At 37.0% G+C, this 103,301-nt stretch overlaps 7 protein-coding genes across 7 annotated transcripts; 4 read left to right on the forward strand and 3 right to left on the reverse strand.

Annotated features, from left to right (window-relative positions):
* The first annotated feature begins 4,621 nt into the window (after positions 1 to 4,621).
* Positions 4,622 to 18,731, forward strand: LOC109042217 (actin nucleation-promoting factor WASL). The gene is made up of 7 exons (XM_019058856.2): positions 4,622 to 4,854; positions 6,509 to 6,667; positions 7,355 to 7,582; positions 8,510 to 8,609; positions 9,796 to 9,930; positions 11,067 to 11,236; positions 13,573 to 18,731. Exons 2-7 carry the CDS (start codon positions 6,569 to 6,571, stop codon positions 14,335 to 14,337), a joined length of 1,497 nt encoding a protein of 498 aa, XP_018914401.2. The 5' UTR covers positions 4,622 to 4,854; positions 6,509 to 6,568; the 3' UTR covers positions 14,338 to 18,731.
* On the reverse strand, positions 18,225 to 30,128 carry cv (twisted gastrulation BMP signaling modulator crossveinless). The gene is made up of 5 exons (XM_019058839.2): positions 29,970 to 30,128; positions 29,103 to 29,325; positions 28,123 to 28,320; positions 25,371 to 25,572; positions 18,225 to 23,357 (listed from the first exon to the last, which is right to left on the reverse strand). Exons 2-5 carry the CDS (start codon positions 29,317 to 29,319, stop codon positions 23,288 to 23,290), a joined length of 687 nt encoding a protein of 228 aa, XP_018914384.1. The 5' UTR covers positions 29,320 to 29,325; positions 29,970 to 30,128; the 3' UTR covers positions 18,225 to 23,287.
* Positions 30,129 to 31,454: 1,326 nt separating this feature from the next.
* On the reverse strand, positions 31,455 to 44,508 carry Acsf3 (Acyl-CoA synthetase family member 3). Its single transcript, XM_019058822.2, has 10 exons — positions 44,198 to 44,508; positions 42,966 to 43,443; positions 41,959 to 42,179; positions 40,037 to 40,163; positions 38,519 to 38,675; positions 37,066 to 37,266; positions 36,197 to 36,342; positions 34,770 to 35,000; positions 34,011 to 34,189; positions 31,455 to 33,301 (listed from the first exon to the last, which is right to left on the reverse strand). Exons 2-10 carry the CDS (start codon positions 43,414 to 43,416, stop codon positions 33,104 to 33,106), a joined length of 1,911 nt encoding a protein of 636 aa, XP_018914367.2. The 5' UTR covers positions 43,417 to 43,443; positions 44,198 to 44,508; the 3' UTR covers positions 31,455 to 33,103.
* A 13,246-nt stretch (positions 44,509 to 57,754) lies between these two features.
* Positions 57,755 to 63,508, forward strand: LOC109042194 (pyrimidodiazepine synthase). Its single transcript, XM_019058823.2, has 6 exons — positions 57,755 to 57,912; positions 59,287 to 59,392; positions 59,652 to 59,871; positions 61,396 to 61,522; positions 61,899 to 62,014; positions 62,844 to 63,508. Exons 1-6 carry the CDS (start codon positions 57,888 to 57,890, stop codon positions 62,967 to 62,969), a joined length of 720 nt encoding a protein of 239 aa, XP_018914368.2. The 5' UTR covers positions 57,755 to 57,887; the 3' UTR covers positions 62,970 to 63,508.
* A 1,319-nt stretch (positions 63,509 to 64,827) lies between these two features.
* Positions 64,828 to 85,779, forward strand: Nufip (nuclear FMR1 interacting protein 1). Its single transcript, XM_019058690.2, has 7 exons — positions 64,828 to 65,829; positions 76,853 to 77,085; positions 78,363 to 78,478; positions 80,535 to 80,699; positions 82,478 to 82,633; positions 83,605 to 84,104; positions 85,522 to 85,779. The coding sequence occupies exons 1-7, from the start codon at positions 65,329 to 65,331 to the stop codon at positions 85,663 to 85,665; spliced, it is 1,815 nt and encodes a 604-aa protein (XP_018914235.2). The 5' UTR covers positions 64,828 to 65,328; the 3' UTR covers positions 85,666 to 85,779.
* Positions 85,334 to 90,027, reverse strand: LOC109042126 (uncharacterized). The gene is made up of 2 exons (XM_019058692.2): positions 89,781 to 90,027; positions 85,334 to 87,495 (listed from the first exon to the last, which is right to left on the reverse strand). Exons 1-2 carry the CDS (start codon positions 89,863 to 89,865, stop codon positions 87,320 to 87,322), a joined length of 261 nt encoding a protein of 86 aa, XP_018914237.2. The 5' UTR covers positions 89,866 to 90,027; the 3' UTR covers positions 85,334 to 87,319.
* Positions 90,028 to 90,221: 194 nt separating this feature from the next.
* On the forward strand, positions 90,222 to 102,688 carry Rpp30 (ribonuclease P protein subunit Rpp30). Its single transcript, XM_019058695.2, has 8 exons — positions 90,222 to 90,550; positions 91,408 to 91,568; positions 92,974 to 93,048; positions 95,033 to 95,101; positions 96,616 to 96,828; positions 97,802 to 97,869; positions 98,537 to 98,616; positions 102,460 to 102,688. The coding sequence occupies exons 1-8, from the start codon at positions 90,454 to 90,456 to the stop codon at positions 102,588 to 102,590; spliced, it is 894 nt and encodes a 297-aa protein (XP_018914240.2). The 5' UTR covers positions 90,222 to 90,453; the 3' UTR covers positions 102,591 to 102,688.
* The last annotated feature ends 613 nt before the right edge of the window (positions 102,689 to 103,301 follow it).

Consider the following 103,301-nt stretch of genomic DNA (forward strand, 5'->3'; position numbering starts at 1 on the left):
CGGCGACCGACCTCAGGGGCTTTACGAGCCAATTCATTTTTATCGATGCGCATCACTATGCATTCTTGGTTTGATGCATAACCCTAGAGCCGCTAAACTGCAGCCAATTTTTAATGGACGGCAGGGATGCAAAAAAAGTCATAATTGCGCGATGTTATCCGTGTTTCTAAGTTAGTTGCTTTGTCTGCTATGTAGAAGCATGATACACAATTTCATGCATGTTCTAACAAAGAGCAAACTTAAGAAATGAAGGGCTTGGAAGACAAGGCACGTTATAGTGCAGTTTTTGATACTTCGAAAAATACGTGTTTGAAGTTTCGAAATTACTCGGATCCTTCATGGCGAAGAGGAAGTTCAAACTGACTTTCTGATGCTTAAAAATTGGAATTTTTGAGCGAATTTTTCACAGATGATGCAATTAGACTAGTTTTACGTGAAATCATTAAATATCTCAATTTTTCAAAAGCTGCACTTATGCGCCTTGGCCTCCAAGCTTCCTAAATGTTGTTTCTCGATTTTCCTTGTTACATGTATATGCCATCAAATTGAGGTTACGAACAACTTGAAGAGTCACGATTTTTTGGGCCCAAAATTGTTTCTCTACCCAGGAACAACATCAGGAACTGAGAAATGAAGTTTCACTGGCATCTTTCCTTAAATAGCCCGAATCTGTCTGAGGACATAGGCGGATCCAGCAATTTGGCAACACCGGATTTCCTCCATTTAAAACTATGTTAAATAATCGATTCTTGTCGGAGCACTTTCCCCTTCGAGAATCCAAACATTTCCATAGGTTTAAATGGAGAAAAACAATTTTGCCAATTTGCTGGACCCGCCAATGTCCTAGGAAAATTTTAGAAGAAAGAGAACATAAAATTCTCAGCACAGAGGGCGCCAAAGACTCAAGCTATATATCGATTTTACGATGCCTATGGGCCAATTTTTCAAGAGGCGAACTAAATAAATTATTGGTAATGTAAAAATATTGTTAAAACAAGACCGATTGAAAAAAAAAAAAATTCGTTCTAGTGGCGTTGAGAGATTATAAAGTGTTGCGATTTCTTTGTTTGAGGTTATAAAAATTAAAAAATGTTAAGTTAAAATTCAATGGCGGTTGGTAAAGAGATGCATCTTTCACGAGAACTTAACCTTTGCATGCCCAAGCCGGGTCAAATTGACCCAAGGCTTGCTAAATACACGTGTTATGCAAGTTGTATGGAATGTGTCGTATACGAGCTTTAGATACAGGTCAACAAATACATCCTACGAAAAGGATCAGACATCAAATTAAGAAAAAAGAAAATAAATGATTGTCAACACAGCTGGAGACAGGAGAGATGTGTTCGGGCTGAGAGATGTATTTCGTGTTTTAACTTTTCTCCCAAATCTGAGCGACACCTCGCCGCGTCGGCATCATAGAGCAGAGCATTGCGAGTAAGCGAGATCACGTCTCGCGCCATCGCGCCTTCAATTTTGCAGATGCAACACGGACATCCATCAAGTACGAAGAGTTGTATCTCTGCACCGTCATCGCTGCACGTGCAGGTGTCCCTTATGTAGGAAATTTGCAAAATGTCAAGGTCAAGTTTGTTGAAAATATGGTTTGAGTGTCCAAATCAATAATCATTTGAAAAGGAAAAAAGAAAGAAAAAAAAAGGTTTAAAGATCTCTCAAACGCCCTAAAGGACGCGTTTCAAAGAATTGGTATTTTGGCAAGAGGTGTCATGCTCAGGCCCGGACTTCGGGCGTGTGCAGGGCGTGCGGCGCACACGGGCGCCAGCCTTTGGGGGGCGCCACGAAAGAAGAAGAGAGGGAAAAAAGGGGGAAAAGGAAAAGGAAAAAAAGGGAAGAAAGGACAAGGGGAAAAAAGGAAAAGGAAACAAGGTTGGGCAGTGAAAGCAAGGAAGAAGGGGGGAAATGGAAGGAAAAAGGAGGCAAGAAAAGTGAAAAGAGAGTCCGCGAGAAAGGGGGGCATAAAAACCATAGTCTATACAAAATATAAAGAGAATTGCCGTCTAAAGGCAAATTTTCAGGACAAAAACTCCACCTGGTCCATAGACGGTCAGGCGCCCCTTGACCCTTTTGCGGCTGTACAGAAATACAAGAGTAGGCATGTAGTAAGGGGGCGCCATAAATCCATCGAACAGGAGCCGACATAGCATTTTAGGCCACGTCCGCCATCCTGGATGTGAGAATTTTTAAACCTAGTAAAAATTCGAGTTTCCGGTCGAAAAATACCCTCAGACACCGAGTTTCAAAAAAATCCATCGAACAGGAGCCGACATAGCATTTTAGGCCACGTCCGCCATCTTGGATTTGAGAATTTTCAAAAATCGACTAAAAATTCGAGTTTCCCGTCGAAAAGTGCCCCTGATCCCGCGATTCACAAAGCTCTAACGAACAGAAACGGAGGCCAGAACCGGGGCTCATTTTAGGCCACATCCAACATTTTGGAGTTGAGAATTTTAAAAAGTTGACTAAAAATTCGAGTTTTCCGTTGAAAAATACCGTGTGATACCGCGTTTCACAAGACTCGAACAAACAGAAACCGAGATAGCATTTTAGCCCACGTCCGCCATCTTGAATTTGAGAATTTTAAAAAATGGACTAAAAATTCGAGTTTCCTGTCGAAAAATACCTCCTGACACCGAATTTCAGAAAAATCCGTCGAACAGGGGCCGAGATAGCATTTTAAGCCATTTCGGATTTTCGAATTTTGAATTTTTTGAATTTTGACAGATTTTGATTCAAAACGCGTGATCCCCAAAATCGAAGCTCAGATTCGGATTCCTCGTAAAAAATCGATGCGATTTCATGTATCATACCCTGACATCGAATTTCAGGAGAACCCGTCAAACAGGAGCCGAAATGGCATTTTAAGCCACTTCAGTCATCTCGGATTTTTGAAGTTGAAAAATTTTACTTAAAACGCGTGATACCCAAAATCGAAGTTCAGATTCGGATTCCTCGTAAAAAATTGATACAATTTCATGTATCATACCCGGGCATAGCGTGAAGGAAAGAGACATAACGTAGACATACTGATTCGAGCATATGAATCCAACGTGGCAACATGGGTTGTGCTCAGTGGGTCAGCGGAGGAGGAAGAATAAGAATTTATCGTGAGGAATTCCTCGGGACGAAACCGAACGCTAAGCGCCGCGGCGGCGTAGTTCAAAGGGAAAGTATGACAGAATCTACACGCGTCGTTAAACCTTTTTCCTTCACGCTATTTTAACATATGATACCTGAAATCTCATCAATTTTTCTCGAGGAATCCGAATCTGAGCTCAGATTTTTGATATTACGCGTTTTAATCTATTTAAAATCGTAGGAGAAATTACAGAATTGTCCTCGAAAATTGATCACACATTAGTGTTTTTTTACGTCATTAAACCTCTTTCCTTCACGCTATTCTAAAATTTGATGCATGAAATCGCATCAGTTTTTCACGAGGAATCCGAATCTGAGCTTAGATTTTGGATATTACGCGTTTTAATCCATTTAAAATCGTTGGAGAAATTACAGAATTGTCCTTGGAAATTGATCACACATTAGTGATTTTTACCCCGTTTTTCTTCTACGTTCACGTAATGAAATTAGATCAACAGTTGACTCATCGACTAGTCTAGCCTAACCCCCCAGAATCGGTCTAAAGGGCCAACGATTTTATCAGATAAGACGTGCGGTTCTAGTTTCCGGGCAATTACGGTTTGATGGAAGCTGCGATGAGGAGAAACGGAAGATATGCAAAACTCGGGCGGATATTAAGTGAGAAACCAGGTAAGGGAAAGGCTTTCTTCCCGAAAAGTGTGGGAAACTATTTTTTTGCAGCAACAACCAATTGGATCGCATTTTGCAAAAAGGAACCAAGAGCATTTCAATGTTGCTAGGATTGTGCAACTTAGGTACATTTTGCAAAAAGTAAACTTTGCGACGGTAAGTAATTTTCGTCTTGATTGCATAGTTCATTGGGAGTAGAGGTGAAACTAGTTTAGATGATCGTTTATGTTTGCAAGGTTAGCGACATTGGAATGCTCTTGCCTCATGCTAGGGACTAATTTTGACGACTACCCCTAGAAATCCAAAACCGGGCCAAATTGACCCAACTACCTCTTCTGGCGGAGTTATATGTGGCGGATGAGAGAGGGTGAGAAAGCGCCGATATGTTATGGAGAGGGTGAGAATATTTTTTACCTTCAAAAGGGTATAGAAATAACTTAGATATTACTTAATAAACTATCAAAATCCGTGTATTCAAATACGGGTCAATTTGACCCGACTTGGGTCTTAGCGAATAAAAAAAGTGTTGAGCATCGTAGGATTAAGAGAATTTAAGAGTGCTCCAGAAGAAAAAAAAATCCCCCAATGCATCAATAGAAAGACATATCAGAATTATCGGAGGAATGTTTTTTAGAATAATGATAGTTACCTCAGTATCTCAGACCATATTAACCATATTAACAGAGAGAGGCCGGAAGCTTCCTTTAAAATTTGCCTTCAATTGAGAACATAGGCAAAAACACGAAAAAGCCTACTCGCAATTGATGACGTCATCTTGAGACAGAGCCCTCCTCCAAGAACTGACCCCCACCAAGAATTTCCCCCGCCCAGCCGGCCCAGCCGTCAGCTGCAGTAGGTTTTTACAAGTACAGTGTTGCTCGTTTTATTATTGTTATTGATAATGAAGTGATAAAGTACACCCTTTTCGCTGATTGTTTAATTTTTCTAGCTTCGCGTTCTTGTTTTCGTGACTCCAGTCGCTTCGTCCAAGATTCTCAAGTTTCATCTTTTCATCGGTTCAAGTTTTTGGGACGTCCATCGAATTTACAGCTCCGAACGGGGTCGCGACTCGTAAGTTATCACACACAACACAAGTAGTTAGGTTAAGAAATTCTGTAGGGTGTAATCATTTCTAATCAGATGCTCCCAAATAATCGTTGCAGGATTTTAAATTTTATGCTTATCTTCCCCTTATTTTGGAGTTTCAAATGTCTCGATCAGCCAAACTCAAGGAGAATTTTTCCTTCTTTACGAATCTTGGTGTCAAACAGGGTTGCCGTGTCACTGGCTTACAATGGAAAATTAGTCATCGAACTGTAACTTAAACTCCTTGATCTCTATTTCCTTATTCCAACCTCAAGGAACTCTCCTGTTGTCGCTTGGCACACCGAAGGTCACAAGTTCTGCCAGTAATCCTTGGTGAAAGAACATTACGACTTGTCTCTTTAAGGTTCTCACAAGATATGAATCGGGAACTGAGCTGTGCGATGACTTGATTCCAGGAAACTTAAGTGAAATCATGGTCTCACAACTTAAGGCTTATGAAGTGGCTGCAGTGCAATTGCCCAAGATGTGGTTGTGCAAGTTAGTCCTTGATAGCAGCAACAGATAAGAATCCGAAGATAAGCTCTTTCTATTGCTACCTGGAAGACCTTCTTCACGGCATTAGGTCGTTTAGAGCAGTTGATGTTACCATTTTGCTCCATGAATTAAAACTGTAAAAATTGATTGTACTGTCCTTGCACTGTTTTGTTTTATTGTCTTTTGGCATCAAGGTTGATAGACCTAAGTCAGTCCGTTAGCAAGATGTTCTTCGAAATTTTCCGATCTGACAATGAATTCCCTTGACTCTCTATTTCACTACTTTCCTAACATTGCTCCGATTTGCGCTGCACCACTGCATAGTTCCCCCATCTCCCTGATCTGCATAAGACCAATGTAATCGGATTGGGGGAACAGCAAAGTGGGACAAGCAAATGGGGGGAATCTTCTGGCAACGCGGACAGCCCTCGCCCCCGTTTTGCAAAGATTATTACACTCAACTTTCCTGACGGACTGACCTAGATCTGTCGACTTTGTTTTGGCATTAAAAATTGCAATCTGTTCATAATCTTTCACCGGTAAAACTTGCAAAGATAAAGGACACTGTATTACGCTACATAATTAATCACATGCATTTATAAGAGCTGCCTTACATCACCTTTTGTTGAACAAATCTTGATCATCTGGCATTCTACGAACTTAGTCTTCATAATCCTCTATCCACATTTAGCCCTTCAGGGAGTTGGCACTTTCTCATATCTTTTAAAATAGCCTGTCATCGTCCTTTTACTGGAGGTCCTTCTTGCCAAGATTCATCACTACTCCACTAAATGCCATAAGTAGATCCTCTGACGAATCATCGTAGTACTTGCCATAAAATTGAACATCTCTGCTTGCAAAGTTAATTTTGCACACAAACATGGTTACAGCCCTCTTAAAAGTTTTAAGATTGGAGGAAAATATTTATTTTTTTTACATTTCTGTAGAATTGGTGTTTTTTTTACTATTTCTCACCGATAAATTGGGTGTTAGCGAGATTTCTCGCCCTATGATCTGTTGTTATTCCAGTAGGTACACTGCTTGTCACTATTTATTTATTTCCTCCTCCTTTTTTCTGAGTACAATTTTTCAGGTATCCTTTGGTATCTCAAAGAATTTTAAACTTGGAATTTTATTTTTTCAGATTGCAGTATCATCATTATCTCTCTTTTAACAAAATCAGATTTGCATTTCTGTCCCAAAAATGTCCAACAAAGGCGGAGGAACTGAAAACATTGGTTCTAGCTTGCTGTCCAAGGAAGAAAATGAGCAACTGTTTTACCTTCTCGGACCTCGATGTTTCGTAAGTTTCAACAAAAGTTTTTTTGTACATTTATAAAGAGAGAGTTGCTAGCACTCAATAATTTTTTGTTGGACCGGCTTATTGTAATCAATGAATTCATGCTCTCCCAAATTAATGATTGCTGACTGACAATTAATAAGTAAATTTCAACATTGAATCATTATTTCACTTAGTCTCTTGTCTCTCCTAAATCATGCTATGTGCACTAATAAGTGCTTAAATCTACTTTGGCAGACTTTAACAGTACCCAATTTTCCTCTCTTTGTGTCTCTGTATACCCAAGGAGAAGACATAAAATGCTAAAATTATGGCTTGAATATGTAAGTAATAGGATGGCAGGATAGCACTGGGCAGAGTTGGGCGTGAATAATTCAGCAATTACTAAAATTGGTGGGGCAACTCTAATTAGACGCTCGGTCCTCAGAATTTTCTACCTGATAAGATAGATCAATCGTCAAATTAATTGTCCGATTGACAATTGATCAGATGTTGCTGATTGACCAAATAATTTCGAAATAATTTTTTCCCAACTCTGGTGCTGGGTTCACACAGAAAAAAATGAAAAATGCACTCTGGGGAAATTGAAAGCCAGAAAAAAACAAAATTTAGAATCAGAGACACATAATTTACCTAATGAGTTTCAAAGTATCAAAGTATTCATTCTGATTTTTCTTGTCCGTTTTTCAGACTCTGGCATCAACTGTTGTGCAACTATTCTCAACAAAAGGATCAAATGATGTCGAATGGCACAAGCAAGAAACTGGAGTGCTATGTTTGGTTAAAGATAATCCAAGAAAATCTTATTTCTTTCGACTGTACTGCATCAATCAAAAGATGCTTCTGTGGGAACATGAAATATATAACAGAATGGATTATCTTGCCCCGCGACCTTTCTTACACACTTTCGAAGGGGAAGTAAGTGTCATTCCAGTTAAATACATATGCACTCAACAAGTGTATTTTCATGAAAGTCACCACTGTAGAGTAATCAGTGTGTCAGAGGATAGGCCTCTTGCTAGATTCTCACAGGCATCCAACAAGAATCTATTGGAACTGGAGGATATTTCCTGAATATTCTCATTTTTTAAATTCTTTCAAATAAGTTAAACTCCATCTGAAGAAAGCTGTATTGAAGGCCGGAATAAAATATTTTTTTCAAACTTGTTCGGTAAAAACTCTTCATCTGCCATTAGTCAGTTGTGCAAGTTACAGATAATCCACGCTTATAGACTACATAGCAAAAAATACTAAGATCTGTCCAAGTGTCTAGTCTTTACGTTCAATGTAAACAGAGATATTGCCTTTTGAAAAAAAATTGTATGTCATCATCCTCCGCAGTACATACTGTGTTTTCCTCTACTTTGGATCAATCAATTTGTGATACTTATTGGCACTTCAGTTTCTCAACTTTAAATAGGTGAGGATGATAAAAGCATGGTTTGTGCTACTGCGGTGAATGACATCTTACATAGCGTTGCCTGAAGAGCGATATTTTTGTTAACATTGGATGTGGAAACATGACGTTTGGATAGATCTCATTATTTTTTGTTGATCTCCAATCTGGAAGCATCAAAACTCGATTCTGTGACTAGCACAACTGACTTCGCATTATGAGTGCATTAAATTCATTGGTTTTGATTGATGTTTGAATTGCATACGTTTTACGTCCCCTGTTTTTGGAAGGAAAACTTTTCCATGGGACAAAAAAAATACAAAGCTGAAATCGAGACTCCATTTTTTTTTCATAAATATGTTTTGGTAAAAATCAAACATTTTTTCAAAAACGTGTTCATTATGTGTGAACCTTCAGTAAATCAACGCTGTTTTTATCCTTTGTTACAGAATTGTATCATTGCCTTTAATTTCGCCAGCACAGAAGAAGCAAGCAAATTTCATTCAATTTTAATAGCAAAATTAGAAACGAAGAGACAAAGGAGATTAGGTTTGTTGCATGCTTTATGCTCCTCCTGCTTGCCTAGTCTGATTTTGTCCATTTTTCCACATGAAAGTTGAGAAAAAACAATCAAATTTTTCCCAATTCTTTCGTCAAAACTGAGAATTTCCATCTCATTGGGGTGCAGAATATTCTCAATAACGTAATCATGAGCGCGTGGCTGCTCGCATGAAAATTGGGGAAGGCTTTTCTTTGCTGCTTTTGGAGAAGGAAACTTAAAAGTGCATTGCTTATGGGGAAGGAAACTGTTAAGCGTTTTTTTTTTTTCCAGAGGCGCAATTATAGCAAAACAACAAATTTTGGGGAAGGCAAATTATTAATTGGGAGAGGCCAAGACCTTTCTGCACTCCTGCTTTCTCAAGCATTTTTCGTGTCACTAAGAATCAGGTTGTGACACTTTGAGAGAGATTTACTTTTATTAAAATCCAACATCAGCTCCATTCACAGTAGGCTCTGACATGTAGTTGGTGTTGTACCCCCAGGTCAACTGTGATATCAGTTATCTCTCGTACACTAGAGTTTCTGCATAGCCATCATAAAGTTGAAACTGCGTTTAAATTTGGCATTCCAGAAATAAGCTAAAAATTAAGATTAAAGGCGTAATCAAACAGTGCATCAAGGTTCTGAACACACCTCCTAAGACCCGGTACGTTCAGCGCTAGCTGCAGATGGTGTTAGGGGAGATAAATACATGTTTGTAATGGGGTGCTTCTAGCAGCTTGACGGCCTCTGACCGCGCCCTCATCCTGCCCACCACCTTTCAATCTTTGTATAATGCTCACCTCTGTCTTGCGTATCAACTTTGCAGGAAACTATTTTTGCTCTTTCCAGATCTTAACTCCGAAATACCTTCCCTGGAAGTCTGAAAATCAATGTGAAATTAATTTTACAAATTTATTCATAAAATTTATCTCTTTTAAGCAATATGATTTCAACTTGCTAAAGATAAGAATGCTCCTCAACTGACTCCTTCAGCATTGCATTTAATTCCAGACACTGCCTGCAGGCTCTCGCTAGACCTACTTCAACCCAAGTTACATTTTCCCAAAATTTGCAGCACAAATGTCGGTAAAGAAAACATGTCATATGAGAGCTTGTAGAAAAATTTTAAATCAGCTGGAATATCATTTTTTTGCTCGTTATTTTTCATGTTTGTTTGCCTCTATTCCTCTAGAAAAGAGATCCAGGTCTGGTAATCAAATCCGACATATGACACAACCTGTCCCTCGCACTACCAGCCTGAATCAGCCAAGTTTAACAAATGGCTCCATGTCATCCTCTCCCCAATATTTGAGTTCAGGATCTATCGGTAAGCCTCCCCTTTTTCCACATATGTAAATATTCTATATTTATTTGTAGAATCCGGACCCATTTGTGCCCTTTTCTTCAAGGAGAAAATTTTCCTTACATTTTTGCGAAAGCTGAAACCTTATTTTTCTACAACCTAAGAATTTTTGTTTTGGAACTTTAGGACTCATATCTCCTTCAATTTTTGAATTTTCAGCGTCAAACTTGAGCCAAAATATCCAGATTTCTTCCCTCATAAGTTTGAAAAAAGTCTAGGAAAATTTTCCCTTGGAAGATAAGGTTACTTTTCACAGATTCTGTCATATTTTTGGAGATGCTTATATTAAATAGTATGAAGTAAACCATTTTTCCTGAATTCCTTATTTTTACACGAGTTACTTTAAAAATGTCATGAAACTATGTATCTAAACATAATATGAAAAACCTAAATTATTAATCTTTCAGCTCTGTTTCATTGCTCTTTCAAAGTAACCTCTGTTCTGTACCTTTTGCTATGATAAATTAAAATAACTTTAACCTCAGGAAGGAAATTTTTTTCCAAAATGTGTTCATTATATGAACTGCCGACTAAAAATGCATTCTAGCAATTCAAGTAAGTATGTTTATCAGGTCATTGCATATAATCTCAACAAAATTTTGAACCTTGACCTCTTAGACACTGCTCACACTTGGTGTGCTGTAAGTACCTTGGTATTGAAGAAAAAAATATTCCCCAAATGTTAGATCATTTTGGTCAATTTGTTGATTTTACATGGAATTTCAAAATTTGCCAGAAATTGAATTTTTTAAGATCAATAAAACTAAATTGCTGTAACTTTTCCACGTTAAATTGGAAAAACTTTAACTAGGTATTTTTGCACTTTTTTTTTTTAGTTGATCCTCACATAACCTTCGAGGATTTCCCAGACTTACATTGTGCAGCGTGTCTTGCAACCAGGAAAATCAGGAAATGTCAGGATGATTTTTTTTTTTTTTTTTTTTTTTTTTTTTTTTTTTTTTTTGAAAGTTGCTTGATACCCTGTTGTGGGAGGACATCAAGCGGTTCCTGAGTTACAACAATGAACTTTGAAATAAACTTTGATTTCATATTTGCATTCATCCATTTACATTTTCTCATTATTTTTTCTCTGGATGTAGGTCAAATGAAAAAGAAGCACAAGGATAAAAAACGAAAAACCAAATTCACCAAGGCTGATATTGGTCTCCCCCAAAACTTTACTCATGTACAGCATGTTGGATGGAACCCAAACAGAGGTTTTGACGTTGACAATGTGGAAGACCCTATATTTCAAGAGTTTTTCGAGAAGGTATTTTTTTGTTCTATTATTAGCACTTTTTTTTTTTTTTTTTCTTTTTGCAATTCCAATTTGTTTCACTCTTCAAAAAAGCTAATAATTTCTGTATTTTTAGCACAGAGTTCTAAGTTGGGTGGATTAAACCAAATAAAAAATCTTGATCAAAATGTAGTCAAATGAATTTAAAGGTGAGAATTTGACCAGCTATTGAAATAATTTCTTAATGGTTGGGAACCAAGCGAACAAAAGTATTAATCACCTGAAGTATTGAATATACCAAATTAGAGTTGTGTTAAATGTTAACTGCATTTGCCAACTTTGTTTTGACACACGCACAAGGTTAAGGGTTAATCACTCTGCTAATGATACCTAATTTGAGGTCAAAGCCCTAGACTTAGACTTGCTGCAGCCCCTAGCAACCAAGAGAGCCAAGTCAGAGACGATATCTTTTATTGTAGGGTTTGATATGGTTACTTTGAGTTAAAAGAACCTCCCCCAAGTAAATTATTCAGGTGTAGAAAGACCCTGGCCAAGTCTATAGGATTGGCTCTCTGGCTTCCTGTGCCCATCCAAACTACAATATCCATTTAATTTTGTGCACATGTAGCTTTACTTTATTGTTTTTCTCAAGTCAAAAATTGTTGGAATATTACGCTAACACCAATAGAGTCAGGTATGGATGAGTTGAAGAATACAACGGCAAAGGTGTCATAAATTTAAATTTATTTTGCCAGAGGCCTTTGTACGCCTGTTTCTAGCATCCTATAAGTTATGCGTCAAAGCAAGTAAAAGAAAATATTAGTACCAACACCATACATCTAACAAGTATTAATGACAATTAAAAGAAATTTTTCTCTTTATTTCTGACCCCCTTCCTCAGTTCTCCTTTCCTAGTCAAATAGGTAATAATTTGCAGAGACTCAAATGGACTAAATTTTACGATAAGGAACCCTTATTGCTGACTCATTTTAGAAGAAATATTTGGATGGCTTTGTGTAGAAAAGAACCAGAGTTTTTTGGGAAAGGAGAGGCCTTTTTTCTTTAAAACAACCGCATCAGCGGCATGTTGTACCTCACGATAAATTGATGGATTTGCCATTTAAAACTACAGAAAAAGAATGATTATCAGGATCCTTGTGATGAACACTTTATAATCAAATCTTTACCATAGCTTCAAATGGAAAAATGAATATTCCATTATTCTTGCCTTACCACTGAACCACTCTGTGAGGATAGACACACGGGAAAAAATTAAATTGCTGATTCAACAATTCAATTGCTAAAAACAGTGAGTCCCATGTTTCAATGTAGATTTTACAACAAAAAAATGCTACTTTAACCACCCCCGTGGTTAAATTAGTTTATAATGTGGTTAGAGTAGCATTTTTTTGTTGTAAAATCTACGTTGAAACATTGCACTCACTGTTTTTTGCAATTGAATTGTTGAATCAGCAATTTATTTTTTTCCGTGCATGTGAGTGCGTTTAAAAACTTGTTAATAGGCATGCAATGATCTAGTAGGAATCGACGAGTGGTTCCTTGTTGCAAATTGGAAGATGTAGATAGATGCTCTTATGTATGAGATAAAAATTGCTGTTCCTTATTGCAAAATCTGATCCTTTAAATTCATTGCTGATACACACTGATTTCAAGGGACTGTGTACAAATTTTAAAAATACGATGTAATTAATAGACAGACAAACAAAAAAATAAACAAACAAAACAAACAAACAAACAAAACAAACAAACAAGAAAGAGCCAACAACGATGAGAAAGTATGATTGCTGCAAGTGGCAATGGCCTCCTAAAGAAGGTCACCTACCAAAGGAAGATAAATTTCTTTTAAAGTTAGTCACAATATCCAAGGTAACATACTACTCTAACTTATGACTTATCAAAAGTTTACTTTTAGGTTATTTCACAGTAATGTTTGCTCAAGTAAGATTTATAAACTTAGGTATCTTGAAATGTGTGTAAATATGCTCACACTTTATCTTTATACTGCAATTTCACTCAGGGATTTTCCTTGAATTATTTTCAACTTGAATACTGTAATTGATGATTTTGTTTTTAGCCTGATATGGGATCGGTTGCCATGGAAGGAGGAGGGTGTTCTGTTCACCATTAGAATCCCAAATTCTCAATCTTGATTGATTCTATTTTTTCTTATTTTTTTATTCTTAATTCAAAATTTATTGCATACTGGGCATCACTTGAATGCCTTCAAAATTGTTTCAGTATGAAACCTACAATGCCACACAACCTTCATTTGTTTAACCCCACTTTTCTCTCTCCCTTTTCTTCAACCGAATATCTAAGTGCTGTGCTTTTCTGTGTCCATTTAACAGGCTGGCATCTCCGAAAAAGATCTAGAACACAAGAAAACACGCGACTTCATTTACAGCTTCATCGATTCCCATGGTGGTGTGGATGCAGTGAAGGAAGACATCCGTAACCCGCCACCCCCTGTGCCTCGGAGGACAGTCCTATCTGGTGGCAGTGGCAGGACAGCGCCTCCGTTACCTCCATCACGCCTTCCTATGGCGCCCCAAGTACCACCCCATACCCCTCCTGCTCCACCTCCCCCTGTGCCAGAGCGAACTGTAGCACAGCAAACGCAGCATATGTCAAGAATCTCGGAGGTGGTAGCAGCACGTCCAACGGAAGCATTCGCTCCTCCTCCCCCACCACCACCCCCTCCACCAATGGCCCCTCTAGTCACAGCTGCAGCCCCTTCAACAAGCTCAGTGCCTCCTCCACCTCCTCTTATGCACAGATCGGAAGGAGATACACCTAGTAACTCAGTCGACCCTCACTCAGCGTTGATGGAATCAATACGAACTGGAGCCAGGTTGAAACATGTAGAAGCCGACACCGCTAGGCGGGTAGTGCCGGACACACGCAATGAGTTGTTAGACCAAATAAGACAAGGCGTTGAACTTAAAGCTGTCCAACCAGTCTCTAAGACAACTGCTTCTACTGTGCCACCGGATAGTTTAGCGGGAGCATTGGCCAAAGCTCTGGCTGAGCGAGCTCACGCTTTACAGAGTGACAGTGATTCGGACTCATCTTCTGATGATTCGGATGATGATGATGAAGATTGGGAAGAATGATGATAGTGACTTGTTGTTATTTAGTGATGGTGATGTTTCTTTGAGTGAACCGTTTAATCTTAGGTGTTATTTCCTCATCTCTGAATTACCTCCATTAAGAATTGCTGTCTGCCTCTTTGCAGCATCGAGTTCACTAAATGGTTTAGCCCCTAAAAATACTGCTCCAGTGCTTTCTAAGTTTATGAATAAGAATAATGCAATAGAAAGGGATTCAAAATTTTACAATAAGAAAAACTCTTTTCATTTTATTTTCCACAGTGCTGAGCTGGTAACCTTGCGGAAATGTATTATTAGCACTGTGGAAGCAGCGAAGGAGTCAACCAAGTTAAGAGTTGGTTAGAAATAATGAAACTATCAATTATCTTGGTATTGGTAAGGTTACCAAGTCAGTAATGAATGATCATTTCAGAACGTTTGTTTTATTTGTATGAGAGAATCCCGTTTTTATGTATTCCTTCAACTTATGTGACTTCTTGTTGCATCATGAGTTTTCTTTTAAAATTTCATGCAACAGTATTCATTGATGTAATGAAATTTAAGTAGAATTTTGGGAACCTATTTTTAAGATACCCATATATTTTCCTGCTTGCCCTTGATATTTTCTCACCCTAGCTGCTTCTCTCTGATCAACTCTGAATTTTCATCCAAAATCTAAAAATCCAAGCAAAAAAAAACAAGTCTTGTCGTACATAATTCCTAGTTTGGAGATAAGTTACAAAATTGCTCCTTGCCCCCCAGAACAAAACTGCTGTAGCTTCATTCATTATTTGCTCTATTATTTTTCAACAAATATTCAATAAATGAAAAGCAGCCAGTCATACTTTTAAAATGACTATTGCAGCATTGGAAACTCAAAATAGAAAAATGAGCTATGATGGTGATTGGAGGATTTTCTTTTCTTGAAGAATTTAATCTGGAAAAGGAAAAATCTGAATTTAAGTGACAGCGTCCTTGTTATGGACCGTAGCACCGTGCGATTATACTCATGTAAAATGAAACTCATCACACTAAATTAGAAGAATCTAGCACAAATGTCATATGTGTCTTACTGTCTGTAATGGTGCTCCTCATATCTAGTTACCAACCTCTTCTTTTAATTTAAGGCCTCTCATGTGGGCACTTAAATTTTAATGTAACTACTTAACTTGATTAACGTGAATAATCCCCCGACTTTTTATTTTTATACAAACTGTATTATTTACTATTATTTGACATGTATTTAAGCGTTGTAAATAGTGAAACCTCAATATCTAATACATGTTATACTTGTTAAGTGCCCTCTGCCTTTAAAAACAGACAAACTCTAATTATTGTCATAAAAAAAAAGTAAATTTTGTAAATCATAATCATTTAGTAAGAGTACTTGAATGTGCACCAAAGAGGATGTACAATGATATAATTGCTTTGCTTTATGCACCATTTATATCTAAATAAAGTAGGAAGTATTTTGTTGAAACAAAGCTTCTTTTGAGGAGTGTCTTCCCAATACACTTATGCAAAGAAAATTGTATACTTCTTTTCTCGGAAGAATCAAAATTCTTACATATCAGTGGTGCACCTCAGTACAAAAACACCGATTTTGTTCCACACCTCTGAAACTTTTACGAATTAATTTATTTTTCTCAATTCTGAACACACTCAATTCTGTTATTCTCTCACAGAAAATAATGATAAGATTTTCCTTCCAAATACCACTCCACAAAAATTTTCATAAATAAATAACGACGGTGAAACTATCCAATCACGTACCTCAGTTTGCGATGTCGTGTTGCAGACTTCCTTTCATACTTCATTCTTTAAATGGACTCAACGTCAATTCTTGAAAATTTTCGTGATTTTTTTCATATTACAAAGCAAATTCTGAGAAAACTTCAAGGAATAATGTGATTTGTTCTTTATAAAAATGAAACAAAAATAAGGGCAGAGATTTTTTGGTACTGGAAATGAGATACATGGTTTGGGAGTTTCACCGTCGATATAATTTATCACACTTATAAATTCAAGGTAAAATTTGGAAATGACATCGTCGAGATATGAATGTTATTGTACTTGTATCATTATCCGAGCTTAATCTAATTATACAGGTCTATTAACATTAAATTGTTGAATTTTAAGTGTCGAAAAGAGGGATCATGAGAATTAATCCATTTTACTTCAGCTTTTGAGTATTGTGCCAAACAATACTTAAAGGAAAAAAATTTTCTTCATCTTCGAAATGATGATTTTTTTTTCATGAGCGTGCTCAAGACTAAAAATTTCTTAATCCTTTATGTAGATGTAGTCCCTCTTTCTTGAGACTAGACAGTGAAACTGAGAAAAAATTCATCGAAGTTAGCGATACAATTCTTTTCAAATTTCAGAAGTTTTGAAATACTTTTTGAATTTTTCAACGTAAATCTGTATTTTAATATCTGATAACAGATTTAATCAGAGGACATCATTAGAACATAGAAACGTTACTTTACATCCAATTCTGTTCGGTTTATTTCTTTTTAATTGCTCCTTTCATGTTTTCCTCACCTGAAATCAAATATTGTTGAGATTTTCAAAAAATTTCCTTTGATTTTTGCAGCTTCTCAGCAAAAAAATTCCTGATTTCGTCTTGATTGTATTTTTTTACCATGATTCTTGCGGCATTGTCCAAGAACCAGGAAAATTTTTGACTCATTGTCAAACAGCATCTCGTTAACTGAAGTTTGACTCGTTTAGATTCCACTGTATTCTCACTGTCGCATTCTACCATATGGGACATCTATTATTGAGTTTAATTTATTTTATGTATTTATCTCGCATTGTAAATTATACTTTTATATTAAATATTTTTTTTAATTATTAAATTAATTTATCGTTGAATTCCTATGTTCTCTTTTCATTTTCATTCCTGTACAAAAAATTACCCATGGAAAAATGTTAGGCAGTCTATAAATGATCTAACGTTCCATAGCAGATAAAAAAAGCCAGTCCTACAAAATCGATCCCATTACTGACCGAGTTGATAATTTCGTCGACATTAATGGGTGAGCCGCTGAGAATATGGAATACCGTTGTCGCACTTGAAATGATGATGAATCAGTGACACAGGTTTTTGGTACAATGTCACGATGTGACGTAGGACAACCTACTAAAGGCATTGTGTCACATAAGATAGACTGAAAACATTTAATGGCTCTACTTGAAAAAGCATTCGAAATAATCGTGGGAGAGCAAAAAGTTAAAGTTAGTATTTAGGCGAGCAGTTTTGGAAGAACAACACTGAATATACACTCCAACTCAATATTCCAATGCAAACTGCCTGAGCTGAACACTCTCCATCCTCAGTTTTATAATGGTAGGTACTCATTAAAGTTAAAAAAAAATTATTTTTGACTCCAATTATAATTTTTGGAACTTCTTGGCTCTGTTTTCCCCGCGAAATGGTGTGGTTCCAGCACCATTTCTCCACCTTGTTACACAGGGCTATAACCCTGTAAGTTGAGAAAAAGACCTAAGAACGAGTGACACCAGTCACAGATCTGAGAGTTGGAAAAGAGGCCGAGAGTTTAGGCTTTCTGGGGTATTTATAGTCAAGCTTACTTCAAGTTGTCCATTACTTCCCATTGGCTGTTGGGCCTTGGCTGTCTCTCATCTTGTCGATCAAGTAATCATAATTTGGGAAATAATTAATAAGATTGAAGGGTGAAAAGTCCGAAAAGGGGACTTTTGTTTGAGTTGATGTGGATTTGAAAATGACTACAGAAATGAAATAATTATGTGTACAGAGAAATTTAACATTCAAGCTAGGAAAAATGGGGAAAGTGTTGACATCTTCGCAGTTTCATTCCTGTACAAAGAAATTACCTGTAGAAAAATGTTAGACAGTAATAAATGATCTGACGCTACACAGGAGGTAAGGAGAAGCAGTCTTAAAATATTGATCTTTTATTGACTGAGTTGATATCAAATTCGTACAAAATATTATGAAAATGAACAAAAAAAAAGTATCTCATCAAGTATACAATGTTTATGTTAAGATAAAAATATTAGTCGATGATAAACTTCTTCAGACCTGGATCCATCGCCTTTACTGGTAATTAATTGATGACTGGAGCAGGACGTGATTTTGAGTGTTTTATGGATATTTTTACCTGGAAAAAACCAACCTTCATCAATCGATTTTGGGACGCTTTAGGTCTAAAGTCTCATATGTATTTGAGCAAAGAGAAAAGCAAAGGGAGCAAAGTAATTCAGATATCTCATTTCTATCCATTAGGTATTAGGTATTGGTTTAGGTTTGTTCATGCCTCTTTCCAGTCGGATAAATAAACCAAGATAAGACAGGAAAAATAAAATCAACTGACATTTGAGTGCTTGGGTTTTTTTTTTTTTTTTTTTTTTACATAAAAATACCGGATAAACATCACAAGGGAGCCTCAAATCATAAACTGGTACATTCTTGTATGGTGCTTCTTAGGTACCTACCGTATTAGAGTATGAGATATCTAAATTGCAACTTATACAAGCTTTCTATGCAAAATTGGGTATAATCTCATAAAAGAGGAGTGACAGCAATAGTATCGGTTCCTCCTGTAATTTTAAATTTTCATGCAAAATCAGCCTTTACAGATCAAGTTTCTGAATTTTGATATTGTTCACTTGAAGAAGAGAACCCAGATTTTAGAATTGAAAAATCATTTACTCAACTTTTTTTCAAAACAAAATAGTATCTTTTGCCTATTGGCCTAGTATCTATTATAAAGGGCAAAGATCAGAGGTTTGAAAATAAATAGTACCAATTTCATTGCGACAGGCATGAGTCAAAGAAATGAACTTCAGATGGCACAAATACTAAAACATTCCTGAACAAACTTCGGGATTCAAAAATGAAGGCTTTATGTCTAAGTGTAAGATGTAAAACTTTCGCAATTCAGATGGTTCTACTTTGAGATATTACTTTGCTTGAGAAGAAGGGGGGTTAAAGTACTATGGTCTGTTTCATAAGTAAGGTGATATTATGTGTACAACACTGAAAAAGTGCGCTGCTCACAATTTATGAAGTAACCTGTGGCAAAAATGACACTCTAATAAAACCGAAATGACTCCAAAAAGTTTAGCGCCTTAGTTAAATCTAACATCCTAAAATTTGCTTTCCAAATACTTTCAGGGGCTTGACAGATTCTAATACGTGCAAATTTTGAGTGACAGACCGAGAACATGCCGGAACATACCTTTTTCTTTTGTTCCCGTTTCTTTGCAAAAAAACTAGTACTTGATACTGAACTTGGTACTACATTAACTCCCAACAATTTTCAAAAAACCTTCTTGGCTAATAAATTAAACTGGATTATAATACAAAAATATATAAAAGAAATCATTTTAATCAAATCTCTTCAATACCGAAACCCTCAACATTCCAGCCCCCTACCCCCTTCTCCAGCCAAAGATATACCTTCTGGTAATTCCGGCATGTCTCGGGAAGTCATCTCCTAATTAATTACTTTACTTGCACACTTATTCTACTTCATTTATTATGTTGTTAAATACTTTCTGTTATCAATTTTGTTTAAATAAATGACTTGCCTTGACAAAAAAAAAAAATACTTTCAGGGTCGGATTTACGGGAGGGCAACAGGGGCTAGTGTCCCCGGCGCCAAAATTCGAGAGGGTTTTTTTTTTTAATTTTTTCGAGGGCAGCAAAAAAAAATGTACAGCATCTCTATCAAACTAGTAAGAGTCAAGGTATGGATTTTTTCCTTCTTATTTATTTTTTTTCGTTCATTTTTCTCAGCAGTTATTTCAGCAGCTTAGTTTAACTGTATTTTTCTCATGTTTATCTTTCGGCTCTTTACTTGACTCACGGATCGTTAAACAAGATTTACACAGCGTGGTGTAGCGCAACGCGATTACCTGCTTTATCAATTCTATTATTTTGTATTCTTCTTCCAAATTTCGGAAATTTTGAAAAATATGTTACTTTTTCTCTTGAGGAATTGAAATTAAATAAACGCCACGGTGTATTTTTCTCCTTAAATAACTGATCTGAACAGCATAAAATTTCATTTCACGGACATCAAAATTTCAAAAATTTTCAAGGGGGAGGCGCCCCCCAGAACCCTCCCCTCCTGGGGGTTCCCCCGCCCCTCCAGGACAGCGCTTCTGCCTGTCGCCCCGGGCGGCCAATTTGTAAATCAGGCCCTGAATACTTTACCTACGTTTTAGAAATACAAAGTACAGAATAAGTCTTAATGTTTCAGTAACCTTACCAGTGATGAAACAAAAAGTCATGGGCATTTCACTCTTAGATAATGAGCTCATTTATTGACAATCAAATGTCACAGCAAAATACCCTGGTTCATTCAATTTTAAATATTGGAATTTGGTCGAATGCTGATGGTTCATGGATAATATGAGTTACCTACTCAGGGACTATTAGCACTGACTTGCTCCAAAACTATTGTAAAATCATCAGCTAGGCACGTTTTACTGTCAGCTGAAGGAGACACAGGCTTCAAAAAGAGATTTACGACAGATGGACCTTTGTAACGTAAATTAATAGCGACCATTTTGTTTAAAATGCTTCAAAATTAGAAAAAAAAATATATTTATGCTACTTAAACTTTCAAATAAAAACTAATTATTAGGTATATTAGAACGCACAGGATGCGTTTCAAAAGTAGTTTCTACGAATTAAAGAGATTCAAAAGACACATCACTTTAGCTAAGGTAAAAAATGTCTATTGACTACTGACGATGAAACCACCTAAAAAGTTTCATTGAAATGCTACAGACTATGTGCTTGTCTGGTGCAGTTACTTCAATGAACTCGACAAGGCACATAAAAGTGTTCACAATTGGATTCAGTTGATTAAAGAGAAGTTCAAACAACTCTTTAGAACTAATCTAAAGCAACATTTAAGGCACATTTATAAAGATAAAAATTGACTTACAAAATAAATACATCATCTCGAGAGCTTTTCCTACGTTAAAATATAAAATTAGAGAGCACTTAAACTTAAAACTAGGGATACAGAGGTACTTATTTTGTATTTTTCGATGTTGTCTCTTAAAATAAAGGTAAGTTAGACCAAAAAGGTTTTCAAAGAATACAAGGCGCTTATGAAAATTGTTACAAGATTTAGGAACTGGTCAGAACGAACTGAAATTGTCAAGTAAAACTTGCCTGACCATTTCGAAGTCCATAGAAAGTTTTTTTCTTTGTGAGGGGCTCTAAATAAATACAGAGATGAACTCAAAATATTCAAAAATTACGCTTAGATTGAGACTTACAGATCAAAACAACATATGTAGAAGAGAACATTTTTGGTGCAAACTGAACATTGCTTTCCATCACAATTCTAAAATGAGTACAAGTGGATATCCTATACATTTGAGAATTATGTTTTTAAAATCCTGTACATAATTTGTATCTGTCAATGTGCTACGAGAGAAAAGGTATCATTTTACAATTGCTACATTATGTATACTTCCTCATTCTGCATACTTCAGAACCTTATAAAGAAATTCCCCAACTAGACAAAAAATAATTATTCGAATGATTGATTTAATTTGGCGACATTTAGTTTGTACTTATTCTGGAAGCGTTAAATTCACCTTCAATTTGAGAAAAAGATACGATTAAAGCCTCAAAGACTAGATTCTATTGGACAGAAGTGGCTCGACAGATTGTTTGAATCATGGCTCCCTTGGAGAGTCATTTAAATATGCAGGTAGAAAAATGAAAAATGGAACTTGCTAAAAAGGTGAATAACTAATCTATGACGCTGACTTATCTAGAAACTTCAATAGTAAAACACATTCCCACGCACAGATTTGAAGTATTAAATCACACTTGGAGCAAAAAATGTGCTGTAGCAAATTTCCAGAACCTCTCCAGGAGTTATGGACCCTCATAAATATGCGTAAATTTTTGGAAAATTTTCATCACTTCACTGCTGTTTAAAATACAGAAAGTACACATTCATCCAATACAAAAGTTTATTAATCTATGATAAATACATTTTTGACAGGACGGAATGAAATTTACAATACAAAGGTCTCGCTCAATTATTTACAAGAGACTGTGGGTACATTTCTACAGACTTAATAAATGATCAATAGGTTTATGAAGATAAGTAAGGCCGTTTATGGCCCCTATCACATGTTTACAGAGAGGAAAAAAACAGTTGAAGTCCTCCTGTGCGGCAGACTTGAGGCTGCATATTAATGTGCTACCAAAAAGTGTACACACATGAATTGTAAATCGAAACTACAAATTCCATCAACTCAAAATGTTCATATTTTGTGCAGACATTCATTGGTGGCAACTAGATACTGCGATAAATTAATTCACTTAAAACACAATGTTTTAAAGAAATTCATGTGATACATATAAAAATGTTTAACAAATATATTTCATACAATTTTCTTAATGATCAAAAAAATTTTGACGAAGGCATTTTACACTCTCACTTGTGCATTTTTATACTGCAGATTTCCTTCATATATTAAAAATCTCCATTGAACACAGATAAATAGATGGAGTATTCTTAGGTTTGACAGGAGGACTTGTACTGCAAAAACTTTGTTTAAAGACAGGAACCACTTTAATCCATTGATTCACTTATCTCATATTTAATTGGTTTGACTCATGAAACCCTGTCTTCTGTGTCAAAGGATTCAAATATGCTTTTAACATTTGTAGAAATCTTTGGTAAAAAAATGTGCACTGCGTCTGAGTCTTCAGGCACTAGCTTGAGTCAGGAGAAAGTAGAGGTCAATATCCAAACATTTGAAATGGATTGTAGTTGGCACATGTGTCAATCTTTCGTAAAAAGTTTTTAACTTTAAAAGGAGAGGAATTTATACTTTTCATTATCAGTCGGACTGAGAATCCTCAGAAATTTTGATGGGTAAGAGCACCAAAGCAACGTTATGTTCAGGTCATCTTTTTATCGAAAAGTGTTTTGACTCTGAATTAAAGGTCTGTCTCTTCTCCATAGTCCAGTTCTCCCGTTGTGTCAGTTGGTAGGGGACACTGAAGACACCTGAAAGAAATTGCAATAAAATTAAGTTAATGAAAAGGATCATATTTTTGAGTTGAGAGCTGTATTAATATTCTACAATTATTTTTTTCTTTGGTGATACATATTATGGGGGACTGTTCATAAAAATGTATTATGCACTAAGGAGGAGAGAGGCATTGGGGGCTGCATTTACGTAACACTAAAATGGGCATCCAGCATAGATTATTCGAAAATCTTAGATTAAAAATCAATGCAAAATGGCAATTTTTCATCTAAAATTCACCACACAACGCTTATTAGAGGGTGGGGGTATCAAACTGGGTAATAGGTAATTTGTTCATGAGAAGTAGACCTGTATTACACATGCATTGCGGTAAAAAATCAAATTTCCAGCAGTACGTTTTTAATAAACCACTTCTAGAAGTTTCATGAGTTAGTTAGGGCAATTTCCCTGTTATTGATGAGTTATAGGGTTACTTGAGAGTAACAAACTGAGTCCATAGTAATTTTTTAAATAGCTTTAATAGAGTAGGCAACAACTACCCAAACTGACCCTTCCAACAAGTAATTGCAGACCTTTTTTTATTTACCATGAATGAATAAGAAGTGCGAAAAGTTCCAGACCACGCCTGGTCAAAAGTCAGTTGTGTGAAGTGAAAGAGCCCCTGTGAGAACAGGGAAAAATGGGGGAGCCCTAAGTGAAATGCAACGTTTTAGCAGTGAAAAAGTCCAAGTTTTTGAGAAAAATTGGGTTTTTCTTTGTCTTCAGGGGGAAGCAATCATGAATTTCATATGAGGATGGGGGAAAGCTTGGAACTTCCTGAGCACCTGAAAGGAGAAGCTCTAGATTTCCAGTCTGTTTGGGCTGGTTTTTTTTTCTTATTATAAATATTGATAGTGTAACTAATAAACCACAGGCTTTAACATTTTGTTCGAAAATTTTGACTCATATTTTATTTCTTTCTTCAAAAGGACAAAGCACAAATCATTTGTGGAAATTTTTCAGAGAAAATTCTTCAGACCTAGAAAGAAGAAATATCAAAGAAAATTCTGTACAAGAATACTAATCTTGCCTTTTTTAAAAGAGAAAAATGTGACAAGAGATTGGGAACGTCGCAAACTGAGACATGTAATTTGGTAGTTGATACGTGATTGTTTGCAGGAAAAGGATCCCTATTGCGACTTTTTTACAGAAAATTTTTAATCACATTGGGTTGGAAACTCTTTGTGTTTTATACAGAAAACACTCTCTGGTTTCCTAAAAATAAGCTGAAGGCAGTTTGATTCATATTTGTGCCAATACTGCCGTGCTAAAGAAGAACACTGAATGAGCCATTAGACTGTGTCAAATTTTCTTTTACAAAACTAAAATTTCCTAGAAGACTAGAGAATATTTTCTTTCTAAATTCTCCTAAAATATTTTTGGCAGTTTGATCTGAAGTATCTGAAAACTTCAAGGAAAAACATTCACTTTCCTCAGAAATAAGGATTTTATTAGAGAAAATTTGGCAATATTCCGATGTTCATACAGTGGTTGTTCTTAACACAGCAGAATACAGGCATTAAAGAATTGCCGTTATGAGTAGTTTTCCATTTAAAAAATAAAGTATGACAGAAAGTCTGCGACGTCGCAATCCGAGTAATGTGATTGCCGACTTTCACCGTCGATATGTATATGTATAATAACTATGTTGAAAGTTAACTTATGACTAAAATTAAGACTTGACAAAAATCGAATTGCCCCAAAAATTTTGGTGCATGTCTGCTATCAAGCAAAAATTTCCATTTATGTGTTATGTAAGGCAAATGATCCCTTGGCAACCATTCAAGTACTGCAGGACATAGTAGTTTATGTAAAGTTCAATTCAATTAAATGTTCCCGTCTACGTCAAATCACTTCTTAATTCTGAAAACAAATGAAATTCATAAGTGAGGTAGTACATTCAAAAGAGATGTGCTGAAGGTCCTTGGAAAAGAGAATTAATAAGATGTCTAAAACTAAAGTGAATGGCACAAAGCAAGAAACTACATTACCTGCTCTCATTAATACCATAATTCAGGCATTTTTCGCCCACACATTCGCAACAGCCGTCGTGAAACCATCGATAGCTTGCTGCTCCCATCGATTGACACGATGCCTTACACTTGTTCCAAGACATGCATTGAGACATGTATGCTACGGAGCAGTTTAAAGTTATAATCTCTTTTGATGGGTACACTTCTTGCTCTGAGTTTTCTGGAAAAGAGGAAAAATGGTTACAAAATGTGAAAAGCTACGCTTTAGCAAGAGAGATAATTTGTTGGACATGGTTGTTTAAGGACTGTAGCAGAGACGTGCTCTACCTTGAGAGTACGCCTCTGTTAGGAGCACCTCGGACATACGTGAGAGATCGCGTATTTCCGAGGTGATCGCAGATAGGTGCTTTGGTTGGCGCGTGCCGCGTCAGGGTTACATCTTTTGGGCATTACTATATAGTGGCGGCCTAGCGGCCAGCGAGGGGTCAGTGTTGCATACATGCGTACTTGCCGGTGATCGCCACCTTAGTGCTTTCTAGTTTCATCGCGAGTTGGGCTATTTCCCTATCCTTTACGCCTTTACAGGACAATGTATATAAATATAACACTGCAAGATAATAAAAAAAAATTACTATTGAGCTGTTTTTGGAATGGATTAAAAATACACCCATTGCCAAAAAGGAGGGTTTTTCCAGAATTTTTCCTGGAAAGTTCTGGATTTTTCTAGACTTTTTCCTAGCCACAGAGCCAATTTTCCTTGGTCAGTTGAAACAGTAATTGAAGCTCCTTAATTATTATTGGTGGGTAATGCTAGGAGCATGTTTGCCACTCTTTATTGAATGTTGAGAGAAATGAATAGACTCACACCTGTTTGAACCTTAATTCTTAAAGTGAACACATTTGAAAAATAAACATTCATTTCTGACATTTAGTCATGAAGAGGGAGAATAATTTTGTTTTAATTAATTTGCTAGCCTATTACTGACAAGCATTCGTTCTGTCCTTTTCTTAAAACAATCCATCCAAGTATTTAAAAAATTTTCTCAACCTTTGAGACAAATTTCCAGACTTTATCTGACTTCGAGACCTGTAAACACGCTGCAAAAAAACCTGGCAATCATATCCTGAAAGGGGTACCATAAAAAGTCTGATGTTGATTGGTTGGAGTGTTGCCTACAAGAATGGAGAGGCCATAACTACGTTTCTGTGACGTCACGCTAGTAGATGAAACTCTGGCCGCTGTTTAACATGTGTTCTTGTGACAGAAAGCATGACTCGTTTTCCTTTTGTGCAGATATCTTCTCAGGGTTTTTTTTTTTTTTTTTTTTTTTTGTTTAAATGGAAGTGAAAATCTGCTTTCTCCCGCACTGGATTGAGGGGGAACCAGATCCGTGGATCCAGTGCCCCCAGATCCGGCGGGCCCCGGGGGGGTTTTCCAGACCCGCTCCCGGGAGACCAGATACCAATCGCGGCCCAGACCGAGTGTAACGTCCCGGGCACCGCTGCCCGGAGACCTCGGCCTGGGAGTGTGAATGGTTATGTGGGTTTGGCCTATGACGGTGGGCCCGCCAAACACTAACAACACTCCCCTTGAGATGCATCCGCACTACGCATCCCCTTTTGTCCGAGTTGAATTCCCACCCAACGGTCAACCTGCGGTCATTACCTCGTCAGGCGAGAGGGCCCCCCGCAACAATGTCCAGCCGGGCCCCCATCCTCATAGGAGTACCCCGATGCCTCCGGAGTACCTAACCCCCGCCAGGAGGGATTTAAACCTCCCAGCAGCTCTAAGGATGGGAATCCGTACCCCTAGGGGTCCGTCAGCACTGGGACCTCTGAAGCGGAAAGGTTACCTCCCGTGAGTGTGTGGGGGATTCCAGGTGGCACTCGGCCAGGACTCCAAGGAGTCCTGTTATACGCCGACACTCCAAGTCCTACCCACTCCACCCATGGGACCCAGACTTTGCAGCGCCCCTCCCTACTAGTAGCGAGGGACGCGGCCGGCCATCCCCTTCCGAAGCACTAGTCAAAACTTGACTTGCTCCTCCGGTCCGGCCCGCTTTCAGCCCCCGCCAACCACCAGGGACGGATGCGCGGACTCAAGGTCCGCATTCCGAAATCCTGGGGGGCGCGGGAATCACGGAGCCAGACACGTCAACGATTCCGCTTGATCTGTACGTTCTCAGGGGTTGGTCTAATGCAAAAATTCATTGGGACCTTTTCAAAAAAGGATGAAATGTCACTTTGGAAAACTGACTGATCCATAAATGACATTGTCTGATAATGGAGGAAATAAAAGCTAAATACCGATAATCGCTACTCTACTCAGATTCATTCGTGCTGTTCATGCAACTTTGGGCGATCGAGAGCCACTCTGATTGGTCCAAATGGCGATTGCCTCTCTCATTGGTGTTCCGATGGCCCGGAGATGGTTTCTGTTTTTGGTAAACATCTACTAGTTTGAAGTCGCAAAACTGACTAGTTACGGCCTCTCCATTCTCCTAAGCAACGGTTGGAGTGCTGATCTGCTGCTTCTTTGCTCCTTGGTTTTAAAACACCCTTGCCGAGCAAACTGAGATAACACTCTAAGAATCTAAACTGAATCACATTACTTTGTTACATACCAATATCATTTATGGAGGGCAAGGATTTTCCTACAGTCTCAGACTGGCTAAATGAGTATCATCAATAAATCCTTCATTCAACTTTCATGATGAGCACCAGTCTGAGGTTATTGAATACAGTGACCACAGAGTAAATGGTAACTTACGTGTTTCATACTTGACATCCTTTCCAAAATTTGGCCTGAAGAAAGAAACGTCAAAGTCTACGGGGAAGGTGAATGTGAGCCATCTTTGCTGAGAATCTGGCTCTGACACTAGTGACTGGAACAGAGACGGGAATGACTCCGAGAGATCTTCCACATGACTCGTAACAGAGATTGAAGAGTTTGGCTTTGGACAGATATCTGGAATAGAACAGGAGGTAAGTATCATGTCACAGCGATCACAAAGAAGAAAATAGGTCTTTCAAAAATTTTGTCAAAGGGATGCAGTGAATTATACATTGACGCCCTAAGTCCGCAATCACTTATTTTGTTTGCAGTGTCTGAAAATCTCTGCCTCTATGCTATTTTTATAAAGGAGAACAAATTGACATCATTCCTTGAAGTTTTTGCAGAATTTTCTTCGCACAGAGAAGAAAAAATAAGACAGTTTTAAAGAATTGCTGTTGAGTAGTTTTCTGTTTAAAAAACCAAGTATGACAGGAAGTTTGCGACGTTGCAAACCAAGTTATGTGATTGCCGACTCACACTGTCAACATAGAAAAATGGATGAGAAGAATCTACATTGAAACCATAACCTTAGATTTACTTTTATTTAAAGATAGCATCCCAAAAGAGATGGAGAGTTGTTTAATCTTTCATATTGGCCTCAGATTTTGACCAGCTATAGAATAAAAAACATGAATCACATCATACATGCATGGGTGCACTCGAATTTTAGATCCTTCAACAAAAATATTTAGCTTCCAAATTATAAAAATTTTTGACACCTCTCTCACAGTTTCAAAAAATGCAACATAGTTAATTCATTTGACCACCTCCAAAGACTTTGAGATATGGAGTTCCAATTCAAGCACTGGACTACTTGATTGCTCATCAAATTCGGAAAAATATAAATTTATTCTTAGGGGCCAATTTGACTCACACAGATTTTGTTCTTTCTTAGGATTGAAAAAAATTCTTACCGACGCAAGAGCAGCATTCGCTGAAGAGATAGCTGAGGCAGTTAAAACAATCTTTGCAACAAGTGCAGTTCTTCATATCACACTTGCAAGATTGGGTAATCATGCATTTGCTGACAATACTTGCACAGACAGCCTCATTGCAACTATCTGAAGAGCGACCGAAGAAGACAATTACAAATCCTAAAGCTATAATGATGCTTGAGATAAATCGAATCATTTTGTTCTGAAAAAAGAAAAACTTTTACTTTAATAATTGAGTAAGTAAATTTGTTAATGAAAATTGTCAAACTATATCCAGAATAGACAAAAATTCAGAAACATTCCCTCTTGAACTTGGTATCTTCAGAAGGATATTGTGCATTGAGTTACAATTCTAAAGGAAGATATTGCTGTATAAATATTTCTATCAAACATTGAGGCGCAATCAATGCTTCAAGCCACCAAAAAGTTCAAACGATGATCCGTTTTCAGCAGGGACTCCCATATTACCTAACAGATCATTACGGCAGGATTTTTGAATACCTGAACACGTATATTTGGCATCAGTTAATTGTAATTTAAAACAGCTGCAGTAGCTTACTTCAATTGAGCATCAGAGACAGAAAATTATTTGCCGAAAGATGATCTGCCCCTAGGCAACGCTGTTCAGACCTTACCTTCTCTGTTCATAAGAAAGCCCTGATGGACATCAAGGCGTGATGTAAAGTGAGAGGTGGATGAGACTGCTTTCAGACTTCATATAACCATGCACAGTTAAATTGAGGGATAGAGCAAAACTCTTCCGAAAATTATTTACTAGAGAACTGGGACTGGGGAGCAACATTAGAGATAGGTTTCCTGGAAAAAAGTAAATAGTACAAATCGTACCGATGGCTTTAGTTCCTGATGGGTTGACTCTGTATTGAACTGGTTGTTGAAGTAATGGTAAGATGTATCAGAAATCCTAGAAGTTAAATTAATATTTCACCAATTCACCATGCTTGGATGACAGACAACTGGGTAAACAATAATAAATAAAAAAGTAGTAACGAAAACAAGAACATCATTCGCTCTGAGTGACGTCAGCCTGAAAACGTCATTCAATCACACACTCCTTCTTGCCCCTGCTCTGTAAAGGGTTATGCAATTTTAACTACAGACAGGGGCATACGTAGGGTCTTTGATTTCCGCGATCAATAACTTATCCGCGATCCTCCACAGAAGGAGATGACAGGTTGCGTATTTTAAGACTAAAAACTATAGAATGAATGAAAAGCAAAGAAAACATGAAGCTCAATTGAGAGGCTTGGAGGACAAGGCGCATCGTAAGTGCAGTCTTTGAGAAAAATGAGGTATGAACGATCTCAACTATAACTAATAAGTTGTCTTCAAATATGTTCTGGGAAAAATTTATACTGAAATCCTATTTCCAAGCATCAAGAAGAGAGTCAGAACTTTCTTTCTGCCATAAAGCTCCGGGTGGCTTTGAAACTTTTAACATGTATTTCTTGAAATAGCAATAACTGCACTAATGCACCTTGTCTTCTGAATCTCTGAACAGAGACTTTGCAGGTGTCTGAAATTTGATGAATTTCATGTTTAAATGGAAACTACTGAGTGAACTGAACATGAGGATACCCTTGATTCAAGCATTGAACAATCATTGGAGAAGATATGACAAAATAATCCAATCCTCTAAAATACAAGTGTTTAAATGGGAAATGCTGCCAGATGACGTCACTAGACAGTATACATATTTTCTCACTTTTAAATCTATTTTTACACTATTTCCAATATCAGAAAAAAATTATAACAAATACTGTAAAATTAGCTCTTTAAGCACTTTCAGATGAGACAATATAAAATTTGCATGCAAATTCTCCACTCCAAATTCCCTAGAAAATGATAACTTGCCCTCAACCTTTTCGACACCTAGGTACATGATGAACAAGGTATCTAAACGCTGTGGTACAAGTGGCTTTGTGTGTTCGCATTCCAAAGGTAAGTTCATCTGAGGGGGAGGAAAATCATTCAGTGCATCAAAGGATTGGGAATACAGGGTCACTGCAAGTAAATGATGAGGGTTTCTAGTTATTCTTAAAATCTTTGGTGTAAATGCACAGAAATGTATTTTCTATGAATTTGTTTCCAAAAAGTAAATTTTAACAGGCATAGATATTCCCATTAAAATGTGTGAAATGGGAGTACCTAGGTAGCATAGGAGAACTCGAGCACTGCCAGACCTTCTCAGATGATTTTTACTTTTCAGCTAGGGTCAAAACTGCCAGAAAAGCACTAGGTAAATCCTGAAAACAGAATTTCATGAGGGGGGGGGGGGGGGAAGAGAGGTTGTTTTTAAAAGAAAACAATAAATAGGTTATAAAGCAGATTTTTATTCAAAATCAAAAAATTCTCTTTGCAGATATGTAAGAAACAAAAACGAAAAATAATTTTATAGATCTAATCATTATGCATGTTCTAGTATTTTCCTTAGTTGGAGTCTGAAAATATCGATAGTGAAACTGCAGAAATGGATATCTTGGTCTGGGGCATTGTAAATTTTCAGTCATCCTCTATTTTCTGTATTAAAAACGAATACCCAAACGATATTTCTTGAAAAATTCGGTGATTTTCCTTTTCAATGTGAAGGATATTCTTTGAAAATTTCAAGTCATGATATTGGTTTGGTCTCCTTAAAAATAAAGCAGGCGCGGTAACTTTGCAATGCCGCAACCGAGTTGCGCTTTTCTGCAGTTTCACCTTCCATAGTTCCATACACATACAATTTACAACACTGCCATCAAGCGTAAGCTGATGAAACTCAAAAGACAGGTAATGTAACCAATTTTTCATATTAAGCAGGTATTTTGGCTATCCCTCTTCCTCTCAAACTTGGCTCTGCTTGTGAAACTTAAAGAGAGGACATCAAACTGAGACTCTAGTTACCAGGAGGTAAAAAATGAATAAGAGTACACAAAACGGTGGTGAGTATGAGGAAAGAAGGAGGTACAGTCATTGTCAAAATTGTGTGAATCTTGAATAATTTTTCTGGATCCAAGAGCAGAGGTTTAAATTGTGAGGGATTTTTCTCTTTGTCAACTGAACTGTTGAAGGTAAGAGATAGCCAAATGAATAGACATTCTGCGAGTAAAATCGCACAAAAATCTCATGATGAGAAATGATAGTCTAAAATCCACTCATTTGTGCCAATGCTCCTTAATTCTTTGGCTCACATTGCAAGCCTAAGGTGTAGGTATTGCAGACTTTCTTCATGTGCTCATCAATATTTGTGTGTGATTTGACTCATGAAAAGTCAGTTCACTTCGCTTTACTTCATATGTTCAACAGAGCCATTCAAACCAGAGGAGAATTTTGCGGTAAAAAATTTTAAGGAAATTTATGTTACAATATTTATTGAAAAATTCAGAGCTTCCAAGATTTGAAACGTACCTAAGGTGACTTACCTCTCCTTTCTCTGCACTCCTCAAATGACAGTAATGAACAATTTTTCAAACAACCATTACAGTCATTTCATTTTCTCTAATTACGCAACTAACAAGACTATTCTGTGAACCTTTAAAATTATAAGAGATGTCTAAATAATATTGGAATATAGGAACTTGGGGTTTGACAACTAATAATTTACCATACAGAGCTCACAAACAAAAATTTTTAAAATTGCATTTTTTGGCCAATTAGGAAAAATCATGTTAGGAAATTGAAAAGACAGATCAAATATGATTTCACAAGAGGAATCATTTTTGGTAAATAATGAGATTCAATTCAGAGTGATGCTTAACAAATTTAAAGGAGACTTAATCTTTGAGAAATAAAAAAAAAGGTACATGAATCAATATTGGAGGGTCGGCAGTTCTGAAAACGTCAAGAATAAAAAGGAAAAAGATATTCCAATTATCACAGAAGCAAAATGAGAAACAAACATACTCCTTTCTTTCTGAAGCTTTTATTCTTGTTTTTTCTTCACTGAAATATATTTCAGCACATTTAAAAGTAGAGACTAACTAGTTCCCTTTGTGTTCTGGAAATAATTCTTGTACTATCTGTTTTTTGTTCGTTTTACCCATTGCATTACGAGGTATTTTCTCCATTACTTTCATTACTGTTGGAACAGCATAAGGTGGTATTCTTTCTTTGGCCCAGGTTCGGAGGTTTGGAAGAGTGATTTCTTGCCCAGACTTCACTACAATCAACGCAGCAATCTAAAACAGAAAAGAATGATAATTTAGCTCTCGTACAGGACTCCAATGAAAAGCAATCAGTTTTACACGGAAAGAAATTAAATGTTGATTTAGCATTTATACTGTTAAAAAGATGTCCGACAAGTTTCAAATGCTGATTTTACATTTTAACAAATGCTAACGTAACTACGCCCACTGCAAAACGTACAAATTAAAATGTTATGTTAGCATTTTTGTATTGTAAAATCAGCATTTGAAACTTGTCGGACATCTTTTTAATAAGATAAATGCTAAATCAACATTTAATTTTTTTCCGTGAATTTGGTAAATGTTACCATTCACGAGAAAAATAATCTTAATCCATGACAGAAAGGTCTCAGTACATCGATTTTGGTCGAGTTGTGTCAAAAAATCAGATTTTGAGATTTTGACAGAAAACTCTCAACAGTATTCTGAGGAATTAATTGCAAGCAAGTTTGATTCATATCATCATTTCTGTGCAGTTACAAAACCAAAAGTTACGTTATAATTCAGGCATTTTAGGCACTGAAGATAGCAGGTTAGGATTTTAAACAGCTTCCTCTTCATTAATTTTTTGTGCTGGAAACTTCCAACAGCATAGCACCTGCAGACACAGTCAATAGTTTCAACTATTGATGACTCCCACTTAACAATTGTTTGAGAAGCTAATCTTCTAGCTGTTGTTTTATGGAAATTGAGTAAAACAAACCTTTTGTCCCCAGGTAGTGTCAGGGAGACCGACAACGCTGACATCAACTATATCTGGATGAGCGAGAAGGGCAGTTTCAACATTTAAGGCACTGACTTTGTAACCACCAGTCTTGATAACATCCACTGACTTCCGGCCTAAGAGTTTGAAAGTATTGTCTTCGTAACATGCTACATCACCTATAAGATAAAAGACAGATTGTGATATGAAAAAAGGTAGAACTAAACTTTTTCTTGATGACTTAAAGTCTGTCCTGAGAATATCTGAGTTGCCTTTTCGGTTTAAAACCGGAAATAACTAAGTATGGAGTGTCCTTAAATGAGGTAGGAAAACTTACTCATTTTCTCTATACATATTGAGAACATGAGTATATTTAATGGGAAAAATAATTAAATTGTAACATTTCTTGTGCAGGAGCACATTGAGCACATTTTAGACTTTGCATAACACATAGCAAGGAAGAAAAACTGTATGATCAACATGCCAAACTACATGCCAAAACCATTGTAGTTTGTGATTTGATGAATGTAGATGCTAGTTTTTCTTGTGAGCAGGGCTAATCAGTGTTAAATAAAAACGTTCATAATTTTATTAGGAGGCAATTTCAGTCAATATCATCGCACAAATTATATTTTACGCAAAATTTTGAAGAAGGAACATACATCATAATGATTAAATTTGTGACTCGTCGAGAGGTCCATTGAAAATTTTTTCTAGCGATTGGACAACCTACTAGTTTTACAGTAATTACAAACTTACCAGTTTTGAACCAGCCGTCCTGTGTGAACTCTCGCTTAGTTGCTTCTGGCTTCCTCCAGTATTGCTGAAATACTGCGTCACCTTTGACTTCTAAGGTTCCCTTTATTTCCTCTGTTTTTGATAAAATATTGCAAGTCGATTCGGTAGCTTCCATTATTACAGACCCTGGTTTCTCATTCTCTTCAGAAACGATTCGGACTGCAACTCCTGGCAAGGGCTGTCCTACAGAGCCTGAGACATTTGTCACAAAAAAAGCATATTTTTCAAATTCATATGCTTCGGAAAATATGGCCAATGAGAGCGACCTTAATTTCTCCCTGGACCCGAAATTTTCCCTATAAGAAGGCAATTTTTTTTAATATGGTGGCTGATATTGATAATTGCACCCCTCTCCTCAGAAATTTTTGGTTTCAAATCCTACTTGTGCACATGTATGGCTGAACCGTTGCTTGTGCCTTTAGAACCTATTTTTGAGCATGCTACACTGCTGTCTATTTTTACTTGCTTTCTTTCCCCTATTTTATTTAAAGGCATTTCCGATTTTTCCTTCCAGTAGTCTTTGAAACCTGCAGTCTTTTTTACACTTTTCTCTGTTATTATTGAGATTGTTTGGTTATATTTAATGTATTTTAGGAAGTCATAAAATAAAAAAATGAAGTTCAATACTTCGAACGTTGCAGTATTCCTGGTACTTGCAAACCCTGCAGCATTGTATCTTGGACATATGATAAAAATGATCAAAAACTAATGAACAGAAAACGAAAAAAAATTGTTTGATAAAAGCCAAAGATACCTTAAAAGCTCCATTACAGGTTTTTCAACGTCATTATTGTATTGCATATGCAGGAACAAGCAAATTCAGAATCACCAAGTATTTTCATTTATGCATAGACTGACAGGATTTCTCCACACTAATACAGCATTTATAACTTAATAGCAATGATCTCCATATGTAGCTCTATGCTTCTCATGAACTGTGCAAGTTTCTTCAGGATTAAGAACTTAACTTTGATAGGTGCAGAGTTTCATTGAATTTCCTCAAATTTGTTTTATTTACCATGATCATCTAACAAGAAGACTGTAAAGTCATGTCTCATATTATAAATCGACAAATAGGCTGCACTTCCTGACCACTTCACAGTCCAACCCTTCCAAAGCGCTTCGCGTCTCATGCTCTTGTGCGTTATTCTTTTGATTTTATTTTATGGAGTAAGATTTACTCGCAATGTATCAGGCAAATATGCATACAATAAAACAGATCAACATGCAATAAAATCTAATTAGCATGATTTTTACACTGCCTGGAGGAGAGTCAAAGTTAAAATTCAATTAAATTGAAAGCTTTTTGATTCATCTGATAGGATACTTCAATCCGCTTCTGACATGGGTCTGAAACAGATAGTACCAATTGAATAGCAAAGCATTACCTGGAATTCTATCTCCATTTAATGGATTTGACAAGACCATGCCAGTTTCAGTCATTCCATAACGTTCCAATAATCTATGACCCGTAATTTTTTCCCACTGAGAGAAGATGGGACTTGGTAACGGAGCAGAGCCACTAACCATCAGTCTAATTTAAGAAAAAAGAAAAAATTTAATGAATGTTTCTATCGGTACTGCGATAATGATTAATAGTTTAGCAGAGGACTTATTAAACAAGAGCTTTGTTCCTAATAAGATATGAAGCTTCATTTGTGAAAATAGCAAATATTGCATTTGGGTCTCCTTACAAAATTAGGTATAGAGTTTTTGATTTTTTAACTTCATAGAAAAAAACAGGTTCTGGTCAAGCTTCCTGAATAGAGCAAAGCCTTTTCTGCAAAATAATTTTGAAACAATATATGAAAAACAAAAAAAAAAAATGAGTTTACAAACAGTTTTGAGAGTTCTAGGTTGTTTTTCAGAGTTTTAAATCACTTAAATGAATACAGCTGGAGGTAGCAAAATCTATACCAAATGTTCACTGGGCAATATATAAAAGTATTATTTTTATGATGAGATTTCCCATTCATAAAATGTTAATAATTTCTCTACCTCCGACTTTTCAAAAATCTTGCGGAGTACGCCGCACTATCTTAGGGGCCATTCATAAAATATGTAATATTGAATTTCGGATTTTCTAGACTCTCCCCTCTTCCTACTAACGCTTCTCAGACACAGGTCCTTACCTTTCAACACATAAAAACCAAACGGCATAATGCTCTTCTAGACCCCTCCCTCTCTCAGAGCGTACCTTATTTTATGAACAGCCCTTCACAATGGCAAATGGACATTTACTTCAGTCATTACTTACCTTATGTTTTTTTCACAATGGCTTTTGACATACTCAACCATTTTTTCAGTCTTACTCAATGCTTTATCGTACTCTTCAATTAATTTCACATACATTGTAGGAACGCCCATGAATATGTTGACTCTTTCTTCAGGAGTTTGCTTTAGAGCTAACAAATAGTGCCAAACTTCTGCTGGATCAAAATTAGGTCTCATGACACATCTGAAAAAAAAAGAAAAGGCGGTAATGAACTCTTCATGAGGTCAGATTACAAACAGATTTGTTGCAGGTAAATAGTCCGATTAGGCATTTTATCAAATGCCTAAACAGCCGAATTTTTACAGTCTGCTAAAATTTATATATTTTTGACAAGAAAATTGACAAGCCCTCGATTTTCAAATATTTTGAAAGTAAGCTTCCAACAAATATATAAAATTGGCTTGTATGTTCTTCTCAAAACGCTCTGCATACATTTCAAAAATTCTGGAGTTTATGGCATGCTGCAAATATCGAGTTCCTTGCTCCTTCAAAAGCAGGGAATCATTGAAAAGATCGTTGTAGAGTGCTATAGAGCATTCTTTCCTATAAAATCAAATTGATATTTTGTTCAAAATTAGCAAAAAAAATCATAATAATATTTCAAGTGTGAATATTCAGCTATTTACATAGGCATTTGACTATTTGCCTGCTAAAGATTCGAAAGTTCAATTCTGTGTGTTATTGATTGGAAGGTAAATGGACTTCATAAGACCAGCTGATACTGAGTTCAATTGACAGTAAGAATATTAAAATTGGTTAATGTTGACAAAGGCATGCATCAATGGTGAAACTATGGAAACACTTATCTGGATTGCAATGTTTCACAATCTACCTCTAATTTTGTACTAAGTTTCTGGGATTATCTTAAAAAGACAAGGAAAGATTACACAATATTTTGTGTTCTAAGAATGATTAATAACTCCTCAAAAAAATAAAACATGATAAGAAATATGTGACATTGCAAACCAAGATACATTCTTTCATAGTTTCAAAAGCCTTCAGCTACTAAATACATCAAAAACTTTAAAAAATCAATGACCATGAAAATTCAAGAAAGATGTAGCAGATGTGTGATCACGAATTTACAAATTGAGATGAGATATTTGCACAGATACTTTGATCCCATCTAAAACACAACCTATTTTTCATAATGATACAAGAACAGATATTTTCTGCTATGATACAGATCTTAAGTGTGAAGATTGGAGACATTATTCCAATACAGATAGGGTCAAGCTAAAAGATCCTTAAATAGGAGAGAAAAATGAGATATTTAACTACTTAGCTTGGAGAGGTTGTATCATTTGGCGCAAAGATTACTGAAAAATTCAGAAGATTAACCCTTAAGAGCCGATTTCAAGTTTGAAAGTTCATAACTGCAATTGCTCCTTTCTAGATGCTATACCTTTAATTTACAAAATAATGAACTGTTAACCTGGCTCCAACATGGAGAGGACAGGCGAGAGCATTAACGACACCATGAATGTGATGTAATGGTAAAGTATGGAGGATGGCATCTTTATTTGTCCAGGCCCATGCTTTCACCAATGAAGAAATTTGAGCCTCCAAATTGGTGTAGTTGTACACAACACCTACAATGTCAAACAAATATTAGGAGCTAGGCTTTCAAAATGGAGATTAAAATTAATGTATCTTCAAGAAAGAGCATCTAAATTGTGATATTTTCTTTTTCATCTGAGGATTAATTTTAATCTCAGTAAATTACTCAACATTTTTCTGTAAATTTTGTTTGATAGCAAAGAAAACTCAATAGAATTACCATCAATTGATGATGAATGCATAAAATGATGTTGATGAGAAACAGACCTTGTTAAGGTTCCAAGAGAGCGTTTAGCACAATTGAGGCCCAGGCGCCTATTTTCTTCATTAATTTTTTAAAGTATTGAGTGAAATGAGCTCTCAATATTTTTTACATATTTTTTTTTTTATATATATATATTTTCTACTTGAAAAGGTAGAAAAAAATTAGTTTGAAGTTGCTGAAATCTGGACCCATTTAAAACGCTACATTTGTCAGTCTGTCATAATTTAGCCAAGTAAAGGAGTTTGCTATCACTGATTGGCTGAAGCTCAGCCGAAGACATCAGTGGCGTGGCGTGCTTTGTGATATATCCATTAATACGCCACTCAAACCTATGAAAAAAGATCGATTATCAGGGAACACCTTAGTAATTGATTCTTTACCATAGCTTCAAATGGCAAGATATCGATAATCGATCATTCACACCTCGCCACTGGAAGACATGCCCTACTATGCTTATTATGACAGTCAGCCTTTGGTTGGTCACATTTTAATAGGCATTTTCTCACCTGCGAAGTGCTATTATAAACTTTTTGAGAAATTTGTTGGTTTTTTCATAAAATTTTACAATTAGGGTACAAAGAGTTGTTCCTCTAACGGAGGAAAGTAACTACATTTCAATGTTGCCAAATTTCCTCTCAAATTGAATTTTCACGGAGAGAATCTTAGACATCTCTGACTGAAAACTTCACTGTTGTTTCTTCTGATCTTGTGCAAAAATCAGAAACATTTTGGTTAAAAATTGCACAGGTACACTCCTGTCAAAAATTTATTTGCTTCAATTTCGCAACCTTACAATGGAGTTACGATCCTTCATCCAGAAAATGATGAACTGTCCGATACTCTACAGAAAAGCTGTGCCACTGACCCATTAAACACTACTCTCATTTCAACTGTAAAGTGAATGAGATGTCAAACATTTTTTTTTATTGATGATCATATGAGATGCCAACAACCTTTTGACAAAATTCAAAACACCTCAGAGTGGAGGAGGATTAACTGAGTGGACAACTGCGCCGAAAATGAAAAGAAAGAAAAATTGAATTCATACATTACATTCTTTAAATTTCCTAAAAAAGCAAATTTTATTTAGAATAGAAAGAAAATCAGGGAACAATGATGGAATCAAACCTTTTGGAGAGCCAGTGGAGCCAGATGTGTAGATGATTAAAGCGTCCAAGCAACTGTAAAGTTCTGGTTCAAGACCTCCATCCACAAGCGGCTTAACGTTGGTGTCTTGGGCATCAGATTTTGAATCCTGAGAGAACAGCACAAAGACCCGTCAAACTTTCAGTAAATTTTCTCATTCTTAGAACTTTTTTGCTCGATTTGACATTCAAGAGTGTCATGTGCTTCTGGTATAAGTGTCGTCTCACAAAAATAAAGGAAACAGAATTCCTTTTTTTCTCTTTTTTTGGTTGGGAAAAAACCTTTACAAAAAAAGTTTACGAATTGACAATGCAATTGGGAGTTGAAACTGTGTATAAATACTTGTTCATACATTACAGACCTATTCAGTATTAATAATTGGAAAGTCATGATTTTGACCCAGATCACTGTTGTTCTTGGCTAAGAAATTTGCTTGAAAAGATCATGAGGGTTCCTTTGAAGTTGTCACGTGGATAGACATCAGTTGAATCACTAAATACAAAAAGGGCACATTTCCAGAAAACCAAGTTGTTCAGGAGACACAAAAAACTGTTTATTTCATGGTAGATTTTTTTTTAAACGTAACGATTTTCCAAAAAATATCTACCACGAAATAAACAGTTTTTTGTGTCTCCTGAACAATGGACCACTAGACAAGGTACGAATTTCAACATTCTGATAGATGCTTCTGAACTAAAATTTCACGTAAAACACGATACGCACAACGTAAATTACCGAAATCAACTCCTTACGAAGATATTTAATGATTCTTGATGTGTGAATTCAAACCACCCGCTCATGAAAACTCAATGATCTGCATGATGGAGAATTTGCAAGGGTCTGAAATTTGATGAATTTCCTGTTTAAGTGGAATCCTTTGAGTGAACTGAACACGAAGATACCTTTGATTCATAAATTGAGCAATTATTAGAGGAGATATGACAAAATAACCGATTCTGCTAAAATACATGTGTTTAAATGGGAAATGCCGCCAGATGACGTCACAAGGCGGCGCATTTTCTCACTTTTAAATCAATTTTTCTCCAATTTCCCATGTCAGAAAAAAATTATGAAAAATGTTGCGAACTCAGCTCATTAGGCACGTTCAGATGAAGCAATAAAAAAATTGCGTGCAAATTCTCCATTCACATCGCGCGCTTAACGTTATCACGACAGTCTCTTGCAGTATAAAAATCTGGCAACCTCAATCTTGACGCTTTGGCTCAGCTATAGCAAATTGCTTATAGTTTGAACAACACATGGAAGGAAATGAATATTGCTCGATTGAGAGGCTTTCTGAAACCGTTGTAGTGCTCGATTTGACTCATGTAGAGCTTTGAGTTTCTCGTGAGCGGGCAGTTCAAAATCCGCATAACCAATGTGAAATAAAACGGTAAATATCTTCGTTAGGAGTTGGTTTCAGTAATTTTCGTTGCGCGAATCGCGTTCTACGTGAAATTCTGAATAAGAAACATGTATCAGAATGCTTGAATTCGTGCCTTGTCTAGTGGTCCATTTGGTTTTCTGGACATGTGCCCTTTTCGTATTTAGTAATTCAGTTATGGAAGTCATTTCCACAGATAAATGGAACTCTTAAAGATTATTCTTGATAATTGGATAGGAGTAAGCTAAAACAGATACATCTACAATGCGAAGATTCAAAACTTCACCTTCTATTTTAATGTATGGGAGGAAACCAACCAACATCCCCATTTGAAAATGTTCCAATGTGTCTTGTCCATTAGAGGATTATTTTCACAAAATTGTAAGCAAAAATTTTGGTTGGTTTCTTTCTAAAAAATTAAAATAGGATTTGAAATTTTGAAACACCGTAATGTAGATCTGACTGTTAAGCTAACGGTAGTACCAGAGTAAAGTGGTGTCTGGTTATGCACAAAAAGTACCTGTTCAGTTTTTTCAGCACTTGATGATAATTTCTTCTCTTGTTTGACCATGGCAGCATCGGAAAGACTCTCGTCAAACAGAAGTAATTTTCGTCCGGTTTTCTTTGCAAGGTCCTCCAGTACGTTCAAAAATTCTTTGGTAGTGACTAGAACTTTTGCATCACTGTCAGTGACAAAATATTCTAACATTGTAGGAGGATGTGATGGACACAAGGGAACAGCTGTAAAAAAAAGAGGAATCAGTAAAACAATGAGTCATTTCTACATGTGCTTATTTCATTATCTTCACCAATTCCCTGTAAAAGTTGAATTAAAAATAAATATATTTTATTTATTGGAAATCGTGTAAATTTAGTAGAAGTGGATTCTTTCAGCTTGTGCATTTTCAGTAAGCCTACCGGGCAACTGCCAAAAACATGTGATGCAATTGTTGCAAAAAAATTGCTGCAATGTTAACCTTTGGAAGTAACATTGTGACATTTTCATGACCACTTTTCACCCGATAGGCAAGCACTCGAGTAAGTTTCAAAAGTTTTACACATTTTCACAAACAATGCAAAGTCCATGATGGGGCCATCCTGCATTTTCAGAGAACATGAATGGAAACTAGTCTGCACTATTATTAAATTATCTACATTGAAAATTGAAATGTTTGCAGCTCCATCCATGAATGCATGCTTTCTGAATTTTTTTAGAGGAGTGCATTTCTCTGGATATCATATTAGTTCATAGAGAAAAGGAGAAGGTGGTAGCAGTTTCCGATTTTTGGATATAGCTAGTTTCAAAATAAGTAGCATCAATATTCTTGCAAAACCCGAAATTCCAAGTACAGAAAATTGAATATAATGTCAACTGTTTGGACGTACACCAACTACGAGTAAGTATTATTTCAAATACTTTTGTGTGTGCATTTTTCCAAAAACTGCACAATTTTTTAGAAAATCGATGACAAAAATTTCCATACCCACTTACGGTCACTAAAATAAATGGTGCGGCAAAATGCTTACCAATCTGTCCAGACATGCTGCAAGCCCACTGAGTGATGATATAACTGGCACTATTGGGACACAAAAATGCGACTCGTTCCTGCATTTTGCCACCTAGTTCATTCATTAGAATTTTTGAAAATGATGCGCTACTCTCAAATAAACCTCGATAAGAGTAATCACCATGATGATCTTGCAGTGCTATGTTATCTAGATATGCCTCTGCTTTTCTGAAAGTTGGGATTGGGATACGCTTACTCCTCACGGTTGTTTCTGGCAATTTATCTGGAGAGTAAGACTGCAGAGGGCGTCGGCATGTTGAAAATGTTCGATCATACCGGCTTGCTGCTGTCATGAAAATATTGGGAGATTTATGCTGCCTTCCAAAATTACTTGAATTTGAAAGCAGACTTTTTGAAACAGATTTAGATATGAATAGAAGTGGGAGATGCCTGGTTGTTGAAGAGGACATTATGGCTGTTTGAAGTTGTGATCTAACCTGGAACAAATGACGAAAAAAATGAGAATTTAGTAAGTGTTGAGTTGTGAACAAGGAGATGCACTGGTACCTGCAGTAATCCCACAATTGATTTTGGTTCAAGGATGGAGAGTGATAGTACACTTTGAAAAACCTTAACGTTTCTAAGGAATATTCTACCCACTTCATTCATTTGCAAAGAAGTCCTGATGATGCTGTAATTTCTGATGCAATTTCCGGAGAAAAAAGGTGCAAAATGAAGAGGAAGTAAAGTTAACCTCACTTCTACGCCACTCACCATACTGCTCTCCAGCTACCTGGCCTCGAGAGATCAGTTGCTTCGAGAGCAGTTAGGTGACTGACATGGCAAGTCTCCAGATGATCGCTCCGGAAACTAAAAGCGGTTGTCAATGTCACTGAGTAGGCCAGAGAGCTCTCAAGAGTCTTTGGTAACACACCTCTACACTCAACTAGTAATGAACAAGTTCTAAGGTTCCGACAGAGACTGATGTGACAGAAGCTCAGCTCCCAGACTAAATCCATTCTTCCGGTAGCAGACACATTTGATTTTCCCTTGGTTTATCATTCTTCATGTTTAAATGAATTTCTCATTTAGCGATAATCTCTGAAGTTGCTAGATCTACTGCAGTGAATGCGGGGACAGGGACCCAACGAAACTTGCTTTCCCAAACGTAACAACTTTAAGTTATATGGATAGAGTCATTTGCCATTGATGGCGATCAAACTGAAACAAATAAAACTCGATGAAACTTACTGTAAAACTTTAAAAGGTGTGGTTGGGGGCAAAACGGATCACCATCCAAATTCACTTCCAATTATCTGACTGAGTAACCCATGTTTCAAATGCACATCTCGGCACCATATCAAAAATCAAGAGATATTATCCCTGCTTCAGACGCAGAATTTTACACGATTTGTCTGAGGATCATTGAATTTCCGGTAAAATTTCCTACTGGTACACGACGATCAAATGATTATAACATTAATCTTTAAAAAAATCCAGCCTACGACGAAAAAACTTGGGAAAAACAAGAATTACCATGTACATTTTTCTTATCACACAACAGTGTTTATGTTTCAACCGCGCTGAATCTATCAGACCTCTATCAGACCAGCGCATGAACAACATGCCAGGGCATGCCCGCGTCCGGGCAAGTCTCTGGGCCCGCGACCATAGTACAAACAACTACCACTGCAGCGCTGCGCATCCGTTTACGTCCAGCTCCATTAAGAGTCCATTGTAAAAGAAACTAAACCACAGATATCGATGAAACTTTTTGAAAAGGCCAACAATCCCTCTGACTGTTGAAAAACATCTTCGCTAGGAGCGCGAATGTGTCCCTTCATCCCCTAACACGCTCCCGCGCGCCCATCAGACCAGCTCGGTTTTTTAAATTTACCGCGCGAAAGGGCAACTTTAAGCTCGAATATAAAAAAAACTAAACCACGGATTTCGATGAAACTTTTTGAAAACACGGATAATGTCGCCTATTATCGAAAAACATCTTCGCTGAGAGCGCGAATGAGTCCCTTCATCCCCTAACTCGCTCCCGCGCGCCCACCAGACCAGCTCGGTTTTTTAAATCTATCGCGCGAAAGGGCAACTTTAAGCTCGAATATAAAAAAAACTAAACCACGGATTTCAATGAAACTTTTTGAATACACGGATAATGTCGCCTATTATCGAAAAACATCTTCGCTTGGAGCGCGAATGTGTCCCTTCATCCCCTAACACGCTCCCGCGCGCCCATCAGACCAGCTCGGTTTTTTAAATTTACCGCGCGAAAGGGCAACTTTAAGCTCGAATATAAAAAAAACTAAACCACGGATTTCAATGAAACTTTTTGAAAACACGGATAATGTCTCCAATGATCGAAAAACATCTTCGATGAGAGCGCGAATGAGTCCCTTCATCCCCTAACTCGCTCCCGCGCGCCCATCAGACCAGCTCGGTTTTTTAAATTTACCGCGCGAAAGGGCAACTTTAAGCTCGAATATAAAAAAAACTAAACCACGGATTTCGATGAAACTTTTTGAAAAGGCCAACAATCCCTCTGACTGTTGAAAAACTTCTTAATTAGGAGCGCGAATGTGTCCCTTCATCCCCTAACACGCTCCCGCGCGTCCATCAGACCAGCTCGGTTTCTTAAATTTACGGCGCGAAAGGGCAACTTTAAGCTCGAATATAAAAAAACTAAACCACGGATTTCGATGAAACTTTTTGAAAACACGGATAATGTCGCCTATTATCGAAAAACATCTTCGCTAGGAGCGCGAATGTGTCCCTTCATCCCCTAACACGCTCCCGCGCGCCCATCAGACCAGCTCGGTTTTTTAAATTTACCGCGCGAAAGGGCAACTTTAAGCTCGAATATAAAAAAAACTAAACCACGGATTTCAATGAAACTTTTTGAAAACACGGATAATGTCTCCAATTATCGAAAAACATCTTCGCTAGGAGCGCGAATGTGTCCCTTCATCCCCTAACACGCTCCCGCGCGCCCATCAGACCAGCTCGGTTTTTTAAATTTACCGCGCGAAAGGGCAACTTTAAGCTCGAATATAAAAAAAACTAAACCACGGATTTCGATGAAACTTTTTGAAAAGGCCAACAATCCCTCTGACTGTTGAAAAACTTTTTAATTAGGAGCGCGAATGTGTCCCTTCATCCCCTAACACGCTCCCGCGCGTCCATCAGACCAGCTCGGTTTTTTAAATTTACCGCGCGAAAGGGCAACTTTAAGCTCGAATATAAAAAAACTAAACCACGGATTTCGATGAAACTTTTTGAAAACACGGATAATGTCGCCTATTATCGAAAAACATCTTCGCTAGGAGCGCGAATGTGTCCCTTCATCCCCTAACACGCTCCCGCGCGCCCATCAGACCAGCTCGGTTTTTTAAATTTACCGCGCGAAAGGGCAACTTTAAGCTCGAATATAAAAAAAACTAAACCACGGATTTCGATGAAACTTTTTGAAAACACGGATAATGTCGCCTATTATCGAAAAACATCTTCGCTGAGAGCGCGAATGAGTCCCTTCATCCCCTAACTCGCTCCCGCGCGCCCACCAGACCAGCTCGGTTTTTTAAATCTATCGCGCGAAAGGGCAACTTTAAGCTCGAATATAAAAAAAACTAAACCACGGATTTCGATGAAACTTTTTGAATACACGGATAATGTCGCCTATTATCGAAAAACATCTTCGCTTGGAGCGCGAATGTGTCCCTTCATCCCCTAACACGCTCCCGCGCGTCCATCAGACCAGCTCGGTTTTTTAAATTTACCGCGCGAAAGGGCAACTTTAAGCTCGAATATAAAAAAACTAAACCACGGATTTCGATGAAACTTTTTGAAAACACGGATAATGTCGCCTTTTATCGAAAAACATCTTCGCTAGGAGCGCGAATGTGTCCCTTCATCCCCTAACACGCTCCCGCGCGCCCATCAGACCAGCTCGGTTTTTTAAATTTACCGCGCGAAAGGGCAACTTTAAGCTCGAATATAAAAAAACTAAACCACGGATTTCGATGAAACTTTTTGAAAACACGGATAATGTCGCCTATTATCGAAAAACATCTTCGCTAGGAGCGCGAATGTGTCCCTTCATCCCCTAACACGCTCCCGCGCGCCCATCAGACCAGCTCGGTTTTTTAAATTTACCACGCGAAAGGGCAACTTTAAGCTCGAATATAAAAAAAACTAAACCACGGATTTCGATGAAACTTTTTGAAAAGGCCAACAATCCCTCTGACTGTTGAAAAACTTCTTAATTAGGAGCGCGAATGTGTCCCTTCATCCCCTAACACGCTCCCGCGCGTCCATCAGACCAGCTCGGTTTTTTAAATTTACCGCGCGAAAGGGCAACTTTAAGCTCGAATATAAAAAAACTAAACCACGGATTTCGATGAAACTTTTTGAAAACACGGATAATGTCGCCTATTATCGAAAAACATCTTCGCTAGGAGCGCGAATGTGTCCCTTCATCCCCTAACACGCTCCCGCGCGCCCATCAGACCAGCTCGGTTTTTTAAATTTACCGCGCGAAAGGGCAACTTTAAGCTCGAATATAAAAAAAACTAAACCACGGATTTCGATGAAACTTTTTGAAAAGGCCAACAATCCCTCTGACTGTTGAAAAACTTCTTAATTAGGAGCGCGAATGTGTCCCTTCATCCCCTAACACGCTCCCGCGCGTCCATCAGACCAGCTCGGTTTCTTAAATTTACGGCGCGAAAGGGCAACTTTAAGCTCGAATATAAAAAAACTAAACCACGGATTTCGATGAAACTTTTTGAAAACACGGATAATGTCGCCTATTATCGAAAAACATCTTCGCTAGGAGCGCGAATGTGTCCCTTCATCCCCTAACACGCTCCCGCGCGCCCATCAGACCAGCTCGGTTTTTTAAATTTACCGCGCGAAAGGGCAACTTTAAGCTCGAATATAAAAAAACTAAACCACGGATTTCGATGAAACTTTTTGAAAACACGGATAATGTCGCCTATTATCGAAAAACATCTTCGCTAGGAGCGCGAATGTGTCCCTTCATCCCCTAACACGCTCCCGCGCGCCCATCAGACCAGCTCGGTTTTTTAAATTTACCGCGCGAAAGGGCAACTTTAAGCTCGAATATAAAAAAACTAAACCACGGATTTCGATGAAACTTTTTGAAAACACGGATAATGTCGCCTATTATCGAAAAACATCTTCGCTAGGAGCGCGAATGTGTCCCTTCATCCCCTAACACGCTCCTGCGCGCCCATCAGACCAGCTCGGTTTTTTAAATTTACCGCGCGAAAGGGCAACTTTAAGCTCGAATATAAAAAAAACTAAACCACGGATTTCAATGAAACTTTTTGAAAACACGGATAATGTCTCCAATTATCGAAAAACATCTTCGATGAGAGCGCGAATGAGTCCCTTCATCCCCTAACTCGCTCCCGCGCGCCCACCAGACCAGCTTGGATTCTTGGATTTACTGCGATATATACGCAACTTTAAAGGCAAATAATAAAAAAAGAAAACAACGGATTTCAATGAAACATTTTGAAAACACGGATAATGTCTCCAAGTATCGAAAAACATCTTCGCTAGGAGCGCGAAAGTGTCCCTTCGTCCCCTAACACGCTCCCGCGCGCCCACCAGACCAGCTCGGTTTTTTAAATCTACCGCGCGAAAGGGCAACTTTAGGGTCCAATATAAAAGAAAAAAAACCACGGATTTCGCTGATACTTTTGGAAAACACAGATAATAACTCGAAATTAGAAGAAAAAAATTCGCTGAGACCCCCCCACCACCCCTTCGACCCCTAAGATGCTACCGCGCCCGTATCAGACGGGCTCGGATTTTTTAATTTACCGCGCGTAAGTGCAACTTTAAGGTCCAATATAAAAGAAAAAAAACCACGGATTTCGATGATACTTTTGGAAAACACAGATACTAACTCGAAATTTGAAGAAAAAAATTCGCTGAGACCCCCCCCCCCCCCCCCCACCCCTTCAGCCCCTAAGTTGCTACAACAGGACAGATTGCCTAAGAATTAGTATGTCCAAACCAAGAGTGCTGAGATAGGCAAGGGAGGACACGCCCCCTGATCAAATAGGTAAGTGAAAAGTGAGGATGCGCCCCTTAATCAGAACCAACAGCTTGTAAAAGGAGGAATAAGATCCTATGTAGTCGAGGCAGAGAATGCGCTGGCGGTGTACAAGATTCTGAAAAACTTCACCATTATACAAGTGGCATGCACTGGCTTGCAAGTTGTTCAACATTTTGAGTACTTGCTTACCTGCATGCATTTATAGCATGTGATAGAAAATGTACCGCCTGACAAATCCTCACTTAAGAGTCACATTTGCTGTTTTCAGTTTATTTATATCATTGAAGGTGGAGAAGGACAAGAACCAAGCTGGCAGATTTGTGCCGATCTTCAAAGAGCATTAACTGATTTTTTGGCAACCACTCAGAATGACATGAATTGATAGAAGATGCAAAACCAGAATGATGAAAAATACCAAACGGTCTCATTGAGCCGTTTCATGGGACCTATGCAATGATCGCGAATAAAAAAAAAAATGCCTCGTCAGATCTCCCTGAAACTTTTTCAGGGACTTAAGACCGTTCCCTCGAATAAGAAAATTGCAGTCACAAAGAGGAGAATCGGTTCCTTCGACCCTGAAATCCCGATTTTGGTACCATCAGAACGATTTTTCGGCCGTTTATTCGTGGCATCGTTACAAAAATCGCGAATAAAAAAAATTGCTCTTCAGACTTCCCTGAAACTTTTTCAGGGGCTCCATACCGATCCTTGGAAAAGATAAACATCTTTCGCTAAGAGAAGAATCGATTCCTTTCGGCCCTGAAATCCCGTTCTTGCCGCCATCAGAACGATTATTGAGCCGTTTCACGGGACCTATGCAATGATCGCGGATAAAAAAAAGATGCCTCGTCAGATCTCCCTGAAACTTTTTCAAGGACTTAAGACCGTTCCCTCGAATAAGAAAATTGCAGTCACAAAGAGAGGAATCGGTTCCTTCGACCCTGAAATCCCGTTCTTGCCGCCATCAGAACGATTTTTCGGCCGTTTATTCGTGGCATCGTTACAAAAATGTTTCATGGGACCTATATGCATCGCGAATAAAAAAAAAAATGGCTCGTCACATTTCCCTGGAACTTTTTCAGGGGCTCCAAACCAATCCTTGGGGACGAAAAACATATTTTGCTTAGAGAAGAATCGATTCCTTCGGCCCTGAAATCCCGTTCTTGCCGCCATCAGAACGATTATTGAGCCGTTTCACGGGACCTATGCAATGATCGCGAATAAAAAAAAATGCCTCGTCAGATCTCCCTGAAACTTTCTCAGGGTTCATTATATCCCAGTTATTATAAATATATTATTATAAATATATATCGTACTTTTTTTATGACCTACATTTGGACCGAGTTTAACAGAAAGGTACCAAGCCACATCAGGTATTGCCAAATTTAACTGGGCAATATAATTTTTTACGAGAGAATGTTTGTGCGAATTCCTTTGAGATTTTCAAGGTATTTGCTTCAAACTATGGAGAATTCTCACTGCAATTTGCACGGAAATTCGCAGAACCGTTTTCACGTAAAAAATAAAATTGCCCAATTTAATTTGGCAATAGCTGATGTGGCTTGGTTCCTCTCTGTTTAACGCAGTCCATTTGTCAACTCAGGGCGTGATCGATGCTCTTTGAGCGAAAATTCCCGAAAATTACGAGGTCGTCCCGTCTGCAATAGATAGATATTTCTTCGAAATCTACCCAAAACGCTGTCCATATGAGCATTAAACAAGCTATTTTAAATTTCAACATAATGTGTTTTCGTAAGAACTAACGTAAAATTAAGTCGCAGCTCTCACAATTAGCACAGCAGCACTGTATTAAACTCACGAGTCGAATAGAGCGAGTCGAATGAGAATGATGCGTTTTCGTAACGGCTAAGTAAAATTTTCTCGGTGGAGGATGGCCCGGCGGAAGAACAGCTGAGTCGGACTGCGAGGATTTCGGCGTTGCCATGGGGCCCGAGCTACTGACTCATCGAAGAGGTGCAAAGGAAAAATAACGAGTACTAGTCTGAGACTGATGTTTCGAGGTTTAGAGACAATTTAGCATTATCCTTTGCAGATTTAAATCAAATTTCTCGGGCGGAAAGGCCTCCTACCGTTTTTATTGTGTTTTTAGTGTGATTTTATTGGTACTCAACAAGGATGTGCCAATGTTCCACAAGTTTTTACTACATACTTTTATAATTTTTTATTTTGATGATAGAAATACCCCCCCCCCCCCAGTTAAGTAATTTTTTTCGGGGGAAGGGGGGTGGGGTCATTAAGGAATTAGCTTTAAGAGTAGTTCCGCAAAGGCCGCAGAGTGCACGCAGACACCCTGAGTAATTAGGTAGGTACAAATCGTTACCTGCGTAATGTAACGATTATATTGTTCTTGATTTTTAAAATACGGAATTTCAGTGCTACCGCGATACAGTCGTCCATACTACGTTACCAAGGAATAAGGCGGAATGAGCATTCGAGAGTTGTCATATTTTACTCATTGGCGGATCTAGCGATTTTGCAACACCGGGTTTCCTCCTATTAAACCTATGCCGGAGCACCTGACCTGGCCCCTCCAAAAATCGATACATTTCCATAGGCTTAAAAGGAGAAAAACAAGGTTGCCAAATTGCTATATCCGCCTCTGATTTTACTGCGATAAAATGTTAATTTTTGCAGAAAGTTACATCTTGTTATTTGTTGAAATGTTCACATTTTTTAGATTATCTCTTATATAAAGTTATACGATTTACCCCGCGACCCCCAGAACATCGGTCCCCGCCACGCCGTCCCAGCGCGTCCCGCGCCCTTGATGTTCGTTCGGCGGACCCCCCGCGGCCGGGTCTCCGTTCTCCCCGCGGGTTTTCCCGTTCTACGGGCCCCGGGGGTGGATCCGTTTTTCGCCCGTCCCTCGGCCTGGCGCGCGTCTTTCCGGTCGCGCTTCTACGTGCGGTCGCGTCCCGGCTATCGGCTCCTTGTCCCTCCGGCCGTTTCGTTTCTTTGCGAATCGGGGGGGGGGGGGGGCGCGGTGCCCCTCGGACCGTTCCGTCGGCCGATTCCTTGTAACGGTCACTTCGTACCTCCCCGTTCGTCCCCCGGGCTCGGGGTTCCGTCTGCGGACGGGTCCTACTGTGCCGACGTCCGATAAGGTCGGATTTCGGATCCGGCGACGCGGGAGGGGCGCTGGGGCCCCGCGACCGTTTTCGGAAAAACCGCCACCGCTCCCGTCACGTTTGGCCCGCGGCCTGGGGTTTCGGTCAGCGGGGGCCCCCGGCCGGCCGGCGTCCCGTCCCCGCTGAATTTTCGACCCCGAACTCCCGGGGTGGGCGTGGTGCCCCTCGGACCGTTTCGTCGGTCGATTCCTTGTAACGGTCACTTCGTGCCTCCCCGTTCGTCCCGCGGGCTCGTGGTTCCGTCGGCGGACGGGTCCTACGGTGCCGACGTCCGATAAGGTCGGGTATCGTGATCCGGCGATCCAAGGAGGCGCTGGTGCCCTTCGAACGTTTCTGGGAAATTCGTTTCTGCGCCCTCCTCGTCGGTCGATCGGGGCCGCGTTTTTGCCGTGCGGTCCCTTCATTCGTTGCGCGTTCGGCGGAGCTGGCCTTCGGCCGGCATTGGCCGGGGGGGGGGGGGGGGGGGGGCGCCGCAAGTCCCTCCGCGTAGGCGTCGCGGCTACTCTGATCGTCTACTCTGCAACGACGACCGGAGCTCGGTCGCCCTTTTGTTGTATACGGAACGAGCGTTTCTACGGCTACCGTCCCGATAGACCAATTTAGTGGTGACGTCACGGAGCGATATTGTTGGTTCGATATCTCGAAAGTCGAAATGTGCCCCAACAAACAAACATAACCTCCAAAATGAACAATTGACGAAATAATGCTAAAACTGCCTGAAACTAAAAAATTGCTCCATGGGACTTTAAAATTATGAAAGCTAGCCATTTACAAAAACGTTCGAGATCACAATCACAAGAATTGATTGTATAATAAGCTCGTAATATCAGTGACAGTCATAAAGCGAATCCTCCTACCCCCCCTGCCTAAATCCCGCAGATTCCTTATGTTCGTTTGTTGGGGCACGTTTCGACTTTCGAGATATCGAAATTAAATCGAGATGTGACGTCACACTAAATTGGTCTATTGTTCGAGTGTTGCGGTGTTGCCGGATCTTTCTCAGCGGTCGGAGAGTTCTGTTCGTGTACATTCGTGTGGAAACGGGAAATTCCGCAACTGCTCACATATGTTTTTTTTGTCATTTTATTTTTACGTTATTCATATGAAATTTCCATCCTGCGAATTTCCATCGCCAACTGTTTGGTGCTCAGTCGGGAGCATCGAGGTTTCCTTTCTGCAGACTCGCCGCACTTCCCACGCGCCGAAGAATTTTCTGTCAACCCTAGCCTTTCGTGCCAAGCAGGAATCTTTTTAACTCAAACCAACTTTAACGCCCTTATTTTAAAAAAGAAAATAAATAATATTGTCACACCCCGCCAAGAAAATCATTGTTGAACAATTTCTGGCAAATTCTCATGGAATATTCACGTTAATGTTTAGGGCCAATGCGGGCGGGACCCCTATAAATTCGATTTTAAAGTTGACATTTTGCATAGCGACGGTGAAACTACCAAACCACGTATCTCGGTTTGCGACGTCGCAGACTTCCTGTCATACTTTATTTTTTAAATGATAAACTACTGAACGTCCAGTCTTGAAAATTTCTGTGATTTTTCCTCTTTGTGCGGAGAAAATTCTGTGAAAATTTCAAGGAATGATATTGATTTGGTCTACTTCAAAAAAATAAAATGCGAGCGTAGATTTTTAAACACCGCAAACGAGATACGTGGTTTGGTAGTTTCACCGTCGATAGGGCTTTTCAATGGTCTATAAAGTGATTTCAGGCCGGAGGGCACCGATTTTCTAAATTCGTTTTTTGATATTTGTTTTGTATGAAGCTGATTCGTCTAAATTTGAAGATTTCCGAATAGTATCTCAAGATGATGTCGAAGCCATTCACATATTCGGTAGGGATGGATTTGTATGTGAATGTTCCTATATCGACGGTGAAACTACCAAACCACGTATCTCGGTTAGCGACGTCGCAGACTTCCTGTCATACTTTATTTTTTAAATGAAAAGCTACTTAACGTCCAGTCTTGAAAATTTCCGTGATTTTTCCTCTTCGTGCGGAGAAAATTCTGTGAAAATTTCAAGGAATGATATTGATTTGGTTTACTTCAAAAAAATAAAATGTGAGCGGAGATTTTTAAACACCGCAAACGAGATACGTGGTTTGGTAGTTTCACCGTCGATATGTGATCATTCTTTTTTTATATGTATGTTTTTTTCCTTTTGGAATTGCTCGGATTGCGGACGGAAATTTTTCCTTGCAGTATGGCAATGAAAACGTCCTTACGTCATTGCCGTACTTCTCTGCTTTAACATGATTTTTTGGAGTAACTATTTCTACGAATCACCTCAACTAAATAAAGTGCCAACATTTTCAACTATCAAATTTCAAACTATCAAAATGTCCAAGAATGACAAAAATGATTATAATATACCTATAATGTAATAAAATTTACACGCTCTAATCATTTAATTTGTACTACCTTTATGTTATGTACCTACATGTTATACTATTTTTGTAATACATTTTGCAAACATGCTTTTCAATTCATTCTGCAACATTTCATTCCCACGTGGTAATAATGATTTATAATGCCTATAATCCATTATAATGCATTATAATAGTAATGCCGCATTATAATGTCGTATAATACATCGCAACGATTCATGTCCTACTGATTATTGATTATTGTGAGATGAATTCTGTTTTCTCTGATTGTATGTTTCATACGTGCGAAGCACGTACGGGTCGCTAGTGTTGTGAATAAAATGGTCTGAAAAGTTGGAGGCAAATTATGCAGAATTTTTCCAGTAAATTCGTTTTTTACGGGAAAAAATTTGGCAACGTCTGAAGACTCATACGAGGTTTTTCCTCAGCACGGCAATATAGCAATCGAGGATTGACGGCAGCAAATCGCGAGCAACGCCGCCGCCTTTTATATTGGACCTTAAAGTTACGCTTGGCGCGAAGTGAGATTAAAGTATTCGGAGCCGATATGATGCGCGCGGTAGCAACTTAGGGGCTGAAGGGGTGGTGGGGGGATCTCAGCGAATTTTTTTCTTCAAATTTCGAGTTATTATCTGTGTTTTCCAAAAGTATCATCGAAATCCGTGGTTTTTTTTTTCTTTTATATTGGACCTTATAGTTGCGCTTGGCGCGAGGTAAAGTTAAATATTCGGAGCCGATCTGATGCGCAAGCGGTAGCATCTTACGGGTCGAAGGGGTGGTGGGGGATCTCAGCGAATTTTTTTCTTCAAATTTCGAGTTATTATCTGTGTTTTCCAAAAGTATCATCGAAATCCGTGGTTTTTTTTCTTTTATATTGGACCTTAAAGTTGCACTTACGCGCGGTAAATTAAAAAATCCGAGCCCGTCTGATACGGGCGCGGTAGCATCTTAGGGGTCGAAGGGGTGGTGGGGGGGTCTCAGCGAATTTTTTTCTTCCAATTTCGAGTTATTATCTGTGTTTTTCAAAAGTATCAGCGAAATCCGTGGATTTTTTTCTTTTATATTGGACCCTAAAGTTGCCCTTTCGCGCGGTAGATTTAAAAAACCGAGCTGGTCTGGTGGGCGCGGGAGCGTGTTAGGGGATGAAGGGACACATTCGCGCTCCTAATTAAGATGTTTTTCAACAGTCAGAGGGATTGTTGGCCTTTTCAAAAAGTTTCATCGAAATCCGTGGTTTAGTTTTTTTTATATTCGAGCTTAAAGTTGCCCTTTCGCGCGATAGATTTAAAAAACCGAGCTGGTCTGGTGGGCGCGCGGGAGCGAGTTAGGGGATGAAGGGACACATTCGCGCTCTCAGCGAAGATGTTTTTCGATAATAGGCGACATTATCCGTGTTTTCAAACAGTTTCATCGAAATCCGTGGTTTAGTTTCTTTTATATTCGTGCTTAATTAAGTTGCTCTTTCGCGCGGTAAATTTAAAAAACCGAGCTGGTCTGATGGGCGTGCGGGAGCGTGTTAGGGGATGAAGGGACACATTCGCGCTCCTAGCGAAGATGTTTTTCGATACTTGGAGGCGTTATCCGTGTTTTCAAAAAGTTTCATCAAATTCCGTGGTTTTCTTTTTTTATTATTTGCCTTTAAAGTTGCGTATATATCGCAGTAAATCCAAGAATCCAAGCTGGTGTGGTGGGCGCGCGGGAGCGTGTTAGGGGATGAAGGGACACATTCGCGCTCCTAGCGAAGATGTTTTTCGATACTTGGAGGCATCATCCGTGTTTTCAAAAAGTTTCATCAAATTCCGTGGTTTTCTTTTTTTATTATTTGCCTTTAAAGTTGCGTATATATCGCAGTAAATCCAAGAATCCAAGCTGGTGTGGTGGGCGCGCGGGAGCGAGTTAGGGGATGAAGGGACTCATTCGCGCTCTCAGCGAAGATGTTTTTCGATAATAGGCGACATTATCCGTGTTTTCAAAAAGTTCCATCGAAATCCGTGGTTTAGTTTTTTTTTATATTCGAGCTTAAAGTTGCCCTTTCGCGCGGTAAATTTAAAAAACCGAACTGGTCTGATGGGCGCGCGGGAGCGTGTTAGGGGATGAAGGGACACATTCGCGCTCCTAATTAAGATGTTTTTCAACAGTCAGAGGGATTGTTGGCCTTTTCAAAAAGTTTCATCGAAATCCGTGGTTTAGTTTTTTTATATTCGAGCTTAAAGTTGCCCTTTCGCGCGGTAGATTTAAAAAACCGAGCTGGTCTGGTGGGCGCGCGGGAGCGAGTTAGGGGATGAAGGGACTCATTCGCGCTCTCAGCGAAGATGTTTTTCGATAATAGGCGACATTATCCGTGTTTTCAAAAAGTTCCATCGAAATCCGTGGTTTAGTTTTTTTTTATATTCGAGCTTAAAGTTGCCCTTTCGCGCGGTAAATTTAAAAAACCGAACTGGTCTGATGGGCGCGCGGGAGCGTGTTAGGGGATGAAGGGACACATTCGCGCTCCTAATTAAGATGTTTTTCAACAGTCAGAGGGATTGTTGGCCTTTTCAAAAAGTTTCATCGAAATCCGTGGTTTAGTTTTTTTATATTCGAGCTTAAAGTTGCCCTTTCGCGCGGTAGATTTAAAAAACCGAGCTGGTCTGGTGGGCGCGCGGGAGCGAGTTAGGGGATGAAGGGACTCATTCGCGCTCTCAGCGAAGATGTTTTTCGATAATAGGCGACATTATCCGTGTTTTCAAAAAGTTCCATCGAAATCCGTGGTTTAGTTTTTTTTTATATTCGAGCTTAAAGTTGCCCTTTCGCGCGGTAAATTTAAAAAACCGAGCTGGTCTGATGGGCGCGCGGGAGCGTGTTAGGGGATGAAGGGACACATTCGCGCTCCTAGCGAAGATGTTTTTCAACAGTCAGAGGGATTGTTGGCCTTTTCAAAAAGTTTCATCGATATCTGTGGTTTAGTTTCTTTTACAATGGACTCTTAATGGAGCTGGACGTAAACGGATGCGCAGCGCTGCAGCGGTAGTTGTTTGTACTATGGTCGCGGGCCCAGAGACTTGCCCGGACGCGGGCATGCCCTGGCATGTTGTTCATGCGCTGGTCTGATAGAGGTCTGATAGATTCAGCGCGGTTATGTTTCATCATCCGCGCTTACCGCGCTTCCTGACGGACAAACAACGCACTTTTTTCGGAAATACACTGATAAACAAAACACTCCCGGCGTTTCCGGCACCTGACATTTCTCAATCAAGAATCAAAATTACCAGAAAAATCTTGGCGTATTTTGTACCGAAACTTCGTCAGCCCACAATGACTTTGGTTCACCACAAATCTGGTAAGCCTCTCATCCCTTATTATGCTTTAGTCTGCTGTAAATACATGGCAGATTTTTGCCAGAAGTAGGTTCAGTATCAAGAGAGTTATGTAATTCTCACCCACCTAAGTACCTCCATCCACTCATCAGAGAAACATGACGAAAAGTCGAATTTCATGATAATTCTATCTGTTGGGGATGATCATCAACTAGAGTCCACGCAAAATTAGTTGACGCATTACAGGACTGCGACCGAAGATTGCCTGATGTCTCTTTTACATGTGGGTAAAGTGAATGGAAGACTCTCAATATTGGACCCCCTGTCGCGGTCTAAAAGTGCGTAAACTTTATTGGCCATGACCCTAGCCACTAAAAAACAATATGCAAGCAACTGCATAACCTGTCTACCTGGACGACCAGGCTGAGACCATGTCAAAGAAGTATATGCGCTTCTAGAATATACGACCAAAAATGAGTCGTCTACAGTTATGCATTGAAAGAAAGTCCAAGAATCAAGACTGCAGATCATCTGGCACACTCTAAAAGTGTGTAAACTTATCAATCGTGGACTCGTGAAGATAGCCAGCTTCAATTAATCTCCTACGCTCACTTGTTTTCAGTCCAAGTCCTCTAACACCTAGGTCTAATCATTATCGTCTGACATCTTACTGCGAGTGAATGAATGAATTTACTTCATGAGAAACAAGATTACAACAAAACAAAAGGTCACAGAAAAAACTATACTAACAATCCGCTGCAGCCTCAAACAAATCCTGTCAATCCTAGGGTTCTGCAGCCGCCATTGAAATCACAGTCCTGGAATTCCTCCAAGTCTGATTATGGATACTGGTGGCTGTATATTATAGGGGAAAAAAATGCGAATCTCCAAATCAATGTCACAAATTGTCTCTTGTTTCATTTTTAATAGCATAAACTAAGAAATGGTTTTTCTTGAAGCATACACGGAAAAAATTAAATTGCCGATTTAACAACTCAATTGCTGAAAAAAGTGACTGCAATGTTTCAATGTAGATTTTACAACACAAAAATGCGTACCATAGTGGTTAAAGTAGCATTTTTTGTTGTAAAATCTACGTTGAAACGATGCATTCACTTTCTGCTACTTCACTTGCACTTTCTACTGAAACCACTATTGTACGCATTTTTGTGTTGTAAAATCTACATTGAAACATTGCAGTCACTTTTATTAGCAATTGAATCGTTAAATCAGCAATTTAATTTTTTCTGTCTATCCCAGGAAAATTTCAAGGAGATATTTTCTTAACTGATAAGAAGCTCACTCTCTAAAAAATGTCTTTTTGCTCCTTTATCCACTGATACTCATCATCACCTGTTCTAGATTCTTAATAATTCATACTTAAAATATTTTTCTAGGTTCTGTTGAACCTCCTCTAATTGAAGAGAAGCTAAGGCTTTACAGTATGAGGTACTGCCCGTACGCTCAGAGAATTCACCTTGTCCTCAATGCCAAAAAAGTTTCGTAAGTACTTAATTTTATCTTTTCCATATGTTATTGTTGCACAACTCTTTATTTTGACAAATTGGCCCTTGCTTGTTGAAAATCAAGATCACACTTTAAATATTTTTAAACCCCTCTGAAAAATAAAAGGATAAGTTTAAGTGCTGTATTTAAAAAAAAAAAAATATTTTTGCTCTATCCTCTATAAGCCATTGATTTGCTTGATCTTGTTCTGTCTCAAGTCAAACTGTTTATTCCTTGTTCTCATGTTTCACATTAGGTATGATGTGGTTTACATCAATCTTGTCCAAAAACCAGAGTGGTTTTTAGAGAAGTTTCCTGCTGGCACTGTTCCTGCAATGAATGTCAAAGGTGCCAATCTTTATGAAAGTCTCATTCTGGCCGATTTTCTGGACGAATACTTTCCAGAGCCCCGCCTACACTCATCTGACCCCCTTCAAAAAGCAAAAGATCGTTTGCTTGTGGAGAGTTTTGGCAAAGTAAGAATGTAGATTTTTTTTTTTTTTTTAGTTTTTTTCAGGATTAAAAGGTAGAGAAATCTCAATATTTTTTTAAACAATAACTTCCCATGGAGATTAAAGATAACTTTTTTTTTAAGAGACTTTTTTTATTGGCATCTATTTTTGAAAAATAAAAATACTACAGTTCGTTGTTTCCCAGACAAAGAAATGTAACTGTATTTCAACATCGCAAAATGTTCCCTCGTGAACTGCATTCTCATCAGAAAACTACTTACGCACGGGATATTTCTAATGGAAAATTTCACCAGTTTTTCTTCTCAGATCGCAGGCAAAAGTCAGCATAATCTCAAACGGACATCACACAATATTATTCTTGTAATAAAATTGAATTATTGAAGTCAGTAGATACCTATTACAACATTGGAATGGAGTAATGTTCTTTTGTCTGGGGAAAGACAAACTATGACCCTAATACTGTTTAAAACAGAATGTAAGAATCTCTCATTTCTTTTAAAGATACAAAAAGGCAAAATTCAAACGCCATCTCAGCCACAAAATTTCCTTATTCTTGGAAAAGAACCCTGCCCAAAAAAAAGAGCTCAGTAGCTCCCAGCACATTTTGATGGAACCTTAACAGGTTGGTATATAGTTCATCACTAGCATATAGCCAAAAAATTAGCCAATTCTACCAAGTAGGAGCGAAGATATTCGTGATTGAACACGCAGACTATTTTCTATCACGTCACAGCACAGTGGAAGAATTACAAGTCCTCTCTCCTGGTTGTTTGGCGTTCTCGGTCAGACCTCACGCGCAGTTAGGTGCTTATACCCTCGGCCGGTACGAAGACTTTACTCCCTCCTTCTCCCAGCACCTGCTCATTCAATTTCAGCAACTCTTTGTCATTTCAGACTCCATATTGCACTGCTGGCCCCAGCGTCCATGTGATAGGAGTAAATGAAAACAATACAAGGTTGTTGCTACCTGGTAGAGAGAGGGGGTTTCTCGGCTGAAATTTACTTCGCAGGCAAAGAAAGGCAATGTGTAGCGCTTATTCACCTCCGCTGCACAGAAAATAGTCTGTGTGTTCAATCCCGAATATCTTGGCTCCTCCTTCGTAGAATTGCCTAATTTTTTAGCTTTGTGTCAATGATGAACTTTATGTCAACCAATTAAAGGTTCATCAAAATATACCAGGAGCCTCTGAGCCCCAGGCTCCGTGCAGGGTTTTTTTCTCAACAAACTGAATGGTCAGGACTACGCATTGAACCGAAAATTTGTATGATCTGTGCGTTTTTCCTTTTAATTGGAAAATAATTTTTATCCCAAAATTTCTTCATTTGCCATTGGATTTTCTCATGCCATACGAAAGCCTAGAGGATATTCAATTTCAGAAACCTAGCTGACTTCTGAAGATTATTGCCCCTTAATATATGTTTGAATTACTAGAGGATTCACTTTAAAACACCTCTGTAGTTCGTTTCTCTTGTGAGCTTCTGTTCTCCTTTCAGAAACGCTTCAGTTAATTTTTTATCCTCTTCCAGATTGGTCCTCATCTTTATAAACTGTTGATGGGCCCTGATTTCACCGAAGATGCTTTTCAAGGAGTACTCACTATGTTAGCTAAAATGGAAAATGAGTTGAAGAATAGAGGATCCAATTTTTTCTCAGGTATAGTTATTTTGATAAATTGATGGGAAACCTATGAAATATTTAATTTCTATTTTTGCTGGTTTTAAATGAGCTGCACAAATGAATCCCAGTATAGGTAGGTACGTCATTTATCTGTCATTAAAAAATTGATTGGAAAATGTATTTGGGAAGTAACCCAAAAATTTATTTTTATTAAAGCTTTAGTCAGACAAGTTAAAACTTGTTTCATCTCTATTAGCAAGCCACTGCTCTGATGCTGTCCAGTACTGAGTATTCAGAAGGTTATAAAAACATTGTATGGAACAATAACAAATATTAATGATATTTTATTCCAGTATCCTCCTGAAAATCATCTTAATTTGTTAGTAACTCATGCATATCTTTCTTTTTTCAGGTGAAAAACCAGGTATGCCTGATTACATGATATGGCCGTCGTTTGAACGTATTGATGTCATAGCTGTGCGTTATGGTGAGAAAGGAAAACTTCCAGTTCAGACTTTACCGCTGTTGGTAAGGAATATTCTTTTAAATTATACCCTACTATTGCAGGCAAAAAGATTAGTAATCTTCGTCTCATCAATTGGTACTGCATCATCGATTAATTGATCATTTTTCAGATAAATTATAGGTAAATCTGTCAAACTAAATCCACAACTTTTGGAATACTTTTGGAAAATTTGAGAAATTCTTAATTCTTACCATCATTATTTTAAATATCTTTAGCAAGAATTATACGTATCTGCTATTTGAATAATGACTAATTAACTGTTCTCAAATGACTGATTCTAACGTTTTCCTCAAAGAAATCATTCTCCCCATTTGAATATGGTTCGGTGGAGGCATAATAGCAAATTATTAGCTTTTAGCTGAGACCTTGTCATGATCATTTACAATATTATTCACAAAAATATAGCACGCTTTTAAAGATGTAATCCTCTCTCACTTTCATGGGTATCTTTCCCCCATGTTGATCCCCAGCTAGCTACATATTTGAATATGGGTGAGAAATTCAAATTTTTTGTAACCAGCGCTATCAGGAATTAATATCAGTAATTATTATGTTAATTGATTTTAGCAATGTTCGTCGTGGGAATTGTATTTTACAGGGAATGTTAAAGAGGAAACATATATCAGAATGCGCTAGTTCGTACCTTGTCTAGTGGTCCATTTAAATGATTCAACTCCTCCGTTAAAGAGTGTTTTATAAATCTTTTTGTACAAAAAACATCCATAAATGTCCACTTCAGACCAATGTCCTAGTTAAGAAAAATCTGGCATAAGATCCATTTACTAAATTGATGGTTCTAATTGTGGTTTTTTCTTTGTAAATTTTTTCCAGACAAAATGGATTTCTGCAATGAAGGATGACTACAGTGTAAAACCATTCTACTTGGAACCAGAAAAACATGCACTTCATCTTGAAAAAAGACGTGCTGGCGCTGCAGACGCATTTGATATTCTTTAATCAAGCTTCAAAAGGTTCAAAAGTTGATATAGAAGTGTATTTAATTAAAATCTCCGGCACATGAGTACCTTATCCAGTACATACACAATTTCAAACTTCTATAGTATATCTACTTGTCTCAATTTTGAATCTTCAATTAGTAAATAAAATAATGTCAGTAGCTGCTGATGCATAAATGCTCTAGTTCACCTTGATATGGGACAGTATTTTGAAATCATATTACCTCTATTGTGGGGGAAAAAATTGAATCACACTGCCAGTGAATTATTTTTGGGACATTTCAAGTTGTAATTTTTTTTTTTTTTTTTTTTTTTTTTTTTTTTTATCTAGAAGTCGAAAGGTTTTGAAGCCTTTCATATTTCCTGATAAGATTCATTCTAAGCATGTAAAGACAAAGCTGTATTTTCATTGTGTATTGGATCTATCTCTTCTATGTTTTAATGGGAGAATTTCTGAATCCAACAATGTATGTGTTGTTTTTATCAGGACTTTCCTTTTTTTTACTTGCCAAATTATTAAATAAACATTTTTTCAAAACATGTTTTACTTACAATATTTTTGAATTGAAAATTTTAATAATGTGTGATAAAGTGCAATGTTCAAATGGTTGAAGTAAAATTTGGTGTTGAAAACTCGAAATCTTTCAATGAGCTTGCCTGTCTATATAAGAACATTTTGCAAAGAGGAACCACTTTTTCCAGTTTACTACACTCAGGTTCGGGTCATAAATTGCCGGCAATTATTGTTCTCAAATTTCTACTCTTAAGAACCCTGCTTTATGGAATTACAGTATGTTGAATAATATTGCCTCAATGAACTTTTCGCAAGGAGCAAGGTGTAAAAGAAAAACTTACATACCTACATCTTCTTTATGCAGTGTAATTTTTTCTTTTTCTAATTTATGAAGCTAGCAACTGTTGAAAAATAGAATTTAAGGCATTTTTCAATGTATCAGTTGGAGTGTATTTTTGCAAAGAGGAACCACAAGCATTCCAGTGTTGCTGGGATTGTGCAACTTGCATTCTTTGCAATGAAATTACTGAAATCACACAAAAAAATAAATTTGCAAAGGTGATTTTTGTATTGAATTTATTGTTCAATGGGAGAAAAAAGAAAACTTGTTTAAGCGATCAGTTTATATTTGCAAGGTACCGAAAAAAAGTTGCACAACTTTAGTGACATTGGAATGCTTTTGGTTCCTTTTTGCAAAACACAATCCAGTTTTTACTCAAATCAGAGCAAAAACAAATCTCTGCCAGGCATTTACTGACTCACCTACTTACTGCAGCTAGAGAAAAAAAAATATCCCGACGCGTAAAAACGGTCTTTTCATTATGTTAGGTCGGTATGTTGTTATGTTTTGTTTGACTGCACGGTTTCTTGCTGCTAGTTGTTTTCGAGCGAAATCTGGTTTAGGGGTGTCGCACTTGTTTTGCAAAAGATCTCTAATAACTTTTGCAAGTTACATTCGACCGTCAGGATCAGACAGTATGGCCTTGCAACTTTCTTGAAATGATGAAAAAGAACGTTTGGAGAAACGTTGACCTCTTGACTTCTTACTGGCAACAGTGGGTACAATGTACGTACCGTTCGGATTGTGCCGATCGAGGATCGTCACATATCCGTTTCCTTTTCCCGCTTTCCCGCACTTCGTTAGTTCATTTCCTTTTCCGGCAGTGACGTAGCAAACGTTCAAGTTTTGATTGGTCACTGGGTCACTGCAGGTGCTTTTGCCGCAGGCCGCGCAGGCCCGCTGGCCCGAGTGATAAGAGATGATTCGATCTTCCTTTTTCAGAATATCATAATGACTCCATTACTTTAATTTGCCCATATCAGTTTAATTATTTATTTGTATTTTACTGACCAGTATCAGGTGGCGCTTTACATGAAAAGTGTGAGACGCCTCAAGCTTTTACATCATACCATATCGTGTTGTTTTGAACTTCTGATTGGTTAAAATCCAGGCTATTCCGAGTAAAAAAAAATTTGATTGGTTGGTGTAAAGATGATAGAAAATATCCACCAATTGAAACTCAAAATTCTACAAACACATCAATAACCTCATTCATTCCGCCATTTGCATTCGGTGCTGTATTTATTATTGTTCGCTCGTGTGACGAGATCAAGACTTCTCCACGCGTTGTTCATGGTTCAATGTGCCTCGTACACTCTTCAGCATAACGTTTCACAGCATTGAGTACCTACTGTGCTTTACAAATTTAATTCAGTGCTTCAGTTATTACTACTTTGATAGATCAGTTGAAGGTGCTTGAAATCGAAGTGTCTTCCTAGACCGTACGGCCGGATTCTTGTACCGCTAAACTCTCAGCGTGAGGATTACGAAGGTAACTTGAGTATAATGGTGCGGTTGAGAGGCCGATCGTCTCGTGCACGAGGCTCCAGACGCGGCGGTGTTAGCCGGGGTGGTATTGGGCAAATTAGTCGAGGCGGTGGCCGAGGTGGTAGAGGAGGATCCTTCCCTGCACCTGGTATGGTTAGACCTCGACCACCTGCAGTACCTCCAGGATTCCTGGAACCTGATTTCGGGTACGGACCACGAATCCCTCCTATGATACCACCTCCAGTACCTGGACCAAGAGGTCTCCGACCTTATCCACCTGTACACCCAGCTGTACCTTTTCCCCGGGCAAGACCTTTTCCGGGAGACTATCCAGTGAGACATCCAATGGGAATGCCACCAGTACCGCCAAGACCTATGTTGCCTCCTGTGCCACCGTTCGTCAGAGGAAGAGGTGCTTTCCGAGGCTCACTGCCCAAAACTGGCAAAGCATTCAACAATGGCACTGTGAGTCAAGCTAGAGCTGCCAAGAAGAAACTGGCCAAAGCCAAGAAAAATGAGGTACGTTTCACTTTCTTGCTTAGTAATCAGTCACATAGGCTATACTTCAGAATGATGGCTCTGAAGAATTTTGAGAGGGACATAGTATCATACTTATGGTCTTCCTATTGGTACTGGACCAGGCTGCCACATTTTGCCCAGTTCAAGCGTTCGCAATGAGAAACCTAAGTAGCCGAAAACGTTTCATTAATGTAAATGAGACAGTGCAAAACCTAGGAAAAACTGTTCAGCCCCAGTAGATGCTGTTGCTTTGCTAAGGTTCCAACGGTAGGCTACTTCTAATTCTGCTCTCTGTGAATTGTATTTTGCCGTTACAGTTCTGAGAAATGACCAAGTTACTATTGTTTGATGTCAGTATTTATTACTTCTCTCATCCTGTAATTGATGTGGTATCACCGCAAGCCGCAGAAGGGCTTGTTAAGCAGTAGTACAGCAGTATCAGGGACCTCCTTGCCCTGTTGTGTATATACAGCTGTTTATCAGTAGAAGACCCCACTGTTGCTACTGATTTAAGTAACGAGAATTTTACCATGTCAGAATGCACGGGGCACCTGTGTACTAGAATTTTCTTACTTTTTCTATTTCCTTAACAAGCCACTCAAGGTTATTACCCCTCCATCTGTGCTGACGCGAAAGGGTCATTAAGTATTGTAATTTGCAGCCAAAGGCTGCTGTGCGCCACCAATTTGCTGAGTCAAACTTAAAATCATAGCAGTACTTGCACTAGTTGTAGCATGGCTGTTAGTCTTAAGTATAGCCTTTTATTATACCTATTTACTGCAGCTCTAGCTTTTTGTTTGTTTTTTCTTTTATTTTTTATTTCGTGAGATGAAGATTTCCACTTCACTCACGCACATTTTAATAATGCATGAGGAGCCTATTTTAAGCTTACAGTTTTTTATTATACAAAAACCAGCTTCTTGTCAAACCATTCTGAGAAGTTAACCAAGGTCTTCAAAGAGCTTCAGTTCTAATTTTTGGAAACCTCGTTTGGAAGTGATAGAATACAGTGACAACTTCTGAGCGTATAACTTCAATGTCTCCTTTTGAGTTATGAATATGAAACAGCACGTGCTCTGTGAGGAGGAGTGCAAAGCCCAATCTGTTTATCCTCAGATTGCAGGATAAGTAGAAGGGCCTGTCCTCAGTTGAAGCAGCTAAGAGAATATCACTTCTATTATTTCCATTGCAATGTTTTCATTTTCATCACCCAGAGCACACAAACTCTTAAGTTTAAGTAAAGATACTTTAACAGTATCCATTGAAAGAATCATCCGAGGAAGTGATGATTCATTATTTTTATAAAGAAAATATTTTGGGGGAACAGGACACAGAGGAAAAGTCACAAAATGGCTGTGTTACCGTCAAGGCGTGTGTACATCTAGAGTTCTTAATACAGATGTATAGTCATTTCCCAATGGAAATAATGTAACTATCTTTCACTGTTGTTAAATTTCCACTAGCAAACTACATTGCTGTCTGAAAGCTGTTCAGCATTTCTAATTGAAAATTTTACTAATTTTTCCCCTACTTACAAGCATAAAAAAGCTGAATTTGGGACTGAAATTGCACAAAAATATTCTTTTAAGTGAATTTTGCAACAAGTAGAGTTCTTTTCACTGGGGAAGGACTACATCTGTAATGACTTACTATCGCACAGGGCATTCTCAACTTACCAAAATATCAGCTGCGTTGTCAAAGTAAACTGTTTGGGACCACTTGGAAGCAGAATTACCTGATTCACAAACAATATACTTGATACCTGATGTAAACATGTGTGTTTACATGTAGAAGCCTAATGTTTCTACCTAACGCTTAACGATCTCAGGAGGTCGATGGGACTGTTGGGTCGCGGTCGCAAACGGAAGAACCAAACAGAATTGGACTAGTTTACTTATTTTGGCAACGCACCTATCTTCATCACTATGTCAGTCATGAATATTGGTGTTACTATCTGAAGAATCTCGATGCCTAGAGTAATAAAAAATTTTTGTCCGGAGTAAAGGTGGCTTGACATAAGCATCTCAGAAGGAACATTGTAAAAAATAGGAATGAAAAGGTGGAGACATTTAAACATTGCTGGGCCAGAAGAATTTTCTCATTTTCTAGTATAATACACTTATATTTTTCAAGGAATACTGTTTTCTTCAGCAGTTTTGACAATAATCTTGAAAGTCAAAGACTCATCTTCTGGAATCCAATTATTTAACTATGTCTCATTGGGCTGCTATAAACTTTCAATAAACAGACCACCCGAATAAAAGTTCAAGGCATGTCCTCATCAACATCCTGTGGGATTTGCAGTTTGACAGAATTTTCTATCGCTTTTCACCAGTTGTCAATGGATCCAAGTATTGTGCTGCGCAAGTTTTTAATGAATGATTTTCTGTAATCATCTAAACAGCCATGGGCCACTTTTTTCAGTGTGTGGCCTGTCTAATTTCTTGCTTGGTGTTCTAATTAGTTGTATACTGCACCACGTTTCATCATTTTCATGTAAAGGTTATCCCTTGGATCATTTCTCCATGCTTCATCAACTACTTTGATTCCAGGTACTTTGTTCAGTTGAAAAAAATTCTCTTTGTCAAAACAAATCTTGATTTTTCACATGTCAAGTCATGATGATCTATTTAGAAATTTTAAAAGCTTACAGACGAAAAATGAGATCAAGTGCAATTTTTTTTCCCCCAAATGTGAAAGACCCCATGATTGAGTCAAGACAAAATCAGAATGGAATTTTTCCATTTTTGATGCTTGCTAGAAAGTTTTCAGTACTAAGATATAAGTTTTTTGAGCCCTTTTTAATGCTACACTCCATGCGATGACTCAATCATTGCAACAACCATTAATGATATACTAACTGCACCCGTTTACGACAGACACAAAGTGATGATTCTATAGGGGCTATTGTTGATGACGAAATCAAGCCGCAGTAAATGACGTCACCGGTTCTGTTTGCAATGCCCTCAAAGTGCACCCATTAGTAACATCATTAGGTCACATTTAATGGGTCAGTGGACCCTCGATGACTTCATTGAAGTGCCCATCTCTATATCTTGAAATCTTCATGTTTTAAAGCACGTGAAATTTTCGTTCCGTTCTACAACAATTTGTGCAAATATACGTAAGCCTCAGCTGGTTAAGTGTCGACTTTTTTTCGTCTTCTGTGTCATTGGTAATGGTCTTAGACAGGAAAAATTATTGTAAGACCCATCTTTAAGACCTCTCTGTAGATTTGAACAGGTGTGTTTCCCTAAGTGAGACCACGTAATTTAAAAAAATATCCTTTTCCTACTAACAAATAGCTGCTTCTTTGGCTATTTTAAATCCATGAAAAATTGTACTCAGTACTCTCATCATTTTCCCATCCTTTATCTTTCCCTGACCATCAGTAAGAGGCAGACATTTTAGCTGTAGTCTTTTTTTTTTCTCTCGTTTCAGACATTTTACTTTAGGTACCACAATCAATGAATTATTTTCTAATCTAGCTCTTCAAAGATGTTTAATTATCCTGCATTTTTCTCCAATCAGTCTAATCACTAATCTAATAAATGCTTTAAGCAGGGCAAGCTCAGGATTTTAAAATCTTGATCATTTAGATTTTATCAGAGACTTTGTTTGCTGGCCTCCTTTTTAAGTTTTTAATAATTAACCACTTGTAATTCTTGATTTCATCTGGCGTGAAACATACAGTATAATTTTGTTGATGTGATGTGTAGGAGACAGAAATAAATAAACCCTGGGTTAACAATGCCTTGAAAGTGGAGATTCAAAAGAAACACAGTCTCTTCGCAGAAGCAAGTCGGAAACAAACGGACACAGTCTGTTGGAAAGCTTACAATGAACAGAAAGCTTTTGTCGCAAATCTGGTTAACCGTGCAAAGTTGGATTACATAGGATCTCATTCTGAAGAAGTGAGCAAACATGCATTTTTATCCTAACCTTTAGATTGTGGGGTTTTTCACCCGCTGAACAGGTTTTACTTAACTCTCCTTCATAGGTATTTCTCTTAATTGCAGCCAGATGTTCCTCTAAATGTCCTGGCCTCTTGAATTAGAAAAATAAAAAACACAAAAAAGCATGGTTTTTAGTCCAGAGAGAGATGGAAGGGGGGTGGGGAGAGAGAGAGAAAGAGGAAGAAAGAGTGACTGTACTCATTTCGCTTTATTCTTTTTTCTCTTCAGTACAGCCTACTATGTTCCAAAGAGCTACTGCAGTTACTTTCCTCATCAAGCTTAGTAAAGGCACAAATTTGTTGAGGATAATATGTTTTTACCAGCATCATAAATAACTAGGAAATTTTCTGTGGGAAAAAAGTGGAAATAAGTTAACAAGAACTGGAAATATTCTGATGTCCTCTCTTTACAGTGGCGCAAAGCGTTCTTTCAAATTGATTTTGTTTGATATGAATTTAATTCTGCAAAAAAAAAATTAGCTCTAATTGTGATGCTTTATTCATCAGAGTTTTTTTTTATTTTTTTTTTTTTTAAATCAAATTGAAAAAATTCTATCCCTTCAGAAAAGCAAAGTAGAAATTCTTTGGCGCTTCATTTGCTAGTTGTAATTCTGAAACAATTTTAAACTGTGGTTGCAGGAGGTGTCAAAAATCCCTGAGCTGAAATCTCTTCTTGATGCAAAAAAAGATGAAAGTAAAACGCCCACTGAAGTTGCAGCCACTGCTTAAGTTTCTCTTCCATTGTACCTTATTTTAACAAGGTACTCTACTCTCTTGTATATTTTCCCTTTGTACATTCAACTTTGCGCTCATGGCATTGTGAGCTGTCTCTAAAGTGTAAGGAAAATTTCTTTTTGTTTTCGGTGCCAAAGAGCCCATCATTTGTTTGTACATAGTGCAGTATAAATTTTGGAAAAAATAAGGCATACATTACACTTGTAAAGATCGTTCTCCGTTTTTAATTATGACAGTCTCGGTCTACTTCGCAAATAATTAATGAAAGCAAAGCAAAAGAAATTTCCTTCTAGTTCTTAAATCATCATTCATACCCACTGTACATTTTCTCAAGACTTCTGAATAGTTATAGGATCAATGACAAGAAAATTGCAGGATGAGTAAAAATTTTTGAATCAATCATAAATATTCAAAACTCAGTAAATAGAATCTCTCTTTTTCCCTTTTCACCCATTGCTATCCTTTTATAGGTATAATATATTTTGATACTAAACAAATTTTTTCTGGTAAATCATACCAAGTCTTTTTTATGGGTTGTCATTTAATTGTGACAAAAACTGTAGGAATTGATATAAAACTCCTTCTTACAAGTAATGGACCATTTTTTTTTTTTATTTATTTTTTTTTATCTGAAGTAAGATTTCTTCTTTTGAATCTCTGAAAAGTCTTTTCCATTACTGTAATGGTTTACACATCTTTTCATTAGATGCTCCAGTTTTGGCCGCTTGGCTAGCTACAGTTCTCTAATCAATAGTTGTACAGGTTCTGAAAGGAATGAAAACCAATCTTCAATAAGTAAACTGTGCTCAGCCTCCTTTCTCCAAATTCCTTGTACTTTCCACCCATAAGTTTGGTCATTGGCATCCTTCTATTGTTGAGGTAACTCAATTGAAGCATCTAAGTATTGCATTTTAATTATCTAAACTTAAATAATTATCCTTATAATTATCTCGTAAAGTTTGTGAGAATTATTTCGGATTTAGTTATTTTATGAGCCAGATTTTGCTGTGTGAAAAGTCAATTTTTAAGAGCTGTTCACACCCTTCTTTTTCTACTGAAAACAGCGCATATAGCAAAGAAAGGCACGTAAAACACAAAGGAGGTCTCAAATTTTCTGCCTAGCTAAAGAATGTTGCTGTTGTATAAAAAGATCTCAAGGGTGGAAAAAAAAAACGTAACTTACTGCTTTTGATGCCTAAAAATGATGTGCACTAGAACATGGTGAACACAAGTGGTTGAGGATCCTTCATAGGCTGAGGAGTGCTTATGAATTATCGACGTCTAATTTTATATAATTGTAGGTTTAAAATATAAAAGATTTTTTATCATTGTACCAAAAGACCATTTAAAAGTTCCAGTCATCCTGAAGTTCTCTTTCTTTAATTTATATCATTATTGATTGTGATATGCTTGTTCAGGCTCACTGATATGGGTCACCCATTTTGGTTGTATTGGAGATTTTTTCCTTTTGTTGTTTTAAGAAAAAAACAAGTAGTCATTTTCATGTTATTCGCTCTTCAGATCATAAAGTTGGAAATGCAATATCGAGGAATTTGGCGTTGGCTAAATTTCGATATTATTTGATTTGACATTTCCTTTGTGAACTCTTTGAACTAAAGGCTCATCATGTTCAGGAGGCTGCAAGGAACATTAAAACATCGAAACTAAGGAAACGTTGAATTTCTTGGTATTGTGTGTGTGGTCCTTGATTTTAATAAAGTTTTGGGTTATAAGTCAGTCCTACTTTTTCCTCTCTCTTATTTTCCGATTTTTTTCCGGAGCCAAAGACTTTTTAATGTGTATTGAATGATTATTTTTCTTTTTTATAATTAAATGGTGGGAAATCAAAATTCTTAGTGTATGGCTGATGTATTCTTCCCTAAGCCAGTTAAGCTATTAAACTAAAAAAAATAGTGGAATCGCATTTAAATTGGTACCTATTTATGTAGATAAACTTAATACATGTGCAGCTGCAAATCACTCGGTTTAAAACTCATTGCTGTGTATTTAAGTTGTGTGTGAGAGTGTTGAGTTTTTTATGGTTTACATTTGAAACATTTTCTTTCAATCTCTAACTTTGAGTCTCAATAATTGGTGCTTGTTCGATATTTTTAAGAGAGTTTAGTGGTTGCCCGCACATGCTTCATGCAGAAGCACAGTGTTGTTCCCCAATCAAAAGAGGCCAAATTATTATGAAATTATATCCCCATGGTAGTTGAAACCCTTAAATGACTACGAGAACCGCTAGCGTGTGTCTCACATTTTGCCTTTTGTGAAAAAGCATTTTTCATGTATCCAAGTCATTGATGAAGAAGGTAGGTTCTTCAATAAGGAGAGTCTTGTCGCCCTTTCTTTTCTTCGTATGTTTTCAGTTTGAAACTATTAATTGAATATTTTTGGAAACTAATTTTAAACTCTCGGAATATTTTTAGATTTCGTAATCATACGTTTTTCTTGGAATTCAGTAGGATTTTCATTTCTTTTCCTAAGCTCGGCTCTTCTTTGTTTCTTTTATTTTATAATTTATCAGTCCCCAAAAGGAGGCTGAGCATGGTTTCACAAATTATTTGTGGCCCATCGTCGGACAAATGCTAATTAAAATACTGGCTAAGTCTTTTTAAATCAATTATGAGTATTAGCCCGAAAATTAAGGTATTCCTTGAATTGATGGGGCATTGGTTGTCTGAAAATAAGGTTTGCTGGCTGAATATTTTTGCCTTTTGGTGCTTGTATCTCACTGGACTGCACTTTAGAGTAAGATCAATCACATCTGATTTACTGCTGCATCCATTGAGGGGCGCTCAACAGATGAAAATCAAATTGGTGGTTAAAAATGATGTGATCGAATATGAATGGAGATTAATGGGTCCCTTGCCCCACCTGTTACTGGAATAGCTTTGCATGTGAAAGAAATGCCTCTCAGCAATGTGCACAAGTTTTTGATGCAGATGTACCTTTATCTTGATCTTTTCTATTAGATAGGTCAGTTTCTAACAAGATAAGGTTTTAAACATCTCTAATTAGATTTTGAATTGTCTTCAATCTGCAGACATAATTAGTCATTTAATCTTGAACTCAATTTTATTATCGTAAGTTTTTGAACTATTATGTTTTAGTCTTTGTTGGTGTCAATGTTTTAAGTAAAAAATTTGTTTAAATATTTATTATTATAAAGTATGATTTAATGAAAATAAAGTGTTTGACTGAAAAAAAACTTCATGCTTTGAACATCAGTTCTCCTAAATACTCCCAATAAAGGCGAAAGCTCGGAAGTATCATATTTTACATCCAAATATTCGGACCCGAGAAACGAATATTTTAGTATTTTGAGTACAAATTTATTTGTATCAAATGTTGGACTTATCGAGTCATAGCACAGTCAACAAGCATTGTCTGAAATTTTGAATCATCCCTAGGAATTTCTTTTTCTATTTTTGGTTACTTTAGAACAGTTACAATGTTGAAATACCTTAAATTCTTCTAAATCTTTGAATTCTTCAAAGTTTAATAAAAGAATTGAAACGAGTGAGCAAGCCCTGTTGAACTTAATTAGTTAGCCTGACTCTTCTATTGCCTGTCTTATCACCATTTGCATTTGAATGGTCAACAGAGAGTATATTGCGTCTTTGATACTTTAAATTCGTAGGCTCAGACCGTACTGAAAGATGTGACTGAATTTGCTACTTCATCCGCAATTAGAAGCAGTGTTACATCAAAATTTGAAAAAATAGATTAAATCCTCAATTTTGGAGTTGCAACAACTTAAAACGCTCGTTACAGTTTTCTCATCTTTACAAAAAATTATGCATTAAAAAATCATTCATTAGGTATTTTGCATACACTTATCATCCATAAAAAGGAGAAATAATTTGAGTGTATCAGTAGCCAATTTAATTCAAGTATTTCATGATTCTGAAATATTTATTTGACTTTTTAAGGTTTAATAATAGTGGAAAAGAAGTTCAACATTTTCGTGCTGCTTTCAGGATGCACCTATTAGATTATTTCTTTGCTTCTGCTGAGCATTGACCTTACAATAGCTCTCCAATTATATCTCCTATAAGCCCATTTACCATGCGGAAACCTTACGTAACCATTTCCTCATCTTGCCTAACTTGCTCTTACCTAGACCCATTTTACCATGATGCCTCTTGCTAATTTTATGCCACACATCAGAAATTCGAAGGAAATCATAAAATGTTCCTCTAATTTTTACATATCATGATTTCTTCTCAATTGGAAAAATTTAACTTAATTTTTTTTCAAAATTAGTGTTTCTCTGTTTTTGCTCTGTTGCATCATTACAGATTTTCATCATTTAATTTCCAATTTAGTATGACCTAAATATTGTCAAAGTAGTACTTTTATGAGGACAATTTTTTTTCCATGAGGAGATGCCTTGACGATCATTTTGTTTCTCTAAAGACTGTTTACTTGTACGCATCCCAAAGTAACTTGCTTTTAAAACCTACACAGAATATTTTCTTGTTGCAATCTCCATCAAACCATGCCACTATTAATATCCAGAACAATAAACATGCATTTTATATTGGGCCTAAGATGTTGTTTTTAGAAGTTCAAACTCGTGATTCTTTCACTCTTTTCTCCCCATCGCTGGAATTGGAAAATAATATCTTTTATATTATTAATGTGTGAGTGTTGGTCTCTTATGTCTAAATTTTCATGGCAACCTCTGTGATATGAAACCCCCCTTGGATGGTTTTTTACCATTTTAGAAAATCATGTTTCATTTAATTTAAAACGTGCAAATTTTGTTTTAGTTCTCCTTGTAAGCAGACCTGCCATCTTTCCAGTTCGCTTCAAATTTTTCAAATTTAATAATCATCTTGAATTTTCCATTTTTAAGATTGATCCTCTAAGTTTTCAAGTATTCTACTTCTGAGTGGTGAAAGTGTACAGAACTTGATTTTTCCCTGTTGTTAAATAATTTTTAAATGAAAAAAGTGCATTTGTAATCAAAGTAATTTCAGGTCAAGCTTCAATGTCAGTTTTTGTACCAATGTTTTTACTTATACTACTAGTAATTACTATCAAATGCCTCCTTTTCATATGCACGTTTTATAAATTTTGAAATGTAAGTTCAGTGGCAAAGTTCACTCGCCTATAAAGTTTCATAGAGTTTTGCATCGGATGGAACAACTTCTGAAAAAAAAATTAATTGATAATGAAACGGGGGAAAAAAGGAGAAAAAGAAATCAACCGATTAGAACAAGCACATCGAAAGATGTTGGATGGATGATGAATCCTATTAGATTAACTCTTGCTGCCTATCTTAAGGAGAACTTTTTTGGCTTCATTTATTCATGGAGATAAGTTTGAAGCATTCACTCATGGCGTAAGTTTACGTAAAAGTTTCTCATACATTACTCTCCATCCCCTTTCTTTTTTTCATTCTTTTTAATGAACTTTAATCTCATTTAAAATGAAGATCTTATGTGGTCACTGAATTTTTGCTTTTTTCCGCTGTAAGTGTCATTAGCCCTTTTATATTTTGCTTTTCAATTTTTCTTGAGTCAATGACGGCTGATTCACTTTTCTTTTCCAAAGAAACATTCTTAAATCTACTGATCATGGCTATAATTTATAGTATTCAGCTGTTCTTGAGTGCTGGAAAACAAAAAAACACTCATGTCTCAGATTCAATGTATTATATTTTTCCCTCTTCTTCCTTCCTCCTATTTCAGTATACTGAATGCTAATCGAAGAACTCATAAGTATTTTTATGATTTTAGCTTTCTGTACCTTCGTGTGCCATCGATTCTGCTTTGTCTCTTTGTTTTTTTTTTGGTCAGTTTTTATTATTTTTCTCCCTTTATCTCTGGTAGTCCTTTTTTTTTGTTTTATACGTGCCAATTTTAGGGCGTTGACCCTATAAATCTTGAAGTATGAAAGTATTTAACTTTAATATGATATCAGTATTATGTACCCATGATATTTTCATGCTACTGCTCGTAGTAATAGAACAAAGAAAAGAAAAAAAAACCCCCATCATATCCCTATCATTAAATTCTATCTTACAGTTACCTGGTTTTACTTCAGTCTTAATTTGATGTGAAAGATGATAGCACCGTTGGTTAAAATGAGGATGTAAGCTATCGTAATAAACCTCTTGTGACCAACCGCATTTGCTACCAATCTTTCATCCTATCTGCTCAACCCCTGCCCCTTTTTCCGTCCCTCTTAAGTTAATTTTATCAGTTGTAATTCTTTAATTGTTTTGTTTTTTTCTTTTTAATTTTAAGATTTCTATTTTTTAAGTGTGTGCTCCGTGTTTTAACAGCCTTTTTAATGTAGTTTTGCTACTTATTTCAGGAGAATGATCCTTTTTACTGTGAAGCATGCAATCGATCTTGGAAAACTGCGGAGGCATTACAAGAACACATCTCGGAACATGAAGTTTGCGGAAGAGAGGGATGCACCTTTACCGCTCATCCAAAGATCGTTGCCTTACATGTACAATTCCACCATTTTACAGGAATTTACAAGAAAATTGCTAATGTCCAATCCCCTGAAGATATTGAAAAGTGGATTGCTGAGCGCAAAAGGTAATTACCCTGTTCTTCAACATTATTCATATGGTCAAAAGTCAAAGTAGTTCAGTTTTCACCTTAAGATTAAAGGTTCCTCATCAGTTGAATAATATGGCATAAAATGCGCTCTGAATTGTCTGCCTAAAAGCTGAATACTGTACATTAATTAATAAACAGATAAAAATCCAAGACACAAAAGAAAATGAATTACAATGAAGCAACCTGTTCCATTACAATTATAATACTACAAGAGAACCAGATGTAAGAAAAATAACTAAAAAAAAGCTTTTAGGAAATACTAACACATTCTTGAATGAATTGCATATTAAAATGAATGTTGCTCATAAAAGTTCTATATCTATCGGGTTCATCTCCAGAATTCTTTGATCATTTTTATATCTTACTTTCTATCAAACTGAATTATAAATTTTTATTGATTAAAGTCCCTTTTTTTATGAACGACAACTTTTAACTTCATTATCAACGCTCATCAATTCTGTTTTGTTATATTCATTTTTTATCTCTCTTTACCAAGAGTTAGATTGCTGTAGATTGCTTCAGCTAAGCAAAATTAGCAGTCTGAATATCAAAGAAAATTCAAACAAAATATTTGATTTGCTGTTTTCATCGTACCTCTTAGAAGTTATATAAACCAAACAGCTAATTGGCTTTTAAGTCGATTTATTCTGATTGTGCCTGCCTGTAGAAAGAGGACAAAACTTAAAAATAAATGCCTAGAGATTTGCTCTGCAAACATTTTGAAACCGCCCTAAATGTTAAACCAAACCCAAGCTCCGGAAGTTTGTAATTTGAAGGTCGAAAGACGTACCTTTCAGAATAACTGTCTTAAATTTTAATGTGCTATGTTCATGGTTTGAAATTTGTAGATAGTAATGTAACTTCATGCCTCCTGTCGACCAAAAATATACGTCACTGCCTTTGTACGAGAGCATTTTCTGTCGAAATCTCAAATTTTAATTTTTTTGCAGAAGTCCTTAAAAATTGCTGCACTGATAATTTTGCCTCCATTAACTAGGTACCTTTATGTAGGTAAGTTGTATCTTTAAGGACTTTTTCAAAACCTTTTGTACTCTCTGATGCTATTTGATTGCTTTGTCACCTCCTTGTGATATCACAACTGAAACAGTCTATACTAGCTTCTTGTAAGTATTATGACTGTTGGTAGAATTTTACAGTCATCATGGCAGATGCCTTGATGACTTTAAAAGCTCATAGATATGAGGAAAGCTTCTTTTCTCAAATGTAGGAACTAATTTATTTTCCTTTTTTAGTCGTTACCCAACAGACGCTAATGTCGCCATGCGGAAAGCAAAAAAAGAAGAAATGATAGAACGTGGAGAACGAGTTGAAGAAAGTAAAACTGACAGGCATAATCGACCCAAAAGAGGTGAGTCTTACTGAAAGCATCATGACAAAGAAAACTGAAGGTCCAAAAAATTATATCGTATGGGAGCAAAGACGTAAAGACGGAGTGCTCGTATCTAAAAAGCACGGGGAAAAAGTGAAGCCTGGCTTGGCGCTGGGTGCTTGTGTGAGTGTGTAAATGAGCGCGGGAATCCATGGTGGCAAACGGAAATTTGATTTGAACTTGTCCTCTTGATTTTTCCACATCTCTTCTTCGAAACGTATTTTAAATGCCTAAAACGAATAAATTAAGAAAGTTGGGACTGCGTCCTATTATAATACAACTACTTTTGCTCGGTAACAGGCAGTAATCTCAGATAAAATTAGTTTCTCTTCTACTCATGGTGGTTCTGCCGGTTCAAACAGGCCGTTACAGTCGTAGATGCCCGTTACTCCCAAATGAAATTAATCGGTCGACGACGGACCAAAACTAATCTAAAGTTATAAAAATATGGGTGTGTAAGTGAATTTGGGCAAAAATCAACCTAAAATACTTTGTTTCCGCAATTTTATTTAGTTCCTGTTCTACATTTGAATTTCAAACTTGTCCCGATTTCGCCGCCAATCCTCTAGCCAATAGTAGAGGTGATTGAAAAGAAGCTTCATTTTTTGCTTTTAGCGCTCCATCTTTATGTCTTTGTATGGGAGTTAGCAGTTTTTTAACCTCTGCTATCTTTGATCTTTATTGGCAGTTGTCTGTTTATGATATGTCGGTGCCTCAGCCAAGCTGTGTTGTGTTGCCAATTATTGGAGGATAGGTAACTTGCCTGGATGTGGCTACCGCCACTCATACCAATATGGTCAGCTGTATAATCTAAATCACAGATTCAGGCATCAAATTTACTGTGGAATGCTGAGGCTACTGTAACAACCACTAAAGAATGGCCTCCATTCATCATACTGAGGAAGTAAATCTACAGGGTCCCAAAAGTCCCACTCCCCTCCTCTAACTTTTGAACCGTTGGAGATAAAAGATGAAACTTTGGGAATGTTTCTATCGCAAAGGGGACCGTCTTCTGGGGGGGGGGGGGGCAGCATTTTTGCCCTTCCCTAAGGGGGGGGGGGGCGAGAGAGGGCTCCCAACTTTTTTTCAAATGATAACCCCTACCTTGTGATAAATCATCGGAAAAAATTAAAAACCAAGCATTTTTGCGCCAACCGCAGATCAGTATCTGAGTTATGTTAAGTCAAAGGCCAAATTTGACCTATTTTCCAGAAATTATAACGCCGGTTTCAATCATTGCAGTGAAGAAAATAAAACTTGAAAATGTTCCAAATTGTAAGCACTTTTAAGTAACAATCACAGAAATCACTTCAAACTAATTTTAAGGGGGGGAGGGGGTTCGGACCCCCAAATATGTCAGTTCGAAAGTCATGATTTTTCGCAAAATACTAAGCCAATTTCCCCTAACTTTCCCTCAACATTATCTTGATAAGTTCAAAATTAGTTCAATATTACGTTTTCAAGTCCCCAGATTTCGGGCAAAATATAAATAAAAAATAAAATTTAAATAATCAAATTTAATCACCTTAAATTTTTTTTTTCTTTTTTTTTTGCACATTACCGACGTTTTGAGTCCCCTAGATTCAACTGCATTCACCACAAGTGAGTAGATTTATCGAGAAACAACTGCTCTGCATTCACAATGATGTTGCTTTTCTTTCATGATTTATGTGTTTATTTTGTTTTCCACCAAAAAGATTGCGAAGCTTTGAAAGCCTCTGTAAATTTCATTCCATTTATAAAAAATTTACTATTTCATCTACAGAACTTTTAAACAATATGTCGCTTATTCCTGTTTTCTCGCAGGAAATTTAAATTGCTCTGTTTCTAGGTGTCACTAAAATAATTTGAACAGGATGCTGAGTAATAACTTGATTTTCCTTCTTCAAAGATAATCTAATCAAATTAAAAGTCGAAATTTGTGAGAAAATGGATAGCTCAAATCAACTATTCCATTAACTTTAAAGTTAAGGATACCATGAGACTTTTCTCTGAAGGGGCCCCTAATTTTATTATCTTCCTCTTATTTTTATAGGCGAGCAGCGGTCGCACAAGCCAAACTGGAGAGACAAACGTTTTGGACGGAGTGGTGAAGCATCCTCAGAAAATAAACCTACACCGAAGAAAAATCAAGTAACTTTTGATGAAGATGATAATGACCCGAAAAAGGATTGGAATGGGAATTTACCACCCTTCCAAGGTAACAATTTGTTTGTACTCTAAGAATTCATTGCTACGTTTATTTATATTATTATTATTACTCTTATTATAATTGGATATTTTGGCAAGAAGGTGACTATTTAAAACATTCACAAGGCCTGAAAATACATCTGCTTTTATTCCATCTGGGTTGATTCCCCCAAAAACTAGTTTTGAAGGGCAAAACATTGATCACTTGGAAGGGGACACTCTGCGCTTAATTCGATACAGAATTTAATTTTCAACAAGTTTTGGCCAAGTTTGTTAAATTGCTATGTCCTAATTGTTCTTGTTGACTTGCCACACTTTTTAAAATCAGCTCGAGATGATGCAGTATGATACTTCCCTGGATGCGCAAGAGAAAGACCTCTTGAAGAAACTCCGTTTAAAAAATTAAACCAAACGTTTTCTTTTAGATTTATCGTAGGCCCCTGTAGGAAACTTGCATCCCGTTTTTCGTCTACTGTGGGAAAAACTCACGTTTCTAATTATATAAAACTCTTGTTAATGTTTTGCAACAAGCAAATTCCCATGTGCAACCCGCACTGCAATCCTCTGCCAAGTAAATTTGGAAAAGTGGTGCGGGTTGGATGTGAATCTCTACAATATTGCCTTCTCACCATGCGATAATCCAAGTTTTTATGTTGCCTAATGTTTTTATTGACGGATGCTGGATGGATATTAAATAAATTTTAGGTTTTTACCATAACTAATTGACTTTATACCATTACCTATTAGGCCCTTCTTCTACCAAGCTATATTATTGGTTGAAATATAAAGAACTAATCAGTTGCAAATGGTTAGTGTGTGCAAATATATATAGAATCTTTATACAATCCATGTTAAATGATTTCATTAGGGGTATTAGCACCTTCTTTCTCCTTTAGACCTCACTGTGAATCATCGTTATGATAGTAACTTGGTCGATTTTTATCCTATGAAAATGATGCATGTTAATCGAAGAGCCAGTTCTTAAGTGATTTTATGAAAAAGAATGCCAGTGCCCTCAAACCCTGATACACATTTGAGTGGCTCTAATGCATGTAAGCTCCTCTTCCACTGTTTGATCCTGAAACCTGACTTGAGTGGTGAAAAAGGGGCTCTCAATCCCAGTTAGTATGAAACGACATAGTTTAGAGCATCCTAAATCCAAAACGTTAATGGAAGCACATATGCGTCGTTATTTGATACTCAATTGATTTCTGTATTCTATCTTTCGATGCGGAATCAATTCCTTTTGATCAGAAAAACAGAAAAAAATCTTTATAGTTCATCAGAATGCCATGAGGAAAATTTGCTCCTTTTTTTTAAATTTCAAGACAACAAAATGTATTATTTTTTCTCCCAACCCATTTTTTTTTCTTTTATTTACATAATACTGTGAAGACTATAATTGGATTTTTAGAGTGGAATATGATTAGTTGCAACGAAAAATCAGTTCATCTAATCCCACGTATTTTCATTTTTTAAATATCGAGAACTAAGGAACAAACTGATAATTTTGGCAATAATGAGTCAGCAACTTTTCCGCATTTGACAGTACAAAAAAAGTTTGCTGGTGTTTTTAGTTTTTCTCATTCTGCATGAGAGCGTTGTAATGATGCTGTAATGTGTAAAAAAATTGCAAATTTAACCTCAAAAGTACAAAAATGGCGAAAGTTTTCTTAGCCCTGCAAAATCGTCAGTTTACAGATAAACGGTATTGTTCCTTAGCCATTGATATGAAAGAATTCATAAAAAAGAATCCCATAAAATTTACCTGAACTTTATTGTATGCAGGTCTTCCATGTTTGTCAACCATAGACGTAGTTGAAAGCAAGATAGAAACTCCTGAAAACCTGAACCAATTAGAAAGTACTTCTTCTCACACTGACCCTGATGCCAGCATTAGCGAGGATATTGTTCACTCTTCGCCAGTTTCCAGCTCCAATTGTGGTATGTATCAATGCTTCAGTATCCATCAGAGTACTCTTAGCTCTCGTTTTTTTACAGTTTAAGGGAGTATCACGACCCTTCTCCCTTCCCCACTCCCTTCGTATAAGAACAAGGCAAAAGGATCTTCGCAAGCATCATAAAAGAGCCATAAATCTCCATATTTCTCTGCTCATTTGAAAAGTGTAATTAAGTATGAGGTCGGCTAGTTATTTAAAATCTTGAAACCTTTTAGAAATATATTGAAGGCCTTTCGTGGCATCATCAGCTGCATTTTTGTATCATGTGCTCGATGAAGCTGCGCTCTTGCCATCATGTCCACTTTCAAGCATTTCAGGGCCCCTGTTTCAGTTTTTAGGTACGCTTCATGCCAGCATTTCTAACTTGCAGGCAGATCAGAGATTTTTTTCTTCATTAACATAAGCGGTCTTGATCATCTAGGCTTGGATGGCTGTTATTGATAATGAGCACATGTGTCTCCCATGACCTTGCACCTTCTTGCTTTAACCAACTTTTATAGCAGAGAAAAGTAAATAATGGGCCTTCCTGTGCTCCTTGGTTGCACCAGCTGTACAGTGGTGTCTTCTTGTAAGGGAAGAGGGGGATTAAAGTTTGTATTTTAAGCCATCATTGTGTCGCTCTTTTAGCATAAGAGTGTAACTACTTTTTTATTTGAGCCTGAAAGTCTAAATAACTCTATCCGTTGAAGGGCTCACTCGTAAATGAAGATACGCTCTCACATCAGAGAAGGGGTAATTTGTCATGATTTAACCAGTATGTTGGTCCCTGCGATTGAATGTCTTTGATATAAATTCAGATGTTTCTTAGCTGCTGCCACACATGCATGATCATGAATGATATTTAGGTCAGGATTTCATTCTTAAAAATATCTTTCATGTCATTGTTAATCACGTTTTTTGCGGATTTTATTATTTTTTACAATTTTGAATTAATGTTTATGTCCTTTGTTGCAGGTGTTGACGAACTGAAGAATAACCCAAAAGATGAATCTTTCAGTGAAAGTGAAGAAGTCGCAAATGTGGAACATGTTTTCAATTCTGAAACCGATTCCACTCCAACAATTAGCAATGACAGTAAAAATGTTACCTCAGATGTGAAAGAAGAGAATAAAGTAGCTCCAAAACGAAGTTCTAATGATTCTGACTCATCCTCTGATGTTAAAATGAAGTTAGTGCCTTATGATGTTGGTACCAACGAAACCGATGACTCAGAACCCGAAGAATGTTCCATAGTAAAAACTACTGAAAATCATCCAGCTGTATCATCAGACCTAGTTGTTAGCGACCCTGTAGAGACTAAAAATTCCTCTGAAGTTGACACAGGGGTAATCAATTCTAAGTCTAGAAAGCGACATCGGCATCGAAATAGTGGTGACAAACAGAAAGACACAACTGAAGATTCAGTGAAGAAAGACAATTGTTTTAAGAAAAAGAAATTGACACTTCTAGAAAAGGTAAAATTTTACTTGAATTTTTCAAACTAAGGATTTAACATGTTGCATGCCTATACCCAGCATCAGTTAGTCCACTCTGGCTTGTAGTGGTTCAAAATTGCGGCTGAACATAATTTTTATGCTTCCTTTACAATTTGTCCCTCTCTCCTGACTTTACTTCAACCAAAAACTTTTTTCTTATCCTCTCTTTTTTCTATTTCTCTGCTGTTATGTATTTATTAATTTTGCACTCTCTTTTCTTTCCCACCACCTACTGTTCTTGCTGCTGTAATTGAAAAATGTATATTTTTAATTTATCTGTAAAAAAAGTGAATTTTCGTTTGTCAAACTGCTGATGAAATCCGTAAACAGATTACAAAATACATCATCTAAACAAATTTCCATTCTCCGGTTGCTTTTAAATGGGCGTGGCCTAGCCTTTCCTACCAAATCGGCGGTAATTAAGTGTAATTTAATTTTCGTCAACAGTTTACGATATCGTAAACGCGCTCCGGATCACGTCATGGAACCCATTGACGATTCTAGTTGAGAGTGAAACCCATCAACAGTCCTGTAACCAGGCCTTTGGGCTCTGATTACTTGATAAAACTACCAACTTCGTTAACCAACCTCGTAAAAATATAATGAGAGAGGACATTTTTAAACACCGTAAGCAAGATGCATAGTCTTGTAGTTTCACTGTCGATATTACCTGTCGAAAGGCCCCTGGATCTAAAAAGGGCGTCAAAAGAGGCTTAATCCTGCTTCATATTCTAGCCCATGATTTCCCTTTAAGCTGTCTCTCATTGGATCGTGAACTGCTCATTTTCAGAGGGAAAAGTACGGAAAGGACTTTGCATTTTTAACCACTCAATTAAATTTTTTGAACAAATTTGGAAAGAATTTTCACGTTATATGTAGGCTTTAAAGGTAACCAAATTGTACCACGAATCAAATAAGCTTTTATAGTTACTCCTAACTCTATGTTTCAAATAACGGGGTTTTGTTCATTAGGATTATCATATTGTCAAAAGTTTCACTATCCCCCTTCCAGTTTTCTGAAACTTGGTACCAGTGTCTTCCAAAGTTAACAGAACCGGACAAGAACTCCTGTCTTTGCTTCAGATCTCTGAATAGTGATCTTATGATGAGGGTTTTTGCTTTCCAAATGTCTGTATTCCAGCCTCAACCTTCAATTTTTTGACGGTGGAAGTGGAAAGAAAGCTGGTAAAAATGAACTAGACCAGCAGTCAGTTTTACATTTTATTGAAATAAAAATTAACAAATTTAATCAAAAACAAGTTTACATAAAATTTTTTGTAAATTTATAACACAGAATAACACTTTTAAAAAACAAATCTTAGGCCGATGTTTTTTTTACCTTTTTTTCATTTTAACTCCTTGTAATGAGTAATTCTTTACACAAATCTTTTTTCAGCTGTTGAGTAAGGAAATTCGGCATGAAAGGAATGTGATCCTCCAGTGCGTGCACTTTGTAGTATCAAACGATTTTTTTGATTTTGATAAACGACCAAGCCGGTGGGCAGATGACTCCGACTCAGACTCCTCATGTGATTATTAATGGTGCTTTTCAAATGAGTTTAACTGCAGCTGAGATTTCCTCCCTCTTATTTTTTTTTACGTTGTTACCTCTAATTTTTTTACAAAATAAAATTGAATTTGATTTTTTAATAAACGTTGTATGTTCATTTTAAGTTTGGCACATTCTAATTAACCAAACATTTCCCTTTAACATGGGCCCCATTTCAATTCTTAAAAAAATTAATATGAAGGGAATTTTCCTGGCGTACAATCACTCTGCCAGTGGTCTTCAATGACCCCTGCAAATAGTTTGTCACATTAGAGGTTCTGGAAAATTAGCTTTGACGTTTTCAACTTTTATTTGTTGATGATGAAACTAAAAAACATTGTTTTTGAGCATATAAGTTCCTGCTACCTTTAATCTTGAAATGGGAAACTAACCCAAAGAGACTCATTAAAACTGCTCGCAAATTTCAAACATTGAAGTTCATTAATTGCAACTTAACTGGGTAAAATGTGTCTTAAGAAGGGAGGGGAATGAGATGACTCCTTCACAGCTCAGAAGAGTTAGCTCGGTATCACACGGCGCAAAGAACCGTTATGACATTACAAAAATTGACCCTTTAACAGCTATTCGAAGTTTAAGGACGCGAACAGGAAATTTGACAAAATCGCCAGTAAAGTTTGCAAGTGCTTAGTTCCTTACTTATTAATGAATCACTTCAAAAACTAAGGACTGTGTGCATAAGATTTATGTCCAACATAAGTAGTTCTTGTTAGCAAAAATACCTTCAATTGTTGTATAATTATTTTACATTCTGTGAACAAGAAGCACATGATAGATGTAAACTTAGATCAGTGAAAACTTTGTGTTGAAAAAGAGTATCAACCTGCCTTTAATGCAAAATTTCTTATTTATTGTTTGAATTTCATTTTTGAAATAATAAAAGACACTTGCCATCAAAAGGCTTTATCAGATTACAGAGCCTTGCCCTTTTCTTCAACGGCCCTCTTAGGGTGGGTTCCCCTCATATATTGAGTTTGGTATGGCTGTAGAAATTTTTGAAACACCAACCCTTACTGAAAAATTTAAGGTGGCACTGTGTAGTGCTCTTTTTAACACTCAGACAACAAGGTAGACAAGACAGCAAGTATGAAATTAAAAAAATACTTTTCTCATAAACAACAAGCAAATCGTCAGTAAAAATGCAACCAAGGGAATGACTTCCATCTTAAAGTACTTAAGAAATAAAAGTAAGGAATATTGCAATAATTGGCAAAAGTCACTTTAGAAGTATCTTCATACTCTCTTATGAGTCATAGGACATAGCAATGATGAAACTGCAGAAATGCAGAATGTATCTCCTTTGCTGTGCTTCAAAATTTCCGCTCCCATTAAATTTTATCAGTAGAGAACAAAACAGCGCTATTGCTGGAAAATTTCAGAAACATTTTTTTCCACAGAGAATATAATTAGAGAGGTTTTCAGAGCGTAACAATGACTATTTTTCAATTTAAAAAATTCAGTATGAGCAGAGGCCTGCAATGCCACAAACCGATAGAAGCATGTCTGCAGTTTCACTGTGGGTGTGTAAGGATTGAAAGAATGCAGGTACTTAAACTATGATGATAGGATGTAGTGAATAAAAAACTTCGGAAGAAAGTATCTCATAAGAGATGAGTATGATTTCAAGTCAGCGCTCTGATTCTGATTTTTCGTTCTCTTTGTCTTCTGAGCTCTGCTCTGTCCTCACATTCTGTACATTCTTCAAAAGTTCAAGCAGCCTTGCTTTAATGTGGTCATTTTTTTCTTCAATGGAATCTAAGGCAGAGTTGAGGATGTCCAGCTGCTGATTCAGCTCACAAATTTCTGTGAAAAGAAATCAACTGGTAGAACTTCTTCTCACACAATCACGATTAATCTGCGTCTAAAAGACTACAGGATATTCTATAGGGCAATGAGAAAGAGGAAAATATTTTTAAAAAGAATCAATCAGATGAAAAACAGGGTTGCCACAGTCAGGGAATACCAGGAAATGTCAGGGAAAAATTGTTTAGTCACCTTAATTGCTTACTGAAATGGGTTGGACGTTTTGAGCAACAAATTTTGCCCCAAAACTATTTCTCATTATGTCTTTTTAACCATCTGGCATACTTAAATGGTCAGGAAATTGGACCAAAATGTGTCCGGGAAATCAGGGAAATGTTAGGGAATTTAATTTTCTCCACTCAGTGGCAACACTGAAAAACCCAACTCGGCTCTCAGCAAATTAACTAGGTCACCAGTTGTTGGATGATGGGCGAGATTCCTCAATCGAATTTTAGTTGCTCCACATGATAAGGTGCAAGCATTGGCAAGACTTGAATGATCAATGATCATTATTTCCCTTTTTGAAGCCATGGTAAAGAATCAATTGTTAAGGTTTTCATTGCAAACACCCTGTTCATCGATTCTTCTCAATCAGTTTAAATGGCCGATCAATAGATATTTCGTAAAGCGTGCCATGCCACTGAGTGCAAGTAGGATTTCACTCAAGAAACAAGTTTTTTTTAGCTCTTCTTCAAGGCAGCACAAATAAAGGGTGCCGAGAATTTTATAGAGCAACTCAGTCTGCCACAATCCTCTGGGCCTTATGTTGAAAACTACAGACTGCTTTCTTCCCAAAAACGGCAAGATGGGAATGATGTACCGAATTATGTTACAAATTTATCTCAAATTCAATGAAGACTTTCATTCTAGATCTGCCATACTGATGGGATAAAGCCACTGCGGTGTATTCAAGGAATGTCCTCCTAAGAATTACTTGAGCAATTCCTGACAATTATTCTAATGAAATTCTTTGTTTATATTTTTTAAGGTATTCTGAAGATAGTATTTTCATTGGCTCTCAAGTGTTCTCTGAATTTTCGTGGACAGTCTTAAGTTCACAGGGATCAGGTTAATAACAAATAAACAAAAGGGGACGTACCTACTTACCTACTTTACTTCAACAGGACCCTTTTCTGTCAAGTTGTTAGAAAATGGTGGTTGCATTTTGATTTGAACCACCAGTTGATGTGCAGAGAATAGTCTTTGCAGTTATAGTGCTGTATGACATCAGGAGGGTTCAAAACGCAACCACCTAAGTATGTGTCATAGAGTACATAGAGTCGTGATGTACATGGGAGAGCTGGCGCCATGATCTGCTCTATGAGTTCCGAGCCCAGTGTGCGCCAAGTTCGGGTCACTTTTATGATACATGTTCGATCCAAAATGACGGTGTGGAATACGTGGTGATTCCTATCATCTTTGTTTACATTAGATGGCAGGGTACCCGTGTATCGCAAACGATCGATTATGTATCGAAAAAGTGACCCGGCGTCACACAGGAGTCTCGGAATTCGGGACCTGGAAAATGCTTAAAAGTGGCGCCAGCTCACCCACTTACATTACGACTCTATGTACTCTATGGTACGTGTATTTCCTTTGCTCTTGTTGCGATACTTTGATGCTGTCAGTACAAAGCGTTACTCTCCTCTTTCTCTTCTTTAGTGATCAGGGAGATTCAAAACCTCTTGTATGTTTTCCACCAGAGCTTTCATTGTTCTCTGTCAACACTGAGGAAAAACTTGTACCAGTTCTTCGCAGACAAGGCAAAAATTAGCTAAATCAAGAATTTGTGTTGTAGCACAGTTTTCAATGCTAATGCTACCAATCTGGAATTAACTTATGCCTTTAGGACAGGCTGCACTCACTTTTGCTGGCAACAATCACAAAAAAAAGTGAATAAAATGGTAGGTGTTGATGGCATATCCAGAATGATACCAAGCATTACTGCCATTGCGCCTGTGTCTCATAGTTTATCGAATTTGCTACATCTCAACTCTGAAGCAGACCTGAGAAGTGCCATGTCTCTTGTTCAATCACTTTTGCCATGCTAATTGGAATTTAAAAGTTGGGGCCTGTTCTAGCGGTGAAAGAGAACATGGGAAAAGAAGCTGTCAGCAGACACGCCCCAAAATAACACAATTTAGGAACGGCAGAGTAAGATATCAGCTGTAAATATTGATTTGCCAAAATCGGTTCAGAGATTGATGCTTAAGATATTCAGTAGATCAGTTATTTTGTTTAGGTGCTGAGTATGTATTTCGGTATTTATTGTGTAAATTTCATACCTTCCTCCTCTTCGGAATTCTCAGCTTCACTTGAACCATTTTGAGCTGTAACATTGTTGGACTCTGAATTATTGTTGCTGGACATTTTTAATTCCAAGATGAATACGTAATTGAAGCAATGAAATGTTTTTCAGGATGACAACTTGGATATATTCAAAGGTATGAAGAGATGTTCACTTATCACTGTCACTGGTCAACCATTGGTCGAACATCATGTTGTTAAACACAACACAACACAACACAACAACAATCCCTTCTCCCTCCTCCTCTCCCTCCTCTCCACTCCACCCATTACAGGCCATTACTCCATTCTTCTTATCAGTAAAACGATGGCCAATCACAAGTCAAGCTCCTTTTGACGTCATCAGAAGTGGAAAGAAAAAGGTGACGTAACCAAAAATTTATCAACCCTCTCTCTTATCTTCTTCTTCTTGCTGTGTGCTGTCAATCATTGTTTGTTTACACATGGCCACTGGCCACCATAGACCATACCACCACGTTCTCCGTGTCCTACCTCAATCTCATAATCTCAATCTCAATATTTCTGCTTCCAGAACGCGAACAGTAATACTGACTTAATTCAAAATCTGGTCCATAGTTTCTGCAAACTCAAGTGCCTCCTTCAGCAGCTCTTACATTAATTCAACCTCTGAAACATTGTCCGCAAATCACAATGCGAACATCAGGATTTTATGATTTGAACATTCCACTAAGTCTCATCGAAGGAAAGTCAGTGTCACTTTCCAAAGTGTGTGAAAGGTTGTATGACTGTAAGTTTCATCTCGGATTACTTTTTATTGACTGTAAATTTGAATGTTTCAACTGTATTTTCATCAGTCGAACCTTACGGTCAGTTGATATTTATCATCGGATGATCCACAAACTGGTGTGTAATATGTAGACGTTTAATTATCAGCTTCACTTCGGAGCTTCTGTAACCGGCCATAGGTAAACCTCACCATCTAAAGCTGTATCAATGTTGAAACTACAAAGCAAGCGCCTTGATTGCTGTGTCAGTCAATTTGCAACCCTACATTAATTTTTGTTTTTAAAAACTGAATATCTGCATTCAAGGTACTTGAATCAGTGAGGGAAAAGTGTGGATAGGTAGAAGAAAAATTTCTAAAGGACAGAATCACAATGGTCTACTTCCTCCAAGCAAGTGGTGACAGCATGCTCATAGTATAAAGAAATCAAGAACCGTATCGCGGACAGAAGGCTACCTGCTTAGGGTATCAAGGGCTAACAAACAACAACTACTAGATTGAATATGTTGGCCAAAAAAAGTGAGCAACTTTGCGGCATTTTACAGTGTAAAATATGCAAGCAAATGATTTTAGTTTTTTACCAACACTGTAGGGGAGCGCTTCAATGTTTCTGTAAAGTATGAAAAAAAATGAGAATCTAACCTTAAAATGACAATAATGATGAAGTTTCAGGAAGTTGTCAAGGAGGCCAGCACTGAGAAAGGGCCAAAGCAAATTAAGTGTACTCACCCATAACTGTGGATAGCTCATTCAGGATCAAGCAGATGTAATAGGGTTAAAATAAAGAAAAACAGTAGCAACTATTTGTATAAACCTTGTATATTCTTAAGCCTAAATATGCTGATTTATCTTCATTCTAGTTGGATATCGCACAATTGCATTCAACCGAAGTGTCCACTTGACTGCTGATATGTTTTTCAAGACAAAGAAAAAACGGAAGCTGATGGAAACCGACGTTCCTGAAAACTTCCCGAAAGAAGTAGACCCTGTACCGCCTCCTGAAAGAATCAATTTACCTGAGGTATAATCTTGCATATTCATATTCTTCAGGTCATCTCTTTTCTGTGATTTTGCTCATCGAAAAGCTGATCAATAGGGGCATTATTTTACTCACCATAATATTTTGCACGATTGCCATGAGCGCAAAGATTAGGCAATATAAGAACATGGAAACACTGATTTTTTTTAATCATGAAAGTGCCTTTATAAATCTGTGTCACAAAATTGTAAGTATCAAAAAATTATGTATAATCAAAGCTAGAATAACTCATGGAAATATTTCAAATGAACTTAAAATCCACTGTATGACATCCCGAATTGGATCCATTAAAGTGACTGATTTCTTAATTATCGCCAGAGTTCATCAGGATTCTGATTTTAGTTTATAATTTTTAATGTATTTTAGTCTTTAATACCTTGCGAAAGCATTAATGGTGTATCAATATTTTGAAAGTCTCGTAACTTTAATGAAGTAGCCAAAAAATTCTAAACGTTACCTAATTTAAATTAATGTGCTTTTGATCATAACGTTCAATCACCTAATTAATCTTGCACAGAAATACTATTACAAGAGGCGACTGTAATTCACAAATTGCTCTAAATTCTGTCTCTGAAAGTTGGGGAATTTTTCTTTTGGTAACTGGTACAATGTGGAATCAATATCGGTAAGCATTAAAATTTGATTACGCGTCGTTCATAAAACATGTATTGCTCATTATTACCCCTCTCAGTTACATCCACAATGCAGGTCATCCCCTTCCCCTTCAAAATTATTTGAAGTACGCCATTTAATCCCCTCCACTCCCCCAAAGTAAGAAAATCATTCATGAACCTCAATTTTTCTTTTTTTTATCCATGAAAATAATGAAAAGAGGCGGAAATAAAGGAAGGGAACTAGGCAAATTACCTCTGTAAGAACATTTTTTAATTATAAATTCAAAGTTAAAAAAAGAATCATGAAACAAGAGAGAAAGTTGACAAACATTAAAATGAAATAAAATAAAAAAGGAAAACAAACAATAAAAAGAAATTATCTTTTATAATAGAAATTAAATACTGCGTCAAGCTTTACAAAATGCAGCCGTTGACTCTCCCCCTCTCCCTCGTTTAATGCAGGCTCAGAGCTCAGACACTGTCAGCATCATGTATTTCATGAATGTGTTTTTTCTGTTTGTTTTTTTGGTTTAAGGACATCCTACTTCAAGTCTCCTTTGCTATGCTCTAGTTGTCACAAATGATTGGAATTTGTGTGTGTCAGATTTTATTTCATCAGATTTATAAATTTATAGCTTCAGAAGTATTCTGAGGACTTTCCAACTTGCTCATAAGCAAATGTAAAACAGCATTGTATATTCTTCCAATAAGTTTACCCAATGAAAATTTTCTTTTATCTTTCATGTTCAGGCTATGATTTTTCTTTTTTTCAGCATTTACAAGGAAAACTCCAAGTCTACAACCGTGTAACATTCCATGTGGCCGAAATCTCAATTCTAGACAAATTAGTAAGGTCTTTTTCATATTTATAGTTCCAATAATAGAATAAATACTTTCGTTTATGTGCCTCTAATCAGAATTGAAGTTCTAGGCTACCTTCGATCAGTGTTGGCGAGAACTTCAGTTTTCAATTGGTCTTATATCATCAATATAAAGGACATCCCTAGAAGACCTGGACCTAACTCCATAACAGAGCTACCTATCAAGCTAATCTTAGTCTTTTTTGAAAGGAGACAAAAGAAGCTATCAATCTATTGAGAACAAAATCAGTTCACGTTAACAAAAAATTATGGAGTTTTGATGGTTTGAAAATAGACTGTATGAAAACCATTTATGGTTTTAGTAATTTTTTTCTTCTTTCTTACATTAGTCCATTAAGTTTGCCAAAAAAGAAATTCTTGTGGCATCTTTAGAAACAATTTACCAATGTTTTTTAAGTCGACCTCCTATAGTGTAGTGGTTGAAGTGCAAGCTCTATGACCGGAAGGTCCCGGGTTCGATTCCCGGCCAGGCGACCTGAGTTTGATGGTCTCAAACAATGGTTGCCTGGGACTGATTGTAGGGACGGAGAGGAGACGGGACTAAAATGCAAGCATTAGCCCTTATGGGCTATTTGAAGTAGTAAAAAAGAAAGAAAAAAAGAATTCCAACGTAGAAAGTTGCGGTTTGGACAGATCTTAGTATTATTTTATATTATTCAAGAATCTAGCATTACAACACGATTCTGTGACCAGTGCAATTGACCCATTTACTCATTTTGCATTGTCCTCAGGCTACATCATGAATCAGACGATGACTAAATAACGTATCTTGATCACTTTACAAGTTCCTAAGTAGATTTGTTAGAAGAGTTGGTAGGGAAGTTTCATGCGCTAAATTTTAGAAAAAAACAAACTTGTTAAAAAAAAAAAAAAAAAAATACCCGCGATGATCTTGGTGTGTGTGTTATCCCACTTTGAACTTGAGCTGCTATTCAAAATATAATATGTCAGGCTGGAAGCTTTCTTAAAGATAAAAATTCTCTACTAGCAATGACTACCAAAAAAGTTGGGTGAAATAATCTTTGCAGGTACATACCAAGTTAGAAACCCTTTCTTTTGAATTAATTTAAAATTTCTGAAAGATATTAGTTAACAAAACAAGAAAATGCATCAACACTTTATTGATTCCTATGAATCTGTTTCATTATTTTGAAAGACCAGGGCTGCCCAAACACATTATTGGCCCTGGGACTTACAGGGACGGGCTCCCAGGAATGGGAAAAAGGATCCCCAGCTGAAAAAGGGAAGTTCAGCAATGATTCCCTTGGAAAATTCTCAAAGTTGGAGGCACTAGAGATGCAGTATTGAGCTTACTCGATGTAAATTTCAAACATTGTGAATAACTCCAATTGTAGTGCAAAAATACCGTAAAGTTTTGATTTCCTGAGTAACAAAAGTTACATACAAGAGTTGTACCGGAGAGGCTTTTGAAACTGTGAGAGAGGCCCCTAAACTTGGGTAAAACGTTAAAATTGTGCTCATCTATGAGACCTTAAGACAGATTAACTAATTACTTCAGTGCCTCAAAAATTTTAGAGCCACTTAAACTGCGGTGAATAACCGGGACAGAAGGACTGTTTGTGACTGTTTGTCTGAGTGGCTCTGTGAAAGAGAAAGTTACGAGTAAACATGTAAAATATGCAACATACAAAACTAAAAATTTACTGGAATGAACCAATAAAAAACTATGTGCACTTTTCAAAAAATTGTTTAAAATATTTCCCGATTTCAATCATTCAGTTTTTTCAAAGTGTATTTCTTCTCTGCAAAATACAAGTTCTTCGTCAGAAAATATTCTATGGTTTTTTTCTAATAGGTTCCATGAGTGGTCAATAATTTAACATTGTAATTTTTATCTCCAAATGCTTGACTATTTAAGTAATTAGTTGCCAGATACTCACATTTTATAAATTTTTACTAATCTTTGGGTGTTTTTCTTAAAATATTACAGAATAAAAATGGCAACCTCAGAGATTACCATTTCTTAGCCATCTGTCCAATGAATGCAGAGTGTTTTGAGGTAACCTTTTTTCTTTTTAATTGCTATTTATGTTGAATGGAGAATCTGACTCAAATCTTTAGACACAGTGGATTATATGTAACTTGAAGAATTGAAAGAAACGAAAACAAAACAGTAACTGAAATAAGAATCAAAACATCGAACCACAAGCTGGATGGATAAGGGAAAAAAGTGAATTGAAAAAGAATAAACCCAAATGCACAGACAATTATTTCATGCGTTTGAGTTAATCAGTTTTGCGATTCCTTTTTTTTTCCTTTCAATTAATTTCACTTAAAAGTGGTCATGGAAGAGGGCTGACTTTAAAAACGATGTCTGATCCAGTTAATCACACTCCATGGCAGTCCAGTAGATAGGCCAGTTAAGATGAAAATTCCCAACTAAAATGTGAGCAGGCTATGTTGAGGCAGTACTGTCAGATGCCTGTCTATTCTTACTAAGGTGCTATTTTCATGCCTTTCCTTTTGCTCCCTTTTTAATGCTATTTAGTCAATTTAAGGAAGAAAAAACAATTGAATGTTTCGTGAATTGCTAATAATTGCTCCCGAAACAAGCATATCAACATAATGTATTAAGGATGAGCAGCTTTCGGTCTTTGTATAACCTGTGTTGTTTACAATACAAACGGGTTCATTATTCCTTTTTTTTTTAACCCTTACCAATTTTATCAATGATCTTTGTTCTTAGGGCTAACAGATTTTTTATTACAGCTTTGTTCTTAATTGTTTTCCGTGATTTTTTGTTTCGTTCTATCATTAGCTTAAGAACTCAAGTACAATTTTAATTCCAATTAAAGCCTTTTAATGGTCCACTAGATAGAGGAAACATTTAACTTCCTTAGGACATGAAATCGTAATACAAAAACTTCAGGCAGTACATATTGAAAATTTCCAAAATGAACCTCTCAAGTAATTTATCAGCATTTATAGTTTACATTAGATTCTGTTAATTTAGATTTTCTGCTCCTAATCAAACCAAAATCAATGAAGGTCAAATCTGTGTCTGAAAACAATGTTTTCCAGGAAAAAATCAGTGTTTGATTTAACAAGATCTTCTCTACCCTTAATCTATGGAACTTATGAAAGCTTTCCAAGAAAAATTAATCAAGAGGAAATTTTCATTCTATTCTAAAACAAAATAATAAGTCATTTTAGTGTATTTGGCTCTAGGAGACTTTGGTTCAGAAAGTGAGCAAGATGTCTTAATTCATAACGAAGAAAAACGCTAATACCTATCTCTCTTATGTGTGAACTTTTGATAAGAGAACATGGATTACATTTAGCAATCAGGAACCACTATCTCTGGCTCTTTCCTAAAAGCACCTTTCCGCATAGGGAAACCAATAGCATGTATATTCTCTAAAATGAGTCAGAAATAGTGGTTCCTTATTGCAAAATGTGCTCCACAAGCGCTGTGGACTGTGGTACTTAATTTTTTACCCTGACTAGTAGTTCACCCTTTTGCAACTACAGAAACTTTTATTCAACCATTGTTAATCTACTTCCTTTTTTCAGGCCATTTCAAGTTTACCCATGGATTTGGACATAATAGAAATTAGCACAGAGTCTCGGAGTTTGTCAAATATTATTTCTAATAAATTACGGAACAAAATTACGGAGAAAAACTTGTATGTAGAGGTTAAATATTCGCCTGCTGTAAATGACATCGATTATTTAAAGAACACCTTAAATTTTTCACATTCACTGCATAGGTTTCAGTTTTCCAAGGTATGGAAATTTACTGTATCTAATTCTTGTTTCTGTACTGTTACTTTTTGTGTTTTAAAATAATTGACAGTGAAAATTGGCAAGGGTTCTATGTAATGACTCCTCTTGCGAATCGTTCAACTGTGCCGTTGTTTCGTTTCTGCAGTGGGAAGCTTAGAAAAATGCATATTCCTTTTGAAGATTGTGAGGTTAAGAGTGTATTTCAGACTTTCTTAATGTGCTCATCGTTATGTTTGAGCCTTTTTCGACAAGAAACAACTCATCTTTTTGCTCCAGCTGAAGTTTGCAACAGGCCCATTGAAAATTTAATTGTAATGTTTCCTCAAATCTTTGTATGCGCCTAATGTAATTCCACTGATCTTATGGCGGCCTCAGATGATATACTCAGGTGATGGGGGAGGGGGGGGACGTTTACTAATTGGCTGAGCTCAACTTCAGGCAATGCCTTGCTACATCAACTCGACTGTTGGTTTTTGATAGGTCCGATTTTTATCAACTTTTTCTCCTCCCAGAAATGAATTTTTAAACTTTATAATGAAATTTTTGGTTTTTTCACGGAATTCTATCCAAGAAAAATCATGCAGCAACCTTGCAAAAATTTGACCCCATTCGACCCAAGGATGCCGTTAGATTTTTTGCGATTCGGTAGTTTGAATTTACCGATTCTATTGAACACTTCCATATGAACACAATTATCTTATTTATCAGTTGATTTTGAACTTTTCCAACTTATTTAATGCACTCTGCGTGGAATTATGATAAGGCATCATATCTTGCATTTCCTTAATTTTTACCCTGTTCTCTGTTCAGTGGTCTACTCTCGATGTTCTGTGAATGGTTCATTCTTAACAGTTTTGAGAGACATGAGCATTGGAAGTTACCTGAAAAGTTTATTCTTTTTGAAATTCATTTTTTGCTCATCGGCAAAGTTTCTAGTTTTTTCTATTTTTCTATTTATTTATTTTTGTTGCAGAATATAATATTCACGAGTGGAGCTGAATCTCTGTCACATATCAGAGGCCCGTACGATGTTATAAACTTGTATCCTTTTTAGAGCCTTGTGTTTCGATTTATTTTTCTTCCGTTTTTTTCTACTGTCCATGAATAACCTGTTTTGTGATGACGGCCTTTGAAATCTTGCTTTAATCTAACATTTTCCTGCATTTTTTCTAAGCTGTGTTGAAAGATCAAAATTTTCTACAACACACTTAACCCATTGACTTTTGAATTACTTGACTTACATTTATTATTTGCTCTGGCCAAAAAATCCAAAACTCAGTAACTTTGAACTCCTAAAAATATTTTTAAATTCATTCCCTGAGGTTATTGAAAATCAAAATATCAATCTCTAAAAGTAGATTCGTTGAGGTAAGCAGGAATAAACTCAATTGATTCCGTTTACTATTGATTCACAGTCAAAATCACGAAAGTTGCGAGATGACCACAAATCAGCCGAATTTAGGATTGATTTTTGTTTAACTGCACAGTAGTACAAAAATACTGTAACAAAGTAACCAGCTACTGAGTAATGTAAATTTTAGGTCTCATCTTTTTTTGTAATTGTCTTTAAGCAGAGGAGCATAATGAAATGATTAAGTATTTATTTATATTTATTTGAAATTTTTTTTTTAGTGTTGTTACATTTCAAAGCTACAGTGCAGTGTAGATGTCAATCGTAACTTTAAACTTTCCTTAACTCTCAGCACAGAGGTGTACTTTTCGGATTTTATGAAGGACCAGCCAAAGCAGCCATTTCTACCACTTGCAGGTCTCTTTTTTTGAAAGCAGGTATGCTCAATTTTTATGTGGATTTTTATTTTTAGGGGTTCAGAACTTCTCAGGACTTAGCAATCAGCAAGCCGATTATGAACGATCGAATTCTGATCGATTTTAGGAGTTTCTGACAGATTTTAAGGCCTATCGATTTTCGATCGATTTCCGATCGATTTCCAAAAAAAAAAAAATGGCTTCCAAGTGGAAGCGCCGTTTTTTGGATAACAGATCCAATAAATAAGAAAAGAATCAAGAAAATTAAGAAAGAATTACAATGAAAAGTATACAAATGATGATTTGTAGTCCGTCAAATTAAATATTCGCGGTAATATTCAAAATATTTGAAAGTGCGCGCGATGAACGGTTGATTCGGAAAGGTTTGTTTATGTACTGCTTATCTCTGCATTCTCTCTAAGTCTCTTGGTGAATGAGTGTTTTCTTGTCAGTTATTTTACTTTTTGAAGATATTATCGAACTAATTAGATCATTACAATACTTCCATTATAAGGCAGTCAATTTGGATCACATTCTATCATTTGGAGAAATGGTTAGCAAACCGCAAAGTGGTGTGTGTGACGGATCTACGTGATGTTGGTTCGCTCTCTGAATACCGATCAAAGCTATTCAATGGTGATACACGAGGTCCTTATTCACATTTAGTCATTAATATTTCATCCGTAATTTGTAGTGTAATCCCTCGCAAGTGCGTGCTCTAATTTTCGAAAACTAGTTCGTGCCGGATACTGAGTGATCATCATAGACATTGCCGCTTATGATAACCTTCTTCGGGTAGCTTCCAAATCATTTATCATCTGTGATTTCATTAGTAATTATATCTCACATCCTCAGGTACCATGTGTCAAAGATTTTATAATATCACTTCTCCATTTAAGGAATTCACTTCCAAAATCCTCTGGTTGCGCATAACATCACAACTGTAATTCATCGGATCATTGGTTGCGATTAGGTTAGCGTAGCTAACCAGTACTAGCGTATTGGTCCAACAGTGCAAAAACACATGTAGTATTAAAATACCATAAACTATTTGAGAAGAAAGTTTTACCATTCCTTACTGATTAAATGAATCGTCATTGATTTTCATCTTTGTCCCTAAGAGTTTCCATGATGGGCCCGAGTGATGATTGACAATGAACCCATAGGAGAGCCTTATAGAGAAATATCTACATGACTGCATGCCTAACCAGAGGTTTATTTATCTTGATATGCTGCCCATTTATGGATTGATTTATCAAGCAATAATAACTGTGCAATCATGAGGGGGCTCTGAGAGTCCTGATAGTTACTAAAGTCCAGGATAATCAGCTTTTAACAAGCTCAACTAGTCCAATCTCACAGCAGCAAGCGGTCAGTTTATCATCAGTTGTTCTCAGTTATGTGTTCAACTCAAAATGTTTTAAAACACTTGCTAGCCAGAGCAACAAGTCACCATGGACTTCACCAATTCTAAATAGCTGTGTCACTCAGAATTATGGCTTCCGCTTGTTCTATCGTACATTTTAAGGATTTGCGGAGACTATAACTTGATTGTAAACAGCCATTAATTCCACCAAGTTTCATCAACTCCCTTTTCATCACTTGAATCTACTAGAATGTCGCAAAGAGCAACACAATTTTCTGTAAGTACCTATCTAGCTGTAGTTTTATACGTTTCATACAATTTTTATTTTGAACCTTGGACATCTCCATAACCATCCATGCACAGTGAACTCAATTTTCAAATGATACATCTCATTTCAGCACTGTTTGCTAGGTTTAACAATTTTGTCTTCAAGAGATCTCATATTTTAAATCTTAATAGTGGTGTCAAAATAATCTTTACTCTTCCATTCAGTTTTATGCTGCATGCAAAATTTTCTTTGTATACCTGCACTTTCATCCCAATTAAAATATCTAAGTCGGTGTTTCAGTTACAAATTTTCATGCGCCTTTTCCTGTTTCTTTGTGTAAAGTTCTTATTCTCTCAGATTCATTTCCCTAGATACCGCAGTCTTGCTGGGTATGTATTTTTACATGTTAGAGCTGAGGCGGTTGAAATTAAGAACATTTCCCATCATATTTTTCCCCTCTTAAAAGCAAATCATAAAAAATCTCTGTGTTGCTTTCTACTCAACAGCCCATTGTTTCAGTAGAGCCAGCCTCAATGAAGCTAAAATCCTTCTCATATTATACTCTTCGGGTTCTTCTTTCCCCTATAATATTTGTGCAAACTTCCTTCATAGTCTTGCGAAAAAATAAGTGGCAAATTAATTAATTCTTAAGTGTAAGTAGTTGAAATCAGAATTTAAAATTCTTTATTGGATAGTGAGCAGGCCAAAGTTCAAACTGCTGTCATGGAGAAATCTTCTCTGTTCTTATGGGGCTCATAGACAATTTATCGTTAGATGGAAGTATATGTTGTTTTAAAATTATTTATTAACTTATTTAACTTCATTCACAATTTTACATATTTTATGCTCCATTTTAGAAATTTTTAAATTTTATCACGGCAATTTAATTATGAATTTTAAATTTTATCACGGTAATATCGTTAGATGGAAGTATATGTTGTTTTAAAATTATTTCTTAACTTATTTAACTTCATTCACAATTTTACATATTTTGTATGCTCCATTTTAGAAATTTTTAAATTTTATCACGGCAATTTAATTATGAATTTTAAATTTTATCACGGTAATATCCTCAATATTCTTCTCTCCTCAATTCGTATTCGCTCCTCTATCTCTTCATTTACAACATCTTCGTAGTTCTCAATGACTAGCACGAGATTCGCCATCTTTAAAACTATCCCGTGAAGCGTGACCCAAATCGATGGAAAACTCTGTTTTTCACGAAATCGATGGAAATCCAAATCGATGGGTCCGGACCCATCGATTTGGATTTCCATCGATTCCGGGATTCTGATCGATTTAGGGCCGTATTTCTGCATTTTTGCATCGATCTGTGTCCTATCGATTTGACCGGCCCGTAAGCGCAATGCTTTTCTAAATCGATAGCATCCCCAAATCGATCATAATTTCTGTCAGAAATCGATCGTTCATAATCGGCCTGCAGCTGGTGACCGACTTCGGTCAAGAAAAAGTGTCAAGGCTCAAAGTAGAGATTTTTAAAATGTGAAGGCAAAAAGGATTTTTTTTTCTTCGCGACTGAAGAAACATGTTGTTAAAAACTCAAGAAAAGTCATGCTCTTTGGGTCCTTGAAGTTTTTCTTCCTTTAGAATAATTAGCTTTTAATAATCTTTTTTATTTGATATTTTCTTTTATAATTGGGCAAAATACGTAAAAATATTTTCATCAAGACAATTTTACATCATTTTTATAAAATTATGACTAAATTGAAGTGTCCTGTGAGGTCAGTTAATTCCAAAGCAACCTTAAAATGTTTCTTGTTGGGTGCTCTTGAGAATGAAATGCTCTGAAACAAACATGCTTACAATGGAATCTTAAAAGTTAAAATTGTGCTGACTTGTCTCTAAAACTGTTTTGTTGCTCTAAAAATCAGGATTCTAATTGTTTGCTTTTCTCGGAATTTTCATTAACTTCTTGAAAACATGCAATTCATATCAGCATCCGTCTTACACTCTTCCCTTGGTGTAATTTATTAATTAAAAGTTTATTCAGCTAGAATCATTGTAGAGGCCCCACCTGATCTAAAACCTTCATGCTTCTCAAAGCTTTTATACCGATTTTGCCAATATTTTCATGTAATTTTGGAGCATTCATACTTTTAATATTATTTAACTTTAATGAAGCCCTTGCTGTTTCCTCTATTTTCCTTGTTTGCTCATCCAACTATTCTTATGTACTTCTTATCATTTTGATACTGTTTTACTTCTCCAGAGGAAAGGTGGTACGGGAAAGTGCCAGTTGTATTCAAAGCTACAAGTTTGGTGGAGCGGAAAAATGACCACGAAAATGAATTGGAACCAAAAAAGAAACGACCGAAAGATGAAACCATGGAAGTCTATTGAAGAATCTAGTCATAAGTGCCAAAATTCAAATCAAGTGATTTTTTTCTCATCCTTATTATTGCTTTAAAATTCCATTAATAAAAAAGACATTAATATAATTGTTTCCTCTTTGAATTAACTAACGATTCAGTAGAAATGCAAAAATTACTACCTTTAAAGAATGCCCTGTATCATTCCATAATTGAATTGATACTTTTCTTAATGGCCCAACCGTCAAATTCTAAGTTTTGAGAAAAACTGAAAATCATGCCTTTTGGCATACGCTCGATCTTTTGAGTCTAAAATATGTACAAGTTTGAAATATGTGTACCTATTGAGACTGGGTTCAAAAGATTAAAGCAGGCGGAGAGGCACAATTTTTCTTGTTTTCTCGAGGCTTGGATTTTGGCGCTTGGGACCTTTAGAGAAGTCTTTATTCAATGGGACTGTGAGCAAACCATGAAAATGGTCCTAAGTGACAGATAATGATTGGCCCCTTTTTCACTCCTTAGCCCTGTTTACAAAGAAAACAGGAGGAAAAAGATGGTTTAGTGCTGAGGATGAGTTGAGGTGGGAACTGAAGAGTGCCAATCTGTCGTTTTCCGTTGCCTGAAATTATTCTATTTAATCAACAGTCTATGCAATCTGTCGTTTTCCGTTGCCTGAAATTATTCTATTTAATCAACAATCTATGCGCATCTCTCAATGGGAAAATACATTTGTAAAATCTCA

This window comes from Bemisia tabaci, chromosome 5 (genome assembly GCF_918797505.1).
Source record: "Bemisia tabaci chromosome 5, PGI_BMITA_v3".
Lineage (NCBI taxonomy): Eukaryota > Metazoa > Arthropoda > Insecta > Hemiptera > Aleyrodidae > Bemisia > Bemisia tabaci.

Excerpts from the sequence above, each read along its gene's own strand:
- LOC109042217 (XM_019058856.2), top strand. The coding sequence starts at position 6,569 with ATGTCCAACAAAGGCGGAGGAACTGAAAACATTGGTTCTAGCTTGCTG. Across the intron at positions 6,668-7,354 it reads TTCTCGGACCTCGATGTTTC|ACTCTGGCATCAACTGTTGT; the intron begins GTAAGTTTCAAC and ends TCCGTTTTTCAG. Across the intron at positions 9,931-11,066 it reads TTTGAGTTCAGGATCTATCG|GTCAAATGAAAAAGAAGCAC; the intron begins GTAAGCCTCCCC and ends CTCTGGATGTAG.
- cv (XM_019058839.2), bottom strand. The coding sequence starts at position 29,319 with ATGATTCGATTTATCTCAAGCATCATTATAGCTTTAGGATTTGTAATT. Across the intron at positions 25,573-28,122 it reads GGATGTCAAGTATGAAACAC|AAAACTCAGAGCAAGAAGTG; the intron begins GTAAGTTACCAT and ends CCTCTTTTCCAG. Across the intron at positions 23,358-25,370 it reads TATGGTATTAATGAGAGCAG|GTGTCTTCAGTGTCCCCTAC; the intron begins GTAATGTAGTTT and ends AATTTCTTTCAG.
- Acsf3 (XM_019058822.2), bottom strand. The coding sequence starts at position 43,416 with ATGTCCTCTTCAACAACCAGGCATCTCCCACTTCTATTCATATCTAAA. Across the intron at positions 42,180-42,965 it reads CAGCATGTCTGGACAGATTG|CTGTTCCCTTGTGTCCATCA; the intron begins GTAAGCATTTTG and ends TTTTTTTTACAG. Across the intron at positions 40,164-41,958 it reads GTGCTGAAAAAACTGAACAG|GATTCAAAATCTGATGCCCA; the intron begins GTACTTTTTGTG and ends CTGTTCTCTCAG.
- LOC109042194 (XM_019058823.2), top strand. The coding sequence starts at position 57,888 with ATGACTTTGGTTCACCACAAATCTG. Across the intron at positions 57,913-59,286 it reads TTTGGTTCACCACAAATCTG|GTTCTGTTGAACCTCCTCTA; the intron begins GTAAGCCTCTCA and ends ATATTTTTCTAG. Across the intron at positions 59,393-59,651 it reads CTCAATGCCAAAAAAGTTTC|GTATGATGTGGTTTACATCA; the intron begins GTAAGTACTTAA and ends GTTTCACATTAG.
- Nufip (XM_019058690.2), top strand. The coding sequence starts at position 65,329 with ATGGTGCGGTTGAGAGGCCGATCGTCTCGTGCACGAGGCTCCAGACGC. Across the intron at positions 65,830-76,852 it reads CCAAAGCCAAGAAAAATGAG|GAGAATGATCCTTTTTACTG; the intron begins GTACGTTTCACT and ends TACTTATTTCAG. Across the intron at positions 84,105-85,521 it reads AATTGACACTTCTAGAAAAG|CTGTTGAGTAAGGAAATTCG; the intron begins GTAAAATTTTAC and ends ATCTTTTTTCAG.
- LOC109042126 (XM_019058692.2), bottom strand. The coding sequence starts at position 89,865 with ATGTCCAGCAACAATAATTCAGAGTCCAACAATGTTACAGCTCAAAAT. Across the intron at positions 87,496-89,780 it reads GAATTCCGAAGAGGAGGAAG|AAATTTGTGAGCTGAATCAG; the intron begins GTATGAAATTTA and ends TTCTTTTCACAG.
- Rpp30 (XM_019058695.2), top strand. The coding sequence starts at position 90,454 with ATGCGAACATCAGGATTTTATGATTTGAACATTCCACTAAGTCTCATC. Across the intron at positions 90,551-91,407 it reads GTGTGAAAGGTTGTATGACT|TTGGATATCGCACAATTGCA; the intron begins GTAAGTTTCATC and ends TCTTCATTCTAG. Across the intron at positions 96,829-97,801 it reads ATAGGTTTCAGTTTTCCAAG|AATATAATATTCACGAGTGG; the intron begins GTATGGAAATTT and ends TTTTTGTTGCAG.